At 42.8% G+C, this 144,179-nt stretch overlaps 1 protein-coding gene across 1 annotated transcript; it reads right to left on the minus strand.

Moving 5' to 3' along the window:
- Positions 1-36,597: 36,597 nt before the first annotated feature.
- On the minus strand, positions 36,598-80,765 carry LOC147446819 (E3 ubiquitin-protein ligase XBAT33-like). The gene is made up of 10 exons (XM_086522786.1): positions 80,394-80,765; positions 80,253-80,312; positions 80,047-80,118; positions 39,392-39,576; positions 39,126-39,286; positions 38,913-38,971; positions 38,787-38,833; positions 38,401-38,544; positions 37,588-37,682; positions 36,598-37,432 (listed from the first exon to the last, which is right to left on the minus strand). The coding sequence occupies exons 1-10, from the start codon at positions 80,568-80,570 to the stop codon at positions 36,843-36,845; spliced, it is 1,590 nt and encodes a 529-aa protein (XP_086378912.1). The 5' UTR covers positions 80,571-80,765; the 3' UTR covers positions 36,598-36,842.
- Between the last annotated feature and the right edge of the window lie 63,414 nt (positions 80,766-144,179).

Raw genomic sequence — 144,179 nt, forward strand, 5'->3', positions numbered from 1 at the left:
CCAATGAAAAAACCCATAAATGAATGATTTATCTCAAAATTGAATCTAAAAATGCTTAAAACTAGTTAGCATCAAGCAAGAAAATATTAAAATTGAAATCTTGCAACCTCTTGTTAGATGCAGGGTAAGTGTACATTTTGTGTATGCATAGTATTGTATGATAAGCCAGGATCGGCCTGAAGAATATCTAGCTATGGGGGAAAATAGGCTAAGCAAGCCATAGCTTAAGAAGAAGAGGATGCTCGACACAATGAGAATCTAGATCCACAAACATCAATGCAAGAGAATATTGAAAGATAGTGTAACCCAGCCGTAGCATAAGAAAGAAGAGGATGCTCCATACAGTGAGACTCTAGAGAGAGAATATCCATAGATATCAATGCAAGAGAGAAACCACACACTCATTGATTTTCATAAATCTTTAAAAGGTAAGCACACAAACCCTTGATATATAGGCTTGAAGAGATAGCACCATATGAGATTCTAGCTTACACCATAAGACATGATCTAGAATCCCTTTACATGTGTATATGTCATGGGCACACACGGGCTATGCTTGCATGGCTAGGGTGACACAAACTAGGTAAAGTGAGGCTTATCTCCAACAAGTACCTTCCTAAGTTGAGCTTTAAATATTTTAAGAGAGAAGCTAGGGAAAGAGACCTACTAATATTTCTAGGTATAAGAGAGGCTCGTGACACAAACTAGGTAAAGTGAGGCTTATCTCCAACAAGTACCTTCCTAAGTTGAGCTTTAAATATTTTAAGAGAGAAGCTAGGGAAAGAGACCTACTGATATTTCTAGGTATAAGAGAGGCTCGTGATGATGATTGTTAGGTAAAAAAAGAGCATGATAGAAATGCCAGGTAGTTATAGAGCTTGATGAAAATTCCAAGCAATAAAGCCTAGTAATGTACTTGAGGCACTCTAGCCTCTTGGGCATTGTTGACCTCAAGAATCTCAAGGACAATGCTTGAAGCCTCTTACAAATGGTCCCCACGATACTGCTGTGATGACAAAGAGCTTCAAAAGATGCAAATGTTGACTATGATTTTTTTAGTTTTTATGAAGTGAAGGGTGCAAAAGCTTTGAAAATCACTAAAGGGTGGATGTATGAATAGGTGGCCCAAAAATTATGCTCTTGAAGTAAGTTTGAAAACCAATTATAGTTCCATTGTAGAATTCCAATTTTTATTATACCTTCAAAATTTTGCTAGTCAACTTTGGCTTGAATGCATGTGCAGCGCCTATAAGATACTTTTGGCCAACAATCATCTTGTTAAGTAAGGGGATTATGGAGTGTAGATTAGGCTTGCATGCATGATGATAGGAAGAGCATCATGTGCAGCCAACCTAAGCACAATCAAGAGACTCAAGACACAATGAAGATGAACACAAAGTAGATTGATTATTGAGAAAAAAGACTAGTAAATAGTGAGCCATTGTATAGGGAAGTAAGTGTGAGCAGGAATTTATCCATAAGCCTTCTTGGTTTCCATACTCTTTCGTAGATGTGTGTGTGTGTGTGTGTGTGTGTGTGTGTGGCATGGAAAGTCAATGCAAGAATCTACTAAAAGTGGTAGGCATGGAAAGTCAATGCAAGAATCTACTAAAGGTGGTAGGCAAGCCAATAGGTAAACACAAGGTATCTAAGTCAAGTGTGCTAAGAGGAGAGCTTCATGGTGTGAGTTAGGCACAAAAAAGAAAAAATAACATCTTCACCCATTTCAGACAAGAGGTTGTCAAAGAAAGAAACCCTATGATATGCACACTATGTAGGGAGCCTTGAACTTGTATCATTTCCTCAAATACACTTTCACCATCACATAATATGGTAGACTTCTCAAGTGATAATTCCTCATTCTCCATAATTGGCAAGGTATGCTCCTCATCTAAAGAGTGAGATCTTGCCGTCCCCCTTGCTGTGAATTCTTATCAAGATGTATAGGATCATTTAGACTATTAGCATCTTCAAACCCTCTTATGAACACCTTCATGCAAAACTTCTAAAACAATATTACCTTCCTTGTGTGAAGGTGTGACAACAAGATCTTCTTCAAGTGAAAGCTCTTCTTGGTGCGATATGTGAGAATCACTCTCCAAATTGCTAGCGTCTAACTCAAGCATGCTCCAAATCTCCATGGCCCTTGCCAAGCCTTTGCGACTAGCTACACCACCAAAGGACTCTAAACCTTGATTCCCTTCATTGGCATTATGAGCTTCATGTGGACATTTGTTTTGGTGTACAAAGAGAGTTCATGTACAGAGAGGTCAATAATAACAAATTCATCGCAAGAAGATTCCTCATTCGTGAATGCTCTCGGGGGGGGCACTATGTATAAATAGTGTATATCACGTGCGTTCAAGGACTATTTTAAAAAATCCTTATTTGTGAATTTTAGACATGTGCAATTGTGGAAAAAAATGAAATTTAATAACCCCTTTTGCTACACTCACGCGATAGTCACATAATTATTGAGTGACTCCCCCCCCCCCGCATGAATGCTCCATCAACCAGAATACAATCCATAGACTTGTCGACAAAAAACAAGCTTGCATTATAATCATCAGATTCAAAGTCATTGTAATAACCACTCTCAAACAACGCACTACCATCACACACCATCAAATTGGCTCTGCAACATTTTCCAAAACTCATCTTGCAAGGACTCAAAGGCAAAGACAATAGACCTTTCCACTAAGTCTCAAGGCTTTAGAAACCTCCGATAATGCATCAGAAATGAAACCTTCAAGGCAAACCATCTATATCGCCTATCCTCCTTGGGAAGCACATGCTGAGAAACAAATGCATTGTGAGACAAACCCTGAGATGCATAAATTTCTTCTACCATATCATCTTGAATTCTTAGTTTCATCATCTCTTACCCCACTTGTGCTATTTGCAATTTTATTTTCATCTTTCGTTCCATGAAAAAATACACTATTTTTTGCTGGCAACTTAGAACCCACATGATACTTCATTAATGCATGCTTCATCAACCTCCAGCTATACTGAACATGCTCAGGAAGTCAAATATAGAATTTCTAGGCACCTTTTCACAATTTTGGATACATATAGTGAGCCTTCACCTCATCATAAAAAATACCAAGATCATATATCACATCTTCTACAAAAGCCACCCAAGCTTGTACATCCTCATCTTCTCTTCCGCAAAAATATACATAAGCATTGTTGTTCCTAGCCATTCTCAACAAGTTAGATCAGCTTATAGTGAAAAACAATTTTTGAGTGCACAATCGGCAAAACCCTTGGTCCCTAGTGGGATTCCCAAAAGATGGTGGGGAGAAGGGCGACTAGATGCACACACCTACTGAAGCAAAGAACTCACGCCAAATCTAACGGGACAACAAGAAAACATCCACTTAGTTATTCATTTTTTGCCTAAGCCAACAATGTAATTCATAAACTCAGGCAGAATATGATCGTATTGCAACAATTTTGTACTTAATGTCAGGCTAAATATCCTTGTCCACCACATTTTTGTAGTTCTCTCTTTCAAGCCAGCACCCAGTTTTAGCCCTAGGTATATAAGCCAAAATTTTGTAATTGTGAAGCATCTGATAACTACTGAGCGTACATGGTGAAGAGCTCACCTACATTGGTGCGTTCACTACTCTTTGTAGAGGTGAGCATTGGTTATGAAACTTCTTGTGTTTCTTCCTCTAACTCTTAGCATCTTGTACATGTTGTGTGTGTTGTGTTTGTTTGTTTGTGTGTGTGTGTGTGTGTGTGTGTGTGTGTGTGTGTGTGTGTGTGTGTGTGTGTGTGTGTGTGTGTGTGTGTGTGTGTGTGTGTGTGTGTGTGTGATGCAATGAGCAGTATTAGCTCTAGGTCATCTCGTGTGTTTGATTGCTCCTTGTGAGTTGTTAATGGTATTTTAATTGAAACTAAGCATGGAAAGAGGTAGGCCCTAGAAGAATCCAAACGATCCCTCATTCATCATTTTTGGTGAAGGTAAGAGGTGGCAACGATCACGATTTCTCACCTACCAGACAATGACTTTTGCAAGTTTCTATATTAGTAACCTATTGCCCATAGCCTAGAGATCCCCAATCTCAAGTTTCATGTCATTTGGAGTTCATTTGACACCGTAATGACCATTAGAGTGAGAGATAGACCGCACATGAGACTTAAACATTATTCCTTCCTAGTATGAAAATGACATATTTCTCCTCAATTCATTGTCGTTAGAAAATTGCATTCGACATTTCCATGCACAAGTCAGGTCGGATACTTCCTCGAATTAACATATTTTATGTTGGTTCGAGTTCTCGCTAGGCTACTCTGTGCGATTGCGACCGCCTATCAACATTGGCGTTGTTGTCGAGGACGTAGGACTTACATTAGCGAAGGAGGTCACAGTAAGGTTCTTCTTTACGCAGTGCTCAAATGTTACAAATCAGTACATTAATCTTTAGGTAGGAGAATAAATGAGGCATGTTGATTTCTTAGGTAGAACGAGGAGCCATGTGTTCTCTTTTGATTGCCTTATAGGTTAGGACGACCTTAGTTGTTGGTATTAGTGCATTGCGCATTGAGTCCGCACTTTGAGTCTTGTTGGAGTTTGTGTTTAGTATATGGTTGTGGTGGGTTGGGATTAAAGTCAAAAAATATATATATCTTTTACCCCACTATCACTTCATTTTGTTTTGTTTTGTGTTGTGTTTTCGTTGCTTTATTGCTTTAAGTTAGAGGTAGGAGTAGTATTTAGGTTAAGACAAAGTTTTCGTGTTGCATAGATCATCCAAAGTTGCTTTTGAGTGCCATACTGCAACTTTTGATACCCTAAAGTGATTGAACAAGCAAGAAATGAGCATAACTTGAGAATTGAAAGTGCGAATTGAGAAATTCTTGTTTATACACTTGCATATACCTTAAAAGGACGTATCTGGAAAATTTGGTTGTTGTTTGAGTCATCAGATGTGAGTTAGAACATATTTTGCATTCTTTGGCTAAGTTTAGACCTAAAAATTATAACAAAGGTCAAAAGTGGTCATTTTCAGCGATACACGGTGTCTTTGGGAAACCCTAGAGGTAAGTAACCTACATGAATTGACTGGACAAAAAATAGGTACCATTGGCAGCTACTACGATTGCTACCACCTTACACATTTTCATCTCTAGAGCATACCATCAGGATCCTCAAGCCTTGTACTTGCCAAATACACTTTCCACAGGCCAAAATAGTTTAGAAATCAGATAAATCTAGCCAAAAGTGCCTAAGTGACCAGACTTGGAGAGAAAAAGTGTCTTTTGACAAGTCAAACCTTGGAATTTCAGGTCATTTATAGGTGCTACAGACTATACATCAAATATGGAAGCTACAGGAAGTATCAAAACTCAAAAAACACACCAATGGCATCGATCACGGTTATTGCTACCTTTGTCAGTTGGGGCCCAGATGGGTCTCAGTTGATTCCTATCAATCCAAGGATCCCAGATATACCCTCCTTGACTCATTTGGAAAGTATAAGATCCCAAGATCAACCAAAAGCTAAAGTCTAAAGCTAGATCTTGATACTTGGGCCAAACAGACACCAATAGGCATCAAAACACTTCATAAAAGGTGTGTATAGACTCAACAGATAATAGTCAATCAGCAAGTTTAAAAATCTTTCCAATGGCAGCTACCATGATCACCACCACCAAGCTCACAATTAGGTTTTGACCATACCATCACATAGACCATCTTGTAAGGTTTATAGAAATACCTTGGTTGTTAAATAGGCTTTAGAATCACTCTCAAAGACCTTGTGGAAGTTACGGCTTGACTTTTCAAGTTTTTAACCTGGATTTCAAAAATTTGCAAGTCTTGTAAATTTCAGTAAAGGATCTGAAAGGAAATTTGGAGTAAGCACTCAAAGGGCCAAGAGGCAAAGTGTTTGATTTCGTGTATATAGGCATCGAGGTTATCCAAGTAGCAAGGCAACAACCAAGGAAGGCCACAAATAGACTTGTAAGGTATAAGGTTTGGATTGATTGGTGAGGTTGTGATAACATTGATGTATTTAAGGTCGGGTAATCTCTTCAGAGAAATAATAGAGCAAGTGTCGACCAAGTGATCTTAGTGTCAACAAAATAGAGTGTGAATAAAGCAGGGTTAGATCCCGTAGCTCCAATTATAGAAGAGGGTAGTGAGACCAACACCTCTTTAGACCAATCTCTTTACGTTATGGCTAAACAAAAAACCATTAGTTTAAGAAGTTAGACTCTCCGGGAGTATGTATCAGGCACCAAGGTATACCACCATCTTTCTAGAAGGATCTAATGCCCATGGAGCCTTGATATACTTTGATGATAGGGGATGCAAGTGTGTTTGCATCGAGATAAAGCCTGCGGGAAGAGCAAAATTATTTCAAGTATATGACAATGGATATAGGTTCCTAAACGATGAGGAAGTTCATTATCTCATTGTTAGAGAGCCAAAAACTATCATAAACATGGGGACAATGTTGCAAAAAAAAGTGGAGATGGCAGAAATACCGCCTCGAGTACATCTCCCTAATTCCATTAGGATATTTATGCAAATGGTAGGGCCAAGTCATATTTCAGATGCCAGACACCCTACACATTAGAGCTAAGCATGGAAAAGATTCTATACGTATACGCTTACAAATCAAACAAAGGGAGTCACATAATGTATGTTGACAAGTATGGATGCAAATATGAGCCAATCCGTCCTAAGAATATAGAAAGATTGATAACTCCAAAAGTGTTGAAGCATGCTTTTGAAGAGAAGCTAAGGCCCATACAAACCTCTAGCAAGTCCACAAATTCCTTCTCAGATGATTACGACACCACATTGCATACAAATAGACAACCGATTCCCAACCCTCAAGATCAGCAAGCAACACCGCCATCATTGCAAGCATGGCTTCAACAATATGCAACATTAGAATAGAATGCAAATAGAGGTGGTTATCAAGCCATGTCAAGGCTAGGAGCACCACCAATATCACCACTCCAGCAAAATAACAAGATAAGAGTAGGACAAGAACAGAAAGTCCGGATGGGACAGAAGGCCCACACCGATAAACGAGAGAGAAGAGAAAGGGTTCAAAAAGAGGACAACCAACTGCGAGACCAACTAGGAATTATGGATTAGGAGCACCTCTAGAGGAGGAACCTTACATTAACTGACAGTAGAAAGAGATCATAGAGGAGTACTATGAGACCCTATGCTTAGGTTTGTATATCACCGTAGAATTAGACCATACCCAAGAATAGAGATCCCAGGGATCACGTGACAGCATTTGTGCATGTAATTAGATTTGAGGAAGTCCTAAACTTTCCTACATAGTTTGCAAGATTTGGACTTATCTTTGAAGAGGATGTTTCCACTCGGGTCAATTCCGTGGAACGTAGGGATTTCAATTGAGGAGGTTCTTGATGAGTTTATCAAAGAGGGATAGCTCATAACACCATCTCACAAATCCATAAATTCAAGAAAAAAGAAATCAATTTTGTACGAAAATCAGCCTTAAGGCAGAAAAGATATGTGAAGTTTTGTCCAATAGAAGCACTGCCAACCGAGTCAGGGTTAATGCTCATTTTTTATCCAAGGACTGAGGAACACAAATCTCCAAAAATATTTACACATGAAAAAGAGCATTACATTGAACGAGTTAAGAAAAGAACCTCTATATTTGGTAGATAATTGTGTTGTCTACAAGGAAGGAGATTACAAGGATTTGGATGATGATTCATTGCACAGGATAGTGGATCCAAGTCTGTCAAGTCTACACAAAAATCTCCGCTGAATCAAGAGAAAGTCATCGAATAAGTGCTCAAGAAGATTACTTTGTTTTCTAAGCCACAAGTTAAGCCAACTAAATGGTGTGCAATAGAGTAGAAATGGACAACTCATGAGACTAAAGAGTGCTATTACAACAAGGGATATGTAAAATGATGCCAATATGCTCCGGAAGGACAAGTAGCACTAGCATAACCCCCACTAGTGCCAAGATACGAAACCGGAGTTCTTCTGGGATCAATAGGAGTTGGAAGACCACAACCAATATTAGGACAACAACCTCCGCTACCAAGAACGAGACGTATAGGAGTCAGATATACACCAATTGTAGATTAGTCTAAGGAACAGGCACTTGTGCCAATCCTTGCATATTATGAGGAGTGAATATATGACGAATACAAGATATCAACCATCTAAAAAACAAAAAGCGCCAGAACCATGGAGCATGATTGGATCTATTGGACCATCAACAACTGCACATGCTTCAAGAGAAGATAGAGATAGTTTGGAAAAAAACACATTCCTATTTATAGCTAATGGAGGACTAGCAAGATCAAGACCTATTTATCAATAAAGAGATGCTCAAGGAGAACCTCAACAACCTAAAGGACCATGTTATAAGTGTGTTGGTGACCACTTGATTTTTGAATGCTCGAAGAACCCTAACAAAGGGGCAAAATCAATGTTGAATATACTATAGCTAACACACACTTGTGCCAATCCTTGTATATTATGAGGAGCCTAGTGGATATATGACCAAACAAGATATTATCCACCTGAAGAACCGAAATCTCTGAAACCATGGAGCATTATTGGATCCACCGTCGACCATAGCACACACTTCAAGAGAAGATAGGTATAGTTTGGAAAAACACACATTGCTATTTATAGCTAATGGAGGACTAGTGGAGAAAGGCGCCTGCTTATCAGTAAAGAGATGCTCAAGGAGCACCTCAACAACCTAAAGGACCATGTTATAAGTGTGGTGGTGACCACTCGATGAAAGACTATTTTCACACATAGATCATAAGAGTGAATGCATATTGTCTTGATTGTGGGATCACTCATTTGATTTTTAAATGCTCAAAGAACCCTAACAAAGAGGAAAAAGAAATGTTGAATATACTAGAGGCAATACCATCCGGTAGTGGATCAAAAAAGAAAATGTGATACCAATCTTGGTAATCCACAAGAGCTCAAGCTCAGAAAATGGTCAGACTAACCCATCATAAAAGAACCAAGAACAAATACGCATAGCATTGAGCATAAGATTCAACGAAACACATGGAAATCTAGGAAGGAATGTGAACAAACTTCCTTAGCTAAAGAACTAAACCAAACAAATCAAAACTAAGGAAACTTGAAGAAGAAACCCTTGAGGTAATACCAGATCCCGACATAGTTGAGGAACCCAACAGTGCTGGTTCTAGAGGATTGGTTCTAGTAGGGAGGGTTAACAAACCATTAGATGCCTCCTCAAATCCTCTGATGCACAGCTCAAAAACAATCAAACTCAAGAGCAAAGGTGGTTGACATATTCACATGTAGAGCTAGAGAAGCAGAGGCTTGAAAAGTGCCAAAAAAATGACTGAAACTGCCCAAGCTTTACTAGAACCTCCAGTTGGGGAACCTGAAGATGTGATAATTATCCCACCAACACCAATAATTCCACCAAACCCTGAGGTAATAGAGACATATTCAAGTTAGAAGCATGAATCAAAGCCCAAAAAACCAACACAAGGGCCAAAGTTAGTGATGAATACCATGGATCAGTCCACTGATGGATTCCACCCAGGCATACCAAAGGAATGCAAAGAAATAGATGGTCTTGTTGAACTGTGGAAACATGTCAGAGAGGCCAACAAAGCTAATGAGCTAAGCAAACATGTAAACCAAACCGGTGATGGGAGAGAAGTGTTTCTTTTTCCGATAGAGGAATTTGAGGCATGATCTCAAATAAATCTAGAAATGAAATTGTATTGGAGAGACCAAGGATTTTTTCAATTTATAGACAACCGACCCCATTCTTGAAGAACACTACCGTCCTATATGGGAGAGCGTGAGGCCAAGCTAGAGGTTGCCACAATTCCATCATAGAGACTCTCTTCCAAGAAAGCCATTGAATCAAAAGGTCTAATCTTGAATAAATAAAGTTGTGACACCTTGAATTAAGTGAATTAATTTGTGTCTCAAGTTTTTGTCTTGAGTTGTTGAAGTTAAATTACTTAATATTGTATTGAGTCTTAAATTAGACCATCGATAAGTGTATTATTGCAAAGGTACCATCTACTGTCTTATACGCTATTGTTCATGAGAAAAAAATTCTCCTTAAACAAGCCCAACCTCCCAACTTCAAGGGCAAAGGGGCTAATATAGAAGGTGATGCAGAGGTTTGGATTGAGGTAATGGAAGATTATTTTAAGGTTGCTAGGACTCAACCCAAAAATCAATCAATGCTCGCAATGTTCCATATCATCGGAGATGCAAAGATCTGGTGGAAGCAGCATTGTGGGGATTTAGGTATTTTGGGGCCTTCTCAATCTTTGAAAAAGATATTAAAAATTGTAGTAATGGGATGTTATCTTCCACTAGCTCATAAATATAGCAAAATGAGCAAATTCTTTTCTCTTTGCCAGCTATCTTTAATAGCATAGGAGTATTACTCAAATTTCCATAACAAGATATGGTACCAAGATGTCCCCTGAATAGAAGGTAGCACAATTTTGCCAAGGACTCATTGGCCATTAAATAGTCATCTTGAAGCCCTTAGAGTGACATCTTTACAAGATGTTCTACTAAGAGCGATACCTATAGCCACAAAAATTTTAGAAGACCACCCAAGGAAGGCGATACTATATGGAGAAGAGAGCCAAACCGAATGGCTGGAACAAAAATCCAACCAACTTCACTTATCAAAATCAAGCTATAGTAGCTACACAACCACTAAATTTCCAAATGTGCAATGTTTTGAATTCCATGAGTATGGAAATTATAGGCATCATTGCCAAAGAAACTTTGTGCTTCTAGTGCTAATACAATTCCCTTACCTAAAATTGGAAGAGGTCAGTGGAGGATGTGGAAGAGCAAATAGAGGTTGTGGATGTGGAACTCCTACTAGAGTCAATGCCACAATTGGTCAACCAATTGTAGGAGATGAAGGAGATGAAATAGCAATGCTACATGCTACCATTGACAACCCCAATGCTCACCATCAATACGCAGTCATACAAGAATCAGGATCTTCCCAAAGTGAACAAGTTGAATTCTTAATTGACAATGGAAGCACACACTCATTTCTCTCTCCTAAATGCAAGGAAATTTAAACTAAACCAGTATCCTGCTAAAAGACTAATTGTGTAAGGATTAGGGGGGATAAGATAGAGAGGCATTCATGATAAGGACATGGTACTTACAAGTTTAATCAACTAGGGTTAAGCAATAGAGATTAGGCTGTAATGGAGACCCAAATGAAACTCGATAATTAAGCATTATAAAAGAGGCTACAAGAGTGCTCTTATATAGGAGAGTTGGAGGGTAGTAAAATGTGTAGTACAAGCTTTCCACATCACCGTCCACCTAGGTATCCACATGTGCTTTTAGCCAACTAAGCATCCTAGTAGACTAGAGGTAGTTCCCACTCATAGAGTAAAGACCACAAACCCAACAAATTGTAAAACTAGCAAAGGGGAAGGAATTCCTAACTCAACATACAATAGGATAGGTAGAATTTGAACGAGGGGGATACTCTACTTCCGTATATTTTTTCACTTTACCTCTAGGAGTTTATGATGGGATATTGGGAACGGATTGGTTGAAATGGAACCAAGCTCACATTCAACATGCAAAAGGAAACTTTACCTTTATAGATGACCTTGTGAATGAGATTCTAGTTCAAGGAAAGAATGGGAAACCTAAGGCTCAATTAGTTAAGGCTAGCCTCAGGGAAGGGGGGGGGGGGGGGGGGATGTCACTTAATAATTATATGACTATCACGTGAGTGCAATAGAAGGGATTATCAATTTTTATTTTTTCTCACATTTTCACATGCAAAAAGGTACCATAAAATGGAATTCGGAAAAAAAGTCACAGATTGAATAGGAAAAGGGTGTATTTTATTTGTGTGCGCTCCTTGCCGCACTGTCGAAGCAAGGGACTTGCCAATACACCGTATGCGAGCCACAAACGGCTCCAAGCACACAACAAGCCTAAACTAGCAAGCTCAAGAAAACAAAGGGTGTGTCACTCACCGCTCTACGCTCGCCTTCGTGGTGGATTCCTCGCCGCGATGAAGAAGAAGCTGCAGTCGTGCCGTGCTCAACCGCTTCGCCGCCGTCGTGCCTTCGTAATGCTCGATCGCACACACACTCTCCCTCTCTCTCTCTCACACACACACACACACAAGGAGGTGAAGAAGAAGAAGATGGAGATGGAGCAAGAGCACTCTTCAATTGCACAAATGAGAGAATGAGTAAAAATTAGGTTTAGTTGGCTTTTATAGGAGCTCACCCCATTCACACTTGGGCGCCCATGCTTAACCAACTAATCCCTTGAATGTCCAAGTTAAAGTGCGCCTCTCATCGGCGATCACTCTACCTTTCCTTATTGGACCGACAAGCCCGGTACCTGACTCTATCGAATACATAATACACGTCCGTCGTAGGTGATGGGGTGTCCGTGTGCCGTGAGGGTTAACATGCCCCCCTTCCTGATGTAGATTCCGTCCTCGGAAGCTATTGAGTTGAAGCTGGATCGTCGAGGTGGAAGAGCATTTGATATGAATGTCCTTAGCCTTCTTCAGTCACTGCAAAATCAAACAACATTGGCACAGTAATTGCATTCTCTTAAAAAGCATATGCAGTTTTAGGTAGACAAATTGATTGGTAAAAGAATTTCAAACAATTTGGCAGCAATGAACATTAAATTGCAATGTAATCAAATGCATAAACAGATGTAAAGGTAAAAAATTAAACAAGTCTGGGGTCGCTAATATGACGGTCGAAAGGCACTAGAGATCGAATATTAATACCATGGGTAAGCTTCTTAATTTTCTGTGGTCAATTAAGTTGTTTAATCGCGAGAGCCAAGTATTCATGTTCGAGGGCTGACTAGAGGCTATACCTAGAAAACCTTGTAGTTAAGCTACCATAAAAGGAATTTCTCATGAAATCATCGCCTAACTGATTACTTTTTCTTTGACCCCCCAAGGTCTTTTCACATTGATTCAATTATGATGTGTGTGCTTATTTTGTATGCCTTGGGTTTTTTGCTTTTCAAGGAAAAGCACCCACACTGGGAACCTCTAGGGCTCTAGTACCATAGGCGATACATGTGAGTGAAGTACCAAATCAAGCTGAGATTTCTCTTCCAGCTTAAAATTTTACATTGTGGCACTTTGATTTTTTTCTTGTTCATTTTCAGCATTTAAATTTGTAACTTTGGGGGGTCATATAACATTGTTACACTCCCCAGGCTCATCACATTAGTAAAATCCCTTTATAATACTTAAGCTAAAGGTCAATAGGGTTAAGCCCACTAGAAAGCCCTAGTACATTTCATACAATGCTGCCTAAATCGGATTAAGAACCTAAGTAACCATTGTTTATTAGGAAGGCATTCCCCATGGTATTAAGAGAAGATTTCTAATACCTAGCTTGGTCAAACTAGCTTAGTCGGACTGCTTGATTTTTACACCTAAACAAGTGATTATGACAAAAGATTGCATTGAATTAAATGTTTGATACTAAGCCAATGCGCTGAATAGTATGCTACCAATCACAATCAAAGCAGACAAACATGGATGCAAAAAGATAAGGGCAATGCTAATGGACAAGAAACACCTGTTTGTGTCGATGGTCGCGCTTGATTTGAAGAGTGAGTCGAGATAAAGATTCCATGAAGGTCCAAATACTATCAATAGCAACACGCTCCTGTACACACTAGGAAACAAAAGGAATACCTCCAGGAGGCACATCAGTGGGAAAAGAGAACTTCGCTAATCTCTCAACTCTAAAACAGTAACACTCCTATCGTACTAATCTTACTTACCCTCCATCACTCAAGTGATGAGGATCAAAGGTGTTTTTTGGCATAGGTTTCTGTTTCACTGTACCAGATGTGACATGTGTAGGTCTGAGTCAATGTTTTGACTTTTATTGTGCATACTCGTTTGCTAATTGCTCTTGCTCTTTTTTTTTTTTTTTGTGAGTATAAAGCTTTATATGTACATTCCCTAAGATCGGTGATTAAGAGGTCGGGGAAAAAGGTTGAGAGGGAAACAAATGAATGATGACTGTCAGCAAACACTCCCCCCTTCCTTGGGTAGATCATACCGTTTGAAATGAGCTTGTCACCCTTTGAAACCAATTATTCCAGTTGGTAATAGGTGAGGATTTTTGCCAGTAGTTTTCTATTACCCTAGGTGCCTCGTCAAGTTGCAAGGGTGGTAAGGTACTCTCCCAGGATCGAACTTGAAGTGGTTCATCACGTGATTCTTGAACACTGGGAGGTGTGGATTCTTTTGTAGCTTCATTGAGGTCCATTACTATAGATGGAGGCTGTGTAGAAGCTTTTACCTCTATGAATGTATTACATGAGGAGCTAGAATCTTCATGGGACTCCCCCCTTCCTGAGCTAGGTGGAACAAATCGTTCTTTCTTTGGTACCCAAACTAGCTCGGGAGCGGGTGTGTAGCATTCTATGATTTTTTCCTTTCCACGATCATTGATTCGTTTTGGAACTACGGGATTGGGCTCACTTGGGTCAGGTGATAGGTAAGAGCACAATCTACGTTTTGGCACCCAGATTTGATCATTTCCTTGATAGTAGCCTTGGGCTTCCAAGAGTCGTTTAGGGATCCATCGCAACATTTTCTTACTTTTCTTGGAGCGAGTGGTACGTTTCTTACAAGGCTTCTGTTTTTTTGCACTAGCTATGGTCACTAAAGAAGCTTTAGGGACCCACTTGTATGTTTTCTTCGTTACATTAGGATGAGTCTTGTCAGAAGCGATATGCATTGCTTGTAGCATATTTAAGGGTATAGGCATTTCATCCCCCTCAGGTGTTACCCAGGTCGTCCCCCTATTTCCCCAAGTGTCTATGGTTGATGCTAGGTGGACCCAATCCACATTGTCTGATTCCGTCATACCCGGTAACACATCCATGTAAGGAGAATCTTGGCCAATGTCTGTATCCTTCTTACAAGTGTAACAATATTGTAGTGGGGCCGAGTGAACTGTGGTGTCAGAGCGATGATCAATAATGGTTTTACTCCCTAAGGGGTGTACCTTACCAGTCACCAAATCCACTCTAAGGACAGAGTCTTGGAATTGCAAATAGACATGATTTTTAGACCAATCGTGAACCATTTGTGCTTCCCTCATGAATGGTCGTCCTAAAATCATTTCATATGACATAAGGTGTTTAGAGAAATCCATTACAATGAACGTATGTCGTACCTTGTGTCCTAGAACTTTGATCTTAAGATCCTTGAGCATCCCCATAGGTTTGGCTATGGTACCATTTGCCATCTTTACCACAATGTTAGTAACACTGAGGCGGGGTTTTCCCATGGATTCCCAACAATCTTTTGTAACGATGCTAACTCCCGCACCACCATCAAGAATTCCCTTTATAGTTAATCCCTTGGTAGTGATGGGTAGGGTCGCATTAGACTCGTCGCCTTCAAAATACTGCCCTAATTCGTTAATGGGTACCTCAATCACAGACTCGTGTCCATCTAAGTCAAGTGATTGCACATGATTTTCCTCATCAATCATAATCGAGTCAGGCCTATTTGGTTGCGCAAACTGCGGTAATCCCGTTCGTAGCTCTCCGTTAAGGAATGCTCGAAGTGCAAGGAATAACTCAGGATCTCCATACAGCTTTGCTATGATCGTGGTTCGGACCTCAGAAGACATGAAGTCCACTAGTTTGGCAACATTCATTGGTGTTTTGCAGGGTGTAGGTCCTTGACTAGGAACTGGTGAGGATGGAATCTCATATTCCTCAATGGGATCAGGTATTCCTTCGTTAAACATCCTTTCCAACAAGAAGGGTGTATGCTCACTTTCTGATGTCCCGTCCTCACTCCCTTCTTGGATGATACTAGATATGGCTAACGGTCTATGGTTCATGTGGGGTGGATGAACTTGCGTGGGAAACACTGTGTCATGAATTTTGACATGCATGGGTTCTGGTTCTAGTTTCCTTTGAGTCTCCTCCACTAAACCTTTTAGATGTTTCACCTGCTCAATCTCGTCTACTGGGTTTGGGTACGTCCCAATCTTCTTTTTACGATTCTTCCCTTTTTGCCCCTGCGGTTTATCTTGGGGGTCTTGGATTGGATTTGGAAACACTTGTGGTGTTTTCAGAGGCTCTTTATGGTTTTCTCTTATTCGGTTTTCATTTGGTTCCATGTTACGGTTTTCTTTGTCGGTCTTTCCCTTTGTGGTATTGGTTCTAGTCTCCATTGTCTCGACTGAATCTGAATCATCCTCGAGGTCATTCATATACACGGGGTCATCTCCTGTTCCTATGTTTGTTTTGGAACTTGGCTTTGAATTTTCCGTATTCTGCGACTTCTTCCTTCGTGTCTTCTTTTTCTTTGCTTGGATAACTGACGCGGTATCTCTCTCTTCGAGGATATGGCCTGGCCCTTGAAGCATGGACCGTGTAATCGCATAAGCGGGTGCGACGGGTGGTATTGGCGATGTCACACTAGCAATTTCGACCAAATTCAGGGGTGTGATTTTAGGCGCATTTGGGTTATAGGGGCATTGGGCAATCAAGTGATCTATGCCACAACGATTACATGTGAGTATTGGCATTGCAGACGTGCTCCCTTGATTCATTTGCATCTGTGCAGCATTCTTTTGCAGCCTAATAGGGCACTCCGCTACTCGATGTGGTCCACCACACTCGTAGCATTGAAGAGGTGGCCTCCTAGCCTGGGTGTTGATATTTTGACCTCTGGATGCGAGAGCAGCAGCTTGATAAACCGGCTTGACTTGTCCCCAACAATCTTCCATGTAGTATATAGGACACTCTTCCAATGTATCAAGTCCGTAGGCAATACTAGTGTCTATTTCCTCCTCACAGCCATCTGGATAAGCATTTGATGGCTCGCAACCCACTTGGTTCATAGGGGCGACTCTTGGATGCGGGGGCTGCGGTCCTAGCACAGGAGGTGGTAACGGTGTAGCTTGTACAACATTTTGAGATCTAGGGACCATGTGTTGCGGTAGTTGCTCAACAGGTGGAGTAGGCATCAATACAGGAGCTCGAGGTGCATCCGTCCAGGCTACAGGTGGTCTATTTGCCATCATACGTTTGATCATTAAACAATCCTTAGCTTGGTGACCATACCTACCACATGCATTGCAAGTTCCATTAAATTTTACTCTAAACGTAGGGCACTCACTAGTGCTATGTGGACCTAAGCAAATGGAACACCATTGTTGCTCCCTTCTTGGATACATGTGACTATTTTGAGGGGGTCGATTATCCTTAAGAGACTCTTGGATTGCCTTGGTGAGGTCTGTCAAGAATGTCTCAAATACCTTTGGCTCATTGGCAATGGGCTTTGCAGTCATGGGTTCATACTCAATGGCTTGTGAGCTAGTGGATCTCGTGTCGTAGACACCCTCATGCCTGCTATCATCAAGTTGTCCTCTAATTGGATTGCATTGGCAGTGACATCTTCCCAGGTTGTGATACCTCTAATCACTAGTCCATTATAGATTCCTTCATTCCTCAACCCTCGAATGAATCGATCAAGCAGTTGGTTATTGTTGAAGCGCTCATTTACAGGGCAACGAGAGTTTAAGTGCTTTAGACGACTAATGAAGTCCCTTACTGACTCTCCTTCCTTACGTTCGGCCTTCTGTAGCTGAGATGCTACACCCCAAAGCACACCTTCTCGTATGTACTCCTTTAGAAACAACCTTCGAAGGGTAGGGTAGATTGTTTTCTCGTCCACCCTTAGGGTCCTATACCAATCTCCAGCCTTCCCACTTAATGTCAAGCTTAAGGCATTGCACTTATGTAGTTCGTTGCGTTCCCCTAAGGAATCACATACTTGTTCAAACACTTCAATGTGTTTCCTAGCATCTTCGTCCCCATTGAATTTTTGCGTGAGTTTGGCAATTTGTACTGCCTTACTTCTAGGCTCTCTATCAGATGCATGACGCATATTTTCCGCGATAGATCGACCTATGGTTTGAGCAAACGCTGCCAAGTCACCTATGTGAGGAGGCAGGGCCGGTGGAGGTACTCTTGGAATCATATGTGGGAGAGGAACGGGTACCGGTCTTGGCATATGTGTAGATGATGCAGGATATGGAACATAACCGGGCATAGGTCCACTTGGATAAGGGCTAGGGAGTGGCACTCGAGGAGCATAAGCAAGTGGTACTATTGGAGGTGTGGGGGCCATGTGTGCATAAGGGGCTAGAGGCACATATGGTCGAGGCCCCATATTAGGTACTACGACACTAGGTAGTGGCACTGCGCTAACCGTAGATGTCATCGGTACATTCTCTGTCAGGCTTATCCCTGGAGTGAGCACTGTGTTTTCCTTGATAGAGGGTTGAGCCAAGTTAGGGAAGCTAAAGTTTTCGCTCGGAGGCTCAGATTGCATAGAGACCCCAGGTGAAATGACGTAAGATGGGTCCATGGGGCTCATTAGAGGAGTCTCCATTTGTGATAGAGTAGGCTGTTGAGCCTTGCTCGTATCCAGAAATCTCATGGGGCCAGTTGAGAGTATATTTACCCCTCGGTTTTGCCTTTCAGATTGAATAATGCCATGGATAACATTACAGATCATTTTCTGTTGATCTTCGATGCTCGTGGCACTAGAGGTGGATTATACAATCTCTATCCATCCTACATGGTAGGCGTGGCCAGAGTGTAGATCCGTCAACACCTCAGTGTGGAGGTCGTATGTCCAATGATCATTAATGAACAATCCTTCTAGAGTCGACGTGTTAATGGTTTCTTGTGAGGTAGAAGCAATGTTGCTCCCCGTGGTTTTACTTGTCAGCAACGGTACCCTAGAGGGAACTTCTGAAGGAGGCAGCTCAACAGGGCCTTCTTGGTAAGAAGTTGGTAGGATATCCACATGGACACTCCACGTGCGATGTGAAAGGAGAGTCCACTTCCCCATCCCCTTCATGTGCTTCATTTGCATCAGGTTCCGAGCGAGTAGCTCTACCTAATGTTTCCATGAAACGGCTAAACATACTAGTACTAGGCTGTGGAGCTTCGGGAGGTGCATGGCCTTCTCTCTCAGTGTTTTGGGTAGGGTATGCTTCCATGATTTCTGAGTCGGAGGAGGAATCACTAGCGGCTATTTTAGGGTCTTGGGTGGTGCTACCTTGTGTCCCCGCTGAGGGTCTAGAGCTTATCGTGGATGGGTAATGGGTGTCCGTATGAACAGAGGCACTCTCAATATGCTCGTGTTCTAGCACCCGCCCAGAGCGTAAGTGCATGTGCTTTTGATACCCTAAGGTGTCAAAAAGCTGCTCTAGGAGGCCTTGTGACTAGTTTTTAGCGTGTTTTTTGTTTGTTTTTTTTGCTAGATTTTTTAGAGCGTGTCGTGGAATGGGCCGTGTGATAGCTCGAAACGAGCGTATCGGTCAGAGGGTCGTGCCGTGCTTTACAGCCCTCCGTTTGGTCACTCTATGCCCTCGGAATCCCTAAAACTGTCAATTTCCAGTAGGAAACTAGGCCCAAACTAGAAAGTCTAAGGGTGCAAGTGGGAAGAGAAAGGAGGAGAGTGGAGGACTTGTCCCACATGCTCTCATTCTCTCTTGAGGGAGTAGGGTATATATATAAGAGTGAGTTAAGTATATATCATAAGACTGAGGACTGAGGCCTGGGCCTGGGCTTGGGCTTGGGCTTGGGCTTGGGAAAATGATCCCGATCTATCTTTTATACAAACCAACCCGTCCGTTTTAAGAGTCACTTTTTTTATTTTCGAAAAATTTCGCCGCCCGCTCACTCGCGTTTTTTTATTTCCGAATTTTTATTTTCTTTTTTTTTCACATTTTTTTATTTATTTTTTTTTGGAAGAAAAAATAAAAAACTTTTTTTTTTTTGTGCAGAAAATACAGAAATTGAAAACGCAGGTATGCAAAAAATGCAGAAATTGCAGAAAATTGCAGAAATTGCAGGAAAAAACGCAGAAATTGCAGAAAATTAAAAAAACGCAGAAATGCAAAAAATTACAGAAATTGAAAACGCCGAACTTGAAAATGCAGAAATTGCGGAAATTGAAAAAACGCAGACAATAGCAGAAATTGAAACTTGACAGCAATTGCAGAAAACGCAAAAAACAGAAATCTCCACACACTCCTTCCCTGCCTTTCCTATGATAGAAATTGCACCACAAGGAAGCGTAAAGTGCTAACCGAGCTTAGTGTAGGGCATATCCCCGGCAGCGGCGCCAAAAATGTGCGCTCCTTGCCGCACTGTCGAAGCAAGGGACTTGCCAATACACCGTATGCAAGCCACAAACGGCTCCAAGCACACAACAAGCCTAAACTAGCAAGCTCAAGAAAACAAAGGGTGTGTCACTCACCGCTCTACGCTCGCCTTCGTGGTGGATTCCTCGCCGCGATGAAGAAGAAGCTGCAGTCGTGCCGCGCTCAACCGCTTCGCCGCCGTCGTGCCTTCGTAATGCTCGATCGCACACACACTCTCCCTCTCTCTCTCTCTCACACACACACACACAAGGAGGTGAAGAAGAAGAAGATGGAGATGGAGCAAGAGCACTCTTCAATTGCACAAATGAGAGAATGAGTAAAAATTAGGTTTAGTTGGCTTTTATAGGAGCTCACCCCATTCACACTTGGGCGCCCATGCTTAACCAACTAATCCCTTGAATGTCCAAGTTAAAGTGCGCCTCTCATCGGCGATCACTCTACCTTTCCTTATTGGACCGACAAGCCCGGTACCTGACTCTATCGAATACATAATACACGTCCGTCGTAGGTGATGGGGTGTCCGTGTGCCGTGAGGGTTAACAATTTGTCAAAAATTCACAGTTAAGGAATTTATGAATGCACGTGATATACACAACTTATACCTAGTGACCCCCTAAGAGGCTAGCAAACATTTGAAGGGTTTGCAAAAAGGTCAACAGATCTATGCAATTAAGCTTAACAAAGTTAAAAAATCAAACTCAAACTTTCAACTTGACTAGCTGAAAGAATACTCTGATGTGTTCCTTGAGGACCTTACAAGTATCTTCTAAAGGTATCTCAGTCAATCCCGATAAGATTAAGGACATTGTGGAATGGCCTCGACCTACTTTTGTCAGTGAAGTAAGGTGATTTCTTAGGATTACAGGATGGTACATGATATTTGTCAAGGACTATGCTCTTATTGTAGCACCTTTAATAGAGTTATCAAGGAAAGGAATGAGGATCAAGTGGAGAGCAGAACAAGAGGCTAGCTTTGCAGAATTAAAGGCTATCTAATATGATCCCCTATTCTAAAGCTTCCTAATTTCAACAAAGGGTTTGAAGTTATAACATATGCAACAAACTTGCCTTAGGGAGAGTCCTTACTCAAGAAGGTAGGTCCGTAGCCTATACTTCTCAAAAGCTCAGGGTCCATGAGAAGAATACTCTACCCATGACTTGGGATTCTTAGCAATCATCCATGCATTAAATCTATGGAGACAATATCTTCTCAATCTTTAGTTATTCATTGATCATAAAAGCTTGAAGTGGATCTTTACATAGCCAAACCTTAACATGAGACAAAGGAGATGGATTGAACTTCTTCAAGAATACAATTTTGACATAAAGTATAGACCTAGCAAGGACAATGTGGTTGTGGATGGATTTAATCAAAAATATTTTCTTAATGTTATCTCTATACTTAATAACTGTATCTGGGAGAGGATGAAGGAAGCAGCTTTAAAAGATCCGAAGTATTAGCAGTTGTCCTTGCAGATTCAACAAGGCAGGATGCTTGAAGCAACTCACATCCCAACAAGGGATTACTCTCTTCTGGAGTAATGTACTTATTATCAACAGAGGCTTTGTGTACCTAAGGACCCAGCACTGAAGAAATAAATTTTATTTGACGCTCATGATAGCCCAAACTTCAAGACACCCAGGGTATGCAAAGACCCGAAATGCTATTAGGAGAAGCTACTTTTGGCCAAATATGAAGATAGATGTTCTTTGCTATGTGAAGCAATGTCTCTCATGCCAACGGATTAAGGTTGAGCAAATCAAACTACCGGGACAACTCCAACCCCTTTATATACCCCAAATGAAATGGGAATGTATTAGTATGGACTTTGTCATTAGATTACCCACTTTTGAGGCTATGATTCAGTATTTGTGCTTGTTGATATGCTCACTAAGGTAGCTCACTTGATTCTCGTAAAAACTACCTTCACTGCTTCTAATATTAGCAGAATCTTCATCAAGGAGATCTTTACACTCCACGGTTTACCAAAGAGAATTGTGATGCTCTAAAAACTACCTTCATTGCTTCTAATATTAGTAGAATCTTCATTAAGTAGATCTTTAGACTCCATGGTTTACCAAAGAGAATTGTCAATGATAGAGATGCAAACTTTACGTCAAAGTTTTTGACCTCACTCTTTTAAGCTATTGGAACAAAACTACATTTTTAGCACAACATATCATCCTCAAACGGGTAAACCTAGAGATTGAGGATAATCTTAGAGCTTATTGTTCGCAAAAAACAACAAAGTGGATTTAATATCTCCATGTGGTAGAATATGCCTACAATTACTTTGACCATAGAAGCATAGGCATGTCCCCATTCAAAGCAAAATAAAATTATCATGCCATTTTGGTCATAGATACAAAGTTTCTATTTTTAGCAATTTTTCCCATCTCCAATGAGCTATTGATGTACGCATTGATGTAGTCTTCTCAAAAATGAAATTTTAACTTTTTTTGTCAATTTTTCTAAACATAGTAAGTTTTGAGGTGCTTGCACCTATCTAAACGCGATAGTCTCATTTAGTAGTTTTTGGAGCAAACAATTAGTTTTATGAAAAATTCTGGTGTGGTAAACTGGTATACACATGTGTCTTGTTCATTTTTCCATTGAAAATTGAGGAAAGGAATTGAAAACCAAATAATCAACTACTTATATAAGATGATAGTGTATCTCATATCCTAAACTTTGTGTATGTAGCAAGCTTTGTGAAGATATGTCATGGTTATCCATGAATATAGGGAAATGCGTAATAGTGTATATTCATCATAATTCTATGGCAAGATTAAGTAGAATATATGTTGAGCAACGTGGGACATGACCATGTATTGTTGGTATTAGAGCATTTGAAATCATTCACCTTATTTCCATTTGTTTCTTTACACATTAGCTTATAAATTTTCAAGTTAATTAAGTAATTAGTAGTGAGAATGGCACCCAAGAGAACTTGTTTTGGTGGTTTGCACAATCACGAGGCTAGATGAAAACGGCAAAGAGAAGGACTCTATGAATGAAGAAGTGCCAATCATCTCACAAAGTAATGCCATCACTCATGAGAAGGTAGGAAAAATTTTCCAGTTATTTAATGTTCATTGCATCACAAGTAATAAGGAAGAAAAAGTTACCCTAAAAATATTGGATCGCTCCCAATTGGAAACTACTTCATTTGGACTTGTTATTTTCTTAAGTTTAAATCATCAAGAAGGAATTTTTTTAAGATGTATTTTCTGAAGTAGGAAAGAAGGACTCTCTCAATCTTACTTCATTTTATTTTGATATTTATTTATTCTGAACTCCCCTTTGATCACAAGGAGGTAACATGTTTTCTATGTATACCATTGACCCATTTCTATGAGGCAACTTAGTTCATTTCTATGAACATATAATGAGACTCACCCAAAGGTTTACTCCAAGAGGTGTAGCACTTATTAATTGTATGGGCAACCAATGACAATGGGTGGAGTAAATATCCTTCGAAAGAAGTTTCTATGATTCTAGAGTATTGGAATAATTTTGAAGCAGTGTTGTATGTCAAGTTTTTCCTAGATTATCTTAGTGCCAATTTTTATTGTTTGAAGGGATGTTTAAATGAACTTGTGATGGGAACCCTAATAAAGGAACTTTGTGTTATGAACAACCATGTGGTAGTAATTAGGAAACAAGATTAAATTGTGAGTGTGGGGATGAAAAGTGGGGACTGGCTCAAGTTGCCAGAGTGTTGTCTTCAGCTGAGTAGAGTTGTTTTGGGAATAGATTTACTTGTCGAAGACCTTTAAGCATAGAGTATGTTGTTTTTGAATGCCTGATGATCTAGACTATGTCAAATTTTGAAAGTTGACACTCAAGTCATCAAAAACCAAGAAAAAAATCAATGTTTGTCAACACTTTTCACTATCCTCTTATCGTTTTTATTAGGAGTAGGTTAAGTAGACCTTGTAGAGGATTTTCTATCTACCTCACTCTCTAAATTATCATTAGTGAGTTGTTTTGTGAAATTTCAAAGTTTTCAAGTTCTAGAATCCTAATGTAAACTTAAAAGGCCATCAAACAGTGTTTCTAGTCAAAAACAAGTCTTGGAAAAGCTATGGAAACAGTGGTAAGTCCAACTTGAATCTCCAAAGCTTGACTGAAAAAGAGATTATTACCTCTTCTATGATTAATGAATGCAAATCTAGTGTTTTTTGGCCCCAAGAGTTCTTGTAATCCTCTCTAAAAAACTTGCATGACATCAAAATTTAAAAGAAGAGCTATTCCAAGCCTGTAGATGATAACTGTTTTTTTAATCTGAGGCTGAAATTGAACTTTAAGCTCAACATTTTCTTATCAAAGAAGTATAAACACTTTTGTGAAGGTCTCTAGAAGTCTTGATCTCATTTGTGTACAATTATCAAGCTAGATCAACTTCCATCTCCAATCAGCAATAAGTGAAGGTAAGTACATCAAAACTCATCAACATGTGAAGATAACTCCACACACCAAATCTATAAATGCCGGAACATTTTCTTAAATATGGATACCAATCTTAAACTTTTTTTTTTCTAGACCCAAACCTTGAAGACATACTTCCACCTTGTGATCATCAAGTGTACTACCAACAATTGATGCAAGGGACATATACATGTTCCTTATCTTCAACATATAGTTATTGATAGATAGGTTGTTCTTTTGCATTGTATTCAACTCAGTCTTCAAATACATCATCCTTTGCTTTTGTGTTGGGTGGACACATCCAACAATAGTAATGTGTTCCAAGCCTCCTTAGGGTGTCAACATCTTATATATGCCCAATCATAGTGTCATGCACCCTCACAAAAAGTCAATACATGACCTTCTAAGGTACCTAGTTCCTCTAGTAACATTGGTGTTGTCTCATGCTCTCCATCAATGTACTCTCAATATCCTTTACCCATAAGTAACTTGGTCATTAATTCCAAGCATGAAAGTTTTTCTTGTCCAGATTCTTGTTGATAATGTACTTAAGTCGATCATTAATTGGAGGACATGTTTTTAATACTTCACCAAGTCTCTCAGCAGTGTGCTAAAAACAGTCATTTATTACCTCTAACAATAGTATGCATACATACACCTATTTCACAATACTAAACAATGATTACTATAGCCAAAACAAAACTCTCAGCACCACCAAAATGTAGATCTAAAGAATCCAAAATCTTGTCATTTCCAAATACAAACGTACTCCAACTCAAAAACGGGGATGGAAATATGCACAAAATGGAAATTAGGTCTCACAATCTTAGTCCAAAGGACTGTATACAAACCCTAGATGCATAATCATTAAAAATAAGCACCTCAATTGAAGATAATCTGAAATGACTCTCGAGAATCCCAACATGGCTTCTTCTATTGTTCTTGCTTGCTCCTTCAAGCTTCTCAGACACAACTAGGGTCTGATAACATATTAAGAGATGAAGAAGAAGAGATCCTGAGTTCTACCAGGTTTGACCTACTTCATTAGGATTGACCTTAAAAGTGGCTATCATCAAATAAGGATAGTGAATGAAGATATCGTAAAGACCGCGTTCCATACACGTTTGGTCTTTATGAATATCTTCCCAATATCTTGTCATGCCTTTTGGTTTGACAAATGCTCCAGTCACCTTCAACCGCCTAATGGAGAAAATATTTAGACCCTACTGCAAGTTCACTGGAGTGTTCTTTGACGACATTATCATCTACTCCAAATTATTGGAGGAGTATAAGCAACATCTCCAGGTAGTTTTTCAAGCTATGAGTTGTTTCCATGCCCGTACGGTATATGGTTTGCACTAGGAGCTTGAGTACAAGGAGATCTATTGTGATAAATCCGAGATCCATTGGCTACTTGATCCTAACAGGAGGTTTTCTTTGATTGCAGACAAGTTCATCACCCGATTCACCCTTTTTTGTTGCACCTTTGACATGGTATCAGAGACACCGCATGCTCTCAAATCGGATCGATGATTTGTGTGAGTTTTTGGTGTTGAATATCCGTACAAAAAGAGATGGTTTGTTGTTTTTTTGACGATTGTTTGGGGCTGATTTCATCTATAGAGATCAGATTTGTAGATTTTATCTCTTCCATCTTGACCTAGCCTTGTCACATGCCTAGATTCTCCAATACCATGGAGAGGAATAATATTCTAACACTAATTTGACCCGTGATGACAAAGTACACAATGAGGGTGTGAAAGGCGATGGTGGTGAACCACCCATCAACGAGGAGTGGGGAGATTGGTTCCAGTTCTACTCTGGCATAGGTGATAAACCAATGAAGATGCCTACCCTCCCCACCTTTCCCTCAAATCGACAATTGAATGGAGAGAACTATGCCATTTAAGAAGCAACCATGATGGCAGTCTTCAACTCTTACGAGCTTGGAGGCTTTGTTTCAAGTAACTTTCAAAATCCAAAGGACCCTATGAGAGCGAAGCTATGGGAGTGTGTCAATGCTCAAATTTGGTCTTTCATTATCCTCAAGAGTACACCATCAGTCATCAGTCATCAGTCATCAATCATATTCAATTGATGAAAGATGCAAAGTTGATTTGGGATTGGCTTTATTTACTATATGATCAAGTTTCTCCAATGAAGCAAATAGCCCTCAAGGTGCAGTTGAGAATCCTGGATGCAAAGAACTCTTCAAACGGGATCATGTCAACAAGATGCAGGAGCTTCAGCAAGAGATACTTCATATGGAAAAGCTTATTAGTTCATACGACATGGCCATCCAACTTTTGGCCCAATTATCTCCTCGATATACCAACTTCTATTCTTTGTTGATTATATGAGTGGCCGGTTGAACACTATTTCTTAGGACGAGATTATTCCAATGGTGTTGGACCAAGAGGAGTCGATACAGGGAAGAAGTCAAGCTCCGAAGCCTTGATCGGTTTTTCCAAAAACAACAAGAAGTAGTAGGGTAAGAAGAAAAGCAACAGCAAAACAGACAAGAAGATTGATGCTAAATGAGAATCCTTAAAGGCGGGATGACATTGCAACAGTTGGGGTGAGAAGTTCCATTATTGGAGGAGGTGTCCAAAATGAGTTGGAGATGCTTTGACTTCTTTGGCGGTAGTGGTGCAATCACTAGTCTTTTCTCATTTGGAGATTCTACCCTCAAAGGACTTTCCAGGGACATTAGAGGTTGTGTCAACTCTTGCAGTTTGAGATTATCATGATAAGATTTTGGATAGTGGGGCCTCATGCAACATGACTATGGTACCATCTTTATTGGCAACAAATTTAAAATTCCTATTCACAGCAAGGGATGTATGGAGTTGATTCCCGACAATAGAGGAGGTATGCATATCTCCAAGGTGCTTTATTCTTTGAAGCTGGGATTTCATCTTATGTCTATACACGAGGAGTGCAAGCTTGGCATGGAGGTGATTTTTACAGAGGATGTGGTATCTATTTGAAATCATGAATCCATCAAGGAAATCAAAGGGGCCTCAATGGAGAACGGACTCTACATGCTCCATGCTCTTTCTTCAGCAAAATTGATATCTACACTCTATCTACATGTGATCTTTGGCATTACAGATTCGGTTATTAGAACAATGATGCTCTTTGGCTTGCTTTGAATGAGCAGATGCTTGAAGTAAGCATGGCAAATGCATTACTTGCATTCATGGGAAGAAACATCAAGAATCTATTTGGAGGCTTGCTACACACTGAGCCATTGCCGTTTTGGAGTTGGTTCACGCTGGTCTTTGTGGACCTATGCAAACTCCTTCCCTCAAAAAGGCTCTCTATTTCATGTTGCTCGTGGATGATTTCAATCGCTTTATGTGGGATTATACAAGTATGAGGCATTTTCCTCTTTAAGAATTTGCATTCTCTTGTAAAGAAGGAAAGCAATCAAGTGTTGAAGACTATTTGATCTCACAAAGGTGGGAAGTTTACCTCCGAAGCATTTATTCAATTTTGTGTGAACAATGGCATCAAGTGAGAGCTTGCAAATACCAAATCCCCTTCAAATAATGGAGTTGTGGAGTGTAAGAATAGGATAGTGGTAGAAATGGCATGGACCATGCTTGAGCATCGTGACATGCCAAAGTCTTTATGGGCAGAGGCAATTATGATGGTAGTTCATACCATAAAACATCTAGGTAAGACCCTGTTCAAAGTTTATTTTGGTAAGAAGCCCAACGTCTCCCATTTTTGGATCTTTGGGACTGGTGCATATGTCCATTTACCAAAGGATCAAAGGGGAAACTTTGACCCAAGCCTAGGATATTGCTTTGTGTTGGCTACAATACTATTTCAGAGCGATATCAACTTTATAATCCAGACAAGAAGGATGTTATACTCATTGGTGATGTTGTCTTTGATGAGTTTTTACCTTCAGAGGGGGCTTCTTCTCCCAAGTCTTCCACAACGACCCTTGATATGTCAATACTTGGAGACCTAGATTATGTGTTGCCTCTAGATGGATCATCTTATCCAACCCCTATACCTCATGCTACAGAGGAGGATAAACCCATTTTAGATGGTGTAGATGATAGTGCTTCTCATCATAATGCATAGATAGAGCTAGATATACCAGTTACTCCTCCCTTGGGTAGCAATTCAGACAAGTTACCAAATTGGTCGTTGGAGACCTTACAAGATGCAACAACTTCAGATTTTCCACCCGACTGACGTGAAGCCGGGTACTACATGACATTATCAGTGACCTAAATTTGATGAGGTAGATGGGACTTTATTACAAGTGAAATATGCTTTAATGTCGACAGTGATCAAGGATAGATATCCTCTGATAGCTGAGGAGGCGTTTTCACAGCCAAAGTGGAAGTTGTCCATGCAAAGAGAACTTGATTCCATCAAGAAAAACAACACTTGGGAATTGGTTCCATAGCTTGCCAACTTGGTGTCAAATGGGTCTACAAGACCAAGTAAAAATTTGATGGTTCTTTGGACAAGCACAAGGCAAGACTAGTTGCCAAGGGCTTCTCACAAAAACTTGGTGTAGACTATTTCAAGACCTTTGCACCGACTACAAGGATGGTCACCGTTTGGATAGTTTTTGCCCTTGCTGTCTTTTTTGGGTGGCCGGTTTTTCAGATGGATATCGTTTTGGCATTTCTCAATGATGACTTAGAGGAGGAGGTGTATGTGGAGAAACCTCTAGGGTTCGGGGATCCAAACTTTGCAAACACTGGGTTTGTAGTTTTCTTAAGTCTCTTTATGGCTGGAAGCAAGCCCCTCAAGTGTGGTACCAGAAGATAGACTCTTTCTTCCTATGACACTTTTTGAAGCTCTTTTGTAGACCAAATTTATATCGTGAGGGAGGACTGGTGACATTTGTTATCGTTTATGTTCACATAGCCATGTTAAGTACATCCACAGTACTATGGAGACCTTGGCTAAGGAGTTTGAAATGATAGATCTTGGCTTGCTTCACTACTATGTTGGATTGGAGATATGGCAGACAGAAGGGGACATGTTTCTCTCTTATGAGCACTATGTCCAAAGAGTTGTTGTAAGCATTTTCTATGATTGAGTATAAACCTATCTCAACCCCTATGGACCCCAATCAAAAGTTGTCACAGTATGATCCCCTAGATAAAGCAGATGCTACAAAGTATCAAAAACTAGTCGATTCTCTTATTTGGGTTCTCAAGACTGGTTTGATGTCAGCTTCTTTGGTGAGAATTCCCATTTCTTTCATGTAGAAACGGACCAAGTCACATTTGGTGCAGGCTCTTTGGACTCTGCGGTATTTAAATGTGACCAAGCCATTAGGCGTTCACTATTATGTGGATGGAGTTACACATTCCAAGATCATTCTATGAGGATGGAGTGATTCGGATTGGGGTGGAGATCTAGATGGAGGACAATCTACTACTAGTCACACCATTTTTTTGGCTAAGAAGCAGTTTCATGGAGCAGCAAGAAACAACCTACATTTGCCTTATCTTTCGCAGCAAGCAGAGTACAAGGTTGTTTGTAGTGCTATGTGTGAGTCAGTGTGGCTATGGAGGCTACTCTTTGAGATGGGATTTACCTAGAAAACGACCATCATGTACTCTAACAACCAGAGTTGTATAGCCATTGCAAGGAATCTAATTTTCCATGCTCGGGCCAAGCATATAGAGATACACTACCATTTTTTTTGTGAGAAAACCAAGGATGGCTCTATCCGACTAGGGTATATCCCGATGTCAAATAACCCTATTGATATCTTCACCAAACCTCTTTCACATGTTATCCTCTCATGCCAGCTCCCTTGGACCTGTTTCCCATCCAGGAAGTAAGAGGGGGTGCTACAGTTCAGATTTTTGCCTGGTGGTGGCTCCAATATCTTTAAGGATTAGTTTAGGGAGTGAGGGATTTTTTGTGGCTATGATCGGCCGTATCTAAGGTAGACGTACCTTGCTCAATGATGCACTCTATAGTGTTGCTTGCATGAGGTGAGACTCGTTCCCAAGGTTTCTCGGGGTCAAAGTCTCCAATTCTCTGCAATTCTGCTAGTAAATATGTGTAGTAGGTCATTTTCAGTGAGTTGACATATTTATTAGTATTTTTCCCAATTATTACGGTCATGGGGTTTTCTACCAGTAGGTAGGGAAATTTACCAATTTCCCTATATAGGTAGCCCCTCCTCTTGTACTTTTGGCATGTTGTGATCATTGTAGAGTACCAGTGTTTGGGGACACTCTCTCTCTCTCTCTAGCATTTCCATTTGGTAGCATTTTGCAATGTACATCTCTCTCTCCAGCATTTTTGCCACATATGACCTCTCTCTCTCTCTCTCTCTCTCTCTCTCTCTCTCTCTCTCTCTCTCTCTCTCTCTCTCTCTCTCTCTCTCTCTCTCTCTCTCTCTCTCTCTCTCATTTTTGCATTGCGATCTCACTCCCTCTTGCTAGAGCTCCCTCCCCGGCAGGTACATACCCTCTATCATGTGGCATTGGCTACATGTTGTTCCCATGCCATACAGTGGGCGGTTTGTACTAGGAGCTTGAGTACAAGAAGATCTATCATGATAGATCCAAAATCCGTTGGTTGCCCGATCTTGAGAGGAGGTTTGCTCACAGTTCGAGACAAGTTCATTGCCCGATTCACCCTATTCCAGTGCACCGTTGACACCCCCCCAATTGGGAGAGAGATAGATAGATAAATAGATTTTATTATCATGCTTCATTTGGATGTTGTTCACAGGATTTGAGGTATGTAAAGATAACATGTAACTATGGGCTGCTTTATGAAAAGAATATAGAAGGATGTATGTATGGATTTTTTGACACTGACTGGGTTGGAAATGTAAGTGATAGAAGGTCTACATGTGGTTATGCATTCACATTTGGAAGTGCCATTATTAGTTGGAGTAGTAAGAAGCAACCTGCAACTGCATTATCAAGCACGGAAGCAGAGTATAGAGGAGCAACCATAGCTACTTGTGAAGCAATGCGGTATGACTTGGGAGTTAAAGTGGATGGCAAGGTGGTGATTTATTTTGAAAATATGAGTAGCATTATGTTACCAAAAAATCTAGTTTATCATGCACGAACAAAATATATTGAGATGCATTATCATTATGGACGTGAAAAGGTGATTGAATGTGAGATTTACTTGGTTCATGTGAAGACAAATGATCAAATTGTGGATATCTTTACAAAGGCACTTGGAAGAAAGAATTTTGCATACTTTAGAAAAATATTGGGTGTGCATTATATGCAAGTGAGTTTGAGGGGGACAAATGAAGAACAAAATGGTGTGATACACTATGGTTGATTCGATAAGCAATGGTGATGGATTCACAAAGATATATGCAACGGTGGTGAGTTTTCTACTTTAGCTATTGTGTGTACTTGGAGGTTGCTTAAATCAGCAATAGAAGTGACATAAGTGACTCACATACTATGACTAACTATACTCTACTAACTAGTCTACTCCTAGTCTACTATTGAGGAGTGTGTGGGTATTCTCTACTATCTTACTGAAGAAGAAGAAGTGAGTGTGTGAATGAGTGTATGGGCTGCCTTATTCTCTATATAAACCTCTTCAATGACATTGTTTTTGCTACATGTGGCCTTGTTTCTTGCAAACATAAGATGCTAGACAACATTAAAGATGTGTTAACAAGAATATTTTACTCGTGTTTTTGCAGAGAAATGTTAGAGTTTATGCATCATAAGAAAATGCCCAATGTAATACCTTTATTTATTTTCTCTTTTAGGTATTTGTTTTACTATTTGACATGATATTTGGTTGGGCAATTCTTGAGAGGCGTTCTTAAGGTCCCTAGGATAGCATATAAGAAGCACTTAGTCCCCCATTTACTATTTGACATGATACTTGGTCAGGCAATTCTTGAGAGACGTACTTAAGGTCCCTAGGATAGTATATAAGAAGCACTTAGTCCCCCATTGTATAATAATCTAATTCATTGCCTTGGTTGGTTGGTTGGATTAAATCTTCCCCTTTCTCTCTCTAACTCTATGCTTCCACATCATCGACTTTGATATGGTAGTAGTGCCTCCTCCTCATTGATCTTGCGAGAGCTAATCAAAGACGAGGAGTTGTGATAGCTTTGGCAAAAACATATAAAGCAACATTTGCAACAACATTGAAACCCTTGGAAAGTGGAGACCTCCAAGGGTAGTGTTTGTGATGGTGTTTTAAAGCGCTTGGGAAGTGGCCGCTAACAATGGTAGTTTCGCACATGTTTTTATCTAGTGTTTGGAAACACTACGTAAGGCCCAAACTTTTTTTTTCTCACCTCACAACATTTTGAAATGCAACCAAGGGAGGGTAGCGCTTTTTATATTTTGAAGTGACTACGTTTTGAAATGCTACCTTAAAGGGGGGTTCTATGATAGAGCTTCTATGCATCTTGGAAATGCTAGGCAAAGGAGGGCTTTGGTTACTTGGAAAGAAATTGAGAATTTCCAAAAGCGTTTTCTTACAAGCTTTCTCCAAGTTAAGACACAAACACCATATATGCTCCTACTTCTTGAGTCTTCTTTCTCTCTCTATACCACCTGGTGAGAAGTCACCTTTCAATAAGCAACAATTGGTCAAGCCCACACACGATCCATAGCACAAGTATAGAGCTCAAAGAGTACATCAGAGTGGTATCCAAGCATACAAGCAAGGCATTGCAAAGAAAAAGAGAAGCAAATGTATCAATCCTTCTTAGATCCTACAGCTATACTTCTTGGGCTTTTCGTTCCTACCCACCCATGTTTACGCCACCCTCACCTCAAAGTAGGGGTTTGCCAACGTTTTGTTTATTTTGTACAGTCCATTATATCCAAAGGACATACTTATGTATATTTTTGTGTCTCATATACCGACTTTGGCCCCTAGAAGACATCAATAAATCTCTCTCTCTCTCTCTTTGAATTTGTTCCCTGGACTGAGTGCCCACCATGGCCACTCGGGCTTCAACTCGTGGGAAGCCGACATTTGCTGGCATCGTGGCAACACCCCCAAAGGTGGACAGCATAGCCCGACTTCAACATGAAGTCGAAAAACTTCGCAAGGAAAACGACGCTTTGAAGGAAAGACTCGCAGCCATTGAGTCTCGTCTCACCACAATGGAGAACTCCAACAAGGGGAAGACGGAACAAAAGGAAATCAAGCTCAACACGGAGGCAGAAATCACCCTCACCGAGAAGATCAAGACTCAAGTGCAGGTTGCCATCTTTCACAAAATAACGTCTACGCTACGCAAACATCAGCGACAAGATACTATTGCTCTCAATGTTCGCATTAGCGGGCTCCCGAGCGATTGGCAAGGAAAGGAGGACCCCAAGTTCCACGAGTCTTTCGCTCGCATCCGAACAACAACCCCCATGATACAATGGGATCCAACGACAATCACCACTCTCGCTCACGAGCATCGCACCAACCATGCAATTCTTACTTTCAAGACCAAAGCCAATCGAGTCAAGCTTCTTGAGCAATCGAAGCTTCTCAAGGACACAAATCTGGTTTGCCGAAGATCTCACACCCACCCAACTCAAATAGAAAAAGGCCAAACTCCAAAAGATGCGAGAAGCGCGCACAGCAGGGAAATGGGTAATTTTTTGAGGAGGTAAAGCCATCATCCAAGAGTTTCGAACTCCCAAACCGGCTCCCCCCTCCTCACCTATCTCATCTTAGGGTTTTGTTCATCCCACCTTATCTTTTTCTACCACTCGATGGACCTTCGGTCCTTAACTGATATGTATCATATGGAATCCTTTGTATTGTTTTGTTTCTGGTCCCATAGGTCATATATGACCTCCGTGGACGATAATTCAATCTCTCTCTCTCTCTCTCTCTCTCTCTCTCTCTCTCTCTCTCTCTCTCTCTCTCTCGGAAAAAAAAACAAAAACAAAAACAAAACAAAAAAAAATTCTTAGTCCGTATTACTTTATCATACTAATATATTCTTAGTCAAGATGGACTATAGATCAAAGCTACAGGTCAAAAATCAAGGTGAAGTCTTTACATTGGGCTTCAAAAGGCAATAAGGTGAGCATTGAGGGTCATGAAGGCCTTGCGTCCGCGAGAGAGAGAGAGAGAGAGAGAGAGAGAGAACGAGAGAACGAACAAAAAGGTACCTTTTACTTGGCTGTTATTGCATAAGACAAATTTATAAAATTCAAACTATCAATTGCTATTTATAATTAAAAGTGCATAAAGTTGGGCCTCGAGAATTATAAGTACAATAAAATAACACTAGTTATTTATTATTTCAATTGGAAAAATTATCATAGCATTGGCTATTTATCATTTCAATTGGAAAAATTAACCTAGCAATGGTTATTATCATTTCAATTGGAGAAATTACTCACAAAGCTTGGGAGCTCTCATGCTGAAAAACTTTTAAGATATTAATTGCTTGCCTATACGTTCTTAGAGAACCTTCGTAAAAGAGTTCCAATAGCATGCCCTTCGTAAAATACATCTTGCTCTATCCCATGCATGTCACTACATAAAAGTACTTTTTTCACAAAGTAGGCATCCAAATACCTTAAATATCCCATGCATGTCACTACATAAAAGTACTTTTTTCACAAAGTAGGCATCCAAATATAAAGAGTCTATCCATGACCTATATTACATTAAGATCTCTCGAAAATGAGAAGATAAAATTATGAAAGAGGGCTTTAATCGCTTGTTGTAACCAATTTACAATGTATGTCATCTTGGCCATGCCCATGACCTATATCACAATAAATCACTAAGTTTGAGAAGACACAAGACATTTGTAACTTGCAACACACTATGACACTCACGTTGGTCATGATTCATGTCACTCTATAGTTAATGTATTTGACTTAATATATATATATATATACATAGAGAGAGAGAGAGAGAGAGAGAGAGAGAGAGAGAGAGAGAGATTTAAAAACATATTTTATAAAGATGCTTGATTTAAGCTAACATTAACATTTAGAACACGAGATGAGAAATTGACCACTTGGTTTTTCATTAAAAAAACATACATATAACCTTTAGGCTTTAGGTATTAGAAAAGGGTTAGTCTATTTGAAAGCAAATGCTTTTTGTATTCAACAGTAATGTTTCTTATGTCTTCGTCTACATAGCTCTAGACTCTTTTGCTTGGATTTCATAAAACAATTGAAAGAGCAATAAGTCAAGTGGAGAAGGAAAGTGCTCATACAACAAGAGCAAGGGAGTGCTCACATTCTTTGAGCACATGCACAGATATATACACTCGTCCATATGCACACTTTCAAGCGAAGCCTTGATACTACAAGCCAGACACCAATGAGAAGGCCTTGCAAATGTTAAAAATAGCATGTGCACCCTTCGAATATTGAACATGGAATACAAACTAATTTCATATTTCTGTCAAAAAGCCATGTTATGGCACCTATCAATCTGCTTCTACTTTACGCCGCAGTATGCTTACATCTCATATGCAAAGAGAAAACTGGGCTGATGCTCTCGGAACTGAACAATCACTACAAAAGCAACACGCCTTCAATTAAATGATGGATCATAGAAGCCTAACCAATAGTCTGAATTGTTTAAACAAAAAGATGAGACAATGATGCTGGGTGCCAAACACAGATACAAGATTAGCATCTGGCTTGCATTTCCTAAACTTATAAGACACCAATAATTAAACAAGTAATAACAACAAATTTGGTGATTTGCAAGGTAAGTCAGAACTAGAGCATGGGACCCCTAAGCACATGCAGATGATCAATGGATGCACTCTAGCAACAATTTGCTCAAGGAATCAGCCCGCATACTAAACCCCTACATATTGACTGCCGTGGATAGTGTCGGAAAATTACCTTCTGTAAACACATTCGCTACTCAAAGGCTCAAAAGCCTCAGCCACAAAGACATACCTATGGATGCTGTGATGACCAAAAGTAGACTGCATGGGCTTTTCTCACAGCTCCGTCCTCTTTTGTCAGACAGAAAACATTCAATACAATACAATTACAAAGCCACGGAATACCCTTCAATTTAAGCTCTTACTATATTTTCGTGAGCTCCGCTTTTAAAATAAAAAATAAAAAAGCTCTCTCTTTCTCTCTATCCATCTTCCAAGCAAGAAGGGTGATGTATGGTTACACTTAAACCGAACCAAACCCCTGATGATATGTTAGGAGGAAGAACCTTGGCAAGCCACAGGACATCTCCAAGATGGGATGATAGTAAAATTGCATCCAGGTGGACTGGAGTGTCCTTCCTCATCTGCAGTTGCACCTTCAAGATGTGTGCTCGCTTCATTGTTCTCACCGATAATGACAGATAGTACGCTCTCTAAACACCTTCTATCAGCTTCACATGAAAGAGATTGGTTTTTGAGCGGTGGCTTATTGCACGTGCACAGAGAAAGGTTCAATCCAGAGAATGCTCCTGTGCATGTAACTGCTCGGAAGGCTTCGGCTGAAAGTGGAGAGATCCTATTCCTGCTGCTCTTTGAGGTAGCAATATTTAACAGGCTGCTGCTCCTTTTCCCACCATCACTGGACAAATCCATAGGGTAACTTGCACAAAGGCCGCCTAATGAGCATGATGCTGTGACCTCATTATTCAGCTGGCTCTGTTTCTCTGCCCTGGTGAAAGAAACGATACCATGGCGGCAGAGAGGGCAGGGCACCGAACCAGGTGGACCAGAAACACCTGTGCTAGTGCTGCTTGTGGAGCATAAATACAATGCACACTTCGTACAGAGTTCATGGCCACAACCTGCAAAGTAAACAGCATCATTTCACTCCTAGCTACAAGCATCATAGAAGGTCCTTCTCAACTCAAATAGCATATTGCAATCCAGATGTAGCAAAGTAGATAACAAAGAGTAGATAGCTGCAAAATCCAAAGCAAAGTTAAACAAGAGGCACAACCTTCAGCAGCAACTGTGCACTTGAACTCCAAACATACAGCACAATGGTCGCTGCTCCCTTCCGGTAAAGTCTCACCGCTTCCTAACCCTTGGTCTCTGTCAACAACACCAACCAATGATACTGTGGGTATCAGATATTAACAAAATTGTATGCCACTATATGCCCATTAGCCTGAATTCCATTAAAAAACCCAAAAAAAAAAAAAAAAAAAGTTGAGAAAGATGGGACAGCTATCAAACGAGACAAAGAAAACACCGAAGGTTGGAAGAGATTAAGTATTTCCAAGGCCCCACAAAAAAATATTAAAATTCAAGTTCATAGAGTAACCAAGACTTAATGCACTTTACCTCAGAAACACACACCACTAAAACGTGTCCAAATATGAGCATTAGATCTTAACCCCAGCAAACCAAAGCAGTGCCTAACCCTCTCCTTGAGGGAACCTCTGTTGAGAACTCAAGAGGCCTACGATTTGCAACCCCTTAAATTGAACCTCACAGTGTGTTGATGACAAGGCTGTGTCACTCATGTTGCACAAAAAACGTAAAGGATAATACAAAAGCCACTGTCAACAAAAAGTATGTTCAAGAACAACCCCTCTTCAATTAAATATTTGAGAAGTAATATTGTCATTGCAAATCGGCACAAAACATCCTCTTCAAAATGAGTGCATGCAGTGTCCGATAGTTAACTCCCTAAAGAAAGGACAAAACACGAACAAATCAACAAACCTGATAAAATTGCTCTGAATGCATACCATGCAAAAAAATGGACTACCCGAGAAAAAGGCAGAAGGACAATGGCAAGAGTCACCTTGCTATTTGCATGATGCTCATCAGTGGAAGAGATAAGAAACGTGATGTAGGAAATGATGGTACAGGTAGTTGAGAGTTGGGGGCCAACAAGCTTTCCAGCCCATTTCTTCCCCAAACATGTGCAACATCCCAGGGTATCCAGCTGCAACATGAAATCAAAGATCACATTCACCACCATATTATAAACTTAAGGCTAATGCTTCCACTGTTCGAAATGCACTAAGTGATTCTCAAAACCAAGGAAAAAATGATGACAGCAGATCTCCCAAACACACACATCCATGTAATACAAAAGATAAAAGCATAAGATGGACAGTTTGCTTGCCGCGAGCACATGAACAAAAATACACATTAAAAGTATTAAATACAGATTGAGCATATTACCCATTGCAATTAAGAGAAGTTCGACTAGCTCCCCTCGCTATAAGAGCCTTAATAGTTAAAACACAAAGTAAGAAATCTGTTACAACAAAAGACAAGCCAAAAGCTCTTAAAGTAAAATATGAGTACCTGACAGCACTGCAAGCTCCCTCCACAAGCAGCATAATGTAAGGGTGTACTTCCTGCTCCTGTTCAGCATACCAGGGGATCCATCAGTGACCTGAACATGCAAATACATGGCAACACTCTGTGAAAGTTGTACACTTTAATATATTGCTCGAATCCAGAAGCATGAACTGCCCATTGATCCACTTGCAGCCAAAAGTTTTAAAACAAGTCTACCTATTAAATCTATAGCAGTGCCATAATGAAATGTTGTTGCAGACACATTTGCAAGAAGATCCAGCAGCAGCTGCACACAATCAAAATGTCCGTTTAACGCAGCCAGATGAAGGGCTGTGATACCACCATCTGCAGCTTTGCTCACAAGCTTTGACAAAGCACTACCAAAAAGACAAAGAGGACACAAAAAGGATCAAAACCTTGGTTTTCTTGAACTGAAGAGGGCTTAATTTGTTGACCTATTTAGGTGCTATTTACATACATACATTTGATCAGCCTGAGCTTTTCCAGGTGACAGTTCTCCTCCCTTTGCTAAAGAAGCTGAATTGCTCCAGCGATAAGGTACACTAGGAATGTAGTCAGAGACCAGAAGCCTGATACAGCGGGCATGACCATTGACAGCAGCAAAATGAAAAGCGGTTCGCCTGTTGAGATAATCAGCTCTACTTACCTGAAACATCATGATCCAACAAATGAGAATTCCTATAGTTAAATTCCTGTCTCAAACTTCAAATTTAGCTTTAAAATCCAGCCAAAAGCATTTCCTCATGAAAGACTAGTGCGCATCCAGCAACACCAGCAGGTAGCTTGAGGTAATTGATTATTGCACACGTCGGTCCAGCTTCCAAGTCAAATGCATCACAATACGTGCCTCACAGTACCCTAAAATTATGTGTACGCACATGTGCACATTTGTGCAAATTTGAAGGAAAAGTCAATTGACACACTCCTTGTGGTTTAAGGTCACATAATTCTAGGTTTTTCTCTCGCAAAACTCAATGCAAGTGCACTAAATCAAAGGACTGCTTTTCCCCCTCACATTGTGCCCTAATGACCTACAAAATTTGAGGTCTGGCTCTCACACGTGAGGAATGTAGCGCAATTCCATGCCTAAAAATGCCTATAAAAACAGCCCCTCTCAGCCATCTTTCTCAGGTTGGCTAGTGCTCAATACTCAGCCTCTTCTATAGTTCCTTTCCTTTGAAGATTGTCTCGTCGTCTCTAGCGTTGCAGCCATCCCCCTTGCTTTAATTGACACCGGAACAGGCATCTTGGTGCAAACATTTTAGTCTGGCCACCTCTCCTCACAAATGACTACAAACATCTTATTCTGGCCTTCCCTCTTCTCAAAGGATAACCATTGTGGAGACTCCATAGTCTCACTTGGAGGACACTCTACCTACTGGTAGGATACCATCCAGTGGTGGTCTGTGCAGTCTAGTAGTGAGTACTAGTGACTCTTGCAACACAAGGTAGAGAGAGACAGCAGTGCAGACTTCTCCGTCTTGGCCTTCTTGGAGCCTTTTGTAGATGGCCTACCTGGCCACTTTGGGTTGCCACCTCTTCCTCTTTTTGCCAGATGAGTGACCACAGATCTTCACCGGCAGGATTGGACATTTGTAGGCCTATTGGCACTCCTTTATGATTGTTGAGTCTACCTCAGGACTAATTGCTACACTCAGGTCAGGACCTTATCTTTTAGAGCAAGACCTTTCAAGTTTCCTCTCCAAAGGTGCGGAACACGAGTTGTCTAAGCTGCTTGTGGCGGGCTTCCTACTACGAGGATCTCTTAGGGGTTCTCATTCCCATACTATTGCTACACTTGTGGAGTATTGTACTTTTGTGGACAGCGCAGCAAACATTTTCATTGTTGGCCATACATCTTCGGCTTCTAGTGGTATGTTTAGCACCAGGTGCCAAGAGGGGGTGTTAGAGTTTACACCACTTTGCTGTTTCACATTGGTCTACGATATGCTTGTACGGCTGGTGTGTCTCCCAAACTGGCCACGCACTGCCTAGTACCATAGTGACATAAAAACGTGTTTCGGCCCTCCGAAACCCCGAAACGGACAAAACGAATTGATTTATTTATTTTTGCCCCTTTTGACCAATCACCCGTTCAGGGAATTTTTAAGCCATGTACATAGGCCGCCTCAAAAAAACAATAGATTTTTTGACCCTCACGCGCATCGAATAATTTCTCTCTCTATGTGTGAACATTACGCGTCAGCTTGGCCCCCTCGTCTTTACCTTTACGTTGTTGCGGTTGGCTGCCGACTTACCTTGTTCACTCGTGACTCGAGCCTCAGATCTAGATTTTAAGTCTCACATCTAGATTTTGGCATTTCACATGCCTTGACAGGTGAACTTGTATGTACATTCAATGTATAATTATAGGTACATACATGTAAAACGAAACCTCTGTTTCGCTTTCTTTGAGCTTCAAAACGAAATGTTTCAAAAACCTCGAAACCCCGAAACGTTTCATGTCACACTGCTGCATCTACTCTTGGCCAAACACTTTTGGTCCGAAAGCCCAAATTTTGGTCTTGCGTCCACCTATCCTATTTTCATAGGTTCACTTGTCCAACATGTTATTACTTGTAACTACAAAGGACGCCTCCACGGGGGGTTGCCTTGCCTTTCATCATGGAGATGGGCCAAGGCCCTCCCCCCCCCCCCCCCCCCCCTTTCAATATTCCCTGGATCCACCCTCCCTGCCAGTCACACGGACGGAGATCACTAGACTCATTCGTCAGGATCTTATACAGTTGGACACCAGGAAGACATGGGTAGAGCCGATGCACGAGTTGGGCACGAAGATGGCTTTCTACAAAGAGCACCTTCTCCAACTTTCGGGAGATGGGTTTGTGACTCGTCCGAGCTACATGGACACTCATTTATCTCATCGTCTGCGATGTGCTATTGGTCAGATTCGCACCTCCTCACACCAGCTGGAGATTGAGACGGGTAGATTCCGAGGGATACCACCGGAGTCTAGGATATGTCAACTATGCGGTAGAGAACCAGAGACAGAGCTACACTACATATGCCACTGCACTGTGTATTATGAGATACGAGGGCGCTTCTATTGCTTATTCAGGGAGGGTTTTGGACCCCTAGATAGAGTCATGAGGTATCAGGACCAGAGATGCCTTGGCTTATATCTACTTGAGCTACACCGACATAGAGATAGTCTGTTGGGGAGACATGGAGTACGACAGTCGCAGAGACAGATCACAGACTTCTTTGGATTGAGGGAGCCAAGAGACAAATCAACAACACAGGGTTGTACCCCCATTCATACCAGAGGCACCCTCATTGACAGGGCGACTGAGCTCGGGAGATCGAGACGACCACGACCGAGACACAGGAGCACACTACATCGACGGAGACTCCAGCAGAGGATCAGAGGCATTCTAGCACGACACCCAGATTGTCATTGAGGACCTATTCTACATTTTCACATTACACATTTCACATTTCACACTTCATTTTCAGTTTTCATTTTTTGTACTTTCAATACTTTTTGTACTTGAATTTCAGACATTGTCCTAGATTCACCACTTTGTATCTGATGGTCTCATAGGTCATTTTGGCCTTTTGAAGACGTTAATATATCATTTCATTTCATTTCATTCTCTCTCTCTCTCTCTCTCTCTCTCTCTCTCTCTCTCTCTCTCTCTCTCTCTCTCTCTCTCTCTCTCTCTCTCTCTCTCTCTCTCTCTCTCTCTCTCTCTCTCTCTCTCTCTCTCTCTCTCTCTCTCTCTCTCTCTCTCTCTCTCTCTCTCTCTCTCTCTCTCTCTCTCTCTCTCTCTCTCTCTCTCTCTCTCTCTCTCTCTCTCTCTCTCTCTCTCTCTCTCTCTCTCTCTCTCTCAGGAGCCTCGGACGAAGCTCTGGCTCTTATACACTTTGGTGGCCTCTGCATTGCTCTATGGAGCTGAGATATGGGGACCTTCATTGGATCATCACGGGAGGTCGGGTTGCACGGATGGATGGGGGGACATGGAGAAACCTTTGGTCTCAATGATCTCGTGGCTCATTGGAGCCAAGGCTTCAATACTACGTGGCATTATCCAGGCAGAGCTAGCAGCCCCCCCACTAGTGGTTGAAGCACTCACTATCAGTCTCATCCATACATAGCATGTGGGAACTTCACAGAGACAGATATGCCCGCCTTGCACTTGAGTGCTCTCGACAGTTAGCCATGCAAGGAGATACAGCATGCTGGTATGGGGAGATGACATCGTGGTTTCAGGCGCATGGGTTCAGCATGGACAAGTTGCCACCCTTCAAGTACTCACTGGATGCACCATCTCTCACTCTTACACATTTCGAGATCACCAGACTCATCCGCCAGGACTTGACTCAGCTAGACACCAGGAGGACATGGATACAGCCAACACACGAGCTGGCCACAAAGATGGCTTTCTACAAAGAGCATCTTCTCCAACTTACGGAGGACGGTTTTGTGACGAGACCCAGATACATGGACACCCATCTGTCTCATGGGATACGATGTGCTATTGGCCAGATACGCACATCTTCACACCAGCTACGGATTGAGACTCGGAGATGCTCTTACACATTTCGAGATCACCAGACTCGTCCACCAGGACTTGACTCAACTAGACACCAGGAGGACATGGATACAGCCAACACACGAGCTGGCCACAAAGATGGCTTTCTACAAAGAGCATCTTCTCCAACTTACGGAGGACGGTTTTGTGACGAGACCCAGATACATGGACACCCACCTGTCTCATGGGATACGATGTGCTATTGGCCAGATACGCACATCTTCACACCAGCTACGGATTGAGACTCGGAGATGCAGCGGAGTACCAAAAGAGGCCTAGACATGCCCCTTGTGTGACATAGAGCTTGAGAGAGAGTTGCACTTCACATGCCGCTGCCCCGTCTACTACGAGATACGAGGCCGCTTCCATTGCTTGTTTAGAGAAGGTTTCGGACCACTCTCCAGAGTCATGAGGTACGAGGATCAGAGATGCCTGAGTTTGTTCCTGCTCGAGCTGCGCAGACACAGAGATAGCCTGATGAGAGGAGACGGATCACAGATTTCTTTAGAGCAGACACTGGGCAGCCGGATGAGCTACTCCCACAACAGAGCTCACATTCGTCTCTCACCAGAGGCACACTGATCGACCGAACGATTGAGCTGGAGAGATCCAGACGCCCACGACTGCGGAAGACTACACAACATCGACAGAGGCTGCATCAGAAGTTTCGGATCACTTTGGCCAGACATGCATGACACCCAGTCAAACTACTGACCATGGAGGAGATTGAGGAGATCCGCCAGCGATCGATGTTGGATCTCCTGTGATTTAGCTATTTAGCTATCCCAACCAGCTGCGTACTTTGCTTAGTTCACATCGAGCAGCTTAGGATTCCATAGTATTTTTGTTTTGTTATGATGTCAGTTAGTTTAGTTTATTTTGTTACTCTGACTTTGTATCAGATCCACCACATTATAACTTTATGGTCTCATAGGTCACTTTGGCCTTTTCAAGACGTTAATATAACATTTCATTTCATTTCTCTCATGGGGGGTTTCACAGTATCGAAGGAGGTTGCAGCAAAGGATCCGGATCACCCTAGCTCGACATGCGAGGCACCCAATCATAGTACTTACTATGGAGGATATTGACAAGATTCGCCACAGATTGATGAGGGCTTTCCTCTGACCCCCCCCCCCCCCCCCCCGCCCCTCCCTCCTTTTTTAGTTGTACTCAGACATTGTACTAGATTCACCACTTGTAACTTTTTTGGTCTCATAGGTCACTTTGGCCTTCTGTAGACGTTAATATATCTGTAAGGTGCAACGGAGTGAATGTTGAACTTTGCTCAAGATGGGTGCTATGAACTGTGCTCAAGGTTCCTTTTACTTATGGAAGGGAGTGCCTTCCGTTCCTTTAGTGAGAGAGTGCAATGGACACGAACAAAGTGAATGGACATTGTGCGTGAAAGTGCATGAGACTGAGAGATAGAGAGAGAAGAGAATACGACTCCAGAGACGCTGTAAAACCCTCCTCTGAAGGCCCCACTCTCTATGGCGAAAGCGGTCTACTTATGATTGCACAAATCTCTACAATGCTTGGACTTGCCGACGATGTCGATGACGATGAGTACGACGACGAGACGGACTGAAAACTGAAAATGCTAAGGGCTGAAATCTGCAAATCTTTATCTGCTGAATTCTGACTCTATGTCGATGACGACGGCGACGACGATGCGTTGAAAACACAGATGCTGAAATCTGCGTTTTCCGGGCTGAAACTGCAAACTTCGACGGATCCCACCGTGCGGCGAGGAACTACTGCGGGAAGCTGAGATTTGCGAGGTTCGGGACTTGATCTGCGGTGTCTAAGGGCTGAAAACTGAAAACGCTGGTAGTTCTTGATGTTCCGTCGCGGTGAATCTGCAAAACGCCGGGGCTGATCTGCAAACCGAAAACGCTAGGCTTTTTGTTGGTTCTGCTGTTGCCGGATGTCTTGCAAATGCAAAACGCTAGGCTGATTTGTGGTTCTACTATCGCCGGGAATCTACAAGTGCAAAAACGCTGGCTGATCTGGGTTCTTGATGCAAAACGCTAGCCTCACTGCTGTGAGGCAAAAACGCTAGGCCTTGCTGGGTGAGAAGGTGCCTATTGAACCGAAGCTCTTGCTGCCTCTAATGCCAAAAAGTGCTAGCGCTAGGTTTTTATTTATACAAACTTAGCAAAATTGCCCTACCTACTTTCCAACAAAAGTCACTTAAAAATAATAAGTGAAAAATGTCAAAAATAGGGAAAATAGGCCTTTGCACTGTAAAAATGCTCTTGATGGGATCTGATGGGAATCTAATGGTCATGTTGTGTACAACCAAAGGAAATGCATCTAATCTAAGTGTCTGGACATGCACGGTCTGCGAAAAGACTCACAAAAGTGCCAGATCGCTTCTTTTCTAGACTGACTTGACTGAACTGAACCCTGGTCATGATGTAGGCGCTTCCCAAAACTTCTCAGCAAAAACTTCGAGAGAGTCTCCAACCCGATGCCACTCTGGAGGAGTTCATCGCAGCTGCTACTAGGATAGAGGGGGATAGGAAGCTGTTCACCAACCCCCCTCACACAAAGACTCCCTCTGTGTTTTCGGAAAGTCCTATTGATCCTTTGACTTCTTTGCGTAGAGAACTTGAAGCCCTAAAAGTACAACGCGCTCTCCAAGAAGAGAAATCAATCTCTCTTAGACAAGAGAAACCACCACATCTTGAGGCCTTGGATCAAATCAAGAGAGAGCTAGAAGAGCTTCGATCTCAACAGGAGACTAAAGCTATGGTATGGTGCAGCTCTTGTCGCTCTCCAAGGCATCCTCCACAGGACTGTCCCCTTCGGGCTTATTGCCACTTCTGCGAAAAATCAGGGCACGAAGACAAGGATTGCTACTATATCAAGGGATTGCGGCAAATTCAACAAAGTCTAGTTCCTTCTCTCCAACAAGGACTAGCACCTGCATCCAACATGGTCTCACCCTATGGCCATCAAAACCCGTTGCCACCTCTGCTGACAACACCTACTATGCAACAAGGTATGCACAACAACTTTGCATCTCCCAGCTTTTATCATGCTAGTACTCCTTCAATCCCCCAAAGCTTCTACACGTCAGCATCCGGTCCCATGCAGCAAGGGCAGAGACTACCTCGCCCCTCCAATAGGCCAATTTTGTGTACAGGTGCGGAGAGTATGGACATTATCAGAGCAAATGTCCGTTGCCAGAAGGGTCTCCTCCTTGCCGACATTGTCCTGAAGCTAAGGATCACTATAGTAAGGACTGCCCAAAACAACGAGCATCCACATCTGCAAGCACAAACCAGAACCAGCAGGAGTTTACATTTCCAAAGCTTAACCTCATCACAGTCAGCACCATTCCACAGGCCCCGCCTTCAACTCTTGTAGTTGCCTCTCGAGATCGGTTGAAGCAAGTGGAAGAGCCGGCTGGTGTGCTCACACAGGCACAGAGAGCTGCTCTTGGGCTCAGCCTCCCTGGTCCAATTTTTACATCTCCTGTCACACAAATGAGTGAAACTCCCTTAGTAGCTGACAAACCAACAGGCAGTGTCAAGAGCCAACCTACCTCGCTTCTATCAGATATTGATGGTGCTTTCATGGAAGCAGCAGAGGACTTGCAGAAGCTTAAGATACCAGAGCAAGATCTAATCAAAGGAAACAAGCCCACAGCAGAGTCTATCTTGAAAAACACCTTTCAGCAAGTGTCACTGTATGATATGCTTCGACTTGATGCAAATTTTAGAAGTGACACCCTTTCCATCATCCAGTCTCTATACCCTGGTGCAGGGTCTTGTGGCGGTCACCTACCTGTGCAACCCTTGGAGTCCTACATGATTTCATATCCAGCTGCTCCCCTCACCGACTACAAAAGTCTTCGTCTCACTGTGTCTATTCTTGGGCATCAATTCTCACGCGTCATAGTGGATGGTGGATCGGGGATCAATCTGATGCCAGAATTTACTATGTTGGCCTTAGGTCTGCAGCCTACCCGCCCTGCTCCATTCACCGTTACATTAGCAGACCAGAGGACAGTCTACCTTGTGGGCATAGTAGAGAAGGTGCCTCTGATGGTGCAAGACTTCACATTTAGCTTGGATTTTGTGGTGGTCAGTCTTCCTCAGGTGGAGGGAGGATTTCCTTTGTTGATTGGTAGACCATGGCTGCGGCATACTAAGGCACTTCATGATTGGGTAAACAACGCCATGTGGATACATACTCCTGGCTCCCCCATGCAACCAATTCAGCTCGAAGGAGGCATGGATCTAGTGGTTCATCACAGCTCATTGTCAGTACAGTCCAATCCCGACCCCGAGCAGCCCATCCCACCTGACGGGTCTGACGAAGACCTGCTGCAGTGGTTGGAAGCTACCACCTTGATGCCATGTTATGTGGTCGCTATCCAAAATTCACCTATGCCGGTAACACTCTCTCCCCCAGCTCCTCAGACGGACACCAATGTCCCAAGTTCTACAGCAGATAGTGTAGCAGTCAAAGAAGTAAGTGTGTTAGTCCCTGATACTTATGATTCAAATGTTCCTCTAATAAAAGCCGTCGGCCTCGTGGAACCTATAACACATCACCGAAGGGGGAAGAAATCTCCTCTGCATGAAATCGCCAAGGATTCCTCCCTTCCTATAACATCTCCCAGGTCGGACGTCCCGCCCCCTCAACAGCACTCTGTTATGTCTGTGTCTGAAGATTTACCCTTCGAGGACCTTCCACCAGGATGGTTACAAGAAGAGTATGCGGAGTTTCCAATCGATCGGACACCAGCACATGATGTCTCGAAGCTCCAAGAGGCAGCTCAATTCTCAACGTCTGAAGTGCCCTCCAAAGTTACTCTCCCTGACCCGGCCAAAAAAGTCAACCTAGGTGACTCTGACAACCCTCAGCACGTCCTCTTAGCAGCTTGGTTATGGGAGCATCCCGCATTACTTGAACAGGTAGTTTCTTTTATTCACTCTTTTAAGGATGTTTTTGCTTGGTCCTACAAGGAGCCCACCAGCATTGGGTCTCCACACTATCCCTCTGGTTGAAGGGGCTAAGCCTGTCAGAGGCCAAGCCTATAAACTCAACCCAAAGTATGCAAAGGCTGTCAAGTCAGAGCTCGAAAAAATGCAAGAGGCAGGGATCATTGTACCTGTGGAGCACTCTGAGTGGTTATCACCCATGGTGATAGCGCCTAAGAAGAAGTCCAAGAAAATTCGGGTGTGCGTAGATTACCGCGCTCTGAATAAGGTAACTATCCCATATGGTTTCCCCACACCTTTCACTGAGCGCGTGCTCGAAGATGTAGCAGGGCATGTTTTGTACAGTTTTATGGATGGGTTTAGTGGATACAGTCAGTTGGGCATTCATCTAGGTGATCAGCTGAAAACGGCCGTTGTGACTCCGTGGGGTATTTTTATCTACACTAGGATGTCGTTTGGGTTGAAAAACGCTCCACCTTCCTTCAATCGAGCGGTATATCTTATATTTTGTCCTTTACTTACGGATCATCTACGCATCTTCATGGACGATTTTTCGACCTTCTCAGGTGCCCAATGTTCAACCCCAGTGGAAAATCTAGAGGAGCACCTCGCTTAGCTCTCTGCTGTCTTCCTCAGATGCAGAGAGGCACGGCTAAAACTCAATCCTAACAAATGTCACTTTTTGGTCACTGAGGGCACACTTCTAGGCCATGTGGTGTCTGCCAAAGGTTTAGCCCCTGACCCAAAAAAGATCGTGGCAATCTTGAAGTTACCACCTCCCATCAACCCGAAAGGTGTTCAAAGCTTCGTAGGCCACACAGGCTATCATCGTAGGTTTATACATATGTATGCACAGGTGGCTCAACCATTAACCCGACTCACTAGTGCTACAGTACCTTTCCAATGGTCAAAACCCGAGGCTGAAGCATTTGAATACCTCAAAAAGCGCCTCACTAAAGCACCTATTTTAGTGGCTCCAGATTGGTCTCTACCTTTTCATGTGCATACTGATGCCAGTCAACTGGCTGTGGGGGCTGTGCTGACTCATCCTAGTAAAGAGTACAACCTAGATCGCTCTGTTCACTATGCAAGTCGCCTGCTCACCAAAGCAGAGCGCAACTACAGCACCACAGAAAGGGAAGGTTTGGCTATGGTGTATTCTTTACAAAAGTTTCGTCATTACTTGTTAGGGGTTCACTTCACTATCATCACTAATCATCATGCACTACGCTATCTTCTTAATACACCCCAAGTTGCAGGAAGAGTCTGGAGGTGGCTACTGATATTCCAAGAGTTCGACTTCGAAGTAGTCCTTAGTCCAGGCAAGCGGCACGTCATGGCCGACCATCTCTCTCGCATACACTCAGGTGAGCCCGAAACTGGGGTTGATGATGACTTTCCGGATAGTCATCTCTTTAATGTCGACACAACCCCAGAATGGTATGGAGATGCGTTACATCTGCTTTCTACTTGCCTATATCCTGAGAATGCTTCTCCCTTGCAAAAAAGAAGACTCTTGCTGAAGTCTAGACCTTTCTCCTTGATTAGTGGATAGCTCTATAAATCTGGGCCAGATGGTGTGTTGCGAAGGTGCGTCTCCCCTCATGAGGTAGACCACATTCTGGAGGATGCACACAGTGGTCCTATAGGTGGCCATTATCCCGGTCACATCATGGTGCAAAAAATCTTACAGACGGGCTTGTGGTGGCCCTAAATATTTAGAGATGCTATTGCTCATGTCAAAATTTGTGATGTCTGTCAGCGATGTGCACCCAAGCCTAGCAAGCAATCCAATCGCCCTCTGCAGGTCCCTATGGCATGGTTGCCCTTTGAGCGATGGGGTTTGGACTTTGTTGGTCCAGTTACTCCATCTGCTCAACCCGGTAATCGTAAGTATCTCCTGGTAGCAACAGATTATGCAACAAAGTGGGCCGAAGTGGTGGCTACCATCGATTGTACAGCCGCTACTGTCGCAAAATTTTTGTATAAAGATATTTTTTGCAGGTTTGGGTTCCCTCTGGAAGTCACCAGTGATCGAGGTAGTCATTTTGTCAACGACCTAATCTCCACACTCCTCAGGAAGTACAAGATTTTTCATCGCAAGTATTGCTCTTACTATCCTAGAGCAAACAGGCAGGTGGAGAGCACTAACAAAGTGCTAATCGCGCTTCTCAAGAAAGCTTGTCACCTGCATCCAACATCTTGGGCTCAGGCTATCCTTGGCACAGTCTGGGCTTATCGCACCTCCTTCAAGGCAACCACTAACTACACCCCATTTCAGCTAGCTTTTGGCCTAGAAGCAATTGCATCATATGAGTTCAACTCAAGTTCAGCAAGAGTGGGAAGTGTTCGTGTCACAGCAGGAATTGTTTCAGCAAACCTCTCTCGTCTCTCAATGTTAGAAGAAAGCAAGAGGTTAGCTTCACATGCTCTCCAATCCGAGCAACTTCGTCGCAAGGCGTGGCATGATCGAAATCTCCGAAAGCCGAAACCATTTTCCCCTCTTCTCCAATCTTCCTCATGACAGTTCTTATCTTGAAAAACTCCCCTTGTTTCATTGAGTGCATCAATTATTGTTGTTCTGTCTCTGTTGCCCCTCTATTCTTGTAATTTTCGAGGTTCAAGTCTCATCGGATAGATCTTTTGATTATTGGATATTGTTCGGCAATTAAACCAGCTCAACTGCATCTCCCTTTTCCGTCTCTAACTTTTAAATGCACTCTCTCACCATCACATCTCTCTCTTTGCCTTTCTGGGGCTATCTCTTTTCTAATATTCCTCAAATTGATTCAATCCTAATGTCTTCCTCCTTTCAATTGGTTATCTGTTCCCTCTCTTTCACACGTGCAAGGTCAGTTTCTCGAGGGTGTGAATTTCAACTAATCTTTCCATAGCACCCATCTGGTCAATAGCCCCGTTCTGGTTAATGAGACTCCATAGCCTAAAAGATAGGTGCCTAAATTGTTATTCTCTATCTCTGACAGCATTTATATCTCGCTCTCGATCTCAGCCTTGTTCTTTCTTTTTCTCCCGCACTGTTCCCTTGCTTAATGAGTCCCATATCATCTCCTAACCTCCCCCACCTTCCCTCCCCCTGCTGTGTTCCCTTGCTTCATGAGTCCATATCATCTCTTAACCTCCCCCACCTTCCCTTCCCCTGCTGTAACGCTATAAGGGTCGCCCCCAAATTCCTAATTCCCCTCGCCTTTCCCCTCTTTGCACCTCACCCTAGCCACTAATTTCCCTCGCCCTCTTTCCCCCTATCAACCCCTCGCCCTAGCCCGCTATCGAACCCTCGCCCCCTAACCAGCCCTCGCCCCCCTCCCTCACCCCCTATCCAGCCCTCGCCCCCTCTCCAGCCCTCGCCTCACCCTCCCCCTATCGAGCTCTCGCCCCCCTCTCCAGCCCTTGCCTCGCCCTCCCCTATCGAGCCCTTGCCCCCCTTCTCCAGCCCTCGCCCTCCCCTATCGAGCCCTCGCCCCTCCTAACCTATCGACCCCTCGCCTCCTCTCCAACCCTCGCCCTCGCTCCCCTATCGAGCCCTCGCCCCTCCTAACCTATCGACCCCTCGCCTCCTCTCCAACCCTCGCCCTCACTCCCCTATCCAGCCTTCGCCCTCGCCCCCTATCGAACCCGCACCTCTGCCAAAGACTTCCATACCTTGCCAGTCCTCCCCCCCCCCCCCCCCCCCCCCCCCCCCCTATTTTTATCCAGAACTCACCCACCTATCGCTTGCTCTCGCCGACCTCTCGCGCAGAGCTTTGATTAAGGTTGGCCGTCGTCTCTATCTCTTGCCCTCGGAACAGCATATTTTCTTCCTCCACCTATTAAAGCAACATCAGCGGTCTGCACCAAACTGTCAAAGCGTTAATCAACCGTTTTCACCTACAGGTCTGTCAGACGAACAGATAGGAAGAGGAAGTTAGCAGAGTTGCAATTTTAGTTGGGATTGAATTGCAGTTGTGTGAGAGACACAATGATGTATGTGCTGAGAAATGTATTTGCTGGGGATATTGTCCATGTATGATCTTGGGGATCCTACAAATCCACTCTGCAGTGAGTTTGCTCTAAGTTGTTGAGTTCTCTAAAGGACACTACTACAGTGCTTACAGTGCTTACAGAAGCAACCAGTTGCTATGGCAGGAGGTAAAAAATTGTTGCCAAGGAAAAAGGCTCAACCTCACAGGGAGGAATTTTATGCAACTGAAGAAGAATCAGAACATAGCAGCCATGGGGTCACGGACATGACATCTAGTGCTCCATCCGACAAAAGTTACAGGGCGTCAGAGGCAGAGTCCAGCTCATACGTGGACAATGATAGCGCCTCCGACAACGGTAGCTCAAGTGATCAAGAGAAAGATGCAAAAGGAAAACAAAAAATCATGAGTCATATGATCAGTCATGAGGTTGCTAGGCCTGAAAAAACAAAACACAAAACGAAGTTTTCACTAAATTTTCACGTGCAGCAACCCAAACCATCTCTGATAGATATTCTCTCACAGGACCAATTGGATAACTTGGGTATCAAATCTTTAGCTGAAGCTATCCTCCCTGGTGACATACCAATCGGCATGGTTTATCAGATGTTGAAAAATTTTCCAAAAGTTAGAGGTCACACTTTGACAGCTGCACGTCTAGGACATGCAATGGGGATGACCAACTTTCCCTCACTGCAGCCTAGTACCAGGTCTTACTCAAAGCTCTCCAAAGCTGATACCATAAAGGCATGCAAGACATTATTCGAACCCGATCATCCTAAACTGCAGCATCACAAAGCTCTCTTAGCAGTTTTCAGATATTATTTTTTGGTGAGAGATGCGCAAGGACCAAAGGGGAAAGTAGAAATATCTACCACGTTCCCACTATGTGATGGTCTTTACTGCTTAATCAAGAACATCCCTTGTGGGTTTCATCAGATCCTCTTTACATCATTGCAGACAAGGGCGAAAAGGTTTAGAGCACAAGTACAATCAGCTCAATCCAGCTTCCAATGTTTTGCCGCGCCACTGTTGGCCTGGGTGATCAACATCCGTATCAACCCTTTGGAAGTGGATGAAGATACAACAATGCCATTGCCAATAAAAAGGAAGTCTCTCGATACAAATGATCAGAAGAAGCGATAGAAGAAAAGAGTCAAAATAGTCAAAGATACGGTAGAGACCTCTGCCATTTTCAGAGAGTCAGACTAGGGTGACAGTTCCTCCAAGACGTCCTTCTTCTAACCCCGTTCCCGTCTCTACAATGCAGGAGGCCGTTGTGAGCTCCGATGTTCTTAGTACGCCCACTCCTGCTATTGAGGCGGTCTCTCTTCCACAGGTATCTCTTCCCACTGCTACCATCTACACTCCTGCCATTGTTACCACACCTTTCACTGAGCGTGTGCTCGAAGATGTAGCAGGGCATGTTTTGTACAGTTTCATGGATGGGTTTAGTGGATACAATCAGTTGGGCATCCATCCAGGTGATCAGCTGAAAACGGCTTTTGTGACTGCTTGGGGTATTTTTATCTACACTGGAATGTCTTTTGGGTTGAAAAACGCTCCACCTTCTTTCAAACGAGCGGTATATCTCATCTTTTGTCCGCTGCTTATAGATCATCTTCGCATCTTCATGGACGATTTTTCGACCTTCTCAGGTGCTCAATGTTCAACCCCAATGGAAAATCTAGAGGAACACCTCGCTCATCTCTCTGTTGTCTTCTCCAGGTGCAGAGAGGCACGGCTAAGACTCGATCCTAACAAATGTCACTTTTTGGCCACTGAGGGCACACTTCTAGGCCATGTAGTGTCTGCCAAAGGTTTAGCACCAGACCCAGAGAAGATCGTGGCAATCTTGAAGTTACCACCTCCTATCAATCCGAAAGGTGTTCAAAGCTTTGTTGGCCACACAGGATATCATCATAGGTTCATACGGATGTATGCACAGGTGGCTCAACCATTGACCCGACTCACTAGTGCTACAGTACCCTTTAAATGGTCAAAACCTGAGGCTGAAGCATTTGAATACCTCAAAAAGCGCCTCACTGAAGCACCTATTTTAGTGGCTCCAGATTGGTCTCTTTCTTTTCATGTGCATACGGATGCCAGTGAACTGGCTGTGGGGGCTGTGCTGACTCAGCCTAGTAAAGAGTACAACCTTGATCGCCCTGTTCACTATGCAAGTCGCCTGCTCACCAAAGCAGAGCGCAACTACAGCACCACCGAAAGGGAAGGTTTGGCTATGGTGTATTCTTTACAAAAGTTTCTTCATTACTTATTAGGGGTCCACTTCACTATCATCATAGATCATCATGCGCTACACTATCTTCTGAATAAACCCCTAGTTGAAGGAAGAGTGGAGATGGCTACTCATATTCCAGGAGTTCGACTTCGAAGTAGTGCTTAGTCCAGGCAAGCGGCACGTCATGGCCGACCATCTCTCTCGCATACACTCAGGTGAGCCCAATACTGAGGTTGATGATGATTTTCTTGATAGTCATCTTTTTAAGGTGGACACAACCCCAGAATGGTATGGAGATGTGTTACATCTGCTCTCTACTGGCCTATATCCTGAGAATGCTTCTCCCTTGCAAAAAAGAAGACTCTTGCTGAAGTCTAGACCGTTCTCTTTGATTGGCGGACATCTCTACAAATCTGGGCCAGATGGTGTGCTGCGCAGATGCGTCTCCCCTCATGAAGTAGACCACATTCTGGAGGATGCACACAGTGGTCCTACAGGTGGCCACTACCCTGGTCACATCACGGCGCAAAAAATCTTCCAGACAGGCTTATGGTGGCCCTATATATTTCGAGATTCTATTGCTCATGTCAAGATGTGTGATGTCTGTCAGCGATGTGCGCCCAAGCCTAGCAAGCAATCAAATCGCCCTCTGCAGGTATCTATGTCGTGGTTGCCCTCTGAGAGATGGGGCTTGGACTTTGTTGGTCCAGTTACTCCATCTGCTCAACCCGGTAATCGTAAGTATCTCTTGGTAGCAACAGATTATGCAACAAAATGGGCCGAAGTGGTGGCTACCATCGACTGTACAGCCGCCACTATCGCAAAATTTTTGTATGAAAATATTTTTTGCAGGTTTGGGTGTCCTCTGGAAATCACCAGTGATCGAGGTAGTCATTTTGTCAACGACTTGATCTCCACTCTCCTCACGAATTACAAGATTTTTCATTGCAAATCTTGCTCTTACTATCCTCGAGCAAATGGGCAGGCTGAAAGCACTAACAAACTGCTCATCGCGCTTCTCAAAAAAGCTTGTCATCTGCATCCAACATCTTGGGCTCAGGCTATCCTCGGCACAGTTTGGGCTTATCGCACCTCCTTCAAGGCAACCACTAACTACACCCCATTCCAGCTAGCTTTTGGCTTAGAAGCAATTGCACCATATGAGTTCAACTCGGGTTCAGCAAGAGTGGGAAGTGTTCATGTCACAGTTGGGATTGCTTCAGCAAACTTCTCTCGTCTCTCAATGTTAGAAGAAAGCAGGAGGTTAGCTTCACATGCTCTCCAAGCCGAGCAGATTCGTCGCAAAGCGTGGCATGATGGCCATCTCCGAAGGCCGAAAATAACGCAAGGCTCCCTGGTGCTACTCTATCAAGCTAAGTATCTAAAGAAAGCCAAGAAGCTGGTTCCAGCCTGGCAAGGGCCATTCAGGGTACATGAAATTTCGCCACAAGGAGCAGTCCAGTTAGTAACTTTGAACGGTGTTCCATTGCCTCTGGTAAATGGCTCCAGAATCAAGTGCTATTACTCCTCTGAGTAAACAGTCTACAACTATGCAACTATTCCGCCATCTGTACGTTCTATATCCCATCTCTCACCTCCCCGCTATCTTTTCACTAGAATGGGTGTTCTGCTACTGTCTCGGTTTCTGCTATGTCTGTAGAAGTTTCCGCATTTTCCTCCTAAGGTATCTTTTCTCCACTAAGTCTTGGTAATTGGGTATTGTATTGAACTTCTTCAGTCCAAACACTCCTTCTCGAATTGTTTCTATCCTCAATGTTATTTACCGTTAAGTACTAGGTCTTTCCAGTTAAGCTTATAGTCGGGAGTCTCCAAGGGTCGTGGCTCTGTTCAGTTGGAACAAGTGGACTCTGCTCAGATGGCGATTGAGAAAGTGAACGATATGTAATCAAGGACTTGATGAGGCTAAACATTCACTAATGTCTATGTGAAGATGTGGCAGAGTTTATGTCAGATAAGACTGTAGGACCGTCTTTGAAACCTTTGGTCCCATTAGCAGTAAAGTTCTTATTCTAGCTCCAGGAATGGGCCATTACAGCTTCTTTACTTTTGTGCTCCAAAACTGGCTACGAGTAAAAATTGCTTGGGCGAGCCTTAATCCCTAATCGCCTTCTTTTCTCTAAGCTTCAATACCAACAGATTAAATTATCCCACTCTGCAAGCATCAGCTTCTCTTCCTTCTTTTCTTCTTTTCCCGTGTATCTGCCCTCTGCGTCCTTCTCTTCCCGGTGTATCTACAAACTCGTCCGATTCCATACCTCCCTCTACCCTTGACCCTACCCTCTACCCACCCTCGCCCCTACTCTCCCCTCAACCCTCGCCCCTACCTTCTCACCTCTCGCCCCTACCCTCGACCTTCTCCCTCGCCCCTATCCTCTACCCACCCCATCGCCCTACCCTATCCTCTACCCACCCCCTCGCCCCTACCCTCTACCCACCCTCGCCCCTACCCTCTACCCACCCCCTCGCCCCTCCCCTCCACCCTACCCTACCCTACCCTCCCCCTCGCCCCTACCCTCTAACCAACCCCTCGCCCCTACCCTCTCACCACCGCCTTACCCTACCCACCCCCTTGCCCATACTCACCCCTCGCCCCTACCCTCTACCCACCCCCTCGCCCTACTCTCCCTCGCCCCCTACCCTCTCTCTACCTACCCTCTCCCATACTCACCCCCTCGCCCCTACCCTCTACCCGCCCCCTCGCCCCCTACCCTCTCTCTACCTACCCTCTCTCTACCTGCCCTACCCTCTCTGCCCTTCGCACCTATACATCAGAAATCTCCAAAACGCACCTACCAAAAATCTCAAAAACGCACCTTACCAGAAATCTACGAGAAATCTCAAAAACGTGTCTATAGAATCTTCTGCTCTCTACATCAACCTCCTTCTAGTGTCGAGATCTCGTACTTGAACATTCTACCAACTGTACTCACTATGGCAGGAGGCAGCAAGAAACAGAAAGCAGAAGGTGGTAGCAACAAAAAAGAATTGTTGCGAAAGAAGAAAGCTGTGGTTGCAGAATCAGAGGAATCGGAGAGTGAGGAGATGTCAACAAGCAGTAGCCACGGCTTGGATGACATAACTTCCAGCGACCCCAGTGATGAAAGCTACAAAGCACACTCGCCCTCTGAGTCAGAAGCACACTCCGAGTCAGATGCTTCGAGTGATCAAGAGGACCATACAAGAACAGCTCAAAAGAAAGGGAAACAGCCAATCATGAGTCATATAATCAAGAGGCCTGCAACATCCAAAAATCGCACCGCGTTCTCTTTGGATTTTTATTTACAGCAGCCTCGACCATCTCTGAGTGAGGTATTTTCCAATGCTCAGCTGCACACTCTAGGTCTCCCAGCATTGGCTGATGCCAATCTACCTAACACTGTTCCTGTGGAGATGATACATCAAATGTTAAAGGATTTTCCCAAAGTAAGGGGCCACAAGTTGACAGCTACAAGGCTTGGCCATGCCATGGGTATGACTAGCTTTCCATCTGTGAAGCCGGCTACACGCACTTTTTCTAAGCTGTCCAAGGATGCCACAATTCAAGCATGTCAAGAACTGCTCAGTTCGGATCACCCAAACTATGAAAGGAACAAACGGATTCTGGCAATCTTCAGGTAGTACTTTCTCACTAGAGAAGCCAAAGAAGATAAAGAAAAAAGTGATCTTCCCACTATCTTCTCCCACTGCGACGGCCTCTATTGTTTAATCCACACCATACCCTGTGGATTCCACCAGATTCTCTTCACCTCATTGCAGTCTAAGGCTTAAAGATTTCTGGCCCAAGTGCAATCTGTGCAGTTAAGCTTCAAATGTTTTGCAACACCTCTTTTGGCATGGATCATAAATATATATATTAACCTCGACGAAGTGGATGAATCCCCACAGGAACCCTCAAAAGGGAAAAGAAAATCAGTAAGCATTCAGGCTGACCCTACAGTTACCAAGAGAAAGAAGATAAAGGCAAAAGTGGCGAAGGATACAGTGCAGTCTTTACTCTCCTTGCCAGTTTCAGAGAGCCAGCAGACTAGGGTGACGCATCTTCCTAGTCACACTCCATCTACTTCTACCCCTAGTTCTACTGTGCCAGCAGCACCAATGTCTACAACACCAACACCAGCACCAGTCTCTACTTTCGCCCCTCCTCAGAGCAGGGTGGCAACTGCGACCTTACAGGATCCTCTCCCATCTTCACTCATACTCCAGTCAACATATCTCACTCTCCATCTACAATAACCATCTCAGAGGTACCTACCACACCAGTTGTACCACCTCCTAGCTCGCCGGCTGTGCCACTTAAGTCTTACACGTCCTCCAGCATCCCATGCATCTGAGGGATCTTCAGGGATGCTCGACTCTACTTCTCTGTTTCAGCTTTCTGAGAAGTTACTTCAGGACTCACGGGCTGTTATTGCCACCATAGAACTAGGTACAAAGCAGCTAGCTGCCACGCACCAGCGTCACTCCACCACATATGCAGCTATGGAAGGATCTCTGAGAGTCGCCGAGAGTGTCATCGCAGATAGAGATGCTACGATTTTCGCATTACAACAAGCATTGAAGATTAAGTCAAAGATTATTGACGACTGTAGCACGGATAATGTGTCGTGCTCTCTACAATGGGTGGTCCTCAGTGCAATGTGCGTGACAATCTCACTCAAATAGACTGAACAGAAAGGAAACAATAGACGTCAACAGAGCTCACAAAGACACAACAGCAGACCAGAACATATGACTCAACTATCTCAAAGACTGATACAGACTTTGGCGTGGCAGCACACTCAGCTCCAGCCCAGGACTCACAGGTACAATGGGGGTGTCGAGGCTCAGATGTGCAGGGATGGTGAAGACTTGCTCTGTGTATAGACTCACTCTCTTGAGGACGATGTTGGACCAAAGGTGAAGAAGATAATCCCGATGACCAACCACTACTACTCATATGTACCACCATAAAGAGCTACCAACGGCTCATAAATGTCAGCCATGTGGTGACCTGGCCACGATGTCCACTAGACCAGTCCGTATCTCTGTTGCCACGTGTCACTGCCCAGCCCAGAGAGTCCGTCCAATGTGAACCATCCTAGACCAACTATACTAACTGTGTGTCCTGTGAAAGTGACACTGTAGCCTGCTACAACGACCTAAGAGCACAGCTATCAGGATTTCAAGAGACGCTTTTGTATGGTAATAGGTCTACACAGGTTCCTGTGGGATACAGATGGACTGGGCAGGGACACAAGTCCAGACTCAGGTCCAGACTCCTGCAGGGTATGAGTATGCAGGAGCAGCAGGTCTCTCTCAGCAGTTCTTGGGATTGTACACACAGCCAGGGACACAGGTCCAGACACCTGCAGGGTATGCAGGAGCATCAGCAGGTCCCTCTCAGCAATTCTTGGGATCGTATACGCAACCCCCAGTCCAGTACTATACTTCATCGAGGCCTCAAGGTCAGATACCACAGAGCGTTCCTTGTTGTGACGGTATTGCTGGTGCACACCGCCATGGTTGTGTCACTAGGAGTCCTGAGTACACTTCAGGGCAGGTGCTTCCATCCGCTGTGAAGCAGGTGGCTGCTCCAACCACAGGGAGCCAGTTTGTTCAGAACATAGTCCAACAGACGCAGCGTTACACGATCGATTTGATGGCTCCCCCGAACGTAGAGACTTCCGGTGCGGCAATGGCGACGACACTTTCTCTTGGATGACAGGACCGCACTACTTGCTACTCCTTTCATTGTACATATGGTTACTTTTTGCAGTTTTTCAGGGTTTGGTTCACCGAGACGGTGACCAGTCTTGTGGCGGGCAACCTGTATAGCAAGGCTACAGTGTCACTTCACAGGACAAACAGACAGTTGGACAGTTAGTTACAGTTGGTCTGGTTCACACTGGACGGACCCTCTGGGCTGGGGAGTGACACGTGGCAGGGTACCGACGGTGGTCTAGTGGACATCGTGGCCAGGTCACCACCACCACTCAGTTTGGAGATAGACTTAGCTGACTGGACATTTATGAGCCGTTGGTGGCTCTTTATGGTTGTACATATGAGTAGTCGTTTTGGGCCAATTGCATTATCTTGTACGCAATCGTTTAGAGTGGGTCTATACATAGAGCACGTCTTCACCATCCCTGCACATCTGAGCCTCGACACCCCCATTGTACCTGTGAGTCCTGGGCTGGAGCTGAGTGTGCTGCCACGCCAGAGTCTGTATCAGTCTTTGATCTAGTCGAGTCATATGTTTTGGTCTGTTGTTGCGCTTTGTGAGCTCTGTGATGTCTATTGTTTCCTTTTTGTTCAGTCTGTTTGAGTGAGATTGTCACGCACATTGCACTGAGGACCACCCACTGTAGAGAGCACGACACATTATCCGCGCTACAACAACTTTTCTGGTGTCGTATTTTCTCTCTTTATCTCTCAGTCTCATCACCTTCATTCACAGTGTTTACCACTTTGTCGTGATCATTTGCACTCTCTCACTAAAGGAACGGAAGGCTCTCCCTTTCATAAGTAAAAGGAACCCTTTAGCACAATTCGGAGCACTATCTTGAGCAAAGTTCAACATTCACTTCCGCTGCACCTCTCTCTCTCTCTCTCTCTCTCTCTCTCTCTCTCTCTCTCTCTCTCTCTCTCTCTCTCTCTCTCTCTCTCTCTCTCTCTCTCTCTCTCTCTCTCTCTCTCTCTCTCTCTCTCTCTCTCTCTGTTGCACCTGCGCGTTGACGGTTGACCCACTGCTGCACCTGCGCGCTGACCCACTGAAGAAGCCCACTGCTGCCCACAGACCCCCCCCCCCCTCCCCCCTCCTCCCCGCCCCGCAGGTACAGCAACAGCAGAAGGGACAACAACAGAAAGTACAACAGCAAAAAGTACAGCAGCAGAAGACGGTCCGCCCAAAATCAAAAATCGCAGGCCTTCAGACAGTTGCAGAATTCAAGGAATCTACAGGAATTTCAGTAACTGCAAAAATTCAAATTGCATAAATTACATAAAACGGGGTCTTTTGTTGCTTTGGTCGTATTTCGCAGAAATTGCAGAAAATGCGCCATGTAGGCTTAGTGTGGAACATGTATGCATAATGTGGAAGCACCTATGCGTAGAGACCAATTTTTCCTTGTTTTAGACCGGTCAAACATGAGGAAGCAAAATGATAAGGCCGATCCCTTAGAAGATGCACTTTCAAAATGCAAAGAAGAAATGGTCAAAACCATTAACAATATCAACCGCCAACTATTAGGGACAATAAGAATCTTTGAGGATCGCGTTTCGGCCCAAGAAAGCAAAATCGCGGCAATGGGAGATCGGATGACGGCCCACGACGGAGAGATTGCATCACTCAAGAAGGAGCTCGCCGAGGCACGCTCACGAAACACACTTGAAGAAGGAGAATTGCAACCGTCAGTAATAGAAGAGCTCAACACGATCAAAGAACATGTGCGAGCCATCAAAGAGGGGGAAGAGCAACACAAAGAAATGACGACCTCTTGGGTGGACGTTATCACAAAAACTCAACAGAAGGCAGATGAGGCCGAGAAATGGATTGAGGTTGCCAAGAAGGGGAAAAGCAAGGAAACAACAACGTCCACACCCACCATAATTAACCTGACACTAGAAGAGGAGCAAAGAAGGCGTGTGCGCTCTCTACATGTGAGAATTTGCGGCCTTAAAGACAAAGATAATGTGGACGAAGAGGTAAAAGAACTCATGGCTTTGATGGGGGTTCATGAGCCGATGCACACAAGAGCATGGAGAGTGGGCAACAAGAAAAATGGGAGCAAGGGGGAAACCTCGAAAGAAAGGGCACTCATCCTTCGTTTTTCCTCCATGGAAGCGAAGGACTTTTTGAAGAAGAGACCAACTCTTAAGAAAACGGGCATCTTTCTCGGGGATGATCTTACCCTCTCACAGATCGCTCATATGCAAGAGGTAATGCCAAAGATTAGAGCGGCAAGGGAAAAAGGTAAGATCGCTTTTTATCGAGATGGAAGAGTGGTGATATTGGAGCCACGCTCCACACGACGGTGTGAGACCTATGGGACCACACTCAAAGTTGCTACCTGGAATGGTAATGGATCTATGCGTCTTGACGTGGGTGCTTTTGAGGAGAGTTTTACTGGTAGAGACATCATCTTTCTACTCTGAGATACATCAGGCCCCTGGGCAGTCTATGCCTCACATTAGTGGATACAGATGGGAGACAGTTTGTAGACAGGAGACACGATCAGAGCACAGAAGACGGGGCTCAAGGAGGAGTGGCAGTGTTATTCGGGGAGGAGTTGCAGCCATTGATACATATAGCTCGTAGGGATGCGCAAGCTAGGTACATGTGGGTGAGATTGAGAGCAGAGACTGGTAGATATCTTTACATTGCCATTTGCTACTTTCCTCCGAGTACGTCAGTATATGCACCACTCAGAGGACAGTCCCCCTTTTCTATTTTGGATGATGACATATGGGAATTCTCTAGAGATGGCGACATTATCATTCTAGGGGACTTCAATGCTAGAACTGCCCATCATCAAACGGTATTTTATGATACTTCAGAGGAGATGCTGAGAGAGTTAGATATTGCTGAGACGGGTCTATCCAGAATATCACAAGATGGGGATCATACTGAGTATGGACGGCACTTGATAGACATGGGGACTGCACATGGATTGGCCAGCTTGAATGGCCTACAGAGATTTCCCGATGCGGGACGCTTCACATGCTTTCCACACAGACATGGAGCCAACACAATGGATTATTTCATGGCACAACCGAGCCTCATATCTAGTATGCAGGATCTCATAGTTGGGCCTAGACCTGTGGGGGTGGCAGTGGATCATGCTATTGTGTCGCTGACCATCTCTTTCCAATTCAATGTAGCACACATTCCACGGGTAATAGCCCCTACTCGCTACACCTTCACGCGGGAGACGGATTCTGTATACATAGACGGGATTTACATGTGCCTATCCACTGAGGAGCCCGGGCGACCTCTCGAGAAGCTTACTACCATACTGACACAGACATTACATGATGCAGCAGCAGAGGCATACCCACACACACAGTCTGAGCAGAGACGTCGTTCTGGGAGCATGCCTCAGAACAGCTGGTACAATGAGAAATGCCTTCAGACTAGAGCTAGACTTCAGAGGGAAGTGCTTTTGGGGGACATCACACACAGACAATCACAGATTGACTTTTAACGCCTAGTGCGGCGGAAGAAGAGGGCATTTTTGGCTCGACTAGAGCAGGATTTATACTAGCTATTCTTGAGTCAGGACTCGCGTGAGGCATGGAGACTCTTTCATGAGCAGTCTCCGCCCCTTGCCATTACCTCTACAGAGACCTAGGGTTAGTACGCATCATCTTTGTACACAGTTTCTGGACAGCAAACCCTTCCCGACCCCCCGATCCATGCCCACACACATGTGCCTTTTTCACCATTGAGATGGTGAAGAAGGCCATTGACAGGTTGAGGATTGGGAGAGCATATGATCATGATGGCTTAGTGGCTGAGCATTTCATGCATGCCAGAGATCTACTAGCAGAGCTTCTAGCAGTTATGTTTAACCGTGCCATGTGTGAGGGCTTGCCTGATACTTGGAGCCTGTCTACGATCGTACCTATCTTCAAGTCAGGAGATCCTATGGAACCTAGAAATTATCGCACTATCATGATTGGACACACATTGGCACGGTTGTACGCATCCATTCTTGAGCAGCAACTGAGTAGGTGGGCAGAGAGGGAGGGAATGTGTGTTGTTGGGCAGGCAAGGTTCAGGAGAGGTTTCTCACTCTTGACCATATTTTGACACTCAAGGCCATCATCGAGGAAGGCAGATCCCGTGGGAGACGGACCTATTGTATCTTTGTGGACTTCCGCAAAGCATTTGACACAGTACCCAGAGCTAGATTGATGCGCAGATTACAGGAGATGGGAGTACCCACAGAGCTCATTTGGGGGATCATGGCACTGTACAGATCAGTAGTAGGGTCTGTACGCACCTCAGAGGGCCTATCTACACCGGTTCACTCCACTATTGGGGTGAAGCAAGAATGCATGCTCTCTCCTACTCTATTTGGTATGTATATGGATGAGGTTTCTGACTACATTGAGAGAGATGGTGATAGAGGGGCACCGCTGGTAGGGACATGGATTCCGCTATTGTTATATGCTGATGATATTGTGTTGATCTCTGACTCTCCGGAGGGGATGCAACGTCACTTGGATGCTTTGCATAGGTTTGCCCATGAGAGTGGCTTGTCTGTCAACCTTGGTAAAACCAAGGTCATGGTTTTTAATACCACCCCACAGTGGATCAGGAGGTCAGCGCCCGTATTCACATATGGCCAAGAGACAGTGGAATATACAGATGCTTACACTTACCTTAGGGTAGTTTTTAGTGGACCAGCATTTTCTTTGAGGAGAGCAACAGAGACTAGATTGACCAGAGCCCATTCGGCATTGGGGAGACTGGAGAGGATGTGTTCACAGGTTCAGTTTCAGGAGCCTCGGACGAAGCTCTGGCTCTTTGACACTTTGGTGGCTTCTGTATTGCTCTATGGAGCTGAGATATGGGGGCCTTCATTGGATCATCACAGGAGAGCAGGTCGTACTGATGGATGGGGGGACATGGAGAAGCCTCTGGTCTCTATGATCTCGCGGCTCATTAGAACCAAGGCTTCAGTACCACGTGCCATTGTCCGAGCAGAGCTAGCTGCCCCCCCACTAGTAGTTGAGGCGCTCACCAGATCTGTTTCCTTCCTACACCGCTTGTGGGAACTTCCCAAAGACAGATACGCCCACCTTGCACTTGAGTCCTCTCGACAGTTAGCCAGGCAGGGAGACACAGCATGTTGGTATGGGGAGATGACGTCATGGTTCCAGGCACATGGATTCAGTATAGACAGACTGCCCCCCTTCCAGTACTCACTGGATGCAACCTCTCTGACTCTTACACAGTGCGAGACCACCAGGCTCATCCGCCAGGACCTTATACAGCAAGACACCAGGAGGACATGGATACAGTCAGCACAGGAGCTGGGCACGAAGATGGCTTTCTACAGAGAGCATCTTCTCCAGCTTACGGCGAACGGTTTTGTGACGAGGCCCAAATACATGGACACCCACCTGTCTCATGGGATACGGTGTGCCATTGGCCAGATACGCACATCCTCACACCAACTGCAGATCGAGACCGGGAGATACAGCGGAGTGCCAGCAGAGGACAGGACATGCACCTTGTGTGACATGGAGCCTGAGACAGAGTTACACTACACATGCCACTGCCCCGTCTACTACGAGATACGAGGCCGCTTCCACTTCTTGTTCAGAGAGGGCTTTGGACCACTCTCCAAAGTCATGAGGTACGAGGTTCAGAGATGCCTGGGTTTGTTCCTGCTCGAGTTGCACAGACACAGAGAGAGCCTGATGAGAGGAGAGGTTAGCCAGTCTCAGAGACACATCACAGACTTCTTTAGAGCAGAAACTGGACACCCAGAGGAGCTACTATTACAACAGATCTTGTCACCTCACACCAGAGGCACATTGATCGATCGAGCGGCTGAGCAGGGGAGATCCAGACGCCCACGATTGCAGAGGACTACACAGCATCGACGGAGGCTACATCAGAGGATTCGGATCACTTTGGCCCGACATGCACGACGCTCGGTCAGACTACTGTCCATGGAGGAGATTGATGAGATCCGCCAACGACCGATGCTGGATTTCTTGTGACTTGTGATTTAGCTATCCCAGCTAGCTGCTTAGTTCACACCTACCAGTTTAGGATCCCATAGTACTTTTATTTTATCATTTTGTCATTTCATTTTGTTACTCTGACTTTGTATCAGATTCACCAAATTGTAACGCTTTGGTCTCATAGGTCATTTTGGCCTTTTGCAGACGTTAATATAACATTTCATTTCATTTTCATTTCTCTCTCTCTCTCTCTCTCTCTCTCTCTCTCTCTCTCTCTCTCTCTCTCTCTCTCTCTCTCTCTCTCTCTCTCTCTCTCTCTCTCTCTCTCTCTCTCTCTCTCTCTCTCTCTCTCTCTCTCTCTCTCTCTCAAGAGTGGTAGATTGGTTATGCCATTTCCCTCTTGACTAACAGGTCTTGAGTTCAACTCTCCTCATCGGCTAGATCTTTAAGGTCTCTTGGAATAGTTTCCTACGACGTTAAAACTCTCTTCTTTTCGGGTGTGTGCGGGTGTGCGTGTTAATAAAAAGAGGAAAATGGTAAAACCTTTCTATCACCCAAGTGTGGTAGATTGGTTATGCCATTTCCCTCTTGACTAACAGGTCTTAAGTTCAACTCTCCTCGTCAGCTAGATCTTTAAGGTCTCTTGGGATAGTTTCCTACAACGTTACAACTCTCTTCTTCTCGGGTGTGTGTGTGGGTGTGGGTGTGCGCACTAATAAAAAGAGGAAAATGGTATAACCTTTCTATCACCCAAGTGTGGTAGATTGGTTATGCCATTTCCCTCTTGACTAACAGGTCTTGAGTTCACCTCTCCTCGTCAGCTAGATCTTTAAGGTCTCTTGGGATAGTTTCCTACAACGTTAATACTCTCTTCTTCTTCTTCTTCTTCTTCTTCTTCTTCTTCTTCTTCTTCTTCTTCTTCTTCTCTCTCTCTCTCTCTCTCTCTCTCTCTCTCTCTCTCTCTCTCTCTCTCTCTCTCTCTCTCTCTCTCTCTCTCTCTCTCTCTCTCTCTCTCTCTCTCTCTCTCTCTCTCATATATATATTTGGAGTTTGTCCACGATCGTACCTATCTTCAAGTCAAGGGACCCTATAGACCTTGGGAATTACCCCACTATCATGATTGGACACACATTGGCACAATTGTACGCATCCATCCTTGAGCAGCAGTTGAGTAGATGGGCAGAGAGGGGGTGTACGGGGAGCAGGACGGGCGGGTCTCAAAAGAGGTTTCTCTACTCTTGATCATATTTTGACACTCAGAGCCAATAAATTATTGAGGAGGGAAGATCACGTGGGAGACGGCTCTATTGTTGCTTTGTGGACTTCCGCAAAGCTTTCAATACAATGCCCAGAGCTAGATTGATGCGCAAACTGCATGAGATGGGGGTTCCCAAAGAGTTGATTTGGGGGATCATGGCTCTATAGAAATCAGTGGTGGGCCATGTACGCACTCCAAAAGGGATTTCTGATTTGGTTCACTCCACTATTGAGGTGAAACAAGGTTGCCCGGTATCTCCTACACTATTTGGCATGTATGTGGATAAGGTTGTTGACTACATTGAGAGGGATGGTGATAGAGGAGCACACTTGGCATGGAAATGGATCCCACTCTTGTTATATGCTCATGATATTGTGTTGATTTCCGACTCACCGGAGCGGATGCAACGTCATTTAGATGCTTTGTACACATTTGCCCATGATAGTGGACTGTCTATTAACCTAGGCAAAACCAAGGTTATGGTGTTTAACACCACACCACAGTGGGTCAAGAGGTCAGCACCCACTTCTACATATGGCCAGGAGACGGTGGAGTGTACAGATGCATACACCTATCTTGGTGTAGTCTCCAATGGACCGGCGTTTTCATTGAGAGCATCAAAGACTAGATTGACGAGAGCTTATGCAGCCTTGGGAGGATTGGAGAAGATGTGTTTGCAGGTTCAATTTCACGACCCTCGAACAAAGCTGTAGAGCCATCTAGGCCACCACACAGAAAGTTGCGCACTAGGCGCTTCAACCGTGCCATGACACCAAAGTGGAGTCGTGCCAGATATGGTGAACCAAGTCGTTGCAAGAAGAACCTGATTGACCACAAGCGATCTGCCTGCCAAGGACGAATGCAATAAAGACCAATGGCAAAGTTTCCCCCTGATAGACTAAAGAACTGGCTCAAACCGTTGCTCAACTAATACATCAATGCCGACATGAAAACCCAAGTATCTGCAAGTCTATCCTCTCGGTTAGCCAAGTGAAATTATCCTGGACACCCGCGGAAAGTCCTCATCAACACCTACAAGAAAGCCAAAAGATTTGTACCAGTTGATGAGTGCACCACTTGCCAAGCAAAAGGTAGCAAGAAAATCACATAGATTGTCCAAAGAGTGTGTGTGTGTGTGTGTGTGTGTGTGTGTGTGTGTGTGTGTGTGTGTGTCGTAGCGTACAAGGAGCATAGTGTCATCCGCGTACTCCTTATCTATCAGGTGCAGTGTCACGTGACACATCCAACCCGATGTGTCCGTGGACAAGCTACAGCATGATCAGGGTTCAGTTCAGTCAATTCAGTCTAGAATAGGAAGTGATCTGGCACTTTTGTGAGTGTTCGCAGACCGTGCATGTTCAGACACTTAGATTAGATGCATATCCTCTGGTTGCACACAGCATGACCATCAAATTCCCATCAGATCCCATCAGTAGCATTTTTACAGTGAATTTTGACATTTTTCACTTATTATTTTTAAGTGACTTTTGTTGGAAAGTAGGTAGGGCAATTTTGCTAAGTTAATATATAAGCAAACCAGAGTTGGCACTTTCTGGAGAAGAGACAGCAGGAGCACTCGCTCGACAGGCAACCTCTCAGCAGAATCCAAGAGGCCTAGCGTTTTCTGCATCAGCAGGACAGCCCTAGCGTTTTTCGTCTACAAGACCAGCCTTGGCGATTTGTGCACAGCAGATCAGCCCTGGCATCAACACGACACAACAGATCAGCCTAGCATTTTGCATTTGCAGGACATCCGGCGACGGGAGAAGACAATTGCAGCCCTAGCGTTTTTTATTTTCATCACAACCTCAGTGTTTTTGCAGATCATCGCGACGGAACATCAAGAACCACCAACGTTTTCAGTTTTCAGCCCTTAGACATCGCAGATCAAGTCACGAACCTCGCAGCTCTCACCTTCCCGCAGCAGTTCCTCGCCGCACGGTCAGTTCCGCAAGGTTTACAGTTTCAGCCCGGAAAACGCAGATTTCAGCATCCGCGTTTTCAGTGCATCGTCGTCATCGACATCGTCACCGACATAGAGTCAGAATTCAGCAGATACAAGATTTGCAGATTTCAGCCCTTAGAATTTCCAGATTTCACCCCGTCTTGTCGTCGTCGACATCGTCGGCAAGTCCAAGCATTGTAGAGATTTGTGCAATCATAAGTAGACCACTCTCGCCATAGAGAGTGGGGCCTTCGGAGGAGGGTTTTACGTCTCTGGTGTCTTATTCTCTTCTCTATCTCTCAGTCTCATGCACTTCCATTCACTGTGTCCATTCACTTTGTTTGTGTCCATTGCACTCTCTCTCTCTAAAGAAACGGAAGGCTCTCCCTTCCGTAAGTAAAAGGAACCCTTGAGCACAATTCGGAGCACTCATCTTGAGCAAAGTTCAAACATTCATTCCGCTGCACCTTACATTGGTATTAGAGCTTTGGCAGTGTTCTGTATCACTCAAGGTAAGAACCACAAGAACCACAGAATTTTTCTTGCTTGTTGTGGTCGCATGTAACCCAAGATCTCTTGGGCATGTCGAATCCTAATCGTGTTCTTGAAGAGTGACAAGAAACCCAAGAAAGAAGGGCTTGTCCAACCTCCCCTTGTGCCTCTTTTCACTCATTGAGAGCGGACCGTGCACTTAGCGGCCGGCCAATCGACGTGAGGTGGGAAAAAGCAACCTTGGTGTGAGCGCAAGGCCCGTGGGAAAGAGCAGAACTCGGGTGAAGAGAAGATCATTCTCTAACACAGATTGCAAGCGAAAGAAGAACCTCAAGACCCTCAAGAACCTCCAGATCCGCAAGAACCTCAAGAACTCAAGAACCCCAAGAACCAAGACTCCCAAGAACCCAAGTTCCTCATGAACTTAAGAACCCAAGACCACAAGAACCCTCGACTTCAGTGGATGGTCATCACTCGAAGCGGAATGGATACTTCGCTTGGAGGTGATGAGCATGAGAGAGGCGAAGAAGAATTTTCCCCACCAGGAGGTTTTTCCAACCCTCCCCCTTCCCCATCTACGCCAAGGATTGCACTAACTCCTATGGAGGAGTTGGAGCAATTGTTTATGGAAAGACAGGTAGAACGCGAAGAAAGAAAAGCAGAAAGAGAAGCAGAAAGAAAGACCTACGAAGAACGAAGGGCAGCCATAGATCATGAATACGAAGAAGGAATGGCAACCATAGAGCGTGAGCACGAGCAAGCACGCTTGGAAGCCAAAGAAAAACAAGCAGAATTTGATCACGAGAACAAAGCAAGAAAAGACAAGAGCGACCAATACATGAAAGAGTTCTTGCGACTCTTTTTAATTGTGTAGGCACCGTTTGAACAAAATCAGGAAAAGGAGACTCTCTCCGTCTCTTCTTCTCTAAAGCATAACACACATGCTTTGCATGATGATTTGAATGATGATGATGAGCACGATGATTTGCACGATCAAGATGTGATTTCTCACAAGCATGATGATCACGATGTGATTTCTCACGAGCATGATGAATTGCATGAAGATGATGTGATTGTTCACAAGGATGATGGTTTAGTGGATACTTTTTCTAGTGAAGCTAACCTCATTGCAGATTTTATCAATCACGAAGAACCGATCTTGGCTCACGAGCCTCGGTCCAAAGAACCCCCTCAGAAAGAACCAATCTTGGCTCTTGAGTCGAGATCCAAAGAACCGCCACAGGAAGTACTATGTGTTTGCATGATTAGTCATCACGCATTGTACGAGTGTTTCATTCGTGATCGTTTCCTATATTTTAATCAGCGTCTTTATGTGATCCCTTTTCCTAGGCATGACATATTGTACGTTGAGCACGTTTCACTCATGAATGAGCACGGATGTATGCGGATTATTCATGGAAAGCTGAAAAGTATGCATTCAAGGGAGTCACATTCCCTCTCTTCCTTGGCACGACACAGTCGTAGAAAGAGCACAAGAAAGTATGAGCACCAAGCGTCGGCATTTCCATTGTGTTTTGCCACAGTTGATTGATATAGATCAGAAAGACAAGATTCGATCTCATTGTTTGCGTGTGTGTGGTGAACGGTTTGGCACTCCGTCTATTTGTTCATCCACATTTCAGGCACAGTCTTTGAGGAAGACGAGTTTTTTTCCAATCACTTTACATGGAATAGGTATGTTCATGGTTTTGTGTTGGAAGTGGTTTCAGGAATTTTCAGACATGGAGATTCTTGAAGAAGGAAGAAGCATGACTCTAGACGAAGTTGAAGCATGGAAGGAGCTCCAGAAGACTTTGTTTCGCTTTCGGCGCGGCCCAAAGAAGCAAGCTTTGCAGACCTTTATGAAGTTCAAGTATCGCACGACCCACACATCAGAGTGGGCCGACGAAGAGTCCTTTCGAGGATTCCGGATGTTGTTGGCGATCTCCCTCGACGCCATACAGTTCGGTACCAGTACCTCACTTTGAAAAGGAGGGGATGTCACGTGACACATCCAACTCTATGTGTTCGTGGACAAGCTACAGCATGATCACGGTGGTTCAGTTCAGTCAAGTCAGTATAGAATAGGGAGTGATCTAGCACTTTTGTGAGTCTGTTCGCAGACCGTGCATGTCCAGACACTTAGATTAGATGCATATCCTTTGGTTGCACACAGCATGACCATCAAATTCCCATCAGATCCCATCAGTAGCATTTTTACAGTGCATAGGCCTATTTTCCCTATTTTTGACATTTTTCACTTATTAATTTTAAGTGACTTTTGTTGGAAAGTAGGTAGGGCAATTTTGCTAAGTTAATATATAAGCAAACCAGAGTTACCACTTTCTGGAGAAGAGGCAGCAGGAGCACTCGCTCGACAAGCAACTTCTCAACAGACCCCAAGAGGCCTAGCGTTTTCTGCATCAACAGGACAGCCCTAGCGTTTTTCATCTACAAGACCAGCCTTGGCGATTTGTGCCCAGCAGATCAGCCCGGCGTCAACATGACACAGCAGATCAGCCCGGCGTTTTGCATTTGCAGGACATCCGGCGACTGCAGAAGACAATGCAACCCTAGCGTTTTTTATTTGCATCACAACCTCAGCGTTTTTGTAGATCATCGCGACGGAACATCAAGAACCACCAACGTTTTCAGTTTTCAGCCCTTAGACATCGCAGATCAAGTCACGAACCTCGCAAATCTCACCTTCCCAACAGTTCCTTGCCGCACGGTCAGTTCCACAAGGTTTACAGTTTCAGCCCGGAAAACGCAGATTTCAGCATCTGTGTTTTCAGCGCGTCGTCGTCGCATCGTCGTCATCAACATCGTCACCGATATAGAGTTAGAATTCAGCAGATATAAGATTTGCAGATTTCAGCCCGTCTCGTCGTCGTCCTCATCGTCGTCGACATCGTCGGCAAGTCCAAGCATTGTAGAGATTTGTGCAATCATAAGTAGACCACTCTCGCCATAGAGAGTGGGGCCTTCGGAGGAGGGTTTTACAACGTCTCTGGTGTCGTATTCTCTTCTCTATCTCTCAGTCTCATGCACTTCCATTCACTGTGTCCATTCACTTTGTTTGTGTCCATTGCACTCTCTCTCTAAAAAAATGGAAGGCTCTCCCTTCCGTAAGTAAAAGGAACCCTTGAGCACAGTTCGGAGCACTCATCTTGAGCAAAGTTCAAACATTAATTCCGCTGCACATTACATGCAGCAGAATTGAAATGGTGAAGATCTAGGTTTTACATCTCCACAAATCTTTTACTTATTTTCCTTGCCTTAGTGATTGCTTTAGCTTAAATGATGGTTCCTTTTACTTTTCCCTCAAGAGAGGGAATGAGAGAGTGCGGTAGAGATGTGTAGAGCGAGAAAAAGAGAGAGAAGTGTCCCGACTCCCAACCAACCCTCTCAAGGGCCCCCCACACCGTTGTTGACGTGATATTTGCTTTTGATTGCGTAAATGGAATGCACACACAATGCAATACCTCAAGTGCAAGCTCCACTAGCTTGAATGATGATTGTTGTTGGGGTAACTTCTCAAGACCAGAGGCACCTCCGGGGCGAATTTGATGCACCTTTGGATCCTTCTCGATATGGGATTGTGGATGGTCACCAAGGGGTAGATGTGGGATTGATTTGCACTCCCGATGTGAGAGGAACGAAGGGCTGTAAACGCAAATCTCGACGATGCCAATGATGGATAGCAATGGAGCATTGGATGCCACGGAGGGAACGGCCGAGGAGAGGCTCAATGGGTTGCCGAAGTACCGAACCGCATCCATGAGGCTAGCGCTTGCGGATCTTGCACATCTCCCGGGAGGGGATGGGCTGAAAACAGAAAATGATGGCTGATCTACAAGGGGGTGGCTAGCGCTATGGCTGAATCGACAAAATGCTTGTTCCTCCTGCCAAAACGTTGGCGCTAGAAAGCTGAAGACGCTAGCGCTGAAATCTGCAAAACGTAGGGCAGCTTTGCTTCTTTTGCTAGTGCTCTGCAATCTGAGATGGAATGCTCAACTGAGTGCCCCCTATAAACTGAAATCTGAGTTATAAACTCCTTTAGGCTTAGGTAGGGCAAACTATCCACCACAACCAACAAAATAAATCATAAACATGATTTATTGACACTCCTATCTATGAAGAAGGGAAAAACTAGGGAAAAACTGGCTCTGGAAGTCGATGAAGCATGTCCGCATGGCACAGAGAGCCATGTGCACGTGACATTATCCAACAAATTGCGAGCCATCCATAGGCATAGCTAGGCCTTTCAACTATGGTGTCTTGCAATGCACATGGCCTTGGCAAAAAAAAAAAGGAAGAACTAAGCTGTCCTGCTGGACTGAACAGGACAATAGGAAAATTCCGTCCAATGTGGACTTTGATTGTGACAGCACTTGAAGCAATATAATGCAGCTACTCCTCTAATCCACTATAAGGGGAAACCCATCCTCTATATAGTGCCCTCCCAGAAACACCAATCTACTCTATCATAAGCCTTCTCAAAGTCTACCTACCCAGTCTAGGTACCTTCATTGATTTTTGTTTTTATGTTCCCCAAACACCTAGAGTCACACATGGATGTAACCTTTTGGTCTCATAGGTCATTTTGGCCTTTTGAAGACGTTGATATAACATTTCATTTCATTTCTCTAATCGACAAATAAACAAAGCACGGAGATAGCTGCCTCTTCAAGACTCCTATGATAGGCTTGGATATCCAAACAAGAAATCATTGGCACTCTTTCTTGTTAGACTTACACTACTCTGCTGCTTCACAGGTCTAGGGCATACTCGTACGGCTAGTATGTCTCTTGGCTGGCTACCCATAGTCTAGGTTTCTCTTGGTCCGGCCCCTTGAGTTTGGGGCAGGTCGCCCACTTTTGTCCCGGCGCCCACATATATTTTTATATACCATTTTTTTGTTGGGTCGTGGGGATTTTTATCAGGCCTTGCCCTACCTCCCCTTGGGCACCTATTTATAGGGCCAAGGGGGTACCCACTTCCACATCTCATCTCACAGAGATCACATCATCTGTTGTATTGAGGTTCTCTTGCTTTGATAGTCCGTGGGGGGTTGATCGCCCCTTTCCTACACATTGCGTTTGTGGTCTACCATCTCTCTTTCTCCTCTCCTCTCTCACGCTTCCGTGCACGCGCACTCTCACATGGTATCAGCAGCTTAGGCTTTCCATGGCCTCGGACAGCACATCTCCGCATCAGATTCTCCTCCCAAGATCAGCATAACCAGTGTTTTCATGCAAATTCTGCCAGCATTTTGCAAACAACCAGGCGCGCGAGATCAGGTCAGTGTTTTTGCATCAGGCAGCTAGCGCTTCACTTCTGGGATCATTTCATCGCCAAAAACCTCCTTTTGCTCCATCTGCGTTTTTCTGCCAGATATGCCTTTTTGAGTTTTCAGCCCATTTTCGGCGGTTTTATTGGTCACTTTGTGTCATTGACACTTTCCACAAGTTGCTGGGCACCTAGGGTACCCATCAAGCATTTGTTTTTTCAGCAAACAAAAGGTTTTTGGTGCCAAAAAGTGCAACAAAATTGGACTTCAAATTGACCTGCGTTTTTGCAGCAGGAGGGCAGCGCTCAGCTTCTGGACCGCGGATCTTGCCACCACCTACCCGGCCATGGCATCCGGTGCCTTGCCGGCGAAGTTCCTCTTCAAATCTACAGATTTCAGCCATACATACCTTGCTGTTTTCTCTGTTTACTCTGTTTTCAGCCCATCTGTGGTAGTGACAGTGATTCACCACCCTTCCCTACACCCTCTGCACCGCTCCGGACCCTGCTGGGAGCGTTCGAGCACGTTGAAAATCGCTGGATAGCAGCGTTTTCATCACCTCGCAGTTGTGTTTTTTGGTGGACAGCAGACACATGGCTTGCATTTTCACAGAGGATGAAGTTACCTCCTGCCAGGACACCATCCGACGGTGGTCCATGCGGTCTCTTAGTGATTGCTGCAGTACACGGTATCTTCGACATCGACTTGATCATCTACGGGCGTACGATCCTTGGGAGATCCATTCATTCCAGCCATGATTCGACAATTGCACACTCCAAAGGGGGTGGTGACTTGTGGTTTGCAATGGACACACCTATGCACTCATCAGAGGAGTTCACACGAGATATGGCCATGCTCATGGCATATGGGATTCGGACATTCCCCAAAGAGGACACCACCATCTTGGGTGGACAGACACTTGCCACTTGACCTCGACAAGTCAGATCACTTGCTTACACGTTAGGAGCATCTACATGGACTTAGGAAGAGGATCTGGGATCTCTTCTTGAACAGATTCATTGCTTGGATCTACAGACTAGAGTGCCCTTCAGTTCTTTGGACTCTCTTGAAGAGTTTACCCACGAGATGCGGGAGATCAGGCATCCTGCAACTACATCCGGAGTCACCCCAAGCTTGGCTTGGATGGTAGTGTAGTTGCTCCTCTACACTCCTGATCATTTGGATTGCTACCTTCAAAGTTTCTTCCACTCGCCCTCGGTAACCTTACAACAGACTTATCCCCCAACCTGGGCAGTAGGCCACTCCCAGCTCATTCACATTGAGAGCCACACTGAGATGCGGTTTGGTGGCGTTGTTTGGTTGACACTGGAGTATTGGAGGCAGGAGATACAAGCAAGAAAACGCAGACTGCTCAGTCTGGCTTCCCTTCTTCATACAGGATGATTACCATGCAGACAGCTTGGTCTGACCACACCTCTTCTCAGAGGCCCTTCACAACGCAAACTGTTGAGTCTGGCTTTCCCCTCATCTTGGATTACCCTACCTACTGACAGGACACCATTCGGTGGTGGACTGTGCGGCCTCCCTGGAGTTTTTCACACCTTAGCCACCTAGCCACACTCGGTTACAGGTTCATGCATTAACAGGCTTCCGATCATTCTCATGACGGTTCCTGGGCTTCTCCATTTTCTCCAGATGGTTTGACTACAAACACCACAGATCCTATTGGGCAGGACATTTGCAGGTCTATTGGCACTTCTTTCACGACAAGGATTTGTTTTCACACTCAGTTCGGGAGCACTTTACCACGGAGATTTCTTGGCGGTCAGGACACCCCATACTGCTGCTACACTCATGAAGTATTGTTCTTCAGTGGACATTGCAGCAAACATCTTCATCATTTGCCTCACATCTTCAGCTTCATGCGGTTTGTTCAGCATCCGGTGCTGAGAGGGGGTGTTAGACTTACACCACTCTGCTGCTTCACAGGTCTAGGGCATACTTGTACGGCTAGTATGTCTCTAGGCTGGCCACCCAAGTCTAGGTTTCTCCTGGTCCGGCCGCCCGAGTTTGGGGCCGGCCGTCCACTTTTGTCCGGAGCCCACATATATGTCCATATATCATTTTTTTGTTGGGTCGTGGGGATTTTTATCAGGCCTTGCCTACCTCCCCTTGGGCACCTATTTATAGGAACAAGGGGGTACCCACTTCCACATATCTCATCTCACAGAGATCACATCATCTATTGTATTGAGGTTCTCTTGCTTTGGGAGTCAATGGGGGGCTGATCGCCCCCTTTCCTACAGATTGCGTTTGTGGTCTACTGTCTCTCTCTCTCCTCCTCTCTCATGCTTCCGCACACGCGCGCACTCACATTTCTACAACTGGTGGGACTATCTATGGAGTAGTTTTAACACTCTGTTCGGGTCCTATCACTTGGAGCAATCCTTTCCTTTGTAGAGACTAACTACAGCAGTTTCCTACACTGCTTGTGACGGCATCTTACTACGAGATCTCTTGGCAATTGGGATTCCCCATAATGCATCTACGCTCATGGAGTATTTTCCTTCTGCATCTACACTCCTGGAGTATTGTGCTTCAACCGGCATCACAACAAACATCTTCGTTGTTGGCACACATCCTCGGCTTTGACTGTTTGATCAGTATAACGTGCTAAGAGTGGGTGTTTAGAGTATTCACCTTCACCTTGGTCTATAGTTGTCAAGTGCATATCTAACTCTATGTGCATGTGGACAAGCTAACTCCTATCTCTAGGGTTTAGGATAGCCTAGGAAGTGTTCTAGCACCCTTGTGAAGCTGTACATTGGACATGCATGTTCCTTTAGCGTAGTTGCATACCCTTTGATTGCACATGAGCACCACCAATGTCTACAGGGTGGAAGTGTTTCCACACACTAGTATTAGTACCGGCCTAGGTAGTTAACTGCATGTAAAGGACAGTAAGCACCTCTTATAATGAGTTATTAACTTATTGTCAAGTGCAGCCAGCATATTTAGAAGTTGTGGCGGCTCTTGCAGACACTACTCAACCCAGCCTCTCTAACCTATCCTCTCCAACCAAGTTAGGACCCTGCAGTATGAGTACCCAGTAGCACTAGTGTTTTCCTCTCCATGCACCACCATCAGCTTTTCCCACCCATCAACCCGTCGCTAGCTTCAATAGCGGAATTAGACTAGCATTTTCAGTTTTTAGCCCTTAGCCTCCTAGATCCAAGCATCTACCACCAGATCCCATCAGCACTTCAACATCTAGGACCATTTTATCAACATTTGTGCAATCTAAAGCAAATACCTCTCTTGCGATAGAGAGGGGGTCCGGTGTTAGTCTTCTTTCTCTCTTCACTCAGAATCTTCAGTCACAATATCCTTCTCTCTTCTCTCTCGTTTATTGCACATCTCTCTCATGAAGTAAAAGGAACCTTGAATATGCATTGAGCACTCATCTTGAGTTAATACCATAAATCACTTCCACTACACATTACAATAGCACAGCTAGTGCCTCCCCAGGATGACATCTCATCCTTCTATGGATGCCATCAAATATCATTCAAATCATTTCTTATCTTTATATTGGCCAAACCAAATATTGAGGTGTTCTTGAACTAGAATTGAATTGGTAGTCAACCCCTCAAAAGCAGATCCAGATGTAACTGGAAATGTCGAATTCCCAAATGGAATCCAACACTTCATGTGTAGAGTGGAAAATGGATGGAGAGAGAAAAGAGTACTAGCAATCCCCTCGAAGAATCGGCGAGCAAGCTATCACCTGGCAACTCCACACCACTCCCGCAGAAGATCTAGTGGCCGGTATACCACCATGCCTCCCTTATCTTGTCTTGGTTCATACCAAAACGCAACAAGAAATCAGCCCCTAGTTTGATCACTTTTCGACGTGCAATCACAACAAAAATTACATGGGGACAAGTGAACTTTCATGTTGCACTATCCCCTTAAGTTTCATAAAGTTTTGTGCATCAAAAATAGTTATGCCCAAAACAGCTCGTTAGCCCTATATTTTGCCAATTTCCACTAAACATGGGAGATTCGGTACGGTGGAGAAATGCCCATATCATACAATTACAACGTACTCCTGATCGTATCGTACGGCCGTACGATACAACACACCTTATGATATTGATGGTTATTAAGAGTTTTTTAAAAACACCCCGTACGAATCTAAGCTATACGATATAACTTGTTATACACTCAATATTCCCGAAAGAAACCATAGCACCCAATCACAACATAGCAACCACCCAACTTAGCTCCCACTCTCTTTCATGTGAAACAAGGAGTTGGGGCACTAGGGAAGAGTCCCTTCGTGTATGCACACTATGGTCATTGCAAGTTCAAGAGTCTAAGCATCATACATTACTTAATTGCTCGGCTTTTATCAAATTCAAGCTTGCTTCCCTCACATTTTCAGCCGGATCACATCCTACATATAACTTCTTTTTCCTACTCACTTCGGGGATTCTCAATTCCCACCCTTATATCCACAGTCTCAAGCATCAAGAGTCTCCACATACAGCTTGTAGCATGTTTCATTTGGTCCCATAGGTTATATTTGACCTTCAAGGACAATACATCAATTACAAATTTTTTGCAAAATGTCTAGCATCATACGAATGTTTCCATGCAATTCCAATCTTGCTGAGAAGGAAACAAAGAAACACTTCTTAAGTGTTGTGGGGCACAAAAGTTGCATACGTTTCCTTTGTAAAGAAGTAATGTTTGAACAACTTCCCAATGTCCATAGCGACAAGCTTGCATCAGAGCAGTCTGCAAATAAACATTAATTCTCAGTGATGATCATGGCTTGATAGTGCAAGGAGCAACATGATTCTCAGTATTATGTAAGCTGAATTGGTAAATTGTGTGGCAAATACAAGGCAATTATGTGCACAAATGTATACCTGACCACAGTAATTCCGGATGTTTACATCAGCGCCGTGCTCTAACAGCAGGTTTACTATCTGGAAATACAAACTCAACATTAAGACAAATTATTTATTAATAGAAAACATCAAGGAATGAGAAGAGCCATAAGCCTGCACCTCATTATGGCCCTTGGCTGCTGCAAAATGGAGGGGAGAATTTAGAGCCCCAAAAGTGGAGTATCTTGCCAGCAATGGGTTGAACTCCAGCAAAGCACGAGCTTCAACGAGGTCCCCATCTCGAGCTGCAGAAACTAGTCTCTCCCCAGATGCTGAGCATCCGAACGAGTTACCCATAAGGAGCTACAGAAGGGTAAGGAGCAATAGCAAGCATTGGAGGGCAGGATCACCAATGGCAAAACGCAGCCGGGTAAGAATCGATATGGAACAGGAAATGCTAGCAGAGATCGGGCAGGGACGGGGAAGACGTAGCTTGAAAGCTGAAACTAATGATCCATCTCGCGATTAGAAGTCCATAGCTTTCTGTGTCACCATAACCTCTAAAGCCGCATTACCAGCAGTGCGATGTTACAGTGAGTCATTTGAAAATGGGGCTCTTTTTCAAATGGGCTCCTTCCCAAATTATGGCGGCCCGTTATTAATTAGCGGATGGGGAAGAGGACAATATGGTACGCACTGCTATTTTAAACAAGGTACTCCGAGTGGTCATGTTGGCCTGCTAAGAAAGGGCTAAATTGTGGATGAAATTGACGAGAGGGGACTGTTAGGCAAATAGGGGAATAGTTTGACCAAAAGGTAAAGTTTGTTTCCGTAGTGATTGTGGCCAAGTTTCTAAGCGTCCAAATGTGGTCTAGTGTCGAACTATACGTAGTTATCTTTTGTGATATATTTTGTTTTGAATAGAAAAACAATAGAATTTTGTGAGTGTAATGTACTTTGAGTTTGTGAGGTTTGCCTCAACATTTAAGTCACATAGAAGGATAGTTGGTTGGTGTAGATCAATAGGTGTAAGGACTAATGATAAAGCTTGTAGTAATGGCAACAATGGCATTGAAGGTTCGAGGTACAAAGTGAATGTAGTTTTAGAATTGAAAGTTCTAGCTTTGAAATTTGCTTTTATTATTTAGTAGAAACAATTTTTTAATGTTGTATTGAACTATGGGTGTGCAAGAAAAAAAAAAGTGAGACTCCAAAAGGACTAGATGATGATATGTGATTGTGATTAGGTAAGTAGATGTTATTGTGTGGTTGTATTATTATTTCTTGTAATTATAGTACATGTGAAGCCATCAAGCTAGTAATCAACTATATTATGGTAATTAATATTAAATGAAACAATGTTTAAAAATTAAATGATGTTGAGGTATTGGTGAAAAATTATGTTGTACATGGATTCACTTTGCTTCCCATATCACATGGAAATTCTCTTCTAGAACAATGTTTTCTACTTTAAAGTGATCACATTGTTGCTATTGTAACAAGTAGAGGTGAGTGGGGGTACGAATATGAAAGAGGGACATTTAGAATAGTCCATGATTTTGTATTTTATTTGAGTTAAAAGCTAAGGTATTTAATGTCGAGCTTTGGGCACGATGGATTGTTTGGATAGTTACCGATTGAATAGGGAATTAATTTCTTGTGATAGTGTTTAGGGAGTTCTTTCACATTTGAACTATTTTTCCAATTGGTGTTCAAAGTTGGTCTACTCATGTGTTGAACAGGTTTCAATAAGCAAATCTTACATCTTGGCCATTTTTGCCCTATCAAATTGTAACAATAGTATGTGTTTCTTAGGATTGTTTGTGAATCCTCTGAAAATGCCATTTGCTTCATTGACAAGGCCACTTTAAGACCTAGTTTGAAGTGGAGGGTAGTGTGGAGTCCTCCTATTAATTTTGGATCATGGGATATTTGAATAGTTTTATTACAAGATTTTGATTTTGTGTTATATGCATGGAAAGTTATAGATATGCCATTTTGTGGTTTGAAATACAAAATCATTATGTGAATCTTTTTCCTTTCTTTGCATAAAATAGATCGGAGGTTATGTTTGGTTGAGGTAAAGGATGTAGGTAACATGAGTTCATGTCATGAATAGTATGATTTGCAGTACGTATTCCATCTGGTATGTTTATGAAGGCTTGATCAATTTGTCTCATAATTGTTGTTAGTTTATAACATATCAAAGTTTTGATGCTAATAAGAGGGTGTAATAAATTTTCTCAACTAATCAAGACTTTTACTAAGAATACATAAATCTCAAACTGCACTAGCTTGACATAGATCTCCATATAAAATTACATTTAGCCCACCAAAAGGTTTATTGTATTTTTTGTTTATGGTGCGCAAACAAGAATATGCCACTATGAAGACATTGTTTCCGATTAGAGATACTTCATCGAAAAAATTGGAGCTCTTTTTGTACGTGCTATATAGCACAAATCACATTGGACTATAAAAGACTTGTTATGCAAAAATTTGTAGTGCAAGAAATTCTACACAAAAAGATGAAATTTCCTGTACATTTGCTATCGTAGTGGAAATGGAAGCCAAAACAAGCCCAAATCAATATTCTCCCAAAGCATTTGTTGACTTGTTGGTGCTTGCTAAAGCTCATCGAAATTGAAGAAAGTGAGCATGGGGATGCTGGCGAACGCAACATGCTATAATACCAATTGTTGGAGTTTAGGGTTGTAAGAATGCACACACAACTTGGAGATGGAGCAGAAGCTCAAGGCACACAAAAGACAATGTATTACTAAGTGTACGAATACAAAATAAGATAGCCCTAGAGTAATGGGCATATATACAATGCACAAGGGAAAAAAACATGCCTCAATATCCTAAGTGCGTTCACACACGTCACTACCATATACATGGTTACAATGCAGGGTGCTAGGAAATTTTCCAAATTGCAAGGCAATCCAAAGCACAAGCCGATACATGGTGTGAAGTATTAAAAGGGTAGACAACATTCGAAGGCTCCTCCTTTGAAGGGTTTGCCTACAACATCGGATTGGTAATACCCAAAAAAAACGCACGGCAACCAAAGTCAATGAATGGGAAGCAAGGCTTCTACCCCATGCAAGAGCATGCAAAGAGCCATGCAATTCTCGATGAAGGCAAGGAGCTATAAAGCTCGACCAAGCCTTAAGTAGAGGGGGCAACTCAAGTTTGATAGAAGACGATTCTATGTAGAATGTGTGTCAAGCAAGGCAAGGCCATACACATCCATGCAAGGCAAGGCATGCCAGTTGGTGGACTTAACTCCACACAATAAGGTTTTTATGTACACTTTCATTGCAACACTCAAGGACAACATCGACCAACTTACGACCGATTATTTGGTTGATGATCGACAAGATTGATTCTAATTAAGGTATGTGAGGCATGCACAATAGTGCAACAAGGTTTCTGATTGGCATTTATTCTGCCCTATGGATATGGATATCTTCTTATAGGCATTTATTCTGCCATAATGGACGAACAATGGAATGAGCTGGTCAATTTTGACAACTATTCTAGGTTAATATGATAAGATCACATGTATAACTGGAATTAGATCATCTCAAACTTCAGGTACCACCACAGGAACCGGATAAAGACTAAAATGAAAATAAAAGAAAAAGAAAATGGGATTGATATGTATGCAGATACTGGAAATTGTACAATTGGCACCAGATAAAGCTACTAGGAATCTCAATGATGCTTAGAGCAAATGCTCAATGATTACAAAAGGGGTAAGCTCTAGATTATGGAATGGCTAGCTCACAAAATGAAGTTATGGGTCCTATTTATAGGTACCTAGATTGGGCTTTGAATGACTGTACATTGTACAATTACAGTGGTAAATATAACTATCAACTCCTAGTAACTATGTTGGCGCCCCCCTAAGGCATGTTCCCACGGTCTACAAAATGCTCAATGATTACAAAAAGGGTAAGCTCTAGATTATGGAATGGCTAGCTCACAAAATGAAGTTGTGGGTCCTATTTATAGGTACCTAGAATGGGCTTTGACTTACTATACACTATACAATTACAGTGGTAAATATAACTGCCAAATCCTAGTAATTATGTTGGCGCCCTCTTTTGACAATGATTGTTATCCACAGGAATGGGTCTTGTGAATCCACCCACGTTTCTTCCATCTCTCTCTTTTGCAACAACTAGTCTCGGACTTCTCTTAAACTTTAACAATATAGCACTCTGGTTCTTGGGCTTTCTATATACAATCTGTGGTTGGTCAGGATGTCACCGCTTCCTCTTATCCAAGACCTTCTTCCGTGTTGGCTTCTAAATGGTCTAAGATGGGGCCTAATGTCAAAGTCTAAGCATACACCAGCAGGGATAATACAAGAGAGAGAAAGAGAGAGAGAGAGAGAGAGTGAACCAACCAGCCTTGGCAATGAAATGACGATATACAATGGGGGCTGACGGTTGCTTATATAGAAACCTCGATAAAAAGTCCTACCCAGACTTTGACAAATAAGTGAAATATATACCTAAAAGCCAAACTAAATAATGGGATCATATTGGGCAATTCACTTGAGATCCCAAAACTCGAACGGCCTCTCTGTACCTCATAGTGGACATCAAAAGTGAGACCAAGTCGATGAAGAAGCTACCATGGACACCCCATCACCGGCCGGGATACTGGATACACCTCGGTTATGCTACCGTCAACTTTGTACCAAAGAATAATGCCATCTTGAGCATCGGTTTCCTTTTAGAAACTTTGAACTGTAGACCACACTACGTCCAAAAATCCCCATTTGTGAACTGTGAGCACATCACGTCCATATATACTTTCCAGATAATTAACTTTGAAACACGTCATGTCCATAATCCGACGAGAATCCGACCAGCAACAATGGATTGGTACGCACTCATCCATAGTGCTTTAGATATGTCTGATTGATTCCCTACCAGATGCATGTGCCTTCAACTCTGACCTACGGGTCCAAACATCGATGAACTCCAACACAAGGGTCCAAATTAATTATACGGAGCATTGTTTGCCCCTCTTTGCCACTCACAAGCCTCTCTTGGGATGAAGCTAGTGGTGACACTTGCACTTTGACTAGAAATCTGACGTCGTGGCCACTATGACCGCGATCACGTGTGCCTTGCTGATCTCTTCTGCCAAATCTTTATTACCCTAATCACTGTCTAGCTTGCCTTTATCTTTCTCTATCTGTGAGTTCCTTCTTTTGTCTTTGGCTTCAAACTCACGAGCCAAACAAAGTGCCAAGTCACATTCATAACAATTGCAGCCGTACCTCGTGGGTACCAAGGTAGCTAATTGAGTACTAGTACTGCCATCCGTGTCAAGCTTGCCTCTGTCTCTGTCATCTAGATAACTCACACATTTGCTTTTGGATTCATGATCTCAAGCCAAACAATTTGTCTGTTTCCTTGAGAACGTTGGTTGAGCATAGGCCGCTAACTCGATGGTTGATCTCCTATCCATAGCCACTTGTTGGTTTTGGTCGATGTCACGGACGTTAAAGCAAGGGGTGGCCATGTTGAAGTTGCAAGATCTGGATATGTGTGCTCCTCCTTGCACTCCAAGTTCCATACAATTCCCAAGATACTCCACCAAATCTGCCCTCTCTCGAGCTCCAATCTCCACTTTCCAAGTCGCTCCAAAAAAGGGTTGGCACAGCCCCTTCATGGGCTCTTCCAAGTCGCCTTCTTAAGGCATATCCACACTGCTCATGACTTCCTTTCCACTTCACCAAGCCAATAAAAATACAACCTTCTTTGGGGCTCCAAATCACCAAGGCACTGCTCGCAATGTTTTAAAACGATGGGGCATTGAAGGGAAATTGGGCAGCTGGCAAGGCAAGAGTGGGGGAGTGGATGAAATGTTCCATGGAAGCGTTTTAGAACACTCTTGCACATAGAGGAGATGGCACAGTCAGAGGCCATTGGACACAACATATCAAAACGCAAGGGACAATACACGAGAGAGAGAGAGAGAGAGAGAGAGAGAGAGAGAGAGAGAGAGAGAGAGAGAGAGAGAGAGAGAGAGAGAGAATGTGAACCAACCAACATTGGCATTGAAACGATGATAATGCTATGGGGGCTGAGGGTTGCTTATATAGCAACCTTAGTAAATTGCCCTACCATAATTTTGACAAATAAGTAAAATATATACCTAAAATCCAAACTAAAGAATGAGATCATATTGGGCAGTTCACTTGAGATGCTAATACTCTTAACATCTAAAGTGCCAGAGGTTGACTCATTCCTTGGGCATTGGTTCTAGCATTGTCCTTTTGAATGATCTGATAGATGGCTTCTTGTTCTAGCTGCTCCGTGCAATTAGTCATCTATTCGACTTCATATGGTGTCAAAGCATTCGAGGTCCTTGTTTTAGCATCATAAAGAGTTCACCTTCCCTTGGTGAGTCTGGCTCTGACTAACTTAGAAAACTCTGATGCAGTGCAAATCCCACCCTCTAGGAGTGGCTGGTTAGACTTGATCCAAGCATTGATGAGCAAAATTTAAGCCATTTCTTTGAGCTCTGGTTCTAAATTTGCTTTGTTGGCTAAGTCCTTTTTTGGGATCTTGGAGGCTTCCACCAAAAATTGGAGGAGTTCATTGGTGCACTTGATTAGCATGCAAATATGGTCCCTCCATTGTTTCATCATTCCTTCAAAGTTGTGCAAATAATCTTTCAGTTCGGACACTGTTGTCTTCGTTCAATATCATTTAACACATTCTTCCAAGCTATCCAAATAGACTTGCTTTGTGCATACCATTCCCTTAACTAATCAACTATTATGAGATACCTTTGTTGATGTGCTAGTTCATTATACTTTGGATACAAAGCATGATAGAATCTGGGCAAATCATCCTTCATGGGTAAGATACACATGATGACTAGAGAGTCAAGATCCAACTCTATGAAGTTCAAACAACCTGATTCTCTTCCACTAGAATCTTTCAAAAAATTATGACCAAATGAAACAAATTTTTTAGACCTGTCTACTACTCCCTTAGAATCATCCTTGTCTTTGGTCCTCTGCTACTAGATGCATTATTTTTTAGTAGTATTTTTACTTTTTGATGTAAGATTCTCTAAGAAATCTGCATTTTAGTGAGTAGGGCTTGCACCTCCAATCTAATATCCTTCATACATTTGTACGAAGATCAATTTCCCAAAAGCATCTCCAATTGTATCCCTATGCTTCAAACATTCGTGGTAGTAACTTGTTGTGTTTGAGGGTCAACCAACACATCATTAGGAGTAAGTATGTATTCAAGCACTTGTTCTAACAATTGTATGGCGTTGGGGTGAGGGGGAAGCTTGCAACTAGCCTGCTGATGATAGTTAACCATCTTCCATTGATCAATCATTCTTCTGGGCCCCACATATAACATCTCAAAACTTTCCAGGTCTGAATATGCATCATCATCATTCAAATACTCTTGAATCTAGAGGACCTTCTTCTTTCTTAACCTCTTATTTAGACTTAAGCATTCAATAAGGTAATCAAGATTTGTGTATGAATCTAAGTCCACCAGTACTACCCTACCCTTGTTTAGGCTATTAATAGCCTCAGATCGTTGTTGCCCATTTTTCCCTTGTTGCGTGTGTTGATGAGTCTAACCAGATTGGGTTTGGTCCGTTTGTTGTTGAGTCGAATCTGCAGATCGGCTACTTGTTCCCTTAGCCTCATGTATGTCGCATGTCTGTTGCCCACTTGTGACTCATCCAAGTGTTGGAGGAGGTGGAGGAGGCTACTCATCATCATCATCACCCCTTCAATCAATTGTCACATCCCCATCCTCTTTGTCTTGATTTGGCTCTTCCTCATCGTCCTCCTCATCATCCATAGTGTGTGTGAGGTGCTCCATTAGTGCGTGATTCACTAGGGCAGCTATAATCTCCTCTATTTTCTCTTCCAAATCTAGCTTTATAGAACCTACAAGATTCTAGAGGTCCCCAATAGTTAGCGTCAAGCTCCCATCTTGATCTAAAATGTCCATAAAAGACTGATCAATATACTTATGTAGCAAATATTTATTTAAATTGTTGTGCACCTCCTTTAGACTGCTCAAAGTAGCTATTTTTTAATCAATCAAAATCCTTTGATCATTATTAGCATTGGGTAGTTTGGCTTTTCTTCATCCAACGTTGAGTTGCGTCCTTTTAATTTCCCTACCTTCTTATGTGTGTTTGCATGATCTATTCATCGTTTTCCTGTGGAATATGCATTTTGAGCACAACATCTTTGAGGCATATATTTTCTTGTTTGTATTCTTTAGTTGTACTCCTGGTCTTTTGCAATTTAGCTTCCAAATGGCTAAGGTCCAAGTGTTGGATGGAGCCCTGGGCTTCCATTATCTTTTTGATTGTGTTCACTTTTGTGTTAACCCTGGAGACACAACCATAGGTTATCCTCTCCTTATTAATTTGACCAGTTTCATATGTAATTATAGGAATCTAATCAATTTTGTATGTAATTTTAGGAGTATGGTCCGATAATGATAACTTCCCAGATGTATCGATAATCAGATTCCCGACCATAGGCTTCTTCTAGAGGACATGTAGCTTGTTCAACACTATATACTGAATGGAAAATCTCATTACCATGACCCTCTCAGATGTACTGGCCTAACCCTATTCCTTTTGTATTTCTACTTTGGTTTCTAGTGGTGAACTTGGTAGTTCAATGGACTTGTCTATCGATGTGCCCTACATCTATCCAACATCTGGCTATGAAAATGTAGTGACTGTTGGCACTGTCTTTTTCTTAGCCTTGAGTTGTTCCAAGAGATTTTGTGTGTTTTTGTATTTCTTTGACATAGACTGCTTTGATGTTTCAGCCACTGACTGCTCCACAGTCAGTTTTACTCCGGTGGTGACTAGAGCCAGTTGTTCAATTGTCTACCCCTGTTGGTTTTCCTAATCAATGGTCTGACCAACTGTTGTTGCTAGCCCACTAAATTTTGCCCATGCATTAGTGGCATTCACATGTGTTGGTATGCATGTTGACAAAAATTGCCATGCATACTAGGTCTGAACAAATTCTGAGTCTTTACCCTGGAAGTCTTAATCATAACACCGTTGAATAGTATGGAATTGAGATTAATTAGTGCTTGAGGGTTCTTCGTTCAAGCTAGCATTATGATGAAAAGCTTTTTCAAAACATATGTGGGGTTATTCCCGCCTCAGCAATAACAGAAGCTAGAATGCCTTGGCCCCCATCCTTTCTTTTCTTCTTAGTCTGAGGGTTTTCTTTCAGAAAGGTACTAACCTCATCGGCTCAACATGGCTGAAGTTTCAAAGCAAACGATGATTGCAACACATAGGACAAAGTTGTCGCAGTCATCTAAATTGATCTACCATTAATTATGGTTGTTCCATTATCAGATTTGAAAGTGTCACTCGATGATGACAACATTTAAAGAAATCTTGGTGGCCTCTACCACCACTTCCATGCCCCAGATCTTGAGCAAGTCTCTTTACCTTTGCTGAAATACATTATTTCTCGATGTTATGATGGGGTACAAAACATTGCTCCTCGACACGTTGAAGAAGTTCTTCACTCTCAACGTTACTCTCATTGGATGGTGGTCTGCATAGGCTATTGATAGGAGTTGGCCCTTCTTCACCATGGACTATGTGATAAGCTTTGAGTTGAGAAGGAGAATTCACTTGAAGATGAAGGTGAAGCAAACCACAAATAAGTTGGGACCTTAGGCCGTGTAGTAGGATCGAGGGAAGGTGAGATAGAATGTGATTCCCCTGGACAATCATTGATGCAGATGACGCAGGTGATACAATAGGGAGTTCTTCAGTGCAAGGTGCAATATGCACCAGATGTAAAGGAATGAGGGTAGGATCACGAGCGCACTACATAGTTATCCTAATCTTGGCCATGAATGCACCACTTATCTAGCGCCTCAAGGTTCTGTCGTCGTATGTGACATGTCTCACATGCGTTGACTTGTCTTGATAATGAGTGCTAGCAAGATTTCCCAAATTTGATCTTTAATAGCTTGCCACTTATCCTTATGAGAATTAGTCACGTTCAGATCTTTCCCTATCTCATTTTGAATACGAGAAATCTCAAAGTTCCCAACTCTGTTCTTGCCCTCCTTTGTTCCAACTACCTCTTCTTTGATGTTGAAAATATCTAATGGCTCATCATCTGATTCAAAATCTGACATGTTATGTTGCTTTGGAGCTAGAGGTTCCTTTGATTTGGAGTAATACAACTTGATCTTGGCTCCATTGTTGACCCATGGAAACAGTAATCCTAATATATCCTTAAGTCTGAATGTGCCATTTGAAAAGACAAAATCTATCTCACATGGTCCTGAGACCGTGCAATTTTTAGATTAGGTTTCTTAGCGCCTAGTGTTGGCGGGTTGTAACATAGTTCAATCCACCGACATAATGTCAAACCAATGAATCAAAACCCGTCTAGTGCATCGAGGCATGTCATTGATGAATGTGCAAGAAGAGGACCCTAATCAAGAGAGAGAAGAGGAAGGAAATGCAATGCTAATAGAGAATGCTACTCAATGCCTACTCTCTAATCTACTCTAATCTCACAAATCAAGTGGACAATGGTGCGCACTCTCATCAATCACTCACACACATAGATCAAAAGCTCAAAGAGCTCACAAATCAAGCAAAGGAGAAGAGAAATGAGAGTGAAAAGCAATCATTAGAGACTAACTAACACTTAATCACACGCCATTAATGCAAATGACAAAGAAATAGAAGAATAAGAGCACTTAACTTTCCATTGCGTGCCATAGAAAGAGTGGAAGCACAAGAGGAAGCTCCACTACAAGCATCACCATTGCCACCTTCTTTAAGAGCTTTCCATGTTAGCAACGCTGACGGGAAGCAGCAAACGACCTTCAATGATGCTATTTTTAGCATATAGTGCTTCATTTTTTGATAGACATATCATTTGTATATGAACTTTTGATGTATTTACTGCCCCTACATGAGTTCTAGATTGTATATTTGATGCTACCATGATGGTAAGAGCTATAGAGATGAACACAAATGTATGCATCTCATGGAGGACCGGACATATGTTTTATGCCCTAGGTATAAAAGTGAAAATTAGTTCATTTTTCACTTCTCCTCTTGCCGTAAGACTAGTGTCGCTCCTCGAAACTATAGCCTCATGTGACACAACTCTATCATGGTCATGTCCATCACCAATCTTCTCAAGTGCATACTTTGGTGGGACATCTACCCCTATGATAGGTGCACTGGAATCATCAATAAGTGTAGAATCTGGCATGCTATCTATCTCTACTAGCTCAGGTCTCGTCTCTAGCGTAGGAGCTATCTCACTAGGATATACCTGCTCTATAGAACAAGTAGAAACCTCTGGAATAGTCACTCTAGGTGGCTCTACGATAGTGCTCTCTAGTGTACTCGTCCTGTCATCAATGTGGCATTCGTCTCCTTCATATCAATCACTCTAGATCTCATTTGATCAATTGTGGTCTGAGGCAAAATATGTCTGTATGATGGGTAGGTGTATGTGAACTTAGTATGGTCGTCACTATAGGATCCTAGCCATGTCGTGGAGAATAGGGGAATCCAATCATCAAGGAATATCATGTACCATCTATGTCCCTATAAATCCTATTACGAGGATCTCCAACAAGATATGCCATAATGCTCATGGCTGGCTCAAAACGTCATGTGGTCTGCTCTCGTCGATATCTACGTCCACAATCATCAACATAGGTCAATGTGTGCTCTAGTCTATGTAACTACACTATCCTAGGATGTACCTGGGTGTCTACATAATCATCAAAATGTGCTCTGTTCACAACACCGTAAGGGCTGATTGGCATGGACATGTATTTTTCCTTGAGCTATTAGTAAAGAACTCAATCGACCCAAGGAGACGTCTTTGAACTCTAACTACCTACCGTATTGAAAGGTCAATGTCATCTGAGAAGGTGCCTCTGGTGTAGGAATATCCATAAAGGTCAACAAACCAAGGCATGACTGCTCTATAGCCTAAGAAATGTAGCACAAGATCAATATGGTGCTCTCTGCTAATTGTGGAAACTTTATCCTCAAGTGGTGCCTACGTGGTGTCTCTCGGTGGAAATCTATGTCTCATCATCATATCTAATGCATGTGATCGAGTAAGCTCAGTGTCTAATGTGCTAATGGTCTATGGTGTAGTCTCTACAACCTGTGTACTAGTAGTAGTCAAGAAATGTAATGTGGTTGCAACTGTGCATGGTAACTCTAGCCGTGCATTGGTAAGGCTCTAGCTCCTGCGCTCCATATTTGCCCTCATCTCTATCATGCTTTCAACAGATGTCCGTCTACCAGATGGTTTGGATGATGTAAATCATGGAGGTGATCTAAGTCGTGTCGATTGTGTAGACGGTGTGGTCATCGGGTCTACTATAGGCTCAACTGTACTACACGGATACAAAATTAGAGTCGTCTACATAAAAATGTATATGTAGCCCCATCGTAAATGCTCTTATAGATGCCTCGTAAGTAATTAGGTGGGATAACACTGGTTGTATTGTAGGGAGTGTACTCTCCAAATCTGGCTCTAGTACTCATGTACATCCTCCGATGCTCTCATCAGCATAAAGGGGTCCACCATCAAATAGGTGCAAGGATAAATTTTGTGGTAGCTCAAGGGTGTCTAGGCGATCCTCACGAAGGGCTAACAAGAAACTTGCTGGAATATCCTCCGTCATAAGTCTATATGATGTATCAAAACCATCAAGGATGTGATCTGGCAAGGTCGAGTGTGCTCGGGCTCTAAGCGCCTGGAAACTAGGTGTCTGACAGTCTGTGGACTGAAGCTGGATATACCTCTTTTGGGTGTATACACGTGTGTATATAGGCAATTCATCTACCTCACCATAAATCCACAATAACCTATCAAACAGGGCCTCTGGATCCATGATCTTTAAAATATAGCAATCTAGGTCAAATCTGGTGTCAGTAAGCACATGCACTAGCTAGGGTGAAAAAATATTGCAATCGAAGATGAGCCAAGCGCTAATCTAGGGTCAGTGCATGTGAACAAGCTCTAAAAAATTGATGTCAAAATGAATCAACGGATCAAATCGAGCTCTAATCGTGTGCAAGTGTATGACCAACGAATAAAATCAAGCCAAGTCGAGATCTCGCATGTGAAAGGGATCTAACTAGCGTAGTCTGGTCAATATCAAGGCCACAAACCAATCTCTATAACAAATTAATATCAAATATGGTGAAGCATGGAATCTGCAGTCAAATGGAGACAAAATGGAATAATGCGTGTGAGTAAACTCTAAAGCTCGTGAATTGGCCGAATGTAGACCAAAAATCAAAATTTGTGTACGAACAACGTCTATGTGTGCAATCTGACCCAAATCACATATAAATGGAGTAAAATTGGACAAAATTTGACTCTTCGGTTGTATTTGGTCTAAATGTGCCTATTCGTGCGTAATTTGTGTGTGAATGGGGTGTGTACGAGATATGGGATGTGTGGAGGAAGGGACACGGGGTTAGCCGCACCGCATTCTAAGCTCCCCGAAAACTGTAGATCATGGCCAGCCTTCGAAGCCAAGGCCACGGGAATTGACCCCATGTGGAGAGCATAAAATAAAAACAACAAAAAAAAATTCTTTTACTGCCGCCAACCCACCCCCGCACGCCCAAAGTGGGCCGCCCGCTCCCCCCCCTTGACACCACTCCCTCCTTTTCCTCCATTATTCCCCTCTCTCCCCTCAATTATCGCCACCCCACCCCTCTTACACTCCCTCAGCCACCCTCTCGTTCTCTCCCTCTCATCTATTATTTAGCCCTCTCTCTCTCTCACTCACTCACACTCCCTCTCTATCTCTCACTCTCTTTTTCCCTCTGGTTCTCTATGTAGCCAGCCCAAGATGGCGCATGAAAAAACCCCCTCTCTCTCTCTCTCTCTCTCTCTCTCTCTCTCTCTCTCGTTCACCAACCCGGGAAGGGCCAGCCCATGCATGGCAAGAGACTCTCTCTCTCTCTCTCTCTCTCTCTCTCTCTCTCTCTCTCTCTCTCTCTCTCTCTCTCTCTCTCGTTCCCCACCACTGCCCCGCTCGCCCCGTTGACCCTTTCTTTCTCTCTCCGACTCGGTGTCGACAACCAGTATGAAGCAGAAGAGTCTCTCTCTCTCTCTCTCTCTCTCTCTCTCTCTCTCTCTCTCTCTCTCTTAACGCCCACCACACACACATAAACACACACATCCTCACACTCTCCCTCCCTCTGTCCTCATCTCCCGCTCATTGTTCCCCCCCTCTCCTCGTTTAGACTCTCGCCATCTCTCTCTCTCCTTTCCTGAGTACGAGCATCGCATAACTCTCTCTCTCAATTATCGCACACAAACACACACCCACCCTCGCCCACATACACCCTCTCTCTCCCTCTCTCTCCCCTCACCCGCTCACTCACACTCTCTCTCCCTCTTGCGTTTTCTGTGCAGTCGGCGAGCCAAAAAAATAAAAAAATGAAACCTCTCGTTTACTCTCGTTCCCACACACATATTTTTCGACACACACACCCACCCACCATACATACACACCCACACAACCTCATATACATACCCACACACACTCCCTTGGTCTCTCTCACCCGTAAACTATAAACACACACACCCACATGCTTGAACGCACCTACTTACACACTCACACACATGAAACACGTACGTGCACACACGCATAAGCACATATGTACAAACATCTAAAGCAAAGAAGAAAACAAGCGTCACATCATCGACAAAAGGAGAAAGACAACCAAAAGCATGCGAAAGCGGCACCAACTTGAAGATTGACGTCGAAGGCATGCCCCGACCGGCCCCGAAAGTGACGAACGCGTAGCATCTCTACATTAGCAAAACACCAGTTCATGCAGCATTGACCTCACACCAGCCAGCCGAACTATCAACAACACCCATTGTAATGCCCCGATCTCCACTCTTCTCTAATAACCTAGCCAACGGCTAGTGAATTGTAAAAAAAACTCCCCACCCCACTCTTACCTCCCTTTTCTCTATCTCTACATTCTCTCCCTCTCTACCTTTCTCACTAGAGAGGCATCTAGACTCTCTTCACTGACAAATGGGTATTTGCAAGGACCATTAGGTAAGAACCACCTCTTAGGCCTATATAAAGAGGCCTCCACTAAGCACAAAGGGAGAATAACACAATGGAGGCACCACCCAAGCTCCATGAACTCTACATTCCATACACCACTAAGCACATAATGCACCTCACAAGCTAGGGAGCTCACGGTGTCATGCTTGTTGAAAGCATGGGCGTTCTAGCATTGGCAACATCACCACCACCACCAATCTCCACCCACACCATGACTGATTTACTAATCATGGCCACCCCATGCACATAAGGCACTCATTATCACCCCGCAAGGCAGCATGGCCACATTGGTATTAGGTGCACCGACACGAGGCTACCCCGGGCCACTCTCTATGCTAGCGATCGACGTCGCTGGCGGCTGCATCGTCTTGGTGTTTCCCTCAACTAACCTCCCGTGAACGTGCTAACACCGCTAACTCCAAAGTTTCCCTCAACTAACCTCCCGTGAACGTGCTAACACCGCTAACTCCAAAGTTCGCCATGCACCATATGGTGCTCGCATTCCGTCATGTACCCCAGTGCCAGGAGCAAGGTTGGTATCAGCTAAGATCACCGTTTGTAAGTATCATCATCATCAATAGAAGTGTGCAATACTATCATGATCTTTAAGTCCATTCTCTCTTCTCCTTAGCTTTGTCCTCCCCATATCCGTAGGATGATTCTCCCCTTGTATATCACTCTACTTGTGCTTCCTTAAGTGTGCCATCACCAGTCAGTCATGCTACATTCTGACCTTTGTCACATACCTCTCTCGAGCACACACTCCTGATTGTTGACTAGGCATTCTCTCTATCCGATAGCATCGTTTTATGTTGGCTACCTAGATGGCATCTCACTCCTGCCACGCTAGGTCATCTATGTCTGCGTCCTAGCCGCACTTATGCTAGGTGGTGCCCCCTTTATAGTTATAGGATAACCCCCCCCCCCCCCCCCTCTTGAGATGATGCTTGGGGGATTCAGGCTATGTGTGGTGTAGAGGCCACCCCACCTTGCATGTCATTTCCGAACATCACAAGGAGAAGAAACGGTAAGGAGAAATGAAATTCTTTGTAAAAAGATGGATTTTTTGTTTTTTTACCAATAAAAAAAATAAAAAAAAGCAAATAAGAATTGCAAAAATATAAAAGAAACAAGCAAAGCAATTAAAAAGAAAAAGTTAAAAAGGTTCAAAAGGAAAATAGAGAAAACAAACGCAAATTTTTTCTAAATTTTACAAATTTGAATTTGTTGGAGTTTCTTGTGATTTTTGAAGTTTTTTTGATTTTTGGAGATTTTATTTGAATTTTTGACTTTTTGTTACTTCTTTTTTATTTTTAAAATTTTAATTATATTTTTTTGAGATTTTAAATAATTTTTTTATATGTTGGGTTTTTATTTTTATTTGATTTTCTCTTTTATATATTATTTTTAAATTTGTTGTCTCTTTTTTGGATTTCTTTGTTTTCTCTAGTTTTTTTTCAATTTTTGGGTTTTTATTTGATTTTCTAAAAAGTTTTTAAAGTTTTTTTTTAAATTCTTTTTTTAATATTTCTTGAATTTTTGGATTGTTTTGGTTTTTTCAAAATTAATAAATAAATACAAAATGAATAAAACTGAAATGAAATAAAATTGAAATGACTTGAAAGTAACTAAAACCAAAATGTGATTGAAAAATAAAAAATCAATAAAATTCAATGAAATTGAAAATGAGAATAACATAAAATTAAATGTTTTGTTTTAAAAATAAAGTCAACTGTAGAAGCCAAAAGATGGCAGGCAGTGGCGACACGTGAAAGAAGCAGAGAAAGAAGGCGTGTTATAGATAGAGAAATTAGCGCAAAGACATGTAGTTAGTGAGAGAGGGAGAGACACAGGAGATGGGTCCTAGAGATCATGCAGTCGACGGAAAAGAGAGAAAGCTTGAGAGAGAGAGAGAGAGAGAGAGAGAGAGAGAGAGAGAGAGAAGAAAAAGAAGAAGAGAAGAAGAGAATTTTAACGTTGTAGGAACTATCCCAAGAGACCTTGAAGATCTATCTGACGAGGAGAGTTGAACTCAAGACCTGTTATTCAAGAGGGAAATGGCATAACCAATCTACCACACTTGGGTGATAGAAAGGTTATACCATTTTCCTCTTCTTATTAGCGCGCGCACGCAAACACAAACACACACACACACACACACACACACACACACACACACACACACACACACACACACACACACACACACACACACACACGAGAAGAAGAGAATTTTAATGTTGTAGGAAACTATCCCGAGAGACCTTAAAGATCTATCCGACGAGGAGAGTTGAATGCAAGACCTATTATTCAAGAGGGAAATGGCATAATCAATCTACCACACTTGGGTGATAGAAAGGTTATACCATTTTTGTTTTCTTATTAGCGCACGCGCGCGCACACACACACCCGAGAAGAAGAGAATTTCAACGTTGTAGGAAAAGTGTGCGCACAAGCACACACACACTCGAGAAGAAGAGAATTTTAAAGTTGTAGGAAACTATCCCAAGAGACCTTAAAGATCTGTTCGACGAGGAGAGTTGAACTCAAGACTTGTTATTCAAGAGGGAAATGGCATAACCAATCTACCACACTTGGGTGATAGAAAGGGTATACTGTTTTTCTCTGCTTATTAGCACACACACACACACACACCCGAGAAGAAAAGAATTTTAACGTGGTAGGAAACTATCCCAAGAGACCTTAAAGATCTATATGACGAGGAGAGTTGAACTCAAGGCCTGTTATGCAAGAGGGAAATGGTATAACCAATCTACCACACTTGGGTGATAGAAAGGTTATACCATTTTCCTCTTCTTATTAGCGCGCGCGCGTGCACACACACACACACACCCATGAGCAGAAGAGAATTTTAATGTCATACAAAACTATCCCAAGAGACCTTAAAGATCTATCCGACGAGGAGAGTTGAACTCATGACCTGTTATTCAAGAGGGAAATGGCATAGCCAATCTATTATGTCACTCACGATAGGGGTAGAGAGAGAGAGAGACATAAGTTTATTTTTTATTTACTTGTGGTGACCCAAAGGTGGTTTTTTTATTCTAGCACTTGGACGTGGCCACTTGGCATTATCTACGCCACTATTCTTGATTGATATCGAACGGTTAGCATCTCAAGATATTACGATCATCACTGAAAATCTCCCACAATCACCGACAATAGATTAGGAATCAAAAGCATACCACGCTCATTAATAAGTTGGTGCAAGCATAATGCTTAATTTACTGGCTGTGTGAGCGAGCATGGCCGTTGTTGCACAAGCTGGAACGTTTACTCCTGACGTGATCCACTGCCTCAACCAGGGCGTCGCTTTTGGTGATGACATGATAGTTTGATGAGCCAAGGTGTTGATGTTTACAACACTCTCGATAGCATGGGCCTCCATGATGAGATTCTTTGTGGAATTTGTGAAACCCTCAGCGATTCAGCAGCGTGCCATCCCTCTCATCACCAACCACCACGAGAATGCCATTGCTTAGCTGAGGCTCCGTTCGGTACTGGCAAGACTGCCTTGATTGTCTTTGCCGCCTGCCAAATCATTGATCCCACCATCAGGAGTAAGCTTGTCGAGGTTCTTAACTCGTTCCTCTAGGATTTAAAGCTCTTTATGATTTATGACATCCGTCGACTTGATAACAAGCTGCATACTTAAGCAAAGGGGGGAGCACGTGTGTCTAAAAGGTAGTTCTATGTTGTCAATTTGATTCACGTTCCTGCATATAAAGTGAAAAAACAATCCTAGATGGAGTTTTGGATTTACTTATAGCCATTTACCACTTGGCATGATCTAGGCCATTGCCTTGACTTGAATCAGATGGCCAACACTAAAAGTGTTTGAATTTAATATAAAAATGCACGTTCGGCATCATGTACATAGCTACGATAATGAAAAGCAGCAGGTAGAAGCGCTTTATAGGGAAATTTCAGCCATCCCTGATAGCATTTTGTAGTGTATGTATGTATGCTAGCTACGATGGGCTGAAGGCTTTAGAGTACTTGTCCGTCATTTCGACAATCTACACAAAGGAAGTCAACATTGGTTGTTCTGTTCCAAGAAAGCTAAAATCCAATATCGGCCTTACATGAATGCTCACATATCATTCTCACACACACACACACACACACACACACACACACACACACACACACACAGAGAGAGAGAGAGAGAGAGAGAGAGAGAGAGAGAGAGAGAGAGAGAGAGAGAGAGAGAGAGAGAGAGAGAGAGAGAGAGAGAGAGAGAGAGAGAGAGAGAGAGAGAGAGAGAGAGAGAGAGAGAGAGAGAGAGAGAGAGCGTTGGACCTTAGACTAGGGCTATTGACTGTAATAACCTAGTGATGTAGAGGCCTCTAGCTTCAGCAGTTGTAGCAATGAAGGAGGGTTTCAGATCAAGTCTCATACAAGCAATCCAAAACTTGTTTAAATAAAAGAGTGAATATGGGTTGAAAGCTTTGGAGTACTTGTCCCTTGTTTCAAATTGAAGGAAATTAACGGAATGACAACAAAAATAAGCATCAATAAATATAAACAATTGATAACGTAAAACTAGCGTCTGCTTTGGTTGATCGCTTGCAAAAAGAGATGGAGCGAAGAGGGCTAGTGGAGGCGATGTTTTGAAGGTCTATCCACAGCTTCTTAATCCTGGAAGTCATGATGCACACCAGAAGCAAATTAGGGGCCTTAGCCGCATGCGCAACAAACACTCAGATCCTTGACAATTAAGCTGGTCTTAGGTTTTAATTGAGTGCAAAAGTTGAGCCATAAAAAATCAATTAAATTGAGGCCTTAGGCAATAGCAAACGTGAGCTTTTGTCAATTACAAACTGTTAAGTGCTCCTACAGCCCATGAGCTTCAACGCCTGCTTCTTGTGGTTGCTATTCACCCTAAAAGCAAGACTACAAACAAGGAGAAACACAAAAGTAAGAAACTTTTTTGTTCCTGATGACAGATGGAGAATACAAGATCTATGGGGAGAACGCAAAAGCAGTGGTGATGTAGACATGATAACAAATAATAGGAAGAAACACAGAGGAATGATGATAGTAGACATGACAACAAAAGTCAACACGAGGACAAAGTTTAGTCAGAGAAGAGATGATGATAAAGATTGCAATTGACAAGATCGACATGATGATGGTGATTAGGGTAGACATAATCGACATGACTTAAGATCAAAGAGACCATGACAAATATGATAAATATAGAAGAGATCATAAACACATTGACGTAGTGATCGCGAAGGACCACTAGAGAGCATGTTGATCACAAAGATAGATACAACGGCGGTGCTACAAAATGGTTATGCAAAGGAGAACGTTGGCCTACAATATATAAGATGCATTGTGAAACAAGGACATACGTAGATTGACATCAACCACCCATGAATAAAGTAAACATGTGCAGAGTGCATGGAGTATTGTAGTACAAAAGTTGAATTGTTCAATTATGAGAAAAGAAGTATGTATTGTCTATTTGATATATAGATACGATGATTGAGATTGAGCCTATACTACTGAGGAAAACATGTAGCTAAACTAACTTAAAGAAGCATCAGCAAAATCAAAAAATATAAAAAACATCAACATCCTATAAAAATTAAACTGCACTACAACCTGATAATCGTGTACGGGTGTTGTCCAATTATGCAAGCCGAAAAACAATGTTTGAGTCAAGCTACATAAAAGCAATGTGAATAGTTAAACATGTTGTTTTGCAATGAAGCATCATAGAGTGAAAATGCTAAATATGCAGTGCACATCATGCAGAAGTGAAATGCAAAAGTATGGTGGAGAGTTGGCACTATGGTCTCTCCAAAAATTATAAGAAACGAAATTTGTGCCCTGCCCCATATCGTTTATGTGTTGCACCAAGAAAACACATAGGCATGGGAAATTGGATGCAGATAACAGACCTTGCAGTGTTGTTGAGTTGGAGTCGTGGTTGTACAATCCAAAAGTCCAATGTTGTGAATAAACGTCCTCTCAATCATACACAAAACATGCGTTAAGACAAATACAAAAGATGCAGGATATAGGTTAAACTTAAAGAGAAGCAGAGCTAACTTTATGTTCTACATCATAGACATCTGATATTGCCTAAGGCCTTGGTTTAATTGATTTTCTATGGCTCATCTTTTGCACTCAATTAAACCTAAGACCAACTTTGTTATCAAGGAATTGAGTGTTTGTTGCACATGCAGCTAAGGCCCCTACTCAACTTCTGGAATGCAGTGTGACTTGCAGGATTAACAACCTGTGTATAGACCTTCAAAACGTTTCTTCCAACATCCCACTGAGCACTAACTCTTTTTGCAAGCGATCAACGAAAGCAGACGCGTTTTACGTTATTAGTTGTTTATATTTATTGATGCTTTATTTTTGTCGTCGTTCCAAGCCATAGTGCGTGGGATTTTGTCTGGCCAAGGCTTCACGTTGTTGTCTGTAGGATGAGCCTGTTGTTGCAGTCTGATCGCTCTTTTCTTGCATTGCCCACTCCCACTCCGCATATGCCATGTTGCCACCGTGATAGCTCCTGTCTGGATCTCTGACTCGGTTGCCACTATGCACCGTACACTACATTGTTTTTTTTTTCAAAAATGTTTTTATGTAGCCCTCCAACCACAGTTGTGAAAAACTCTGATCGGGGGCATTTGGAAATCTAGCATGCAACTCGTCCTTAATGTAGCATGCATGATCGGGCAGCTGGTCTCTAAACTTTACAAAACAATTCTTATACGTCAAATGTATAAGAATTTGAAGATGGTGTCAACGCTATGCCGTGTGCTGTATCGAAGCCCACCTCCCCGCTATACTTTACCCTAAAGTAGCACCCATGCCTGTTTGGCACGGGTACGTAAGTATCCTCGTCCTCTACGTCTGGGGAGGCACGCTTTGAAATAGGGGACTCCGTCCCCCCTACCAAAACAAGCCAAGCCACAAGCTCCCCTGCTACTCCATCTCTCTCGTCGGTGCTCTCTGCCTTGAGACGAGCGTCGATGCGCGCCGCTAAAAGAAGTGCATTGATGGTGCTCTGGCAAAGCAGGAGCAAAATGGAGTGGCGTGCAACCCTACAATTCCATGGGAGTGGGACCTTGCGATGGAAGGGGAGTAGGACAGTAAGAAGGGGCCGTAGATTGAGGTGCCATCGGTGCGAGGCTCTAGATGTAAGGAGTTCCTCCATGACTCCCCCATGGCGTGGCCTGCAAAGAATGATTGTAGCTCGCAAGCTGCTGTGGAGTGTACCGGCCAAACAATGCATCCGTCGAACGGAGGTACTGGTCTCGTAAAGAGAGTGCCCGCTGTAGGTCTGGATCTGCCATCGATGGAGGAACTTTAGTAGAGTAGGTGTAGGATGGCCATGCCTGCCAATAACAAAGAGAAATATAACACTCATGGTCACAAAAAACTAGCCACAAATAATCTTAATTTCTTTGCTTGGTCTCACCGCCTCAAGACTCAGGTCCACTAGAGGCAATGTCCACCCCTGGTGGGAGCCCTACCTGGGATGCGAACCAACCAAAAGAACAACCAAATGGCTGCTCCCCACTAGGTGATCTCTCATCTGACATCTACATTACAGAGAGAAATATGAGATTTACCTTTCTCTCCCTACTCACTCACATATATATATATATATATATATATATATATATATATATATATATATATATATATATATATATATATATATATATATATGCACACAAGCACGTAGATACATATACATACTAGTAGACCTAAGCAAGGGCTAGTAGTGCCAAAGGTCAAGTGGCACCTCTTTAGATATCATCACAGTCTCAACCGTGGTAAAACCAAAGGTACATTGCAATAATCAATGCATGAGTGGATCAATGACCGCAACGCCATGATTACAAAAGGACTATACTCAAGAGGAAGCGTTTAACCTTTCGGTGCTATGCTCCCGTACTTAGTGCCTACATACATGCATAAACAAATATATACGTACTCCCTCCCTATAATTTACATATATACAATTACATACTCTCTACAATTAAGTATAATTTAAGTATATACAATTACGTAAATATAGCCATCGTTTTGAGTAGAGATAAAGAGCTATGGTTGTAAATGTAGCCATTGTTTTGTGCGCAGTGTGAGAGTGCTTCTGTCTTTGTAGAGTGCTTTGAAGAAGAGCTTCTTTATTGTGCTTCTTGTGCAACATCTCTTCATAGTAGCTTTTTGTTCGAGGGATTATTGTGCACATTACATGCCTGCCTCCATTATGAGGTATTGTATCGTTGAAAGCTTTCCAACTTAATGCCGCATCTGTAGAGAGAAAGAGAGGGAGAAAGAGAGAGATAGATTGATATATATATATATATATATATATATATATATATATATATATATATATATATATATATATATATAGAGAGAGAGAGAGAGAGAGAGAGAGAGAGAGAGAGAGAGAAAGATAGAGAAGGTAGAGAGAAGAGCGTAGAAAGTCATTTCTGAACTCCATCTTTGGGATGTAAAAAAGATCTTTTTTAAAGCACTCTATAGAAGTCTCTGCACTCTCGCATGGTGCACCCCACAAAACGGTGGCCATCACTTACAATCATTTCTATTTAGTTCCTTGCAAGCTTACATATGCAAATGGCTTGTCCGTGAGCCGTTTGCACATGTGAGCTTGCAGAAAACTACATACCTAAACTCATCTGAGCTACATGCAAACTACTGCAAACATAACCATAAACCTAACTCTAAGTTTAAGCCATAATCCTCTAGCTAAACTTAAATATAAAAACTAAATCCCTCTCTTTCTCTATGTGTATCTCTCTCTCTCTCTCTCTCTCTCTCTCTCTTTCCCTCTCTATCCCTCTATATCTATCTCTCTCCCCCTCTCTATCTCTATCTCTATCTCTCTCCCCCTTTCTATTCCCCTCTCTCTCTCTCTCTCTCTCTTTCTCTCCCTCTCTCTTTCTCTTTCTCTCTCTCCCTCTCCCTCTCCCTCTCCCTCTCTCTCTCTCTCTCTCTCTCTCTCTCTCTCTCTCTCTCTCTCTCTCTCTCTCTCTCTCTTTATCTATCTATGAGACCAACTCACGCTTGCGAATAAGCTTTTGGAATTGTAATGGGTATCCATGGAATGCGAGAATCGGCATTGATGAGCTTACCAATGACTCCGATGTGATACTTCTTGTCTAAACATGGGAGCATGATGCACAACGAATTCTTGGATTTGACATACGATGTGCATTATTTGATGTGGGCCAAAAATGCAAAGCAACAAAGAGGCCAAGGAGGCGTAGCATGTTTGACCAAAAAGGGTTTGAAAGATGTTTCCATTGTCAAAGAAGATAAGTATAAACACTACTTATGACTGAAAATCAGCCCACCAAATGGTCAAGTCATGTTTGTGGCTGGTTGCTACATTCCTCACTATGACTCCAACTTTTATGCTCCCTTGTATATGGATAGAGATCAGCCCTTTGTTAAACTAGAGGAAGAAATTGCTCATTACAAAGACCAGGCTGAAGTCATTGTCTTTGGAGACATGATTGCTCGCACAAATACGTTACAACATGACACACAACAAGTCGACATGGCGCATGTCTCAAGAAGAATGGATGATTCATACACGTATAATCGAAGTTCTAATGATGCAAAAGAACTGGATCACTATGGAACGTCACTTCTACATATATGCAATAGTACTGGAATGCTCATTGCAAATGGTGTATCTCTATGACAAGGCACCAATGACTTTACATGTAGAAAGCACAATGGTGATAGCGTGATTGACTATATGTTGTTCTCGGAAGCCACTCTAGAACGCATACAAAGCTTTACACTTGGTGAATGGAATCTGGAATCGGATCATAGGATGTTATGTATTGACCTCAAGTGTGGTAAACGGCCTGAGCATGTAGCCTCCAATCATGATGTGAATCATTTGTACCTACATCTAGACTTCAAACGAGCACTTATATATGCTGTATGGTGGACCAACTGTTAAGCATGCTAGAGCATCAAGAGAGCCCAACATTAGAATGCAAGTGGATAGTTTTCAAAGAAGTAATTTGCTCTTGTGCGAAGGAATGCTTTTCGGTGAAACACATGTCTTGCACCAAGAAGAAATGGTTTGACATTGTAGTCAAGCCCAAAAACACTTGCTAAGATTGGATGCAATTAGAGACAAGAAAGTTTACTTGGAATGTTCACACATACACAAAGCACTTGTTCAAAAGAAGAGGAGAAGGTGGGAAGTAAAAAAACAACTTCTTTTAGCACAAGAGATAGCACATGCATGTGGAAAATTTTGGCAAAATGTAAAAGGCAATCGCATTGAGAGCTTTGGGACATGACTCTTGAGGATATGTATATGCATTGCAAGAACCTCCATGAGCAACCCAATGTTGATAAGATGGAGTGTTGTAGCTCCCTTCCATTTATGCCTCCCTTCTTTACCATTGAAGATGTATGCCGCGCGCTTAAGAAACTTGCTACTCGTAAGGTAGGGGACCTTCAAGGTGTCAAGGCTGAAATGATTAAATGGACAAGGAACAAAACACAATATTGGATATGCGATATGTTCAACCTTGCACATCAGCATGGCATGCCTCATGATTGGAGTGCAAATTGGGATCAAACCTTTGCACAAAGGGGGAGATGTAAACAATGTGAACAACTATCGCACTATAATGGTTGGTTCTTTGATGGCAAAGTTATTTGGATGTATCATGGAGATGAAGATAAGTGAATGGGCTGAAAAGAATGGCAAACGTGCACTTGGCCAAGTAGGTTTTTAAAAGCATCATAGCACTATTGATCACCTTGTCACTCTTTGAGTTCTTACGGAAGCGTCTCGATTGAAAGGAAAAAGTTGTATTGTTGCTTCGTGGATTTCAGGAAAGCTTTTGACATGGTGCCGCAAGGAAATCTTTGGAGACGTATGCAAAGCCTTCAAGTGCTGAGAGAATTTATGCATGCAGTCTTTCGCATCTACCAAAAAGTACAATGTTGACTACGTATGGGAGATGGAATTTCAAATTTTTTTGCAAGCACCATTGGCGTCCGACAAGGATGCCCACTTTCCCCAACTCTCTTTGGGCTACTCATTGATGAATTGGAATGCATGATTCTTGATTTTATGCAGCAAGAAGGCACAGAAGAGGTTAAGATTGGAAATGCGGTGACCATGCTTTTGCTTTATGCCGATGATGTAGTGCTCTTGGCACATACCTTAGAAGATGCACAAAAGCTTATGAGTGTCTTGGAACGCTTTTGCCTACATAGCGGGCTGGCCGTGAATGGATCCAAAACCAAGGTTATGCTTGTAAAGACCCTCAATGATGAAAATCCATGCATTGTATACAACAATGAGCAACTTGAAGTGGTAGATCACTTCAAGTACCTTGGCCTTGAGGTTCCATCCAATCATAAATGGAAGGATTGTGCAATGCGTTGCTTGGAAGCCGGAAAGAGGGCTTATTATGCATTTGAGAATATGTACAATGCTGGAGAGATCAAGCGTTGGGCTCTCAAAAGTACCTCTTTGACACATTGGTGACACCAATGCTTCTTTATAGAGTGGATGTGTGGGGTGGAAGCTGTTGGGGTTAAGGCCTATGTGCCTTGACCGGTCGCCCAGGTCATGGGCGCCCGCCCACTGTTACCCTATACTTATAGTGAGTATACTGTATAGGGGGAGCTGCCACTTCACAGTCTCCCCACCCACATTGTGTGTGTGTCTCCTTCTCTCTCTCTCACTCTTCGTCTGTGGTGCTCCCCGATCCCCTTCAATTGGTATAAGAGCTATGGTGACCGCGGAGAGCACGACGGCTTTGAGAGCTTCGAGGCGATAGCTCGCTCGCTCTCGACGGTGGAGTTCGATCGCGGAGTTTCACGGAGAGCAATTTTAGCTTGAGGAGCATTGTCTTTGGAGCTTAGGAGCTTGGTGTGGTCAAGCTTGGTCGAGGAGGCGGTTGCGGCTTCCTTGGTGAGAGGAGCTTTTGAGCTCAGTGGAGCTCGTTAGAGAAGTGTTCGGCGGAGGAGAGCTTGACATTCGAGTGCTTGGATGCTGTTGTGGCAGAGCTCTTGCGTTGGAGCTTGCATTGAGAGGACATTGCATCATGCAGAGTGGAGCAGGAGCAGGTTCAAGACTGTGTGCAGCTCGTTTTTGCCATTTTCGGGCTCTAAAACGCAGTTTTTTGCGTAGCTCCGTCATACAGAGTCAGATCTACATGATTTAGGAGTCTAGGTCAAGGTTTTGGCACGCTCCGGACGCGATGGTGATGTCTATTTGCTGAAATTATGCTTTGAATTACAGCAGGTACAGTAGCAGGTTTATTTGTGCACTTTTGGGTCCCAAAAACACTGTTTTCGGTATATCTCACACACACGGAGTATTTTCTGCAGCAACCAGCAAATTCATAGGTGTACACAGGTTTTTGGATATGCATTTGTCCAGAGAGCCACTCATGCGAGAGTGAGCTATGTTGCCATGGTCTTGGCGGTCTATGTATGCCATATATGGATTTGTGTATTTGTTTGTGGCTGAGATTATTTGAGATTTGGCTCAATTTACGTATTGCTTCTACGTATCCGTAGGTTGCTCTTTGACAGTTTAGTGGTTGAGTTTACTCCCACTTTGACAGGTGATTTTCAGTCATCATTTGGTTGGAGTTTGGAGTCACTTGTGTATGCCCTTGTGTGCCATATTTCGTATTGCGCATAGCGACAGATCTTGCAAGGTTTTGCGAAATGTTGCTATAGTTATCTGGCAGACATTTGGTCATCGATTGAAAGGTATTTTGGCAGCAATCATCACTCACATGTATGTCATTTGAGGTGCCGTTGAGTGGTACTCCGGCAAGAGCGGGTATGCTCATATGTATGACTTTGTGAGGTGATTCCAGTCGAGTTTATTCCCGGATTGGCCATCGTGGCATATATTATTGTCTCTTTGAGGTTTACTGTTGAGATTTTGCTCTAGTTACAAAGGAGACTCTGCCAAAATTTTGTCAGATATTTATGCGCGATTGAGTCATATTGACTTGTGATTTTGTGCAAGGATTTTCACGTTATTGGTGCAACTTTGCATCAGATTTTACAACCATATTTGCAGACTTTTGTTGATGCGACTCGAGCCAGTTTAGGGCTGACTTGTATTGACATTGTGGGATCTCTATTTTGAAGCGTGTCTCACATGTTTTACATTGTGTTTCTGGCCATATTTGTAGACAATTTCCAGGTGTTGTTGGTGAGGTGGTTTTGCTTTCTAGTTTGCTATATTGTGCTCATGGCAGAGACAGGTGATCGCTCAGATTATGATCTCTCCGAAATGTGCATGTTTGATGGGTTAGACTTTGCAGCATGGAGAGAGTGTATGCTTGATGCATTGACACAGCGAGGGTTGCATCGACCATTGAGTGGTGATGCAGGTAGACCTTCAAACATGTCTGACGATCAATGGCAGGAGCTAGAGGAGATTGCACTATCTACACTCTCTTTGCACCTTGCGAAATCTGTATATGCTCTTGTTATGTATGAGACTACTTCGAGAGCACTTTGGCGCAGATTACATGATATGTATGATAGATCTGAGTCATCAAGGACTCGTGTGAGACATGTACATTGACGAGTATGCGATAGGTGATATGTTGGTATTGTGGTCATTCTAGACACGTTAGACGGCGCTGTTTTTGTCGTATGCGACATCGTAGGAGACATGGCAGTCTCAGAGATGTATGTAGTGATGCCATGGACTCAGTTGCTTTGACAGTTGAGGCAGATGTAGTGTCGGAGTATACTAGTGACGGGGATGTCACTTTTACCTCGAGCTATGCACGAGATGCTATACATGTGGATAGTGCACTCCCTTCGCAGTGGTTGCTAGACGCAGATGCTATGTTTCATGTCACGCCGCATCGTGAATGGTTTTGTAGCTATTCTAGCGGGATGCTTGGTAGTGTATGTTTGACCGATGGATCGGTGCATGCGATTGCAGGTGCAAGAGATGTGAGACTGTCATTACCGAGTGGTGCATCTTACTTGTTACGACATGTGCGCTATGTACCAGATTTGACAGTGAGCTTGATCTCGATTGGTCAGCTTAGAGATTGTGGATGTCAGATTTCGCTACGAGAGCGAGATTTTGTGATGCATTTGGGTTCGCTAGTGATTGCGAGAGGTGCCAGGAGTGGTACAGGTTACCCATTGCATGTGGATCACGGGAGAGACGGTGTTGTCTTTGTGATCATGCAGCCAGGTAGAGAGCGAGAGAGCAGGCGAGTCTCTTTTGCTTGTGGGTTGCAGGATGCTTTGCATGGAGTGCAGAGCAGTGACCTTGTTGTGCAGGTTGCGTCTACGGATGCACAGGTAGAGCGGGACAGCTCTAGTGAGTCACAACAGGATGAGTCATCAGAGGTGATGACAGAGATGACTCACATGGATGCTGAGATGTCGGCTATTGTGGAGTCATTTCTTGATATGCTTATGCCAGAGGTTGATGCAGATTCAGGACATATGGATACTCTTGATACACATGTGATATGTGGTGGGCACGAGGAGTCACTCCAGAGCTCGGAGTCAGAGTGCCATGGTCTCTATGATAGGGGACAGGATTGCCATGAGTTGAGTTCTGAGTTGGAGGTGGCAGAGGTTGCCAGGGTTGCATCAACGTTCGGTGTCCTCATGTACGAGATGCTGATCTCAAGGCCCGACATAGCAGCTGCAGTGGGAGCATTTGCAGCAGGGTTGATTAGTTGTTCGATGACTGATCTCGGCATAGAGCATAGGGGAGGTTTGCAGGTATTGGACCGATACTTGCAGGAGTGCATGAGCTCTTGTAGACTATTTGCAGAGCTTGGAGCTAGCTCTGTGTGGCTTCCGCAGCGGGATGTTTGTCTATCAGTAGAGCCGGATGCACTAGCTCATCGAGAGTCAGTGGGCATAGGTTGAGAGAATATCTCACCTTCTATTAGTTGTACACTAGTAGATCTTGCTTAAAGGCACATTGGCCTTTAAGTGGGAGGTTGTTGGTGGGTTAAGGCCTATGTGCCTTGACCGGTCGCCCAGGTCATGGGCGCCCGCCCACTGTTACCCTATACTTATAGTGAGTATACTGTATAGGGGGAGCTGCCACTTCACAGTCTCCCCACCCACATTGTGTGTGTGTCTCCTTCTCTCTCTCTCTCACTCTCCATCTGTGGTGCTCCCCGATCCCCTTCAGAAGCATTGGGAAGTCTACTTGGAAAGAGTTTGAGAATGTCCAAATTTTCGCACCAACTTTCTTCAAGTCAAGACACAAACACCCTACATGCTCTTACTTCTTGAGTCCAAATCGCTTCCCATTGAGGTCTTGGACATGCAAAGGGTTGTGGAGTACATGCTTAAGACACAACATAGCCCTTTGTATCAACTTCCTAGAATCGCATATGAAGCAAGTCAAAAGGTCCAAAAGACATGCAAGAGCAAAATACTAAGTTTGGGGTGGATGCTTGACATCAAGAAATGGTTTGGAAGATGGGATGCATGCCACTTGGTCAAGGATGCATCGATCGACTCCCAAGTTAATGAGGCCTTCTTACAATGCCAATGTATCGTGGCTTGGGAGAAATCCGGAGGTTCTCGCTTCAGCCATTACACCACACACGTTGCCCCAAACTACAAATCTCTCTTCTTCTCTGAACGAGGTAACCGAACCCATCCCTACATCCTTGAGCCCATCCCGTTGAGTGCGATCCACACCATTGCCTCCATTCGTCTTAGCTCCCATTTTCTACGCTACGAGACAGGACGTTGGGGCACTGGCGAGGAGTCTCATCGACTTTGCACCTTATGCCCTCATCAAGTGCGAGAGAGTGAGTACCACACACTACTTGAGTGCTCAGCTTTTGACCACATTAGGTCTTCTTTTCCCCATATATTCAGCCATGAGATCTCCCTACATACCTTCCTCTCCCAACCACGACATGGCCTCTCTATTGCGATGCTATTTCAGCCATTTGTGAGCATCGAGAGTCACTTATTACCTCCGCTCACACCACGTGACATGTTCATTTGGTCCCATAGTGCTCACTGCAAGTTTGAGAGTCTGAGTACCACCCACTACTAGAGTAATGTCGACTACGTATGGGAGATGGAATTTCAAATTTTTTTGCAAGCACCATTGGTGTCCGACAAGGATGTCCACTTTCCCCAACTCTCTTTGGGCTACTCATTGATGAATTGGAATGCATGGTTCTTGATTTTATGCAGCAAGAAGGCACAGAAGAGGTTAAGATTGGAAATGCGGTGACCATGCTTTTGCTTTATGCTGATGATGTAGTGCTCTTGGCACATACCTTAGAAGATGCACAAAAGCTTATGAGTGTCTTGGAACGCTTTTGCCTACATAGCGGGCTGACCGTGAATGGATCCAAAACCAAGGTTATGCTTGTAAAGACCCTCAATGATGAAAATCCATGCATTGTATACAACAATGAGAAACTTGAAGTGGTAGATCACTTCAAGTACCTTGGCCTTAAGGTTCCATCCAATCATAAATGGAAGGATTGTGCAATGCGTCGCTTGGAAGCCGGAAAGAGGGCTTATTATGCATTTGAGAATATGTGCAATGCTGGAGAGATCAAGCGTTGGGCTCTCAAAAGTACCTCTTTGACACATTGGTGACACCGGTGCTTCTTTATAGAGTGGATGTGTGGGGTGGAAGCATTGGGAAGTCTACTTGGAAAGAGTTTGAGAATGTCCAAATTTTCGCACCAACTTTCTTCAAGTCAAGACACAAACACCCTACATGCTCTTACTTCTTGAGTCCAAATCGCTTCCCATTGAGGTCTTGGACATGCAAAGGGTTGTGGAGTACATGCTTAAGACACAACATAGCCCTTTGTATCAACTTCCTAGAATCGCATATGAAGCAAGTCAAAAGGTCCAAAAGACATGCAAGAGCAAAATACTAAGTTTGGGGTGGATGCTTGACATCAAGAAATGGTTTGGAAGATGGGATGCATGCCACTTGGTCAAGGATGCATCGATCGACTCCCAAGTTAATGAGGCCTTCTTACAATGCCAATGTATCGTGGCTTGGGAGAAATCCGGAGGTTCTCGCTTCAGCCATTACACCACACACGTTGCCCCAAACTACAAATCTCTCTTCTTCTCTGAACGAGGTAACCGAACCCATCCCTACATCCTTGAGCCCATCCCGTTGAGTGCGATCCACACCATTGCCTCCATTCGTCTTAGCTCCCATTTTCTACGCTACGAGACAGGACGTTGGGGCACTGGCGAGGAGTCTCATCGACTTTGCACCTTATGCCCTCATCAAGTGCGAGAGAGTGAGTACCACACACTACTTGAGTGCTCAGCTTTTGACCACATTAGGTCTTCTTTTCCCCATATATTCAGCCATGAGATCTCCCTACATACCTTCCTCTCCCAACCACGACATGGCCTCTCTATTGCGATGCTATTTCAGCCATTTGTGAGCATCGAGAGTCACTTATTACCTCCGCTCACACCACGTGACATGTTCATTTGGTCCCATAGTGCTCACTGCAAGTTTGAGAGTCTGAGTACCACCCACTACTAGAGTGCTCAGCTTTTGGTCACATCCAAACTTGCTTCTCTCACATTTTCAATCATGACTTAGACCAAAGTTACCTACCTCTCTCTCTCTCTCTCTCTATCTCTATTCTCTCTCACTCTCTTTCTCTATTCTCTCGCTCTCCCTCTCCCTCCCTTCCTCTATCTCATTTTATCTCCCTCTCACTCTCTATTCTCCCCCTCCCCCCTCTCTTTCCCTCTCTCTCTCTCTACTCTCTCTCTCTCTCTCACTCTCTCTCTCTCTCTCTCTCTCTCTCTCTCTCTCTGTCTCTCTCACTCACACACACACAGACATTCTCTCTACCTCTCTCTCTCTCTCTCTCTCTCTCTCTCTCTCTCTCTCTCTCTCACCCCCTATAGTTTAAGTGTATAGAATTACGTACTATCTCTCTCTCTCTCTCTCTCTCTCTCTCTCTCTCTCTCTCTCTCTCTCTCACTTTCTCTCTACCTTTATCTCATTATCTCTCTCTATCCCTCTTCCTCTCTATTTCCCTCTCTCTCTCCCTCGATCTCTTTTATTTCTCAAGGTTTTTTCTATTTTATTCACTTTAACCTATTTCTTTTTCTATTCCTCTCACAATCCATTTGCAAATAAATCTACTCTTACATTCATTTGCAAACAAAGCTACTCAACTATCCATTTGCAAACAAAGCAAACAAGTCTACAACGACACGCTGGAAGATTTATCTACTTCACTAAGCAACCTACATAAAAAAATCATTAACGATAATCTCTATTGCATCAAACGGTCAAATGAATGAGGTATGTGCAGTTCTTAATCTTCTATTGTTTCTATCTTTATGCATGTAAGTGTGTGTGCATGCGTGTGTGTGTGTGTGTTGTTGGGATAAAGGTGCTCCGTCTTTTGCCTACTCGGACGTCTAGTGTCTGGCCGTTCGTCCACTTGTGTACATATCCTTATTCTTCATTACATATGAGAATAAGGAGCTGCTCATGATTTAGTCACTGAGACTGCTCCACCTATATCCTGTGCTCTCTCTCTCTCTCTCTCTCTCTCTCTCTCTCTCTCTCTCTCTCTCTCTCTCTCTCTCTCTCTCTCTCTCTCTCTCCCTCCGCACACGCACCGCATTCGCGCACTCACAATTGGTATCAAAGCGCATGGTGATTGCGGAGAGCACGAAGGCTTCGAGAGCTTTGAGGCAATACCTTGCTCGCTCTTGGCGTTGGAGAGATAAAAAAAGCTTGAAAGCTTTGTGAGAATGCAATGGGAGCTTGTGAGCTCAATTGAGAGTTATGTATGCTCTTGTGGAAGCTCAGAAAGGAGTGTGAAAGTTGTGTGTAAGTGAAGGTGCTGCCCTTAAAACTGTATGCACAATAGCATTGTTTTCAGATTCATTTTTCTCCTTTTAGAATGCATATCCGAGGATTCTTCTACCTATGCCTATCCGTTTCAACGTGGTCTACAACTTTGCAGAAGAACCTTTTTGCAAATTCCTCACTGTTTTGCTGATATTCAGTTCAGACCGATTGTATACAGAAGTTGTAGGTTTTCTGTTTTTGCATAGTGTGCAAATTTGATGCACTTTTGGAAGCACGACAGGTGCTCAAAGTTAGGTGCATAAATTCTGAGCTGAAGATGCAATTTCATCTTGTGCAGAGGTTATGGTTTGAGGGTTTTTTGGTAGATTTGGGCAACGAAGTACGGAGGCGTTTACACACCATCAAAGCGGTCTCTTGAGAGACACAATTTTTGGAGCACACAGGTGGAGCTTCTTTCACAAGTTTTCACAGGATCCTTTCGCAATGATTTTATACTCGGATTCATGGTCTTTACAAATGGTTTGCATATGGTGATGGCACATGGTTGATGCTTATTGTACATGCATTTTGGCGAGCACTTTTGTGCTTGGATTCATGGTCTTTGCAGATGGTTTGCATATGGTGATGGCACATGGTTGATGCCCATTGTACATGCATTTTGGCGAGCACTTTCAGGTGCAGGTGAGCTCTCTTGAGAGCATTGTTTTCACATTGATCAAGTTTTTGGATTGCAACTCTTTTGGTGCTTGCTTATGTGCGGTCACTCCGGTGATATACATTGAGTGCGGATTGCCATTGTATGTGAAAATGTGGAGCGATTTTTGCATTTCTACTCATTGGCATTGAGTAGTGTTATGGATTATGGTAGAGATTGTACTTGAGTTTTTTCTCAGTTTTCAGAGAAAAATCTGTCGGATTTTTCCTAGATTCTGACCATGGTCAATGTGTATTTGCAGTTTACTCTCTGATGGTTTAGTGGTGCCTAGCTGACTCCCCCTCTAGCATTTATCTACAATTTCTTGGCTTCCTATTTGCGTTGAGTTTTGGCTCATTTTTCAAAGGAAACTCTGTCCATTTTTCCCCGTCTTCTTGCCATAAAAGTTTGCAGTGCTATGCCATCTTGTATAATGGTTGATATATTCCCACCTTGACAGTGATCGAGTATTTACTCTCACTTTGACACTTGGACACTGGTTTAGTGTTCTTGTATCCACTCTCACAGGAGTGAATTTATGGTATGCTTGTAGTGGTTAGGTTTCCTTTGAATTTGCTTCATGTTCTCACATTGACGCATATTCCGAGCGTGAGACTACAACATGCAGGTTACAGGTTTTCACTATTAAGCTACTGGTTGGTTTATGCTTGATTAGCACAGTGGTTGAGTGATCTCCCACTTTTGAGGCATATGCATTGACATGATGTGTGACACAATTGAGTCTACAATGACGGCTCATGAGAGACGGAGGTCTTGATCTTGCCGATACTTGCGCTGTTGGCATTGTGGTCACACATGGCACATTAGGCGTTGTTTTTCCAGACGTATGAGACATCAGTGGATATGTATGCGAGATGCAGATACGCCTTTGACACATGTTAGAGAGGCAGTTCCAGTGGCAGTCTATGCCAATGACGATGATGTCATGCTTGCCTCCACCCAGTGTACCTCTTGCAGATTTGTATATGGATAGCACACTTTCTCCACAGTGGTTACTAGATATCCATGTTGCTTTCCATGTCACACCGCATTGTGACTGGTTTAACACTTTTTCTAGTGGGAGACTTGGCTGTGTGCATTTGGCCGATGGTTTGGCGTTTGATACAGAGGGTGTAGGAGACGTTTGTTTGTGTTTGCCCAGTTGTGCGTTATACACGCTACAACATGTCTGCTATGTTCCTCAGCTAAGACAAAGCTTGATCTCAATGAGACAATTGGAAAATTTTGGTTGTCAGGTACTGCTTAGAGAGCAGTCTTTCCAGATGCATTGCGGTTCACTAGTGATTGCCAGAGGAGCCGGTAGCGGCCTGGTATATCCTATACATGTGTCTGAGGTTCGAGACGACGTAGTCTTGGTTTTGTTGTTGGTATGCTTTGAGGCTTTGAGCGAGAGATGAGATGTGTCTCTTTTGCTAGTATTTAACTGTGCAGGACATGCCAATAGACTCTGTAGAGATAGAGATAGAGTGGTAGTGCTCTAGTGAGACATAGCAGGTGTTGTCAGAGTTTGTGCAGGCAGAGGTAGAGCAGGTTTGCTCCCTGGAGACACAGATAGAGATGACAGACATGGAGTTCTTTGATACGCTCATGTTAGAGGCTGATGAGTTGGTGCCAGGACGCACAAGTTTGCCTATGGGTGAGAGGGACATAAATTCCCTAGTGTTGTGTTAACACATCCATATGTGATGGGTAGTCTTGATGATGCAGTGATTGCAGATAGCACAAGGGAGGCGAGTACAGCCAGGTTTGCACATATTTTGTCAGCGTTTGGGTGTCTCATGTTTGACTTGTTAGTGTCAAGGCCCGATCTAGCAGCTACAATGGGAGCATTTGTAGTAGGGATAGTCAGTCGTACGGTGTGACTGACACTAGCATGATGCTTCGTGGAGATTCTTCATTACATATGAGAATAAGGATCTTCTCATCATTTAGTTCATGAGGATGCTCCACCCACATCCTGTGTTCTCTCTCTCTCTCTCTCTCTCTCTCTCTCTCTCTCTCTCTCTCTCTCTCTCTCTCTCTCTCTCTCTACACACGCACCGCATTCACGCACTCACAAGTGTGTGTGTGTGAAGTAGAATACAATAGGGAAAGGGGGGGATGTTATGTGATTACCTTAAGTTGCAGAGATGGTTGACTGTTAGGTTGAGCATCCTATGACGATCGCGGTAAGCTCCCCTTCAAAGAATCCTTCGCAAACGACCCGAAAATGTGTGTGTGTGTGTGTGTGTGAGTGAGGGAGAAGGAGGGGAGAGATGGACAACGGAGAGAGAGGTAGAGGGTGTGGGAGGTAGAGTAGGGAGGATTGGGCAAGGTGCAGGTGCAATGGCAGAGAAGAGGAGGGTAGAGTATGTCGCAAATACGTGACATACTCTTCCCTTCTTTCTTTTTTAGGCGCTAGTGATTACCGCAGATATTATCGCGCCCATTATCACGTACATCATTTCAAACGGATACAAATGTATCCAAGGTAGCAAGGGGGGATTCAAGTCACCCCCCTCTACTCTTAGATAGACATAATTTCATACATTGCCTTTTGAAAAAAAAATTATGATTCTTTTCTTTTTTAATTTTTTTTCCTATTGAATATTTTATACTAACATGTACTTGAATAATTAGCATATGTTTATTTGTAGCAATTTTATATGTTTTTTATATAAAATTTTTAATCCTTTTGTACCATTTGCGATTAAATATTAAGCCATTAAACATAAGTATTGATTGCACTTTATTTAAAAAAATTGTAGCACGCATTGCACTTTATTATTTGTATTTTTAGTCATTTCTCTCTTTTTATTGAAATATGTAATTGACACTATTATTAATTGTTTATTTTTTAGGACACATATGGCTACATTTAAATTTTTTAAATTATAATCTCTCTTCTGCGCGTGTGCAGGATGACTGGGATGATCGTGGCCCTCCGAACTGCTCCGAACGTGATCGGTGACTCAAGGACAAACTCCTTTGTCCTTGTGCCAAGTGCAAGAGGGCAATTCCTCGCTTGAGGCGCTTTGCTTTGGAGCACGTGGAGAACGAAGGGCTTTGGTATCTTTGAAAAAGTGCTCGGAGAGATGAGAGCGCCACTCACCCCTCTTTTGAGGAGGTGCCCCATTGGTGTGCCAGTGCAAAAGGCCGAACAATAGAGATAAGAGTTGTTGGACAAATTAGGCATGGTGTATGGTGACCCTCCCACTAGCTCTACTTCAACATCTCCTCCTCTTGCGTCTCAGGAGCACTTTGAGGAAGAGAATGAGCACATGTTTGACATGTGTGATGAGTTAGTGGCTCATGAACGTGAAATGTGCGAGAAGGATTGCTAGCCATGCACTTGACATGCAAGGACAATAGGGACAGATTGTTGATGGGTGCCCAAACACCTCTTTATGATGGTGCACAGTTCTTGGTGCTCCGAGCATCGTTGGAAGTCTCAATAAAGCAATCATGGATTTCTTCTTATCGATCCATGTGAGAACATAAAACCACTAGTATGTCATCGGTCGGATAGACTTCCTTGTTAGAGCTGTGTCATCTCTTTTGGATTCGTTCAATCAGTCTTGGTATCTCTTGGGGACAAGTGATAGGGAGTGAGGGCTATTTTGTGGATTTCCTAGCCAAAGAGAGGTAGTTGTCTCATGTTGGGATTTTCCAACCATGTGTAACTCGGGGTTTTGGCTCTTTCCTAGGCCATATAGTCTCTTATATGCTTGGATTATGTTTTCCCAACCATACCTAATTTTTCCCTAGAAACCTATGGGTTTCTCATACCTTTCTCCATTGTTTCCCCCATGTTTCTCCATTTTACCAAGTCATGGGGACAAGGAGTGTGTTCGACAGCCATAATGTTTCCCTATATAGGAGCCGAGGGGGGTAGCGTGGACACCCTCTTGGGGTAGCCCCTCAAGTGAAGATCAACCTGCTTGGTAGGCAGTTAGGAGTCTCTCTCCAACACTTTTGTTGAGCCTTGTGGCATTTTCTTGATTTTCCCTAGTGGTTTGGGTGGGCAGCAGGAATAGTGTCAGGTCACCTCTCTTCGATAGATTTACCTCCTCATGGCAGTCTTTTACAAGCTTTGCGATCTTGAATTTTGATTCAAGGGCATAACAATAAGCTAACAATCAGCCATACCATATGTTGAAAGCATGTATCTAATGTGTACCGCCTTTGTGATAGCCATGTGTTGTAAGGTCCCCAACCCGCCTATACCGAGATCGAGATGGGATCCTTGGCAGGTCTCTAGGTCTAATAAAAATCAGAGTCTCTAAACAAGAAAAATCCAAGGAATAGACCTTTACCATTGACAATGGCTTGGGTCTATAGCGTTAGAAGAAGACCTAGTCCTGTCTCGCAGCGGAAACGGGACAACGTATTAAAAGTCCAAAAAACTATTTCGGCCCTATAACTGCCACAATTGGGCTAAGGTATCCTCAACCAACGCTTTTTTCCCCCTAACAGATGTGAGGGCACAGCTGCTGGTGGACTCCTCTTCCAAGTGAAGAAGTTTTATAAACGTTTTAGTGCGCAGGGATGGATAGTTACCTGACTAATCAGGTCCACCCGTCCATGATTGACAACCTTAGTCAATCCCCACTTACCACCCCGCACTCACACAAGATTCATTTATCTTATTATTACATTGTTTTAATATTTAAAATAATGGTCTCTTTTAACGTTCCATCACAGTAATTCCTTGAAGGCTGCATTGAAAGCATTCTTTTAGAAAACAGACATCTTTAAACTTAAGACAGGGTACTGTCAATCAAAACATTGTCCATAATAACCATGACCAGTACTCTTCTTGTCTCAAGATCACCTAAGGGTGAAAAATGGCACCCATTCCTTATTCAAATCCGGAGTGGATAAACCCCCACCCAAGGTTCCGGGTGCCCATACACCAAACCAGTTGCCCATACAACCGGGCAGCTCCCCTAGGATAAAAAATGGTATCCTAACTTATGTAGAAACATCAGGACATGACAAGGAGTAGAAACTCAACGTTCATGGGGGTAACCGACTTATCCGTGGCTAGAAAGCCAATCATTATCATCAATTTATATCAAGGAGTCGGAGGTGTCTTGAGACAAGCTGTCTTAAGGATGATCAAACATATCTTTCCTAATTCAACCAGTTTTAACCCCAAACAATTTTTTCCTATATTATAAACAAATGCACGTTGGAAGTTACCTTCCGTTTTTAGCCAGTTTATCCTTCTTACGTATGCAATGCTAACTTATAAAATAACTTAAACTAATTAAAGACTTAATTGAACAATGGGACACCCACCTAGGATTGATGGGTCATCTGCTGCTGCGCTGGCGCTTGAAGACTCTCCTTCGTAGGCCTACTACTAGGCCCGGCTTCGTCGTCGTGCGACTCTCTAGTTTGTTTTGGAGCTACTCCCTTATCATCAGATGTAGGATTTGCTCGGGTTCTTTTTGGTGCCATAACTTCTTATCCTTATAAAAAGGACGTCTAATCATTAGGTAAATAATTCAAAATCTAGACTTAACCTTTGTATTCAACCGTAACCCATCCAAGGTTAAATTTATAGTTTTAATTGATAAATTCTTGACCTAGTAATTTCTTATTTGTCTATATAAGCATGATAACTTCTTCCACCACTTCCCTAAGGGTTTTCTAAGCTCTCCTAAATTTCTTATAATTTTCTATATCTTTTTTCTAATTTTCCTATCAACTTTTAAGCTAATAATCTACTTATTTTGGGCTCAATATTTATTGTATTTAATTTCTCTTGAATATTTCATTTCCTCAACTTGATATCATAGGTTTACACTTACTATAATTTTCCTAAAAACGTTTGACCACAAAGCCTATTTATTTAATTAATCATTCGCTAAAAATAGGACTTTTGGTCAGTTATAATTTTCTAACCTCACCAATTAACTATGGTATAATTACCATCTTCAATTTTTAGCTTAAATTAGGATAATTTGACTTAGATAAATATCTATATTACTTTTCTATCCTTGGCATAATTATCACGGGCACTTTACCCTATAATATAGCTTTGATAAATAGGATGTAATCATATAGCATGATTTACTAATTTTTCTCTTTAGTTTTTTGCTAAAAATAGTGTAATTTGTTACGATATACATGTGGTAGTGATGTGTGTGAACACACTAGGACCGCCGGGGCATTTTTTCCCTCTTTAGGAGGTTTTTTCCCCCGTGCATTGTATATACGCCCATCACTCTAGGGCTATCTATCTTTCCATTGCACACTAAGGAATACACTCTCTATTGTGTGCCTTGAGCTTCCTTCGTCTTCTCCAAGCTGTGTGTGTTTCTCTGCAACCCTAATTCCAACAATTGGTATCAGAGCAGGTCACGTCCTCCCGGGCTTAGTCGCCAGCTGCTCCAGCACACGCCTGCTCACTTTCTCCGATTTCAGTGAGCTTTGGCAAGCGTTCGCAGGTCGACAAATATTTTGGGAAAGCTCAAAGAGCTTGGTCTGCTCAGAATTTTGATTTGGGCTCATTTCGGCCTCCGTTTCCACTACGGGCAGTACTGCACAGGTTATTTCGTCATTTTGTGCAGATTTTTTGTCAGTGCCGTTTTCTGAATAACAGGTGCCTTATAGTCTTCTACGGTTTGTGCTATATAGCACAAGTTGTTCCCGCTCCATTTCTCCTATTTTCGGGCAGTTTTCACATCAGGTGCAACATTTACCATGGCTGACAACAACAACACAGATGTGTTCAAGATGTTTGCTGCTGAGGACAGGTTGGATGGGGACAACTACCCTATGTGGGCTTATATGATGCAACACGTTCTTGTGTCAAAAGGTGTCTGGAACATTGTGCAGGGCATTGATGTACGTCCTGGTTCTGAAGATGTAGGCGATATTGAGGATGTTGCAGGTCTTGCTGCAAGGATTGCAGCTGTTAGAGTTGTTTTGCCTACAGCAGAACAAGCTCGTTGGGATGTTAAGGATGCGCAGGCTCATGCATTGATTGCGTTGTCTGTGAAGCGCACCATTATTCCTCACATCCGTTCATCAAAATCTGCAAAACAGGCTTGGGATATTCTAGCAGGTCTTTATGCAAGCCGCAATGAGGCTAAAATTGCTTTGCTGCGTAAAGAGCTAGAGTTGAAGATTATGCATGAGGAAGATGATATGGACACTTTCCTTGCTAGTGTCAAGGATATCAATGAGCAACTCATTTCTGCAGGTGAAGTCATTTCTGACAGTTCCCTTGTGCAGACTGTTCTTGATGCCTTACCAGATTCCTACCAGACTTTTGCTAGTACTTGGAGACTGATGACCCAAGGAAATCCTGAAGTTGTCAAGTTTGATGCATTATGCACATTGCTGTTGCAAGAGTCACTTTCTAGAAAAAACAGGACTAGGCAGCGTGCAGTTGAACAGGCTTTTATTGCTTCTCAAAGAAAGGGTGGTAACAGTAATGCAGCCACTTCTTATGGTTCTGCTGCGAGTGGCAAAAATTCTGTTCCTAATGCTTCTGCTGGCAGCACTTCGTCTGGCAATTCTGGTGATAAGGGCAAAAAGAAGATGCGTTGCCATTATTGTAAAGCCAATGATCACTTGATCAAGTCGTGTCCTAAGTTGAAGGCCAAAGAGGCTAAGAAGAAAGAGGGTGGTTCCACTGCAAATGCTGGTTCCACTACAAATGCAGCCATTGTTGAGTCTTCTGTGAAAGGAGATTGTGATGCTGATGTTGATGCAGAATGGGCTTTTAGCGCAGAGTGCACTTACAATCCTGCTGTCCATGATGCATGCTTGTCAGTTGCTGCAGATTCACATGTGTGGTATTTCGACAGTGGTGCTACAAAGCACATTACCTCACATCGTGAATTGTTTACCTCTCTCGAGTCTGTCCCTCATGAAAATTCAGTCACTTGTGCCAACAACGCCTCTTATCCAGTTCAGGGAGTTGGAAAGATTGTGCTCACTGCTGCTAATGGCAGTTCCTTCACACTTGTTGATGCACTTTATGTACCTGGGATCAAGAAGAATCTCTTGTCTGTATCCGCACTTGCTAGACTTGGACTTGTAGTCAAATTTGTGGATGACAGATGTACAGTTCATGATCTCAGTTTTGGTGATGAAATTGTTGCATCTGGGCTTTTGTGCCGTGGGCTGTATAAGCTCACTTTGTATGACAAGTGTGGACAAAATTTTGCAAATGCTGTTGTAGATTCAAGGGCTATTTCAGATGCAAAACTTTGGCATGCACGTTTTGGTCATCTGAATTTTGCCAGTTTGCTGCGTTTGCAGAAATCTGATATGGTTGCTTCTTTGCCGCCTCTTGAAGCACCTATCAAACATGTTTGTGAAGGCTGTATTCTGGGTAAAATGCAGCGTTCTAAGTTTCCAAAGGATGGTTCAGTTAGGGCCACATGCAGGTTGCAGCTTGTGCATAGTGACGTTTGTGGGCCCATGCAAACTCCGTCCTTGGGCAATTACCTGTACTTCGTGACTTTCATTGATGATTACTCCAGGCATGCGTGGGTATTTCCGCTTAAAGCGAAGTCCGAAGTTTTTATGTGCTTCAAACAATTTTTGGCTATGGCTGAAAATGTCTCAAAATGTACTATGGGCACCCTCCGTTCCGATCGAGGGGGGGAGTATATGTCTCATGAATTTAATGCATTTCTGGCTAGTCGTGGGATAAAACACCAATGTACAGTGCCTTATACACCTCAGCAAAATGGTGTTGCTGAGAGGAAAAACAGGTCACTAACGGAAATGGCATGATGTATGGTCAAAAGTCAAGCTTTGCCGCATTCTTTTTGGCTTGAGGCCATCATGTGTGCCACTTATGTACTTAACAGGTGTCCTACGAAAGCTTTGCAGTCTATTACTCCATATGAAGCATGGCATGATAGAAAACCTTCTATTGAGCACATGCGTGTTTTTGGCTGTTTGGCATATGCTTTGGTGCCACAAGTGCAGCGCAGAAAATTGGATGATAAGGCTGTCAAATGTATTTTTGTTGGTTATAGTGCTGAAAGCAAAGGTTACAGGTTGTATCATCCGCAAACAAAACGTATTTTGGTTTCACGGGATGTAGTGTTTGTGGAAGATTCTGTTCAACCCTTGCTGTCATGTACTAGAGACAGTAATGTAAGCTCACAGGACATTTATGACACTTTGTTGCCTCTTTTCAGTGGTGGAAATACGAATGTAAGTTCCAATGAGGCAAATGTACAGCCTATGGGGGTTTCTGAAAATGTTTTAGAACAGCCTATTACTGATGCAGATGTACATGATGTACTTGATGAGGAAAGGGCTGAAAATGAGCAGGCTAGAGGTATGCCAAAATGGCTGGTGCACACTTTGCGTGACAGTAAATTGGATGCACCTTTATCTAGTCGTACTCGTTCAGGCTCTCGCCATGCATCTTATGCATCAGATTGTTATGCTTTGGCTGTGTCTAGTTTACATGATGTTGAGGAGCCTCTGTCTTTTGATGAAGCACAGAATTCAGAAAATTGGATTGCTGCCATGAAATCAGAATATCATGCACTTATAGAGAATGACACATGGACTTTATGTGATTTGCCTCCTGGCAAAAAGGCCATTGGTACGAAGTGGGTTTACAAGTTGAAACGCAAGCCGGATGGTGAGATCGATCGCCATAAGGCTCGACTTGTTGCGAAGGGTTATGCACAACAAAAAGGCATAGATTATGAAGAGACTTTTGCTCCCACTTGTCGTATGACTACTGTGCGTTTTCTATGTGCATTGGCAGCTCATTTTGGTTGGGATGTACATCAATCAGACATTGTTACTGCTTTCTTGAATGGTGACATATTTGAGGAAGTTTATGTAACGCAGCCTCGCGGTTTTGTCATAAAAGGACAAGAGGACAAAGTGTGCAAATGTAAGAAGGCTTTGTATGGGTTGAAGCAATCTCCTCGTGCTTGGTATGAGAAAGCTGACACTCATTTGGTTAAACGAGGCTTTCGTAACAGTCCAACAGAAAGCACATTGTATGTAAAGCGTGAGGATGATGTATTTCTCATTGTGGTTCTTTATGTTGATGATTTGCTGATCACTGGACCAAATGAGAGACATATTGCTGAATTTAAGGCTGATTTGAATGCTACTTTCAAGATGAAAGATTTGGGGCTGTTGCATCATTACTTGGGTATACAGTTTAAGCAGTGTGATGGTGGTATTGCCTTGTGTCAGAAAAGTTACATAGAGACATTGCTATGTAAGTTTGGACTTGAGGATTGCAAACCTATTGCCACTCCCATGGAAACAGGTTTGAAGTTGAGTCTACATGATGCTGGCGATCCTGCTGATGTCACTCTTTACCAAACTGCTGTTGGCTGCCTCATTTATGTATGCAACACGAGGCCAGATATTCAGTTTGCAGTCTCGTAGGTCAGCAGATTTATGCATAGCCCAGGGTCTAAGCATTGGCAGGCTGTCAAGAGGATTTTCCGCTACCTTAGTGGCACTTTACATCTTGGCTTGTTTTATCCCAAGGGGGGATCATTGCCGCCAGACTTACATGCTTTTTCGGACTCAGATTGGGCTGGTTGTTTTGACACGCGAGTGTCCACAAGTGGTTTTTGTTTCATGCTTGGCAGTTCATGTATATCATGGTTGAGCAAGAAGCAACCTACTGTGGCCACTTCGAGTTGTGAGGCTGAGTACAGGGCAGTCTTCACAGCTACGGTTGAGTGTGTATGGCTCAGACGCCTTATGGCTGACTTGGGTGTTGGACAGGACACTGCCAACACTATCTACACTGACAGTCAGAGCGCATTGGCAGTTGCGAGGAACCCAGTTTTTCATGCTCGCACAAAGCACATTGAGGTGCATTACCACTATGTCAGGGAGAGGCTCTCAGCACGAGAGATCAGCTTGGCTTATGTGCCAACACAGGACAACCTTGCAGATCTTTTCACAAAGGCATTGTCTCGTGAGAAGCTTGAAGCTTTCCGCAAAGCTTTGGGCTTACTCCCCTTTGTGGACTGATCCTGTCCTCAGGGCATGGCACTTCCCTTTACTCATGTGCCAGCTCTCGTTCACCGCATCACTCCAGGGGGGATTTGTTACCATATACATGTGGTAGTGATGTGTGTGAACACACTAGGACCGCCGGGGCATTTTTTCCCTCTTTAGGAGGTTTTTTCGCCCGTGCATTGTATATACGCCCATCACTCTAGGGCTATCTATCTTTCCATTGCACACTAAGGAATACACTCTCTATTGTGTGCCTTGAGCTTCCTTCGTCTTCTCCTAGCTGTGTGTGTTTCTCTGCAACCCTAATTCCAACATAATTTGACTTAGATAAATATCTATACTACTTTTCTAACCTTGGAATAATTATCACGGCCTATTTATCCTATAATATAGCTTCAAAAAATAGCATGTAATCATATAGCATGATTTACTAATTTCCCTCTTTACTTTTTAGCTTAAATTAGGATAATTTGACTTAGATAAATATCTATACTACTTTTCTATCCTTGGCATAATTATAACCGCCTCTTTACCCTATAATTTAGCTCTGATAAATAGGATGTAATCTTATAGCATGATTTACTAATTTCCCTCTTTACTTTTTAGCTAAAATTAGTGTAATTTGACTTAGATAAATATCTATACTACTTTTCTAACCTTGAAATAATTATCACGAACTCTTCACCCTATAATATAGCTCTGATAAATAGCATGTAATCATATAGCATGATTTACTAATTTCCCTCTTTACTTTTTAGCTAAAAATAGTGTAATTTGACTTAGATAAATATCTATAATATTTTTCTGCCCTTTGCATAATTATCACATCCTATTTACCCTATAATATAGCTCTGATAGATAGGTTGTAATCATATAGCATGATTTAATAATTTCCCTCTTTACTTTTTAGCTAAAAAAACAGTAATTTGACTTAGATAAATATCTATACTACTTTTCTAACCTTGACATAATTACCACGTCCTCTTTACCCTATAATATAGCTCTGATAAATAGCATGTAATTATAGCACATAATTTACTAATTTTCCGTATTTAATTTTCTCTAAAAATAGAGTATTTTTGCTAAATTAATTAGCTAGATTAGTTATGTAAGATTATCCTAATTATCAAGGACTCTTTAACACCTAATTAACCACTGATAAATATATCACAACATTTGAATTCAATTTACTAATTTCCCCTATTTAAATTACTAAAAAAACAGAGTATTTCTTCTAACTTAATTAGCTAGATTAATTTTCTGATCTTCTCCTAATTATCACGGATTTTTAAATACCTAGTTAACCACTGATAAATATATCACAACATTTGAAACCCATTTAGTAATTTCCCCTATTTAAATTACTCAAAAACAGAGTATTTCTGCTAACTTAATTAGCTAGATTAAGTTTCTAAGATTCTCTTAATTATCACAGGTTCTTGAATACCTATTTAACCACTGATAAATATATCTCAACATTTGAAATCCATTTACTAATTTCCCTTATTTAAATTACTCAAAAACAAAGTATTTCTTCCAACTTAATTAACTAGATTAAATTTTCTGAGCTTCTCCTAATTATCACGCGTTTTTGAACACCTAATTAACCACTGATAAATATATCACAACATTTGAAATCCATTTACTAATTTCCCCTATTTAAATTACTCAAAAAATAGAGTATTTCTTCTAACTTAATTAGCTAGATTAATTTTCTGAGATTCTCCTAATTATCACGGATTTTTGAACATCTAATTAACCACTGATAAATATATCACAACATTTGAAATCCATTTACTAATTTCCCCTATTTAAATTACTCAAAAAACAGAGTATTTCTGCTAAATTAATTAGCTAGATTTATTTTCTGAGCTTCTCCTAATTATCATGGGTTTTTGAACACCTAATTAACTACTGATAAATATATCACAACATTTGAAATCCATTTACTAATTTCCTCTATTAAAATTGCTCAAAAAACAGAGTAATTATGCCTAATTAATTAGGAAAACTTCTCGGAAAATTATAGGATAATTTTCCTAGATTAATAACTGTCTAATGCATCTTTGATAATTACTTTAACTTAATCTAATCTTAATTAATATATTTACCATTAATTCATGGTTAATTTGGCTAATTTCAGCCCTATTATAATAGGATAATTAATTAGCTTAGTATTACTAAGCTTAATTCTAATAATTAGCAGAGATTAATTAATTAAGAGAGGTTTGAGGAGCATACATAGGCTTAATCTTTGATTTATTAACAAATATCTTAATCTAACCTTGCTAATTAAGAAAGATTAGACTAATTACCGTTAACGTAATAAATTAGAGATTAATCTCTAATGATTTCTGCGTAGTGTCCTCTCTAGATAAGAGAGAGAGTATCAAGGCTCCGATGTCTGTGTAAAATGTGAAGCTAGGGGTCCTATTTATAGTTTTCTTGCACTCTTAAGCTCTCACAGGCTTAAAAAAACAGTTGTCGGCAGTTCAAGCAGCCCCCTACAAGTCAAAAAATGACCCCTGTTGCTAAATGAGTCCCTCACAGGTTAGTGATGACCCTCCCATTACCTGCCAGCTTTTAAAATGTCAATTTTGCTATAATTTGACCTATTTTTGCTTAATTGGTAACTATCTTGTAAATATCTGGGAGACCTTTAATAAAGTCTATGCTTAAATGATTACTGTAACCCTTCAATTTTTCTATTTTACTCAATTCACAGTGTAAATTTCCAGGGGTCATAACTATGCCAGTTTTTATCGGAATTCAATTCTGAAAATTTCTAGCCCGGGGTTTGCTGTGCTTAAGATTCCAAAAATACCAATATTTTCCATGGTCAGACAATTCTACATTGCTTTTTCAATAATCATATCAGTTTGATTAAGCTTTATACAACCTTTAAGGTTTCAAAAACTGGAAACCTTACATGTGTCTTTTTCATGCATTTATTCTCAATGCCGAAAAAAGTATCATGGCTCACCCAAGTCTTCCTTGCTAAATCTTTTTCTTTAAGAGATTCTTTACATGATCCAATTTAGCCTCATGATCTCTCCAGCAATAGAATCATCCATATGCATGCACTTTATCATAATACATGTCTCATTCTCCCACACATATAACTAATATGCATTTGATAAATTAGACTTATTGTAATTCTCTAGACTCACATCAATACTAGATTAATGTAATAGAAGTCATCATTGATGTGCATCCACCATACAAAAATATTGTTCAAAAAAATATTTTGCAATCCTTTTGAGTCAAATCTCTAGGTGCTTGATTTAGCCCATAAGCAACTTGGTGTGAAAGACTAGGGACTGGAACATGTTAATCTCCACCCAGCCATGCCCTATATAGCCCTTGGCCTTCTAAACATAGGGACCCCCTTGACTGCATGTCCGTCTTGGCCCTTGGCCTTGCCCGGTCCTACCCTTGGCATGCCATTACTCCCCCCTTGGAGAAGCGTTTTCATCCTAAAAAACAAGAGTGGTGATACACTAATGTTTTCCAAAGTGGCATCTTTCATGGATCCAATTGCTCGCTTGATCGGAACATGGTTCAGTAGGAGGTTCAATGAAACCAAGATTAACATCTTGATTTTCCACATTGTTGTCCATTTGCAACCATCTTGTGTTACCGGCTCATATCCAACATAGTCTGTAGACTCCATTTAGAACGCACAAGCATGCCAAATGAGTTATCGCAATGAAGATGTACCCAAAAGAGTACACTTTCCATGAAAGTAACTAGCTGACGTAACTTATCAGCAAAATATAAGTCCTTAACTTGTTCTCAATTTTTTATTAGTAAACAAACCCACCATAACTAGTGTTCAAGGTTGAGAACCTAACTTAAACATGAAGGGACTAAAGTGAGTCACAAACATGCTTTACCTTATGGTAAGAAAACTCCAACTAGAGCGATACATGATTGCTAATTGGATTGCTTGGTGCTAATGTACGCGTTTCGCATATCCTTTAGCAAAAGATTTTACACTTGTAATTTGCCTATCCTCTTTGGATAACTGACAGTATTGAGGTGTGTTTTCCCATGGTTTACAGTCAGTCTTCCAAAGTGACTGGTAAACGGACATCACAATATCATACAACATTGTTGAGGAATCAACAATTTCATGAATAGCCATATTGGCTAACTTGAAAGATCCACAAGCACCCAAAACGAGCCATGACCTCTATCGGTGATTGGTAGATCCAAAAGTAATCTCATAGAGATACTGCACATAAAGTGCAAAATACTTAATGAGCAACAACAAATGTGATGAATATGCATGCCGCTTCAAATCAATCTTTACTAAACACTAGGGCCCATAACACCTAGTATGCATGCATTTAGAAAAAACAGACCCGAACATGTATATCCATGATCATACTTGCCAATACTTGTAGCGAATGTGATGCTCCTAGCACACATGAAAGGGGAGTGTAAATGAAACTTTTTCATTAACAACACATAGCCTTGCTATATGCATAAACAACCATACATTAATGTTGTTTAACAATAGTTGTAACCTTAACAATTTGATCTGAGTATCCGACAAGTTCTAGCCACTGAAATTGTTCCTGATATGCCGTTCTGAAAAATGGTCTATAAAAAAGGATTTGACCAGCACCTAGGGACTTCATCACGACACAATATTGAAATACCGAGCACCAGTGTCAATCGCAGAGACTCATATTCTCCACATATGGAATATGTATCGACTAAGGATGTCTAAAAAAGAACATCCTTCAAGTACGAGATGTACTAGTGCGTGAAGGTAATTGCAAACACAGTGTGACATTCATGAGAAGGACCCTCATGAACCTTGCCCCACATTGGCTAAACCGAACTCCTTGAGTTCCTAGACTATGTTGTATCACATGTGACAACATGTGCCAAATCAAATCCTACAAGTGGGTCCATAACTAAGTAATACAAAAATGTATTCTGGACACTACGGCTCAAAATTGCCTTTCAAGGAATTTAACATTGGCAGCCATGCGATCAGACCATGGTGGCCCTAGGATTACATCCTCATGCTTGAGAGGAGAGATGAAGAAATCCTCCTTGTCCACATAGCTTTGGACATGGAGCCTCAATTTCCCAATTAAGGGAGTGACTGAGGATTCTTGCCCCTTGAAAGCACCATAGACAGGTAGGACATCTCCCATCTCATAGGCTTGGATGCCTAGCTTGGTGGCCAACTCTATGGATATGAAATTGTGAGTAGAACTAGGGTCAAAGAGAATAAAAGCATCATGTTCTCTTACCTTTTCCCAAGCATGACATAGAGGAGATCCTTTGTGATGACCATCCTCTTCTTGAATTTCGACCAAGGTAGATCTAGGAGGCTCATTACGTGTATTCTTATGGGGGCAAGCACGATAGGCATGCCCTTGCTCCCCGCACTTGAAACAATGGTTATGTTTTTGATAACGCTCTAGCTCTTTAGGAGAGAGTTTATTTTTGCCTTTATAAACTCCCTTATCCTTGGCTTTGTTGTCGTTGGCGTTGCCTTTGGGAGACTTTTGGAAGTTGTCCTTCTCCTTAGGCTCATTACGGTCCTTGTTTTCCATGGGCTTAAGATTTCTCTTAGCCCCTTGTTGGAAGTTTATTCTTGAAGCCACCATAGTATGGTGTATGACTACAGATATGGTGCGTGGCCTTTGGGAGTTAACATACTCCGCCATATCCTCATATAAACCCACACAAAATTGTTGTTTTTGCTCTCCAAAATCCATCTTTTTGTAGACAATGGCTTTGAGATGTAAATCCCAAAACTTGTCTACATATTTGTGAATAGATTCGTAGGGAGAGAGCTTCAAGCTTCACGATTCGGTGAGTACTTTGCCTTTGGCATCGGTAGCCAAAAATTGCTTCATGATGGAAGCTCTTAAAGCTTTCCATGCTCGTGGAGCTTCACCCTTTGCTCGTAGGCTAGACCACCATTGCCTGGCGGACTTTTGAAAATGCATAGCTACATGACGTAGCTTAGAGGACTCCATGAAGCCCTCATCTCCAAACACCGCATCGAATTGTGGGATAAAGGCCAAGACTTTTTTCGTAGCACCAAATGTACCATTGTAGGTAAGGAAAGAGATGTTCTTTCCTCCCTCTTTGAACTTTTTGAGCTTGGACGACCTCTTCCATGCGGCATAGGATTTCCTATGGCCTCTTCTTTTGGGTGGTTCAAGAGCTGCACCATCACTTTCTTCAGAAGAGGAAGAGTATGAGGAGGATGGAGAAAGAGGGTGACCTCTTTCTCGCCTTTTTCTTCCCTTGTTCCTCCTTGTCTGCACCATCACTTTCTTTTGAAGAGGAAGAGGATGAAGAAGATGGAGAAGAGGGTGACCTCTCCCCATTTAGGGGGTATTGGAGAGTGTTTTGCCCACCGTCTTTGTGGAGCCATCTCCGTCGAGGTGGCAGGAGACTCGCTTCTTCATTCTTCCGGTGGGGGCTCTACCGTTGAAACTTGGGTTCTCCTTTTAGAGGGATATCCCTCATTGAGTAGTAAGTTTTTGAGCCCTTCGTACGGATCCTCCTCTTCTTCCCTTATTGGAGAGAGTCCTCTTTTGGAAGTCTCACCAGGAGCTTTCCTAGGTACTCTCTCTTCTTGGTGGGGAGTTTGTAGAATACCATGGGTGCACAATTGCTGTAGCACTTCACCTTGGAGGGATGGATTGCCCAGGGCTTGTTGAAGCCTAGAAACAAGATAGTTTACAAGCATAGGGGCATCATTAGTTGCTCTTTCATGAGCAAAATCAAAACTATCAACATTCATTTCAATCTCTTTTTCCTTGTCAGCCATACTAGCAAATTTTAGGTGTAAATTTTTACTTGTACTTTGGCACTTCAAGCCCTAGTTGCTACTCCTCAATACCTTCAAAGGTAAGCACTCAAGCATCTATACCCGTGGCTTGAATATTATTAATTTCAAGGAATAGAAGAGAGGGTTCAATGGAGCCAAGACAACACCCGCTCCTGTCAAGCTTCTAATAGCTTAATAATGGTTAAGCCATAGGCAAGCCCCGCAGGACTCTATTATAAAGACATAATAGCTTAATAATGGTTAAGCCAAGGCAAGCCCCGTAGGACTCTAATAGCTTAATAATGGTTAAGCCATAGGCAAGCCCCGTAGGACTCCATTATAAAGACCATAGCTCTCGACGGTATCACATTAACTGCATAAATCAGGTGTGCCTCAAGGATGAAAAATCCGTATTCTACTTACTCTTTTGCAATTAATAACACCAATTATTTGTAGCAAGCTTGAGGATCTCTCTTATTGAGCAAGAAAAGAGAAACCAATAACTCTGATACCAATGTGACATTTAATGCACTAGTAACTTGTGTGTAGGGGAAATTGATAACATAGTGAGCATTCCATTAAGAATAAGTTCCTAATGAGCATACAAAGAGTACTTAGTTTGAGAAAGCAACATAGCAATTTACACCTAGCTAATTTGGCATAGACAATACTTAAAGAGAGAGAGAAATAGAACAATTGACAATAGATGAGGACCGGATTTACATGCGGTCTCCCTCCAAAAAGGCTTTGTATTACAACTTCTCCCATCAAAGGAGACTTTTGTACAAAACAATCTTTGTGTTCCTTGACAAAACTGGTTGGTGCAATGAAGATGGAAGCTATATGCACCAAATTATGCTTGAAAAACACACCTAGTGTCCCCAGGCTCAGTCCTCCCAAGACCTCACACCTTCAAAAATGGTGAGAGCTAGCAGGGAATGAGGAAAGATTGAGAGGAAGAAGATGTATCTTATGAGAAAGAAGTATTCTCCTCACATAATTACTCTAATAGCATAGCTTATCTTAGTAATTAGCATGGTAGAGGAGATGAGCATAACATTGAAGCTTGGCTCTTGGTTGGAATTGCATTCCATAGCCAAGAGTTGTTGGTGTAGGCCTCTACCTCTCAATGCTTGGAGAAGGAGATGGACTTCTTGCTCAACACATAACTTGTGTGTGTGTGTGTGTGTGTGTGTGTAGCAAAAAGTGAGTTAGACTAAAATGCCCACTCTCTCTCTACTTGGTCGACCCTCTTTCTTTTTGCTCTTACTGGATTTCCATTGGCTCTTGCAAAGCTTAACCAATCACAAATTAGAAGCATAATTGATAGCCTTGTGACATGTGTCTCCCTTTCTCATTTTGTGAGAGCTTTAGGTAATTAAATAATTTATTAAAACTCTCATTGGGCCTTTTAGTCTTCTTGCTAATAGGAATCAAGCAAGCCATTGGGATGCTAGATGCTCATTGCCCCTTGGTAGACTGTCCAATAGTCTTCTAGGGAGCTTAATTTCTATTGGTTCTTTTATCAAGCATTTTTAAATTGATTAGACTAATTTTACTCTAGCCTACTTCTCATTTGTCCACCTCTATGGCCATCCAATAGGATTTGACGGGAGATTGGGGGCAACTGTGGGCTAGGAGCTTGCCATGTGTCCATTCTTCCCTTTGTGGGGAGAGCTTGGGTGTGTGTGTGTGTGTGTGTGTGTTTCTCTCTCATCCCCTACCATTAGGGCTTGCCCCCTCTTTCGTAGAGATGTGGGAAGACTTTTTAGTCTTCCCATAACCATCCAATATTTTCCGCCTTTAGCCATTGGACTTATTCGTTAATTTTTGGAACCTTAGCCTATGGAGGTCTTAATGGAGTTGAACCTTAGGTCTTTTAAGCTCCAGTGATGCAAATTTCTCTTTTGCAAATTGCCTCCCTTTGGGTCCCTATTTTCTCTCCATGGATCCCTGCAGAGACCGATTTGGCAGTCATACCAATATTCTAGCTTTTACTCCCCTGGTACTTCCCTATATTAAATGATCACCTTAACATGAGAAAATCATTTAGGAGAATTAGATATTAGTTTTTAGACACCCCACTCTGTCCACTTTTCTAACAAGTCACCCCTAGTCTGCTCTCACCTCCTTTCACACTTCTACACACACACACACACACACACACACACACACACACACACACACACACACACACACACACACACACACACACACACACACACACACACACACACACACACACACACAAACACACACTTATCTAACTGAAAATTCTTTGACTAACACTTGGCTGGATGCTTCCCTCTTTAACTCGAGAACTCGAGAACTCGGGAACTCGGGAACTCCTCACGTGAAGTAGCTCTGTTGCTCGGTAGGTGCATATTAACTCCTTTAACGTGAATAGCAACAAAAAAACCGCATTGGACCTTTCCATAACTCAGGAACTCATCACTGGAACTAATGGTCTATGAGATAATTCACAAAACATGGGTGGTCATAAAGAAGTCAACAATATTAGGCATGGGTGCTTAAATAGCCCCTCTAATTTTGGAGTGGGCATTCTCTTATTATAATAATGGTGGTCGTTCTCTGCATACCCACTGTCCCTTTCTGGTTCGGTTCTTTCTCGCGAGCGAACGCAATATTGAGGACAATATCCGAAGTAAATGCAATAAACACAATTATGGTCCCACTAAAGGGGCTTCTAAAGTAAAAATTAGGTAAGCATTTTGATTTATCAAGTCCTTTAAACATCAAGAACCATAACACCACAAGAAACTAAGGATTATTAGCTTGGGCACAATATTAAAGGTAGAAGAAATGTATGGATTTCTTAAAGTGAAAATATCTTTGAGACAATCCTCCTCTCAAATTGGGGAAATCCAGAGGGAGGCCATTTGGAGAACATTAAACGCCAGGCAAGTGACTTCTCTCATTTTTAAAATATAAGCAAGGCACTCCATAAACAAAAGAGTTATCTTTCACTCCCCTTTATTGTCTGCTTGTGAGGTGTGCGCACACACACACACACACACACACACACACACACACACACACACACACACACACACACACACACACACACACACACACACACACACACGATCCTGGTGAACGCCTTCATCAGATGCTATATATCTTACATGATGAATGAAGTTAAATAAGTTTAAAATATTGCAAACTTCTTATGAGGACATGATTAGTTAAAGTTCTCAATTTTGTTTAAGAGCCTTAATCCTCCTATGAGGGTCTCCAAAGAGATGGCAATTACTGCAATTTTTTGACATTGTCTCCATAATACAAACAAAATGCTGTCCAATTTTTTCTTGAGGGGATACTACTTGGCTTTATTGATACATTCGATGTAATTTGACTTTGATATATGATTGAAAATAATGATGGTCCGTAGGGAAAGCTGTAAACTAATTGTGCAGGCGCAACATGGATAACAACTGGACCCAGTTCTGACACATGTAATACGCACAAGCATAGCCAGTTCTAACTAAATGCTTTTGTATAGATGCAAGTAACAACTGGATCCTTGTCCTTGTAGGTGTAGTGGAGGCTCATCCCAAAGGACGGACACATATACAATATCCTATTTTGTAATGGTCAAAGACCAAAGTTTGAATCTAGATGAATATATGGTTAGTAGATGCTGTTTGGTATATTGACAAAAGTGAGAAAAGATTTTATGTACAAACTGTGTACACACTTTATGTTATGATAAGGTATTGTTATTAATGTTTATTTAATGCAATTGTCTAAGTATGGCTCAGATATGAAGGTATTTTCAAACACACACACACACACACACACACACACACACACACACACACACACACACACACACACACACACATTCATCTCCATCCTTCACTCAAACCTTCACCTTCCATAGTTTCTCTTACCCTCTTCACCATTACCCTTCCTTCTCACCTCCATAGCTCTCACATGTATATACACTATCTCTATGCCTCTCTCTTTACCTCTAAATTGCAATTCCTTCTTACCTCTTCTCTATATACATAAAATTCAGCATGTAAAACCATTCTTAATCTCTTCAAATTGAGGGATTCTCACCAACCAACATCATCGATTTCGTCATGGTGCTCAACCTTTACGGCGAAAACGTAAGAAGAGAAGAAGAAGAAAAGAATTGACAGTCATTTCTGAGGATCTACACAAGGGTGAGTCCAATCCCGCCCCGGACCACCTCATTGCATTATCGTAAAGCTTTAGGGTCAAAGATGCTTTTGGAATATACTCTCTACACCAATGAGAATGGGCGTATGGCTACGATCCCACCAGTTTTTTCATTCTTCCGAATGGCCATAACTTGGGAATTTTAACTTTAAATTTGTTAGACAATAGTGTATTTGGAGTGCATTGCCGAGCTCTTTCCATAGATATGCTACATGATATAGTTTTGAGGTACATAGATATGGGTTATCCATGCCTCCCCTTTTATGTCCTATTGTTTACTCAAATCTGATTGGTTGTTCTTACAAGGACCCTTTGGGGTTCATAGTCTCCCTAGTGGCATAGCATCAACAAAGTCTCCCTCTTCATAAGATCATGTGCACTCATTGTGCCGAGCTTCATCACTATCCATCTCCATCGAACTCAAACATGGGTCCACTTCACCACAGCCACAAGGTACCATCTTTACGTGCATATCCTTATCTATAGGCTTGGATGCCTCCATTTGGCTTCCATCCACCAACATACCCGCTTGCATATGCTCCTACTATTCACATATATCTACACACCCTTACCAACATGCAAGAGATCAAAATCCTCATACCTTGAACGGGAAGAATCTATCTCCTAGGTTGTATCCGCATCCACAGAGATGATATAGCTTTCTTCATCCTCCTCTTTTGTCTCAAGATACAAAATTTCATTTGTCTCTGTTGCTTCAACATCATCTACAAACCCACTTTTTGATCTCTAAGACAAACCAATGGAATCTGACCAACCATACCTGAGCTTGACAACACATCCTCCGTCTCGTTTGGAGCCACTTGCACTTCTTCCATGGTTGAAACTTCTTTAACTGGCATCTTGGGCATAGGGAAAACTCTATTTCTCTATAACCAAAGAACCCTTGGCTCCTTTCACATAGGTAGATTCTTTTGCATCAGTTTTGCTTTACTTCCACCACTTCAACTGGTTTTGGCACCACTAAACTTGACCAACCTTGTTTCACTTGATGCTTCTTCAAAATCTTTTTAGTCCAACATCGTGCAAAAACCATTGCTTCTGCATACAACCAAGGTCCATCCACTTCTACCTTATCTCAACCATCCTCATGCAGGCAATGCATAAACTTGCTCAACTTTTAAAAAATCAGCATTTTTATATTAGATACCTTGATAAGTTATCCCCAAAGATCCTCAAACTCCCACTCAAATTCTCAAAAATCGCCATTCAAGCTTTGGTTCAAACCATTCACCTTTGGCTTTAGTTCATCCCACTACATATCACTGACACATATTTGCTCCAAAAGGCCGCTTTTAAGGCCACCCAATTCAGATTTTCTTCATCACATAGCCCGTCGTACCAATTCTTTGCTTTATCACGAACCAGGAGCGAAAAAACTTAAATTGTGCCTTTTTCCCTTGAAAAATTGCTCTCTAGCAAAAAAAACTCATAATCATGTAGCCATGTCTCTGCTTTTCCAATCCCAGTGAAAACTGGAAAACCCGACCACATCTTCTTCATCATCACTTGCTCTTCAAAAATCGCTCATCCGACATCGCTAAAACCACGTTTTCACTTTCAATTAGGAGCAATCAGGTGTTGCTCAGTGGGGGACACCAAAAGATGGAAGGGGAAAGGAGAAATTGTTACCATATACATGTGGTAGTGATGTGTGTGAACACACTAGGACCGCCGGAGCAATTTTTCCTCTTTAGGAGGGTTTTTCCCCCGTGCATTGTATATACGCCCATCACTCTAGGGCTATCTATCTTCCCATTGCACACTAAGTAATACATTCTCATTTGTGTGCCTTGAGCTTCCTTCATCTTCTCCAAGTTGTGTGCGTTTCTCTGCAACCCTAATTCCAATAATTGATATCAGAGCAGGTTGCATCCTCCCGAGCTTAGCGCTGATAAACCACTTTTGGTATGTACAAACTAGTGGGTACATACATGGTGATATGTACAAAAAGATGTAAATACATGCATTCGAGAGCTTTGCAAAGTGGTTTCAAGTTCGAAAAAAGGTGCAACGTGTGCACATTGTAAATATGCGTGCTTGCGTGTCGGCAGTCGAGCATATGTACATGCCTGGATAGGGTATCGGGGACTTGGATATGGTTTTAGGTGGCTTATTTTGGTTCTATAGAATGTGTTTGAGCTTTTTAGAATGTAAATAATTCAAGTGACAAGCATGGGTACTCTCATCCCGCTCAAGAAGTTTGGGACATGCAGTAATTGTCTACTTACGGTGCCTAATCTGCGGTGATGCGTGCACCGCCCTAGAAGTGGTTAAAAATAGAATGTGGGGATGTGGAAAAGTGCTTTGGGTATCGAGGATCAAGCGTGAGAAATTTGGTGAATTTTGGAGTCCGTTTGGGGTTTTTCCTGCGAAAAATGCCCGCCAGGGGTCAAAACTGGGCCAAAACTGGTCAAAAAATGGTCAAAAAAGATGTGAAATGGCTTCAAATTTCCACATCACTCACGGTGCCGTGATGGTCCAGGCTGAGGGAGGACTTTGGAAGAGCAATATCAACACTTTCACCTCTTTGTGTGTGAGAGGAAGCAGGGTTCCTACAGATGGTCTAGTGCAGTCCCGTTGCGTTAATTCCCGTCCTGTTTTCGAGTGAATGGAGGAGTGAATGAGAGCTTTCTCTCTTCAATTTTGCACTTGGGAGAGTCTATGGAAGTTCTGAGGTTTCCATGGATGTGTGTGTGTGCAAGGAATTGAGGGAAGAAGGTGCGGCTTTCTGCAAGACTATGTGACCCTGTATCGGCTCCATTAGGGTTGGCGCTACTCCAAAGAGTCCAACAGAGTGGAGTTTGGTGAAGCTTTTGCAATTGTTTGAGAGTGGCCTTTTGTGGCTGGAGTTTTTGGTTTTTTGATGGTTTTTCTTGTATATTTTGGTCAGAATCAAGTGTGATTTCAAGTGTTGATCACCTCGACTCACCTTGTAGTGTCTGTGCGGGCAGGCAAGGGCTTGTAGGTCGAGGCGTTTGGAGTTTGAATTGAGCTTGTGGGTAGAGTTTTAAGGGAGATTTTGAGTGGTGGTGTGTGTGGGTTGGAATTCAAGTAAATTCCTTGTGTTGTGTTGAGTTGTCTGGGTGTGTGAGTGTGCGCACGACATCTTTTGCTCCATCAACGCCAGCAGCTCAGCACACGCCTGCTCACTTTCTCCATTTTCTATGAGCTTTGACGAGCATTTGCAGGTCGATAAATTTTTTGGTGAACTTGTAGAGCTAAGTCTACTTAGATTTTTGATTCGGGCTCATTTCGACCTCCGTTTCCACTACAACCAGGTTTGCACATGCAATTTCATCATTTTATGCAAATTTTTTTTCAGCACCAATTACTGCATAACATGTCTGATATAGTCTGCTATACGGGTTGTGCTATATAGCACGTGCTGGTCTCACTCAGTTTCTCCTCATTTTCGGCAATTTTCACATCAAGTGCAGGCATTTTCCATGGCTGACAACAACACAGATGTGTTCAAGATGTTTGCTACTAAGGACAGATTGGATGGGGACAATTACCCTATGTGGGCTTACATGATGCAACATGTTCTTGTGTCAAAGGGCGTCTAAAATATTGTGTAGGGCATTGATGTACGTCTTGGTTCTGAGGATGTAAACGATGTTGAGGATGTTGCAGGTCTTGCTGCTATTAGAGTTGTTTTGCCTACGATAGAACAAGCTCATTGGGATGTAAAGGATGCATAGACTCATGTGTTGATTGCGTTATCTATGTAGCGCACCATTACTCCTCACATTTGTTTAGTGAAGTCTGCAAAATAGGCTTGGGATATTCTAGCAGGTCTTTTTCAAGCCGCAATGAGGCTAAAATTGCTTTGTTGCGTAAAGAGTTGGAATCGAAGATTATGCATGAGGAAGATGATATGGACACTTTTCTTGCTGGTGTCAAGGATATCGAGAGAAACTTATTTCTGTAGGTGAAGTCATTTCAGATAGTTCCCTTGTGCAAACCGTTCTTGATGCCTTATCACATTCTTACGAGACTTTTACTAGTACTTGGAGACTTATGACCCAAGGAATTCTTGAAGTTGTCAAGTTTGATGCATTACGCACATTGCTGTTGCAAGAGTCACTTTCCAAAAAAAAGGAAGTGTGTAGTTGAACAAGCTTTTATTGCTTCTCAAAGAAAGGGTGGTAACAACAATGCAACCACTTCTTATGGTTCTGCTGCGAGTAGCAAAACTTTTGTTCCTACTGCTTCTGCTGCTGGCAGCAATTTGTCTGGAAATTCTGGTGATAAGGGCAAAAAGAAGATGCATTGCTATTATTGTAAAGCTAATGATCACTTGATCAAGCAGTGTCCTAAGTTGAAGGCCAAAGAGGCTAAGAAGAAAGAGGGTGGTTCCACTACAAATGCTGGTTCCACTACAAATGCAACCATTGTTGAGTCTTCTTTGAAAGGAGATTGTGATGTTGATGTTGATGCAGAATGAGATTTTAGTGCAGAGTGCACTTACAATCCTGCTGTCCATGATGCATGCATGTCAGTTGTTGCAGATTCACATGTGTGGTATTTCGATAGTGGTGCTACAAAGCACATTACCTCACATCGTGAATTGTTCACCTCTCTCGAGCCTGTCCCTCATGGGAGTTGAGTCACTTCTGCCAACAATGCCTCTTATCCGGTTCAAGAAGCTGGAGAGATTGTGCTTACTGCTACAAATGGCAGTTCTTTCACACTTGTTGGTGCACTTTATGTACTTGGGATCAAGAAGAATCTTTTGTCTGTATCTACACTTCCTAGACTTGGACTTGTAGCCAAATTTGTGGATGATAGATATACAATTCACGATCTCAGTTTTGGTGATGAAAATGTTGCATCTGGCCTTTTGTGCCGTGGGCTGTATAAGCTCACTTTGTATGACATGTGTGGGCAAATTTTTGCAAATGCAGTTGCAGATTCAAGGGCTGTTTCAGATGCAAAATTGTGGCATGCACGTTTTGGGCATCTGAATTTTGCCAGTTTGCTACGTTTGCAGAAATTTGATATGGTTGCTTCTTTGCCGCCTCTTGAAGCACCTGTCAAACATGTTTGTGAAGGCTGTATTTTGGGTAAAATGCAGCATTCCAAGTTTCCAAAAGATGGTTCGGTTAGGGCCACATGCAGGTTGCAGCTTGTGCATAGTGATGTTTGTAGGCCCATGCAAACCCGTCCTTGGGCAATTACATTTACTTCGTGATTTTCATTAGTGATTACTCCAATCATGCATGGGTATTTATACTTAAAGGAAGTCCGAAGTTTTTATGTGCTTCAAACAATTTCTGGCTATGGCTGAAAAGTGTCTCAAAATGTACTATGGACACCCTCCGTTTAGATTGAGGGGGGGAGTATATGTCTCATGAATTTAATGCATTTCTGGCTAGTTGTGGGATAAAACACCAATGTACAATGTCTTATACGTCTTAGCAAAATGGTGTTGCTTAAGGAAAAATAGGTCACTTACGAAAAAGGCACGATGTATGGTCAAAAGTCACGCTTTGTCGCATTCTTTTTGGCTTGAGGCCATCATGTGTGCCACTTATATACTAAATAGGTGTCCTACAAAAGCTTTGCATTCTATTACTCCATATGAAGCATGGCATGATAGAATGTTGTTAGCAGCAAGCTGAGTCGGATACCATTTTGCGGAGCTCTCATTGTAAAAACAATTATTATTTTGATGAATCGAGAATATTGTAACTCCTATTTTCCGGATAAACTTTGTGATTGATGAGTCGGGGCTACAAGCTTCCAGATTGTATCAACCTGTCTTTACCTATCTTTAGTTAGAGCTCCTAGATTATTAGTTTTGACCACCAAAAACCTTGCCTAAGGTATAAGAGATAATTTTTGCAAGTTATTTTCAAGTTTTGGATAATGAAATACATAGCGTGAGCTAACAACGCTCACTTTTCTCCTTCTCGCGCTTCCTATTCCCTCCCCGGTTGTCACATTGGAGTCGCGTCTGTTGCGTTGCAACCGCAGGTAAGAGCTCTACGCATTGACGTAAGCATTACACAGTATTTCGTAGCTTTTGGCGTCGTTGATCTGCGGCCTAATTTCATCGTAAGTAGGAATTTACACTTCAAAATAAAAAACTAAGCATATGCGGGATATTGGGACATCATTGCTAAGCATTTAGATGTATTCTAGGTAAAAAACGACTAGGTAAAAAATCCACTGCTGTTAATAATCACGATTTTTGCACTTGACCTAAAGTGGGACTTAAGACCATAAGCATATGTGCTTAGGTCCTATAATCATGTCCTAGAAGTTTCATTACGTTTGGATGTCATTTGATGCTGTAACGGATGTGATTTGTTTGCCGATGAGCGATTAGCTTTTGGTGATTTCAGTCACTTGAGTGTAGCTTGAGTTAGATGTAAGTTTTTTGTTGTTTTTCAAGAGATTGACAACCTCTTTAGCCTCTATACACTAGTTGAGTCAGCTTTGTCCCATGGATTGACACTTTAATCGTGGTTCTCGCTACGTCTGCAATAAGACAGGAGTGAGGTTAGACACCCGTCCCACATTTGGTGCCGTTGCCGGGATCGAAGAGACTAAACTAGGGAAAAACACGCATCTTGTGAAGTTATCCTTTAATTTCCTCTAGGATCTCCTAAAGTAAAAACTTTCCTTTTAAAACCGCATAGCTTAAGATTGTCATCTTTTGCTGTGTAGAGGTAGCTTGGAAGTAATCGTACTTGCTGAGTACCTTTAGGATTGTAGGATTGTAGAACTAGATTAGGATTTTGAGAATGATTGGTAGATGAGACAAGTCTTAAGATCAATGCTCAAGAAACCATTTAAAAAACAAGAAAAAGAGTGTTTGTGGACACTTTCCATAATTCCATTGCAGCAGAATCTAGGAGTAGGGTAAGTAGAATCCGAGGTGGATTTCAGAACATTGCTCTCTTTGAAAGAATCAATCGTGAGCTGTTATGTGAAGTTGCAAAATTTCAGGTCTACGGCCAAAAATAGCACGAAAAGACTGCCAACCACTTAATCCGACTGGAGAGTATGCTTTGAAAGTTGTATGAACTAGTGGGTAAGCTCAAGGACACATTGTTGTAAAAATTTCAGAGTTTGTAAAAACTCAAATTATTTACTTTTTCTTGATATTTTAGGCCAAATTAAGTTTTGACATGACTCAGAGGCTTAAAATAGCTCATGAAAAGACTGTCCAGTGAAAAAGTTCAAAAAAGTT

This window comes from Adiantum capillus-veneris, chromosome 11, assembly GCF_014529385.1.
Source record: "Adiantum capillus-veneris isolate H3 chromosome 11, ASM1452938v2, whole genome shotgun sequence".
NCBI classification, from domain to species: Eukaryota; Viridiplantae; Streptophyta; class Polypodiopsida; order Polypodiales; family Pteridaceae; genus Adiantum; species Adiantum capillus-veneris.

Coding starts and splice junctions, on each gene's coding strand:
- LOC147446819 (XM_086522786.1), bottom strand. CDS start 80,570: ATGGGTAACTCGTTCGGATGCTCAGCATCTGGGGAGAGACTAGTTTCT. Junction 80,119..80,252: donor TCCGGAATTACTGTGGTCAG/GTATACATTTGT, acceptor GTTTATTTGCAG/ACTGCTCTGATGCAAGCTTG. Junction 39,577..80,046: donor TACTTCTTTACAAAGGAAAC/GTATGCAACTTT, acceptor ATGATGTTTCAG/GTAAGTAGAGCTGATTATCT.